At 47.3% G+C, this 121,896-nt stretch overlaps 2 protein-coding genes across 5 annotated transcripts; one reads left to right on the forward strand and one right to left on the reverse strand.

Annotated features, from left to right (window-relative positions):
* Positions 1-18,689: 18,689 nt before the first annotated feature.
* Positions 18,690-109,264, forward strand: WASF2 (WASP family member 2). Of its 4 annotated transcripts, XM_063631490.1 has the most exons (10): positions 18,826-19,015; positions 39,335-39,454; positions 84,817-84,989; positions 94,771-94,905; positions 95,437-95,590; positions 97,761-97,878; positions 98,900-99,030; positions 101,129-101,284; positions 103,661-104,175; positions 105,181-109,264. In XM_063631490.1, exons 3-10 carry the CDS (start codon positions 84,860-84,862, stop codon positions 105,336-105,338), a joined length of 1,497 nt encoding a protein of 498 aa, XP_063487560.1. In that variant the 5' UTR covers positions 18,826-19,015; positions 39,335-39,454; positions 84,817-84,859; the 3' UTR covers positions 105,339-109,264. The 4 variants fall into 4 exon arrangements, with proteins under 4 accessions (XP_055117308.1, XP_055117311.1, XP_063487560.1 ...); XM_055261333.2 differs by lacking the exon at positions 39,335-39,454 and having other exon boundaries at positions 18,690-19,015; XM_055261334.2 differs by lacking the exons at positions 18,826-19,015; positions 39,335-39,454 and adding an exon at positions 82,596-82,613.
* Positions 109,265-117,615: 8,351 nt separating this feature from the next.
* On the reverse strand, positions 117,616-120,827 carry GPR3 (G protein-coupled receptor 3). Its single transcript, XM_055261368.2, has 2 exons — positions 120,684-120,827; positions 117,616-119,634 (listed from the first exon to the last, which is right to left on the reverse strand). The coding sequence occupies exon 2, from the start codon at positions 119,627-119,629 to the stop codon at positions 118,640-118,642; it is 990 nt and encodes a 329-aa protein (XP_055117343.1). The 5' UTR covers positions 119,630-119,634; positions 120,684-120,827; the 3' UTR covers positions 117,616-118,639.
* Between the last annotated feature and the right edge of the window lie 1,069 nt (positions 120,828-121,896).

The raw sequence follows: 121,896 nt of genomic DNA on the forward strand, positions 1-121,896 counted from the left end.
CAGCCACCTGAGTAGCTGGGATTATAGGCACACGCCACCATGCCCAGCTAATTTTTGTATTTTTAGATGAGGTTTCACCATGTAGGTCAGGCTGGTCTCAAACTCCTGACCTCATGATCCACCTGCCTTGGCCTCCCAAAATGGTGGGATTACAGGCGTGAGCCACTGCGTTCGGCCAATTTTTTAAATTTTTTGTAGAGATGGGGTCTCACAGGCCAGGTGTGGTAGCACACACCTGTAGTTCCAGCTACTCAGGAGAGTGAGGTGGGAGCCTGGGAGGTTGAGGCTACAGGGAACCCTGATTGTGTCACTGTACTCTAGCCTGTGCAAGAGAGTGAGACCCTGTCTCAAAAAAAAAAAAAAAAAAAAAAAGCCGGGTGCAGTGGCTCACACCTGTAATCCCAGCACTTTGAGAGGCCAAGGTGGGCAGATCATTTAAGGTCTGGAGTTCAAGACCAGCTTTGTCAACATGAGAGATGGGGTCTATGTTGCCCAGACTGGTATTAAACTCCTGGGCTCAAGCAATCCTCCTGCCTTGGCCTCCCAAAGTGCTGGGATGAGAGGCATAAGGCACTGCGTCCAGCTCCAGTAATTAGTTTTTAACAACATACTGGGCACCCCCTAGCCGCCTACCATGACTCAGCCCTCAGCCCCACATGTGGCACCTGCAAAATTCACTCCTGATAGGTGCTTTATTCTTCTCTAAATACTCATTTATATTCATCACCTATTTGTGTATGTATTTATCTAACATATATGGAGCACCTACTGTATGCCAGATGCTGTGCCAGGAACCAGGGATACATCAGGGCACAAACTAAACCCGTGTCATTAGTGATGTAATGGTTACAGCCAGGGGTCTGCGTTTGAATACTGATTTGCAACTTATTTGTGGTGAGTCCTGGCTCAGCCTCCAACTTGCTGTGACTTCAGGTGAGTGAGTGAACCTCTCATTGTCTCAGTTTCCTCATCTGTAAGATGGGGATACCAACAGTACCTACCATGCAGATTAAATGGGTTAAATGTAAAGTCCTGGGTTCCAGGTCAGCATTTGACATTAGCTATTATTAGAGTTTACATTTTAATGAGGATCCAATTGCACAATTAATTATTTAATTTATTATTATTATTGAGACGAAGTCTTGCTCTGTCGCCCAGGCTAGAGTGCAGTGGCGCGATCTTGGCTCACTGCAACCTCCGTCTCCTGGATTCAAGTGACCCTCCTGCCTCAGCCTCCTGAGTAGCTGAGACTACAGGCGTGTGCCACCATGCCAGGCTAATTTTTGTGTTTTTAGTAGAGATGGGGTTTCACCATTTTGGCCAGGCTGGTCTCAAACTCCTGGCCTCAGGTGATCTACCTGCCTCAGCCTCCCAAAGTGCTGGGATTACAGGTGTAAGCCACCAACCCCGGCCTATTTAATTTATTTTTATTTTTATGTTTGAGACAGGGCCTCACTCTGTCACCCAGGCTGGAGTTCAGTGACACAGTTACAGCTCACTGCAGCCTCCTCGACCTCCCAGGCTCAATCCATCCTACTACCTCAGCCTCCCGAGTAGCAGGTACTACAGGCACATGCCACCATGCCCAGCTGAGACAGGGTTTTGTCATGTTGCCCAGGCTGGTCTCGAATACCTGGCTTCAAGTAATCCTCCCACCTCAGCCTCCCAAAGCGCTGGGATTACAGGCCTGAGGCACCACACTGGCCAATTATCTAATTATGTACAACCATGATAAATACAGCACTGCCGTCTTTTTTCTTCCGAAGGTGCCTCCAACTGGAGTTGAGGGAAGGTTTCAGAGCAGGCGATGGTCCCACTGAGCTGAGTGAGTGACTCGGGGCTGGCCAGGGAACGCATGAGGGAGGGAGGGGCATTCGAGGCAAAGGGCACAGTGAGAAGGCGGACCCGCGGGTGGAACAGTGAGAAGGCGGACCCGCGGGTGGAACAGTGAGAAGGCGGACCCGCGGGTGGAAGGAGGCGCTGAGAGCTTTGTATTTCCAGAACTTTACTTGGAGCCTCAAAACAGTGCTGAGAAGTAGGTCAGGCAGATACTGTGCCCCCATTTTACAGAAAGGGCACTAAGGCCCAGGGAGGAACGATGACTTAGCAGGTCTGTGACAGAGGAGGCTCCGTCAGTGTTCTGCCAGCTGATCCAGGGGGCTGGAGCGGACAGGCCTGAGAAGAGGCCTTTGTCCCTTTGCCGGCTGGGGCGGGAGCAGCAGAAGCTGAGGCTGCAGCTGGCCACCAGCAGCTGTGGTGGCCAGAGCTGCATTCCTTCCCCTGCCAGCGAGCAAGTCCAGGCTTATGGCAGGGGCTGGGAATTTTCTTTTTGTCTTTTAAAAAAAAGCACTTTAGTCAACATTAAGTTGTGACTTCAAACAGACACAGCTCCTAAGTGTCCTCCCCAGCCTTAGCTCTCTCCAACTCCCCAGGGTAAGCCCCCAGGCAGCCAAGTTTCTGGGAAAGGCAGGAGGCCTGGACTTGGAGTCCAAAGACTGTGGTGAACCTTGGCTCAGCCTCCCACTTGCTGTGTGACCTCGGGCAGGTCACCACCCTCTCTGGGCCTGAGTGTCCTCTGCAAAACAGGGAAGGGAGGGTTGGATGACATAAGGTGGGGTGGGGAGCCCAGCAGCTGGCTCCAGCCAGTGGCAACACAGCTCTGCTGCTCTCCAAGTTTGAGGCAGTGGGGCCTTGGGGGTCCGGAAGCTGGGGACAGGCGGCCTTTCATCTCTGCTGGCCCAGGGTCGCTGCAGGTTGGCAGGCCCCACATCCCGAGATCGCATTTCAGGCTGGAAGGGGCCTTCCTGTGACCTCAGCCGGCCAGGCCTGCCCCTGCCTCCCTCCTCCCCATTCTCACCAGAGGGAAGCAGGCAGTATCCCGCCCAAGGTCACCAGCCAGCAAGTGGCTGTCCTTCGGCCTGCCCTTCCCTCCCACCCGAGCCAGCCCCCACCGGCCTCCCACTGTAAAGCCTCAGGTCTCCTGGGCCATTAGGAATCTGCCAGGCGAGGCGTGGTCTCTTTCCTCTCTCTTGTTTCTTGGCCTGTTTTCCCAGTTCTCCAACAGCCGCCTCCTGCAAAAGCGTCCGGGTGCGTGTACAGGAACATTTTTCTTTAAAAAAAAAAAAAAAAGAGAGAGAGAGAGATTGAAGAAAGACAGAGAAATACAGCAGAGTTTGGGTAAAAAAGCAAGCAACTCCTTAATCCTTTCCCTGTAACCTCTGGCTTCTCAGCTGGGTTGGCTCCAGGCACTGGGAAGGCAGGCTTTGCTGGGGTGAGAGGCCTGGGCTTGTCCCCCACCCGCCCCCTCCTCACCCGCCTCTGTTCTCCGGGGTTTGGTCTGGCTTTTGGAGCCAGGAGGAGACGAGCTGCAGGGCTCAGCAGGGCTGGGAACACATGGGGGTGCTGAGGGGCTTGGCTGGGACTTTGCCCCCTGCCCACTTGGCCACCTTCTATGGAGGCTACAGGATCTGAATATTTCACCCATAACTCATTCCCTCTCTTCCTGCTTTCGTTCCTTTATCCTCTGTCTTCAGAATCACTGGCCTGTCCAGTGCTAGCTCCCTGAGTGCCATCTCCCATCCCTGCACCCCGTCACCCTACACAGGGCTTGGCTTTCTTGTTTTGTGAAAGTCATACACTTTCACACTTTGTCTTTATCCAGTCAGACCCCTCTGTAGAGGTGGCACTCAGTGTCCTGCCCTTTGTCCTGTCTGAGGAACCAACTCCTAATTATCTGTTGTAGTCACAGTTCCTGGGTCCATGCCTGACACATAGGAGGTATGTTGGGGTGCTTCTCGAATTAATAAATTCAAATCATAAATAGGTCGCTCAAAATATTCAGAGTGAGCCGGGCGCAGTGGCTCATGCCTGTAATCCCAGCACTTTGGGGGGCCGAGACAGGCAGATCACAAGGTCAAGAGATCGAGACCATCCTGGCCAACATGGTGAAACCCCGTCTCTACTAAAAATACAAAAATTAGCGTGGTGGTGCGCACGTGTAGTCCCAGCTACTTGGAAGGCTGAGGCAGGAGAATCACTTGAACCCGGGAGGCGGAGATTGCAGTGAGCCGAGATCACGCCACTGCATTCCAGCCTGGGCAACAGAGCCAGACTCCATCTCAAAAAAAAAAAAAAAAAATTCAGAGTGATCCTGCAAAAGGGACATTTGATTGTGACACATCTCTGTTAAAACTCTTCCATGCCTCCCCAGCACCGCCGGAATCCAGTCCAATCCTCGATCTCCACCTCTCCCCACTCCCCAGCCCTCATCCAAGGATGTCCTTCTCCCACAATGAGCCATCATTTTTTCTCTTGCCTCTGGGCCTTTGCACATGAAATTCCAACCACCTGCCTGCCTCTCCTGGCTGTCTCAGACCTGTTCCCTTGTCAGATTCAAGGAACAGAACACACTGTTCAGAGCCCAGCAAAGCAGGGATACTCAAGACTTTTTTTTCAAATAGTTTGACATTCAATAATTTTTTAAAATCACTGAAATAGGCTGGGTGCGGTGGCTCACGCCTATAATCACAGCACTTTGGGAGGTGGGCGGATCACCTCAGGTTAGGAGTTCGAGACCAGCCTGGCAAACATGGTGACACTCCGTCTCTACTAAAAATACAAAAATTAGCCGGGCATGGTCGTGGGCGCCTGTAATCCCAGCTACTCCAGCGGCTGAGGCAAGAGAATCGCTTGAACCCAGGAGGTGGGGGTTGCAGTGAGCCGAGATCCAGCCACTGCACTCACTCCAGCCTGGGCGACAGAGTGAGACTTCATCTCAATAAAACAAACAAACAAAAAACCACTGAAATAGTGTTCACGGGAAAATTCAGAACTTTATTGGAGCTTCTTGGTCTTATTTTCTGGTGAGTTTTGTTTTTATGTTGAATTTATACCTAGGCTGGTATGGCACTAGGTGACACGATCTGGCTCTGGTCTTTACGTCTCAGCCTAGATGTCAACGACTCCTCTACTGGCTCCTCCAGACCGGTTTATGTCTCTTCCTGGTGCTCCCAAAGCCCTTCTTTTTTTTTTTTTTTTTTTTTTTTTGTAGAGATGTGATTCTCACTATGTGCTGGGATTGCAGGCATGAGCTGCCACACCTAACCCCCTATGGATTTTTTATATCCATATTTTTGTTTTACTTATTCCTTTTCATTTCCTTGCCCCAAGTCTGTAAGATCCCTGAGGGCCTAATATTTTTCTTTCTTTTTTTTTTTTTTTTTGAGACGGAGTTTTGTTCTTGTTGCCCAGGCTGGAGTGCAGTGGTGCGATCTCGGCTCACCCCAACCTCTGCCTCCCGGGTTCAAGTGATTCTCCTGCCTCAGCCTCCAGAGTAGCTGGGATTATAGGCGTGTGCCACCATGCCCAGCTAATTTTGTATTTTTAGTAGAGATGGGGTTTCTCCATGTTGGTCAGGCTGGTCTCAAACTGCCGACCTCAGGTGATCCACCCGCCTTGGCCTCCCAAAGTGCTGGGATTTGGGATTACAGGCGTGAGCCACTGCACCCAGCCAATATTTTTCTACTTTTTTTTTTTTTTTTTTTTGAGACGGAGTTTGCTCTTGTTGCCCAGGCTGGAGTGCAATGGCCTGATCTCGGCTCACCACAACCTCTGCCACGTGGGTTCAAGTGATTTTCCTGCCTCAGCCTCCCGACTAGCTGGGATTACAGGCATGTGCCACCATGCCCAGCTAATTTTGTACTTTTAGTAGAGACGGGGTTTCTCCATGTTTGTCAGGCTGGTCTCGAACTCCCAACCTCAGGTGATCCACCCACCTTGGCCTCCCAAAGTGCTGGGATTACAGGCTTGAGCCACCGCGCCCAGTCATATTTTTCTACTTCTATACCTGCAATGCCTAGTATGGAACCTAAAATAAAACTGACCCAAGACATGTTACTCTCCAGTCTTTTTTTTTTTTTAATTTCTCTAAAAAAAAATGAGATACGTGTGCAGAACGTGCAGGTTTGTTACACAGGTATTCGTGTGCCATGGTGGTTTGCTGCACCTATTGACCCATCCTCTAAGTTCCCTCCCCTCACCCTCCAAACCTCAAACAGGCCCTGGTGTGTGCTGTTCCCCTCTCTGTGTCCATGTGTTCTCAATGTTCAACTCCCACTTATGAGTGAGAACATGCGGTGTTTGGTTTTCTGTTCTTGTGTTAATTTGCTGAGGATGATGGCTTCCAGCTTCATCCATGTCCTTTTTATGGCTGCATAGTATTCCATGGTGTATATGTACCACATTTTCTTTATCCAGTCTATCATTGATGGGCATTTGGGTTGTTTCCATGTCTTTGCTATTGTAAATAGTGCTGCAATAAACATACATGTGCATGTGTCTTTATAGTAGGATGAGTTATTTTATTTTATTTTATTTTTTGAGACAGAGTCTTGCTCTGTTGCCCAGGCTGGAGTGCAGTGGCGTGATCTCGGTTCACTGCAAGCTCCACCTCCCGGGTTCACGCCATTCTCCCGCCTCAGCCTCCTGAGTAGCTGGGACTACAGGCGCCCACTACCACGCCCGGCCAATTTTTTGTATTTTTAGTAGAGACAGGGTTTCACCGCGTTAGCCAAGATGGTCTCCATCTCCTGACCTCGTGATCCGCCCACCTCGGCCCCCCAAAGTGCTGGGATTACAGGTGTGAGCCACCGCGCCCAGCCAGTAGAATGATTTATATTCCTTTGGGTATATACCCAGTAATGGGATTGCTGGGTCAAATGGTATTTCTGGTTCTAGATCCTTGAGGAATTGCCACAATATCTTCCACAATGGTTGAACTAATTAACATTCTCACCAACAGTGTAAAAGCGTTCCTATTTCACCACAGCCTCACCAGCATCTATTGTTTCCTGACTTTTTAATAGCTGCCATTCTGGCCAGGCGCAGTGACTCATGCTTATAATCCCAGCACTTTGGGAAGCCAAGATGGGTGGATCACGAGGTCAGGAGATCGAGACCATCCTGGCTAACACAGTGAAACCCAGTCTCTACTAAAAATACAAAAAAAAAAAAAAAAAAAAAATTAGCCAGGCTTGGTGGCAGGCGCCTGTAGTCCCAGCTACTCGGGAGGCTGAGGCAGGAGAATGGCGTGAACCTGGGAGGTGGAGCTTGCAGTGAGCCGAGATCGCACCACTGCACTCCAGCCCGGGTGACAGAGCGAGACCCTGTCAAGAAAAAAAAAAAAAAAGTTAGCTGAGTGTGGTGGCACGCACCTGTAGTCCCAGTTACTGGGGAGCCTGAGGCAGGAGAATCGCTTGAACCCAGGAGACGGAGGTTGCAGTGAGCCGAGATCACGCCACTGCACTCCAGCCTGGTGACAGAGATAGACTGCACTCCAACCTGGTGACACAGTGAGACTCTGTCTCAAAAATAAATAAATAAATAAATAAAAATAACTGCCATTCTGACTGGCGTGAGATGGTATCTCATTGTGGTTTTGATTTGCATTTCTCTGATGGCCAGTGATGTTGAGTTTTTTTTCATATGTTTGTTGGCCATGTAAATATCTTCTTTTGAGAAGTGTTCATATCCTTAACTCACTTTTTGATGGAGTTGGTTTTTTCTTATAAATATGTTTAAGTTCCTTGTAGATTCTGGATATTAGACCTTTGTCAGATCAGTAGACTGAGAAAATTTTCTCCCATTCTGTAGGTTGCCTGTTCACTCTGATGATAGTGTCTTTTTTTTCTCTTTTTTTTTTTTTTTTTTAAGACGGAGTCTCCCTCTGTCTCCCAGGCTGGTGTGCAGTGGTGTGATATCGGCTCACTGCAAGCTCCGCCTCCCGGGTTCACGCCATTCTCCTGCCTCAGCCTCCCGAGTAGCTGGGACTACAGGCGCCCGCCACCACGCCCAGCTAATTTTTTTGTATTTTTAGTAGAGATGGGGTTACACTGTGCTAGCCAGGATGGTCTCAATCTCCTGACCTCGTGATCTGCCCGTCTCAGCCTCCCAAAGTGCTGAGATTACAGGCGTGAGCCACCGCACCCGGCCGATAATAGTTTCTTCTACTGTGCAGAAGCTCTTTAGTTTAATTAGATCCCACTTGTCAATTTTGGCTTTTGTTGCAATTGCTTTTGGTGTTTTTGCCCATGCCTATGTCCTGAATGGTGTTGCCTAGGTTTTCTTCTAGGGTTTTTATTCCCCAGGCTTTTTTTATTCAGTCCGCTTTGCAGGGTAGATCATATTCTGTTCCTACTTCCTAATTCTGCCTGAGGAACTCCTACTCACTCTTCAAAACCCCTTCCAAATGGCCCTTCCTCTGTAAGCCTGTCCCAATCTCCCAGTTAAGTTCTCTACTTCTATAAGCTCATAGCTCCTACTGCAATCAGTGTCTTCCACTTTTATTGTAATTTTTATATATATCTTCTCCCTCATCAGATTGGGAGCCACTCAAGGGCAGAGTCTGAGTGGACTGATCCTTCCATCCCCACTGCCCTGCACAAGCCTGGCCAGGGCAGGCAGCAATATATCCTTATTATATGAATAGACTGGAAGATGTCACGAAGGAGGTAAAACTGAGGCAGGATTTTGGGCTGGGTGCCATGGCTCATACCTGTAATCCCAGCACTTTGGGAGGCCAAGGTGGGCAGACTGCTTGTGCTCAGGAGTTCAATACAAGCCTGGGAGGCTGGGCCGGGTGGCTCACACTTGTAATCCTAGCACTTTGGGAGGCCAAGGCAGGAGGATTGCTTGAGGCCAAGAGTTAAAGACCAACCTGGCCAACATAGCAAGACCCCCAGCCCCATCCCCATCTGTATTTAAAAAAAGACGAAGAAGAAGACCAGCATGGGCAACATGGCAAAACCCCATCTCTACAAAAAATAAATAAATAAATAAATAAAAATTAGCCGAGCATGGTGGCACGCACCTGTAGTCTCAGCTACTTGGAGGCTGAGGTGGGAAAATCACTTGAGTCCAGGAGGTAGAGGCTGCAGTGAGCTGAGATAGCACCACTGCACTCCAGTCTGGCGACAGAGTGAGACCTTATCTTAAAAAAATAAAAAATAAAAATAAATAAATAATTCAGGCCGGGTACGGTGGCTCACACCTGTAATCCCAGCACTTTGGGAGGCTGAGGTGGGAGGATCACCTGAGGTCAGGAGTTTAAGACCAGCCTGACCAACATGGAGAAACACTGTCTCTACTAAAAATATAAAATTAGCCAGGCGTGGTGGTGCATGCCTGTAATCCCAGCTACTCGGGAGGCTGAGGCAGGAGAATGGCTTGAACCCTGGAGGCGGAGGTTGTGGTGAGCCAAGATGGCTCCATTGCACTCCAGCCGGGGCAACAAGAGTGAAACTCTGTCTCAAAAAAAAAAAAAAAAATTCAGGCAGGATTTTGAAGGTAGGAGGAAAGAGAATAACAGGTACTTACTGAGGGCATAGTACCAATACAAACAGGCTGGGCGCGGTGGCTCACGCCTGTGATCCCAGCACTTTGGGAGGCCGAGGTGGGCGGATCACAAGGTCAGGAGTTCGAGACAAGCCTGGCCAACATGGTGAAACCCCATCTTCAAAAAATACGAAAATTAGCTGGGCATGGTGGTGAGTGTCTGCAATCCTAGCTACTCAGGAGGCTGAGGCATGAGAATCACTTAAACCCAAGAGGCGGAGATTACAGTGAGCTGAGATCATGCCACTGCACTCCAGCCTGGGTGACAGAGCGAGACTCCATCTCAAAAAAAAAAGAAAAGAAAGAAAAATCCTAATCATCAGCAGCATCATCATCACGGGAACTATCACTAAATGTGCCATAGTGTGATGAGTAAGAGCACAGATTAAGCTCTACCCCTTACTGGCTGTGTGAGCATGTGCAAGTTACAGAAATCTCCTTGTGCCTCAGTTTCCTCTTCTGCAAACTGGGGTTAGTAATAATATCTACCGTATCAGGAGTTAAATAGGTAAATATATGCAAGGTGCTGAGAGCTATGCCAGGTACACATGGGCACTGTGTATTTCCTATCACTGTTATTCTCTCGATCGCTGAACACTTTGGTCCTGCCAGGCAGTTTTATCTGCCATCTCACTTGGTCCTCACAGCAGCCTGAGAGACAGGGATTATTGTCCCCTTTTACAAAGAAATGAGGCGTAAACAGGCCAGGCAGCTTGCTAAGGTCACTTGCTGGGTAAGTGGCAGGAATGGGATTTGAACCTAGGTCTCTCTGGCCCTCCCACCCACCCCATTTCCCTGACTGTGGAACCTGCCTGGAGGAGGAGGAGGAGGAGGAGGAGGAGGAGGAGGAGGTGGTGGAGGAGGAGGAGATGGCATAGTGGGAAGGCAGGGAGGCTTCACCGAGCTGGGGCCTCGGAAGCAGAGCAGCAGGCATTTTTTCCAGAGCTTTCATTTCCGTCTGCTTCTTCTAAGCAGGTGAAAAACCCCACAGAGGGCCCTTCCCTGAGTACCCCCGCCCCCACCCCGTTTCCTCCTCCACATAGCACTGCCTCTGTCCCCCACGCTGGGAGCGGGGAGGTCAGGCCTGCAGCGTGGGGGATGCAGGGGAGGGGAGTGAGGAGGTGGGGGAGCATCATTCCAGATCCTTCCCCTCAGCAACCCCCTCTTCCCCATCAAAGGCACTCAGGGAGGAGAGAGCATTCCAGGTGGAAGGAATGGCAAATGCAAAGGCTGCAGATTAAGGATGTGGAGGTGGGGAAAGCCTGCGAGCTTGGCTGGAACCGAGGTTCGTGGCCCCCTGGGATTGCTCAGTGGAGAAGAACTTGTTTGACGAGAGAAAGAGAGAGAGAGAGAGAGAGAGACTGTGGACCCAGCAAGAGCTCAGGATGCCAGAGGGAGGGGGGTGACCTGGAGATCATTCTGGGCTCTGCGTACAGTGCTCTCCACCCTTCTCCCCTCAAATGGGGGTCAGGGAGAGGGGAGGGGTGATTCTTCCTGGTCCCTGTGCTTTGTTGCTCCCCGTGCAATTCCTTAGCTGACTGCACTCTGTCAGTTCTGTTCCCAGTGCTGGCTCATAGCTTTTTAACGCATTCTCTCATTGCATTTGTATTTTCTCTCCAGCTCCATGAGACTAGTTTTATTCACTCCATTTTATGGGTTAGAAAACTGAGCCTCAGCTAGGTTGGTTTTTTTTGTTTTTTTGGGGGGGGCGGGGAACGGAGTTTCCCTCTGTTTGGCTGGAGTGCAGTGGCGCGATCTTGGCTCACTGCAACCTCTGCCTCCCGGGTTCAAGCAATCTCTTGCCTCAGCCTCCTGAGTAGCTGGGATTACAGGCGCCCACCACCATGCCGGGCTAGTTTTTGTATTTTTATTTTTATTAAAAAAAAATGTTTTTTAGGCCGGGCGCAGTGGCTCACGCCTGTAATCCCAGCACTTTGGGAGGCCGAGGTGGGCGGATCACCTGAGGTTGGGAGTTCGAGGCCAGCCTGACTAACATGGAGAAACCTCATCTCTACTAAAAATACAAAATTAGCCAGGCGTGGTGGTGCGTGCCTGTAATCCCAGCTTCTCGGGGGGCTGAGGCAGGAGAATCGCTTGAACCCGGGAGGCGGAGGTTGCGGTGAGCCGAGATCGTGCCATTGCACTCCAGCCTGGGCAACAAGAGCAAAAAACTCTGTCTCAAAAAAAATAAAATAAAAATAAAAATAAAATAAAAAAAAAAATGTTTTTTGAGACCGAGTCTCACTCCGTTGCCCAGGGTGAAGTGCAGTGGCGTGATCTCGGCTCACTGCAACCTCCGCCTCCCGGGTTCAAGCGATTCTCCTGCCTCAGCCTCCCGAGTAGCTGGGATTACAGGCACGCGCCACCACGCCCTGCTAATTTTTTTGTATTTTTAGTAGAGACAGGGTTTCACCATATTGGCCAGGATGGTCTCGATCTCTTGACCTCGTGATCCGCCTGCCTCGGCCTCCCAAAGTGCTGGGATTACAGGCGTGAGCCACCGTACCTGGCCTCAGTCGGGTTTTGTAACTTGTTCAAGGTAAGACAGGGCATAAAAGGCAGATCTGAGACTCGAACCCAGATCTGTTTCCAGAGATGGCAACTTAGCCTGCTATACTGACTTAGGCAGCTTTCCCAAAGTGCTCACCGTCCCCATAGCAACAATGAGAGGACCTCTTGTGTGGACTGCACTGCAGAGTTTATGCAGGGCCTATTTCTTCTCCTCACAACCGCCTTGTACATAGAGCTGCTATCCCTATTTCACAGATAAGGAAACTGAGGCTCAGAGAGAGTGTGTGACCTGGCCAAGATTATCCAGCCATTCAGCGGCAAAGTTCTGGCGACTTTAAATGTCTTCTTGCTTCCCCTTGTGAAGGAAGATCGTCTGTTCCCTGGTCTTATCAGGAAACAGGCAGCGGTTCCTTTTTAGAATTCATAGGAAAGGAATAGGGGTTGGCCTTTGGAACTTGGGAACTTGCTACCAGCAGTGAATAATTTCAGTGCTCTGGGTAACACCTTTAACTCCTTGGGCAGCAGAGGGAAAAAAGCTTGAGAGGGGTAGCAACCCCTCTCAAGTTCCATGGCTGCGTTTAAATTCTACCTGTGTTGCTTCCTAACTGGGTAGCATCCTTGGACAAGTCACTTAACCTATCTGTGCTTCCTTTACCTCATTTGTTATTGTTGTTTTGTTTTGTTTTGTTTTTGAGACAGAGTTTCACTCTTGTCACCCGGGCTGGAGTGCAATGGCGCCATCTCAGCTCACTGCAACCTCCGCCTCCTGGGTTCAAGTGATTCTCCTGCCTCAGCCACCCGAGCAGCTGAGATTACAGGTGCCTGCCACCACACCACGCCCAGCTAATTTTTGCATTTTTAGTAGAGACAAGGTTTCACCATGTTTGTCAGGCTGGTCTCGAACTCCTGACCTCAGGTAATCTGCCTGCCTCGGCCTCCCGAAGTGCTGGGATTACAGGCCTGAGCCACCGCACCTGGCCCTGTTTTTTACATTTTTATCTATTTATTTATTTATTTATTTGAGCGTAGGTTAGGAAACTGGTTAATTCTTGTATTTTTGGTAGAGATGGGGTTTTGTCATGTCACCCAAGCTGGTCTTGAACCCCAGGCTCAAGCCATCCCCCTGCCTTGGCATCCCAAAGTGTTGGGAATACAGGTGTGAGCTACCATGCCTGGCCCTTTCCCCTCATTTGTAAAATAAGGATGATAATAACAGGACCCAATTTATAGGACTGAGGCTGGGCGCAGTGGCTCACGCCTGTAATCTCAGTACTTTGGGAGGCCGAGGCGGGCAGATCACTGGAGGTCTGGAGTTCACCACCAGCCTGGCCAACATGGTGAAACCTCGTCTCTACCAAAAATACAAAAATTAGCCAGGCGTGGTGGTGTGAGCCTGTAATCCCAGCTACTTGGGAGGCTGAGGCAGGAGAATTGCTTGAACTGGAGAGGCAGAAGTTGCAGTGAGCCAAGATCGTGCCACTGCACTGCAGCCTGGACAACAGAGCAAAACTGTGTCTCAATAAATAATTTATAGGACTGAGATGAGGATTGATGAGTTAATGCATGTAAAGCAATTCGCACATTCCTGGCACATAGCAAATGCTCACTAAATGTTGGTCCTTATTAATATTACCACTAAATGCACAATACCACCTCCTACTCTGAAAGCAACTTCTTTATCTGCATTGCCTAAAAGGAAAAATCAAGGCTCCTATTTTGGGACAACCTTCAAGCAATCACTGTGCTAAGTGTTTCATATTTATGATCACATTTAATTTGAACATATCTGGGAAATAAAAACAATTATGGCCAGGTCTGTAATCCCAGCACTTTGGAAGGCTGAGGTGCTGAGTCCAAGGAGTCCTAGACCAGCCTGGGCAACACAGCAAGACCCCATCTCTATTTTTTTTTGAGATGAAGTCTCACTCTGTTGCCCAGGCTGGAGTGCAGTGGTGCGATCTCAGCTCACTGAAACCTCCACCTCCCGCGTCTACGCCATTCTCCTGCCTCAGCCTCCTGAGTAGCTGGGACTACAGGCGCCCGCCACCATGCCCGGCTAATTTTTTGTATTTTTAGCAGAGACGGGGTTTCACCGTGTTAGCCAGGATGGTCTCGACCTCCTGACCTCGTGATCCGCCCGCCTCAGCCTCCCAAAGTGCTGGGATTACAGGCATGAGCCACTGCGCCTGGCCGACCCCATCTCTATTTTTTAAAATTATTAAATAAAAACAATTATGATTTTCATTTTATCGATAAGGAAATTGAGGCTCAGAGAGGTGAAGTCACCTGCCCGAAGTCACACTGCTAGGAAGTGGTATAATAGTGATTCAAATCCAGGCTTGTCTGGCTCCAAAGTCTCATATGACAATTCAGGCCGGGCACAGTGGCTCATGCCTGTAATCCTAGTACTTTGGGAGACTGAGGTGGCAGGATCGTTTGAGCCCAGGAGTTTGAGACCAAGCTGGGCAACATAGGGAGACTTCATCTCTAAAAAACAAAACAAAAAAAATCAGCCGGGCATAGTGGCATGCACCTGTAGTCCCAGCTACTTGGGGGGCTGAGGTGGAAGGATTGCTTGAGCCCGGGCGTTGAAGGCTGCAATGAGCCATGATTGCACCACTGCAAGCCAGCCTGGGTGACAGATTAAAATCCTGTCCAAAAAAAAAAAAATTATGTTCAGATGACAACTTGTCCAGTTCATGGATGTCTGTATCAGCTTGAACCCAAACCATCTGCTCCAACTGCTGCCTCAGGCTCACTTCCCTCCATGCTGGGAAGACCAAGCATTGTTTACCCAGCGACTTTTATATGACAGACAATTTACATATATTTCCCATTAAATCCTCACCCTCACCTTATGACCCTCTATTGTTATCCCCATTCCTTAGAAGAGTAGCTGAGACACAGTGAGGTTTGATGACTGCTCAGGTCACACAATCCTCGGTGAGTTGGCAGAGCTAAGATTCAAACCCAGGTCGGTCTGCCTCAAAGCTTGCATTCTTTCAGGGACTATGAGAAAAGTACAGAGACCCTTGGTGAACAGCACTACTTTCTTATCTATTTATTTATTATGTTTTTAAATAAATGAGATGGGGATCTTTGTTGCCCAGGCTGGTCTCAAACTCCTGGCCTCAAGTGATCCTCCCACCTTGGCCTCCCAAAGCTCTGGGATTACAGGTAAGCCCCCACTTTCAAAGCTGGGTTTCCTCCCCTGTAACATCCTCACTCATTCATCAACAACCATGATACTTTCCCTGGTGGCCCACAGGCCCTTCCTCCCCACTGCCACCGCCTCCATGGGCTTCCATGCCTTTCCACACCCATTCCCTTGGCCTGCAACACTTCTCCCAGCCTCTCGCTCATTCAAGAATGGATGAACCCAGGCCAGGTGTGGTGGCTCATGCCTGTAATCCCAGCACTTTGGGAGGCCGAGGCGGGCGGATCATGAGGTCAGGAGATCGAGACCACGATGAAACCCCGTCTCTACTAAAAATACAAAAAAATTAGCCGGGCGTGGTGGCGGGCGCCTGTAGTCCCAGCTACTCGGAGAGGCTGAGGCAGGAGAATGGCGTGAACCCGGGAGGCGGAGCTTGCAGTGAGCCGAGATTGTGCCACTGCACTCCAGCCTGGGCGGCAGAGCAAGACTCCGTCTCAAAAAAAAAAAGAATGGATTAACCCAGGCCAGGTGTGGTGGCTCATGCGTGTAATCCCAGCACTTTGGGAGGCCAAGGCAGGTGGATCACTTGAGATCAGGCGTTTGAGACCAGCCTGGGCAACACGGCGAAACCCCGTCTTGCCATGTATGTACTAAACATACAAAAATTAGCTGGGTGTGGTGGCACATGCCTGTAATCCCAGCTACTCAGGAGGCTGAGGCACAAGAATCGCGTGAACCCGGGAGGCGGAGGTTGCAGTGAGCCGAGATTGTGTCACTGCACTCCAGTCTGGGTTGCAGCCTGGGTGACAGAGCGAGACTCTGTCTCCAAAAAAAAAAAAAAAAAAAAGAGTAAATGAACCCCCATTCATCAACTCACCTCAGACATCATCTCTTCAGGAAAGTCTCCTTTGACCCCACCCCATCCGCTGACATTCACTCTCATAAACACATTGCACTTTACCTTCTGCTTCCTTATCTCAGTTTCTGTTTTTGATTTGTCTGATCACTTGGTTAACAACTTTCTTCCTTCCCAGACTTTAAGTTCCATGAGGATCTGAGTCTGTTTTGCTTGCTATTGTAGCTACGCCACTGTCAGGCTGCCCTCTATGTGGTGGGTGCTTAATAATTTTTTATCGAATGGATGAATCCATGAATGAATAAATAGCTACCAGGCACTTTACACACATGACTCATTAACGCTACAATTAACTAATTGAATCCTCACAACTGCCCTTTTGTCATCATTTCAGAGAAGAGGTAGGTGAGGCTCAGAGAGCTAGAGAGTGGTGGTGCTAGGACTCGATCTCAGGTCTGCCTAACCCCAAAGCCACTGCCTTCTGCACAGCTGCCTCCCAGCACCCAACAGCCACAGCCAGGATTTAAATAGTCCTTGGTTGTCAGACCACATGTCCCAGTTTGAGCCTGGAGGACACCAATTCGGATGGCACCGGGGCCCTGCTGGCACCACCCCCTTGGCTGTCTCTGCCCTTCTGAAGTCTTAGGCTGCTTCCCCTCCCACTCCCTTCTTGGCCTCCTTCCTTTCCAGGGAGGGAAAAGGACTAGGAATTACAGCCAAGCAGCTCTTCTGGGAAAAACAATCCTGTGGTGAAAAGAGCCCTGTTCTGAGAGCAGAGAAACCTGGATTTAAGTCTTGGCATGGAGGCGGCCCTGCTGAGGGCTCACAGTGCCATCATGGCCCCCCTCTGAGCCTCTGCATCCTCATTTGAGATTTTGTGTAGGTTCTCGACCCATCTGTCACCCCCTTTTCACGTCCTGACTCCTAGGACCCCAGAAACAGCCTGGGCACACCCCTGGTGTCACTTTTCCTCAGGAACCCTGGTGGTTAACAATAGCTGGGGGGTGGTCTGTGCCCAAGTCTACGTTGATCAGAGAGATAAGAGACTGACCTGGTACCCTTAAGACCTTTCCTGGAATGCTAAGGGGATGGGCGAGGGAAGAGTGGAGGGGAGAGGAGGGAAGTCATTCTCATATGATACCAGGCCTAAAAGGGAGAAATACAGGAATGGAAACCAAAAGAAACAGGTTTGAGTCCCGGGGCTGTTTCAAAGTCCCTGAAGGACCCTGGGTAAGTCATGCAACTTCAGGAAGACTCAGTTTTCTCTTCTGCAAAAATGAGGGTAATACCTACCGTACAGGGTTGCCCTAGAGAACTAAGTGAGGTATCTTTGCTAACATGTGAATTTGTCACATTTCTATGTAGCTGTGGCTTTTTTTTTTTTTTTTTTTGAGACTCACTCTGTCTCCCAGGCTGGAGTGCAGTGGCATGATCTTGGCTCACTGCAAAATCCACCACCCAGATTCAAGCGATTCTCCTGCCTCCCAAGTAGCTGGGATTACAGGCGTGCACCACCACGCCCAGCTAATTCTTGTGTTTTTAATACAGGAGGGGTTTCTTTTTTCTTTTTTGGAGACCGAGTTTTGCCCTTGTTGCCCAGGCTGGAGTGCAATGGCGCGATCTCGGCTCACCGCAACCTCCGCCTCCCAGGTTGAAGCGATTCTCTTGCCTCTGCCTCTGGAGTAGCTGGGATTACAGGCATGTGCCACCATGCCCGGCTAATTTTTTGTATTTTTAGTAGAGATGGGGTTTCACCATGTTGGCCAGGCTGGTTTCAAACACCCGACCTCAGGTGATCCGCCTAGAGGCGGGGTTTCACTTGGCCAGACTGGTCTTCAACTCCTGACCTCAAGTAATCCGCCCGCCTCGCCTCGGCCTCCCAAAGTGTTCGGATTACAGGCGTGAGCCACCGTGCCCGGCCTTTTTTTTTTGAGATGGGGTTTCGCTCTTGTTGCCCAGGCTGGAGTGCAATGGCGTGATCTCGGCTCACTGCAACCTCCACCTCCCGGGTTCAAGCGATTGTCCTGCCTCAGCCTCCTGAGTAGCTGGGATTACAGGCATGCGCCACCACGGCTGGCTAATTTTGTATTTTTAGTAGAGATGGGGGGTTTCTCCAAGTTGGTCAGGCTGGTCTCGAACTCCTGACCTCAGGTGATCCGCCCGCCTCGACCTCCCAAAGTGCTGGGATTACAGGCGTGAGCCACCGCGCCCGGCCAGCTGCACCCTTTTATAATCAACAAGACGAGCATATTCCCCATTCATGCATGAGTCCTCAACAAGCACTCCCGCATGTGAGGCACAGACGACTGCTCCTATTTTGCAGACGGACAAACTGAGACCCAGATAAATCCTGGAAGTTGTCTGAGGTCGCAGAGTGAAGTGGCTGAACCAGGGTTCCGCTCACTTGACCATGGCTATTCAGTACTATCCCCCACTCCCAGGACCCGGGCCTCGCCCCCGATGGAGCTTGTGACTCTCTCTCCCCACCCTACTTTCTGCCCCGGCTGAGACCGGAGTGAAGGGACAACACTATGTGCAACTTGAGGGGTGTCCACAGAAAGTTTACGGGCTTGGCTCCTTCCTTTCACTAAATATAGCGGTTCTTTCAAGGCTAACAAGAAGAATTCATCTTTCAACACACTTTGTACGAGTTTTTACACTTTCTTGGGTGAGCTTTCCCTACTTTGAACTTAGGAGTCGGTTTACCTTAATCTCCGCCCCCCACTTCACTTGGTTTGCACCCCGCTGTTTACTCCGATTGCGGAAGTCGCCCGGGTGGAGCTCCGGGGAGGGTACCCGTGAGTACGTCTTTTGCGTAGTTATTTAACTGGCGTTTTACTCAGGCCAATGGAATGCCCCGAAGCCCCGGGTGGGTGGGGAAGCGAACCAATCAGGGCCATTGGCGGGGTGTGGCTGCGTCCCAGGGCGGGGAATCGCGTAATGGCGGACACAGGCCGGGCGAGCGCGGCTGGGGGCGTAGCGCGCTAAGGGGGGTCCGGCCGTGTGGCAGCCCGCGAGGCGGTCCCCGGGAGCACACTCTGTGCGGAGACTGGGCGGCCGGCCGACCCTTCCTGTCGCTGACGGCGACTGCGGGAGGCCAGGTGAGCAACAAGTCCCCTTGGGTAGACCCCGCTGGGAGGCGCGGGCCCCGGCCGGGCCGCTCCTCCCGAGCCGTGCAGGGTCCTGGGGGAATGGGTGCCGCGACTCCTACTGCGGACTGGCAGAGGCCGGGCGGGCGGTCAGCGCGGGGTGGCGTCTTAGTCCACCCCACCCCCTCAGGGAGGGAGGGAGTGACCCGGAGTCCCCTTCGGAAACTTGGAGGGGTCCACAAGTCTGAGGGACTATGAGTGTCCCGGCCTGACCTGGTTCTGCCATCAGCTCGCTGTGTTATCTTGAGCAAGTCACTTTCTTCTCTAGGCCTTAGTTTCCTGCCTGTGTAAAACGAGGGTTTCGTCGGCAGATGTAGCTACAGGAGTTGGGTCCCAGCAGTTGTCTGAGACCTTGGACAAGTTCTTCCCCAGGCTGAGCCTCAGTTTCCATTTCTGGACCATAAAGTAATTGAGGTGCTCGTTGAGGCCCCGGCCTGCTAAATTGAGGAGCGGGAGGAGGACTGTGTGTGTGTGTGTGTGTGTAAGAGTGCGTGTGAGTGTGTGCGCGTACAGGATAGTCTGCAGAGTAAGGAGGAGAGTTGTCTAAAGGGGTGCTACCCAGACCATGATGGGGTGATTTGGAGTCCTCTTGGTTCTCCAGGAATCCTAGAGCCTCTGAGAGGGGAAGTTTTAATACGCTTGTCCATAGAACCGGAGAAGAGGAAGGACTCCTTGGAGCCCCTTGGGGCTCTGATTGGAATTTAGGCTCAGAAGTCAGGAGCGTTAGAAGGAAGAGGAAGAACTTTTATGGCAGCCCTACTAGGTGTCAACCCTTGCTTAGGCATATGTTCTTATTTAACTTTTACAGTGACTCTTGAGAATGTACTCATAAGGAAGCTAAGTTTCAGAGGAGTTAAGTAACTTGCCCAAGGTCACACAGTAAAGGGCAGAGGTTACTTAACTAAATTGTTTCCTCTGAGAATCGCTGGGCAAGGGGCAAGTCACTGCCCACTCAAAAGATAGTGTTAGGGAAGTTTGCCTTGTTACAAATGGGGGCAGAGGTCTGGCCTCCGATACGTGATTTGACTTCTGGCATGGGGACAGTCTTGACCTGTGGAAGGTTAATTGTAAGTCCAGCCTCTTTATTCAGTCTGTAAGTTGGAAAGGACTGTTTGTAAGTCGTAAAAGTCCCTTTGAAGTGTGTGTCAGAACCTCAGAGAGCTCCATTTGAATCCTGGTGGGGTTGCCTGTAGAAGAAAGTTCAGCAGCTATTGGTGTATAGGCTAGACTTTGGTTCAGAGTGGTGCCAGCCCATTCGCTTTTTCTCCTCCATCAGAGGGCCACATTTTCTTGGGATGGGAGAAATTTCCCATTTGTTCAAATTTCTTTGGATTTCTTGGGGTGAAAGTTTTAATAGCCCGCCTCTGATTAAGCTTAATATCCCTTTCTTTGTGCAACCTGTTATTTGACTTCTAATGAGTGAAGATTGTGGATTTGGGGTAGGCGGTAGTTGGGTACAATAACATGCTGCCCTTAATTTTTCCAAACCTCAGAGCTTTTGGTTAATCGGAATGGTAGGGACAGCTATGGGTATTGTTCTCATATGTCAATAGTGGAGAAGAAAATTGGAAGAGGAAGTTGCTAAGAGGGCGTTTCTTAGCAGTGGAGCCAGTATGTATTTCTTTGTTTGAAATTCTAAAACCAGAAAAGCAGCAACTACAGGAGGAAGGAAGGAAAGAACTGTGAAACTCTTTTTCCTGTTCAAATAGCTTTAAGAGCTGTTCCTGTCTTTATCCATGTCCCAGGCTCTACTTTCATAGAAAAAGTCAATTGTAATTTGTTCAGTTTTCTTCTAGAATGAAGTAATTTTAAATCTTAAACCCTCTGAGAATAGTTATTTAAAAATCAGAGCATTTTATTAAGTTATTTACAATGGATTATTCTTTTTCTCAGCATATTACTAATTCGGTCTTATATATAAAAAATATATATAATATATAATAAATATATAAAACAAATATTTAATATATAAACATAATTATATAATATATAATAATATACACTATATAATATATAATAATATACATTATATGATATACATTATATAATATATAATAATCTACATTATATAATATGTTATACATTATATAATATATTATAAAATATATATTATATAATATATAATATTAAATATATTATATATCATATAAAATATATAATATATAAAATGTATTATATAATATATATAACAATATAATACATATTTTATATAAATATATAGAAATATAATATATAAATATATAGATATATAAATATATAAAATATATATTTATATTTGTATATCTATTATATTATATACTTATATAAAATATATATTATAGGCTGGGCATGGTGACTCACACCTGTAATCCCAGCACTCTGGGAGGCCGAGGCGGGCGGATCACGAGGTCAGGAGATCAAGACCATCCTGGCTAACACGGTGAAACCCCGTCTCTACTAAAAATACAAAGAATTAGCCGGGCGTGGTGGCGGGCGCCTGTAGTCCCAGCTGCTCGTGAAGCTGAGGCAGGAGAATGGCGTGAACCCGGGAGGCGGAGTTTGCAGTGAACTGAGATCGCGCCACTGCACTCCAGCCTGGGCAACAGAGCGAGACTCCGTCTCAAAAAAAAAATCTCTCTATATAGATTATATTATATATATAATCTATATATTTTACATATATTATATATAGTCTTTAGCTATATTTTAACTGTGATTTCAACCTAAGGAATTGATTTAGATACTAGAGGATGCAAATATCACCATCACTTGAAAAACACATAATGTGTTTGGCTCTTGACATGTTAAGTCTTTTTATGCTTTATTTTCCAGGATTATGTGTACGTGATAGTTGTGAAGACACTGAATTTATTGCACGTGAAGCTCTATTAATGCATTCATTCTCAATATGTTATATTTTCTGTAAAATAATTAGTCTTAATTAGTATACCAGTCCACAGTACCTTATTCAAAATCCTTGGCGCCAAAAAAAAAGTTCTTGAGACCAAATGTATATCTGAATTTAAAAATTTTTGGATTTTTGGGTTTTAGAAAAGAAATATGGTTCTATGTGTTATGTAATACCCCAGAGAGGTCAGGGCAGCACTTTTTAAATCAGATGCATTATTATTTCTGTAGTAAAATGTCTGGATGTTCATACTGACTGGGATAAATAAATACTGTACTATCATTAGCCTTATGTCATTTCTTGTCAGGTTTTGCCTCCAAATAAATAATGAAAAATTTATTTTTCACAGCCTTTGCATTTTGGAGATGAAGAGATTGTAGATCTCTATAGGTAAAACTTACGTGATAGGCCAGGTGCGGTGGCCCAAGCCTGTAATCCCAGCACTCTGGGAGGCCAAGTTGGGTGGATCACGAGGTCAGGAGTTCGAGACCAGCCTGACCAACATGGTGAAACCCCGTCTCTACTAAAAATACAAAAATTAGCCGGGTGTGGTGGTGCACGCCTGTAATCCCAGCTACTCAGGAGGCTGAAGCAGGAGAATCGCTTGAATCCGGGAGGCGGAGGTTGCAGTGAGCTGAGATCATGCCACTGCACTCCAGCCTGGGAGACAGAGCAAGACTCTGTCTCAAACAAACAAACAAACAAAATTACATGATAACAAGAGCAATTACAAGGAAAAATATTGTATAGCCCAGTTAATTTCAAAGTCATGGGTCCTAAAAACAATATTACATAGAAGACACCTTTTTTTGTTTCTGTCATACAGCAATCTTACTGTGATTAAAATGTGCCTGATAAGCATTTTTCCTTAAGTACCACAATTTATGCTTTAATATCTTCACTGGTCTCTGAAATGTTAGAATGACACCCTCCACCTCTTTTGTTTTTAATTTTAAAAATTTTATTTCTTTTCTTTTTTTCTTTTTTTAAACAGTAGAGATGGGCTCTCGAAATGTTGCCCAGGCTGGTCTCAAACTTCTGGCCTCAAGTGATCTTCCCGCCTTGGCCTCCCAAAGTGTTGAGATTACAGGTGTGAGACTTCATGCCCTGCCCCGACCTCTTCTTTAAATAGTAATTTGTAGGGTCTTTGCTCATCATTTTTTGTATAGCATTTAAGAGAATTTTACTTTTTGCATATAATTCAGAGAAAAAAATCAAATGCAGATCTGTAGATTCATGTTTGCCAATTTTTTTTTTTTTTTTTTTAAGACCAAGTTTCGCTCTTGTTGCCCAGCCTGGAGTACAATGGCGCAATCTTGGCTCACTACAACCTCTGCCTCCTGGGTTCAAACAATTCTCCTGCCTCAGCCTCCTGAGTAGCTGGGATTACAGGTGTCTGCCACCACGCCCGGCTAAGTTTTATATTTTTAGTAGAGACGGGGTTTCTCCAAGTTGGCCAGGCTGGTCTTGAACTCTTGACCTCAGGTGATCCACCTGCCTCGGCCTCCCCAAGTGCTGGGATTACAGGCATTAGCCACTGCACCCAGCCATGTTTGCCAAATTTTAAAGCTGATTTTTTTTCTTTAGAGTATTCTTTTTTTTTTTTTTTTGAGACAGAGTCTCGCTCTGTCGTCCAGGCTGGAGGGCAGTGGCGTGATCTCAGCTCGCTGCAACCTCCGCCTCCCGAGTTCACGCCATTCTCCTGCCTCAGCCTCCCGAGTAGCTGGGACTACAGGCGCCCGCCACCACGCCCGGCTAATTTTTTGTTTCTGTATTTTTAGTAGAGACGGGGTTTCACCTTGTTAGCCAGGATGGTCTTGATTTCCTGACCTCATGATCCACCTGCCTCGGCCTCCCAAAGTGCTGGGATTACAGGCATGAGCCACTGTGCCCGGCCTAGAGTATTCTTTAGAATGAGGTAAAAACTGTCGATGGGATTTGGGTCAAAATTTTGTTTATTTTTCATTTATGAAGCTTCCACAATTTGCACATCTTGGTGTAAGGAGTTTACTAAAATACATTTAATTTTGAGTATTTTTATTTTAAGTGTATGCTATATGAGAAACTTCTGTTTACCAGCCATATGAATTTGGGTGGTTTCTTTAAATGGCCAAGGGCCTCTACTAGCACATTTTCAAAAACTCAGGCTACTCTTAGTTTTCTCGGACATCTCTACTGTAGAGTGAGGTGGACTGGTATTGTTGGAGGATGAAGAATTATTTTTTCTCTTTAGAAGAAAGCACCATGACAGCATGGATTTGTGGAATTTTGTCCTTTAAGAAACCAAGTAGCCGCCTGGTTTGAGGGCCTGAATTCATCCACCTACTTGGGCTGGCTCCATAGTTCCTAAGAATGGTACCTTCACTGTTTTGGAGATACAAAGGGTGAGAAACTGTATCAAGAGTTGCAGGTGGAGTCAGTGTGTGATTGGACTAGGGAATGGGAAAAATTTTTTTTTTTTTTTTTTTTTTTTTTTTTTTTTTGAGACGGAGTCTCGCTCTGTCGCCCAGGCTGGAGTACAGTGGCGCAATCTCGGCTCACTGCAAGCTCCGCCTTCCGGGTTCACGCCATTCTCCTGCCTCAGCCTCTCCGAGTAGCTGGGACTACAGGCGCCCGCCACCACGCCCGGCTAATTTTTTGTATTTTTAGTAGAGACGGGGTTTCACCGTGGTCTCCATCTCCTGACCTCGTGATCCGCCCGCCTCGGCCTCCCAAAGTGCTGGGATTACAAGCGTGAGCCACCGCGCCCGGCCGGGAAAAATTATTATTGTTATTATTTGAGACAGGGTCTCACTCTGTTGCCCTGGCTTGAGTGCAGTGGCAGTATCACAGCTCACTCACTGCAGCCTCAAACCTCCTAGGCTCAAGCAGTCCTCCTCTTTTTTTTTTTTTTTTTTTTTTTTTGAGACGGAGTCTCGCTCTGTCACCCAGGCTGGAGTGCAGTGGCGCAATCTCGGCTCACTGCAAGCTCCACCTCCCAGGTTCATGCCATTCTCCTGCCTCAGCCTCCCGAGTAGCTGGGACTACAGGCGCACCCGCCAACACGCCCGGCTAATTTTTTGTATTTTTAGTAGAGACGGGGTTTCACTGTGTTAGCCAGGATGGTCTCGATCTCCTGACCTCGTGATCCGCCCGCCTCGGCCTCCCAAAGTGCTGGGATTACAGGCGTGAGGCACCGCGCCCGGCCTCAAGCAGTCCTCCTCTTGCCTTACCCTCCCAAATAGCTGGGACTTACAGGTGAGCGCTACCATGCCCACCTAATTTGTTAAATTTTTTAGAGACGAGGTCTCACTATGTTGCCTAGGCTGGTCTTAAACTGAGCTCAAGCCATCCTGCTGCCTTGGCCCCCTAAAGTGCTGAGATTACAGGGATAAGCATAAGCCATCGTGCCCGGACCCCTCACCCCCTTTTTTTTGTTGTTGTTTGAGATGGAGTCTCACTCTGCCGCCCATGCTGGAGTACAGTGGCATGATCTTGGCTCACTATAACCTCTGCCTCCTGGGTTCAAGGGATTCTACTGCCTCAGCCTCCCTAGTAGCAGCTGGGATTACAAGTGCGTGCCACCATGCCTGGCTAATTTTTTTTTTGCTTTTGTTTTTGTTTTCTGAGACAGAGTTTTGCTCTTGCTGCCCAGGCTAGAACAATGGCATGATCTCGGCTCACTGCAACTTCTGCCTCCCAGGTTCAAGGCGAGTCTCCTGCCTCAGCCTCCTGAGTAACTGGGATTACAGGCATGCGCCACCATGCCTGGCTAATTTTTGCATTTTTAGTAGAGATGGGGTTTCACCGTGTTGGTCAGGCTGGTCTGGAACTCCTGACCTCAGGTGATCTACCTGCCTCAGCCTCCCAAATTGCTGGGATTACGGGCGTGAGCCACCATGCCCGGCCTAATTTTGTATTTTTAGTAGAGAGGGAGTTTCACCATGTTGGCCAGGCCGTTCTTGAACTCTTGACCTCAAATGATTTGCCCACCTTGGCCTTCCAAAGTACTGGGATTACAGGGGTGAGATACTAATAATGCTTTAATTATGGCCTCTGTATTCTGCTTCATTCTTGTGTGCTCCTCTTCCATTTCATGGTCAGACCAGGAATACTTAAGCAGCATCCCTGGTCTCTACTCACTGGATGACTGGATGCCAATAGCACCCCCCCCCCCCCGGCCGCCCCAGTTGTGATAACCAGAAATGTCTCCAGATATTGTTACTTTTATCCTGGGGGGATAGATTTCCCCCTGTTGAGAGCTACTGTATCAGTAGGGGTAGGAGTGGTGGAGCGATAGAGGAAAGTGATTATAGATGTCCTCAGGTGCATGTTCTCCTTTTTCTCCTTCTTTCCGGTTATGCAGTTCCTGTCTCTGACTTTGGATAAGAAAATGAGAAAAATCAGGAGGTGACCATTTAAAAATAGTCCCATTATTTTTATTCTGTTCAAATTTTATTTTATTTGGTTTAAATATATTAGAGCAGGACAGATAGCTGAATTATTTATGCAGATCTACATAAATTTAATTTCTACCACTGATTAAGATTAGATAGAGTAAAGAACCACTGGAATATTACTACCTACCTTGCATGAAAGACTGTTTCTCAGAAAAGCTCATAGCTGAAAAGTTTAACACCTAATGGATAACCAGCATTGCTTATATAAAGAACTTGCCAGAACTTGTCAGGATTCTTTGCTAATTTTTGAGCTTCATGGCTAAGATGTATCTCTTGATGTCCCTGCATAGACGCTTCATAACTCCAAAAAACATGTTTAGAATGGGCATGCTTTTCTAAGCTCAGTATTTTCTGTGGCAGGCAGATTGGTCAAGGCAGTGGTCCTTAGTTCCTCTGGGCATTCATAAATTTATGACAAGGTAGTGGTAACATTTGAAGACTTCATTCGCTTTTGGCCAACTCTGTACAATATAACATTATAATCATTCATGTCTTAGTCACCATTAAGGTAGAGTTGAATGAGTGTTTTTTCCTGTTCTGTTTGAAGTTATGAATGGTACTTTACAGAATTCAAATGTATAGTTATGAATAGTATCTCAGAATAGTTACCATTTATGCAAATGAAACACACTTCTTAACTTAGAAACCAAACAGAATTGAATTAGAAAAGAGAAGAATAGAAACAAGAATTGTTGAATGCTTGCTGAAGAAATAATGTTCAGATATAGAAGTATCTCAGAAAAATTTGCTTTTCATCATGATTTCCACAGACTAATAAATAATTTGAGATTGATAGGAGAGGCTATTAAACTTTGCCTGTGATATTTCTTTTCAAGCCCTGTTTTTCTTTCTGGTAAAATACAGAGAAGTCTGAGATGTACTCTTAGCTGTAAGATTAATTCCATTTGAACAAAATAGTTTCTTTTTTTTCTTTTTTTTTTGAGACGGAGTCTTGCTCTGTCGCCCAGGCTGCAGTGCAGTGGCGCAATCTCGGCTCACTGCAAGCTCCACCTCCCAGTTTCACGCCATTCTCCTGCCTCAGCCTCTCCGAGTAGCTGGGACTACAGGCGCCTGCCACCACGCCCGGCTAATTTTTTCTTTTTTCTTTTTTTGAGACAGAGTCTTGCTCTGTTGCCCAGGCTGGAGTGTGGTAGCCTGATGATCTTGGCTCACTGCAGCCTCTGCGCATGCCTTCCCCGCCCACACCGGGCTCAAGCGATTCTCCTGCCTCAGCCTCCTGAGCTGAGTAGCTGGGATTACAGGCGCCCACCTCCACGCCTGGCTAATTTTTGTATTTTTAGTAGAGACAGGGTTTTGTCATGTTGGCCAGGCTGGTCTCAAACTCCTGGCCTCAAGTGATCCGCCCACTTCTGCTTCCCAACGTGCTGGGATCACAGGCATGAGCCACCACGCCTGGCCCCAGGTTTCTTATTTTGAGACTACAGAAGGCTTTTTGAGAAAAAGCAGTGGTTTGACTCATTTCCAATTGAGTGAACATCTGTATGTATATACACACATGCGTTATTTTTTTTTCATACGGAGTCTCCCTCTGTCGCCCAGGCTGGAGTGTAGTGGCGTGATCTCGGCTCACTGCAACCTCCACCTCCCAGGTTTCTCCTGCCTCAGCCTCCCAACTAGCTGGGACTACAGATGCGTGCCACCACGCCTGGCTAATTTTTTTTTTTTTTTTGTATTTTTAGTAGAGATGGGGTTTCACCGTGTTAGCCAGGATGGTCTCGATCTCCTGATCTCCACACATGCGTTCTTTTTTTGTTTTTTTTTGTTTTGTTTTTTGTTTTTGTTTTTTGAGATGGAGTCTCGCTCTGTCACCCAGGCTAGAGTGCAGTGGCGCGATCTCGGCTCACTGCAAGCTCTGCCTCCCAGGTTCACGCCATTCTCCTGCCTCAGCCTCCCGAGTAGCTGGGACTACAGGCGCCTGCCACCACGCCTGGCTAATTTTTTTGTATTTTTAGTAGAGACGGGGTTTCACTGTGTTAGCCAGGATGGTCTCAATCTCCTGACCTCGTGATCCGCCCGCCTCGGCCTCCCAGAGTGTTGGGATTACAGGCGTGAGCCACCGCACCTGGCCCAACACATGCATTCTTAAAAATGTCATGTGGCTTGTGTGAATTTTCAGCTTTGTAATTGACATAGTAAAGTAACAAGAGCAGTTCATTTACTCTCAAGTATTTCGATTTGAAACCTCCTCTCCTTCCTCCATACCTGGATTATGCGTTTGTTCTAGCAAGTACTCAGTTTATTTCTATTTTATTTTGTTTTTTTTTTTTTTTTTTTTTGAGGCGGAGTCTCGCTCTGCCGCCCAGGCTGGAGTGCAGTGGCGCGATCTCGGCTCACTGCAAGCTCCGCCTCCCGGGTTCACTCCATTCTCCTGCCTCAGCCTCTCTGAGTAGCTGGGACTACAGGCGCCCGCCACCACGCCCGGCTGATTTTTTTATATTTTTAGTAGAGACAGGGTTTCACCGTGGTCTCGATCTCCTGACCTCGTGATCCGCCCGCCTCGGCCTCCCAAAGTGCTGGGATTACAAGCGTGAGCCACCGCGCCCGGCCTGTTTTATTTTTTTTGAGATGGAGTCTCATTCTGTTTCCAGGCTGGAGTGCAGTGGTGCCATCTAATCTCACTGCGACCTCTGCCTCCCGGGTTCAAGCAATTCTCGTGCCTTAGTCTCTTGACTAGCTGGGATTACAGGTGCCTGCCACCATTCTCGGCTGATTTTTGTATTTTTAGTGGAGACAGGGCTTCTGATCTCGAACTCCTGACCTCAAGTGATCTGCCCAATTTGGCCTCCCAAAGTGCTGGGATTAGAGACATGAGCCTCCACACCCAGCCATAAGTACTCAGTTTAAAAAGTTTGCTCTTAAATCAGGTCTTGAGAAATTTTGTTTAACTGTGTAGAAGAAGGTTTTGGGTCATGCCTATTGATACTCCTTTTCATTCACAATTGGGAACTATAAGTGAATTTCCCTTTGTAGAATACTGATAGTCTTTAAAGAATAGTATTCCTGAATACTAAAGGCATCTGTGGAATTATGAGAATTATAAGACTAACTTCTTCCCTGTCTTTACTTTTAAAGTTCCTTCAGCATTCATTGGATGATAATTTGCAAAGCACCATGCTCCACTTTGTTGTATACTATTACAGTCAGTCCCCAGCACTTGAGATATATTAGTAGCTACTTTTTTTTTTTTTTTTTTTTGAGACAGAGTCTTGCTCTGTCACCCAGGCTGGAATGTAGTGGCGCCATCTCGGCTCACTGCAGCTTCTGCCTCCCTGGTTCCAGCGATTCTCCTGCCCCAGCCTCCTGGGTAACTAGGATTATAGGCATGTGCCACCACACCCAGCTAATTTTTGTATTTTTAGTAGAGACGGGGTTTCACCATATTGGCCAGGCTGGTCTTGAACTCCTAACCTCAGGCGATCCACCCGCCTCGGCCTCCCAAAGTGCTGGGATTACAGGCTTAAGCCACCATGCCAGGCCATTAGTAGCTGCATTTTATAGATAAAGTAAACTGGTTCTGAGAGATTAACTTCCTCAAAATTATTCAGCTAAATAATGGAACATTTGAAATTGAAATGTCTTTTTTAAAATGAGGTTTTTGTTTATTTTAAAATTATTTGGAATTTTTAAATAATAAAATAGAGATGAGGTGTGGGTATGTTGCTAAGGCTGGTCTCCAGCCTCTGGCTTCAAGTGATCCTCCCACCTTAGCCTCCCAAGGTGCCGCCAAGATTACAGGTGTAAGCCACCAAGCCTAGCCAATATTTTTTTTTTTGAGATGGAGTTTCACTCTGTCACCCACACTGGAGTGCAGTGGCGTAGTCTTGGCTCACTGCAACCTCCGCCTCCTGGGTTCAAGCAATTCTCCTGCCTCAGCTTCCCGAGTAGCTGGGATTACAGGTGCATGCCACCACGCCTGGCTAATTTTTTGTATTTTTAGTAGAGATGGGGTTTCACCATGTTGGCTAGGGTGGTCTTGAACTCCTGACCTTGTGATCCACCCGCCTTGGCCTTCCAAAGCTCTGGGATTACAGGCGTGAGCCACCACGCCCGGCCCTAGCCAAAATTTTTAAAGGTAAAACTTATATACAGTGAGATGGAAGTATATAATTAGATGAGTTTTGACAAATGTAAACACCTATGTAGCCAACACCCACATCAAGAAATAGAACATTTTGGCTGGGCGCAGCAGCTCACACCTGTAATCCCAGCACTTTGGGAGGTCGAGGCGGGTGGATCACCCGAGGTCGGGAATTGGAGACCAGCCTGACTAACATGGAGAAGCCCTGTCTCTACTAAAAATACAAAAAATTATCTGGGTGTGGTGACGGATGCCTGTAATCCCAGCTACTCGGGAGGCTGAAGCAGGAGACTCGCTTGAACCTGGGAGGCGGAGTTTGCAGTGAGCCGAGATCACGCCATTGCACTCCAGCCTGGGCAACAAGAGCGAAACTCCATCTCAAAAAAAGGAAAAAGAAATAGAACATTTTTATTTTTTTTATTTTTTTATTTTTTTTTGAGACGGAGTCTTGCTCTGTCTCCTGGACTGGAGTGCAGTGGCGCGATCTCGGCTCACTGCAAGCTCCGCCTCCCGGGTTCACGCCATTCTCCTGCCTCAATCTCCTGAGTAGCTGGGACTACAGGCGCCCACCACCACGCCCGGCTAATTTTTTGTATTTTTTTTAGTAGAGACGGGGTTTCACCGTGATCTCGATCTCCTGACCTCGTCACCTGCCCGCCTAGGCCTCCCAAAGTGCTGGGATTACAAGCGTGAGCCACCGCGCCCGGCCAGAACATTTTTATAACCCTCCAAAGTTCCCTCCTTCCACTTCCCCTTCCAGTCAGTCTCCACCATTTTATAGGCAACCAATGTTCTGATTTCTATCCCCACATATTAAATTTACCTGTTCTTGAATCATACAGTATGCATACTTTTGTGTCTGACTTTTTCTGTTCAACATAAAGTTTTTCACATTTGTCCATGTTAATGTGTATATGAACCCAAGTCCTTTGATGCATATCTAGAGTTCTTTCCAACAAACCACAGCTACTAATTTGCTTATTCTTACATCATATCCTTTTTTTTTTTTTTTTGCTTTGCTATTTGCATGAAATTTATTTTCTACTTCTTTTCTTTCTTTCCTTTTTTATTTTTTTTGGAGGTAGAGTCTTCCCTCTGTCCCCCAGGCTAGAGTGCAGTGGCAGGATCTCGGCTTGATGCAACCTCTGCCTCCCGGGTTCAAGCAGTTCTTCTGCCTCAGCCTCCCAAGTCTCTTTTTAGTAGAGATGGGGTTTCACCATGTTGGTCAGGTTGGTCTTGAACTCCTGGTTTCAAGTGATCCACCTGCCTCAGCCTCCCAAAGTGCTGGGATTACAGGCATGAGCCACCACATCCGGCCTGCCTCCTTTTTCTAATATCCTAGATTTATTTATTTTTAAAATCTCTTTGTAGTTACAAAAGTAATACTTGCTCATTGCAACAGATTATTTTTTATGTTTTGAGACGAAGTCTTGCTCTGTCACCCAGGCTGGAGTGCAGTGGCATGATCTCTGCTCACGGCAACTTCCACCTCCCTGGTTCAAGTGATTCTCCTGCCTCAGCCTCTCGAGTAGCTGGGATTATTGGCGTGTGTTAACATGCCCGGCTAATTTTTGTATTTTTGGTAGAGATGGGATTTCGCCATGTTGGCCAGGCTGGTGTTGGACTCCTGGCCTCATGTGATCTGCCAGCCTCAGCCTCCCAAAGTGCTGGGATTACAGGCGTGAGCCACCGCACCTGGCCTTAAAAAGACATTAAAAAAAAATCTGTACTCATGTAGAAGCCCCTCTGGTCTCTTTGGTCTTTTGCGATATCTTTCTAGGCCTTCTCTATTTTATCTTTTTTGTGCTATGATGACTACAACTACACATTCTATTCTAGGTACAGGTACACTTTGGTTTGTACAAGGATAGGATAATATGTTCTGTGTTTCCAAAGCTTTCATAATGACAGCCAGTATTTTGTTACCTTTTTGTAGCTATATTCAGGGTACAGTCTAGGGACTTTGAAACCCCTTTCCTATGTTAAAACAGGTAGCTTTAGAGCTCATCATTTGATAATTATAGTTTGAACTATTTTTCTGTCACTGAATTACCTTATTTTTGTCTACACGGAAGCTGTTTTTCACATTCCTGAACACATAGAGCCTTGCACCATTGTACTTCTATGGGTTGCTGTAGAGTCATTTGCAAACTGGGAAGATTTCACTATTGTTTTTTCTAGATAATTTCTAAAAATGTTAATTGTGGTAGATGTCAGTCTTGATCCCTTGGGGACCCTTTGTTTATACATCTTAGAGAAGGGACTGTGTCACAACTCTTATTTCTGTTTTTAAATGAATTCTCTGGGGAAAAAATAGTCTACTTATTTGCTGTTTTCAGAAGCCTCTGGAAGAGGTTTTTTTTTTTAAATTTTGTCCACTTAATTCTCATTATACCATGTGCTGTAGTTTGAATATGTATCCTCTCTGAATCTCATGTTGAAATGTAATCCCCAGTGTTGGAGATGGGGCCTGGTAGGGGGTGTTTGGGTCATGGGGGCAGGTCCCTCATGAATGGCTTGGGCCATCCCCTTGGTGATAAGTGAGCTCTCGCTCAGAGTTCACATGTGAAGTGCCTGCTTGCGCTTTTCCTTCCGCCATGAGTAAAAGCTTCCTGAAGCCTCCCCAGGAGCACGTGCTGGCACTGTTTCCTGTACAACCTGCAGAACTGTGAGCCAGTGAAACCTCTTTACCTATAAATATCCAGTCTCAGATATTTCTTTATAGCAATGCAAGAATGGCCTGCGACACCATGTATCTTCTCATCAGATGTGTATATGTGTTACCTAAGGCCTCGTAAACAGTAGGTTTTCTGTAAGCCTTTGCTATATTAAACATTCAACAATAGGATAATGCCTAGTATTGGGTTATTAGTTTAACATTCAACAGATTTATTAAGTGCCTACTGTGTGTTACGTACTACTAAGGATACAACTCAGTGATCTTGAGAAGAAACAAGGTCCATGCTCTCATGCAGTTTGGGAAGCCTTGGATAGACAGTAAAGACATAAATAAGGCTGGGTGTAGTGGCTCACGCCCACTTGGGGAGGTATGAGGCCAAGTATTTTGGGAGGCCAACATAGGCAGATCACTTGAGCCCAGCAGTTTGAGACCAGCCTGGGTAACATGGTGAAACCTCATCTCTACGAAAAATACAAAAATTAGCTGGGTGTGGTGGTGTGCACCTGTAGTACCAACTGCTCGGGAGGCTGAAGTGGGAGGATCACTTGAGCCCAGGAGGCAGAGGTTGCAGTGAGCCAAGATTATGCCACTGCACTCCAGCCTGGGCAACAGAGGCAGACACTGTCTCAAAAACAAACAAACAAACAAACAAAAAACCCAAAAAGACATAAAATGTTAAAGATTGTGATGTATGTTAGAAAATAAAATAGGGTGCTATAATAGAGAGTAATAGAGGAACTTAGATAAGGATGGTCAGGAAAGGCTTCTCTGAGAAGGTGATGTACTGAAAGTGAAGAATGAAAATGAACCATCCAAATGGAGAAACGAGGGAAGAGAGTTCCAGGGAGAAGGAACTGTTGACGGCAGAGGCCCTGAATCAGGAAAATCCTTAGTGTATTCTGAGAGTGATGGAAGCCTACCATGGCTATGTATTAGTGAACGGTGGTAACAAAATATGTGATTGGAGAGATGGGTAGGAGCCAGATATTTCAAAGCTTTTTAGGACTGTTAAGGAGTTCTGTTTATTTATTTTTTGAGACAAGGTCTTGCTCTGTTGCCCAGGCTAGTGGCTCAGTCATGGCTCGCTGCAGCTTTGAACTCCTGGGACTCAAGTGATACTCCTGCCTCAGCCTCCTGCGTAGCTGGGACTACAGTTATATAACACCACACCTGCCTAATTTTTAAATTTTGTGTGTAGAGATTGGGTCTCACTATGTTGCCCAGGCTGGTCTCGAACCCCTGGCCTCAAGCAGTCCTCCTGCCTCAGCCTCCCAAAGTGGTAGACTTTCAGATGTGAGCCACCACATCTGGCCAGGAGTTTTGCGTGTATTTTGTTTTGTTTTGTTTTTGAGACAAGATCCCACTCTGTCACCTAGGCTGGAGTGCAGTGGTGTGGTCATGGCTCACTGCAGCCTTAACCTCTGTGGCTCAAGTGATCCTCCCACCTCAGCCTCTTGGGTACTTGGGACTACAGTTGCAGGCCACCATGCCAGGCTAATTGTTTTATTTTTTATTTTTATTTTTATTTTGAGGCAGAGTCTCGCTCTGTTGCCCAAGCTGGAGGGCAGTGTCATGATCTCGGCTCACTGCAACCTCTGCCTCCTGGGTTTAGGCATGATTCTCCTGCCTCAGCCTCCTGAGTAGCTGGGACTATAGGCACATGCCACCATGCCTAGCTAATTTTTGTATTTTTAGTAGAGACGGGGTTTCATCATGTTGGCCAGGATGGTCTCGATCTCATTACCTCGTGATCCGCCCGCCTGAGCCTCCCAAAGTGCTGGGATTACAGGCGTGAGCCACCACACCCAGCCTAATTGTGTTATTTTTTATGGAGATGGAGTCTCACTATGTTGCCTAGGCTATTCTTGAACTCCTGGGCTCAAGTGATCCTCAGCTTCCGCCTCCCAGAGTGCTGAGATTACAGGGATGTGAGCCACTTTGCCTGGGTGTGTTTTATTTTTAAGTAAAATGGGAAGTCTGGAAGAAGTGTTTTGTTTTTAATTTGAGGTGCTTGAAGATTAAAAAAAAAAACTTTTTAATGAAAAATATCAAGCATATATATAAGTAAAGAGAATGATGTAATGAACTCCTGTGTATCTATCTCCTAGCCTCAACAAGTATCAACTCATGGCCATTACAACAGGTCTTTGAATAACATTATTTTGTTCAACTTCATTGCGTTATAATGTTGATGAGAAAAAAAATGTATTCCTGGCCGGGGCTACTGTCTGTGTAGTTTGCACGTTCTCCCCACATCTGTGTGGGCTTTCTCCAGTACTTTGGTTTCCCTCCAGGTACTCTGGTTTCCTCCCGCATCACAGAATTGTGCATGTTTGATGAATTGGTGTCTCTAAATGGTCCCAGTCTGAGTGAGTGTGGGTGCGTGTGTGATTGATGGGATGGCATCCTGCCCAGGGTTGGTTCCCACCTTGCTCCCTGGGCTGCTGGGACAGGCTCCGGCCACCCATGACCCTGAACTGGAATAATTAGGTAAATACTTATCTTTCTTGTTTTTATTAATCTTTCTTAAATGTTTGTATAACTCACATTTGTTTCGGTGTTTAATATTAGAAGTGTTTTGGTCTTTCTTTAGAAGTTTGGTGATGTTTTTTGTGACCAGAAATATGCTATAGGAACTTAACTCTTGTTTACATTAGACTGTGGTAAAATTGGTTTTGTTATACATTGTTTTGCTTAAAATGGTGATATCCAAGAATCTATTGATGAGTTAAGTGAGGACTTACTGTGTTGTTTCTTCCAATACCCCTCTTTCCTCCCCTATTACAATTTTTTCAATGATTAACAATGTAACTTTTTTTTTTTTTTTGGTCGTGGAGTCTGGAGTCTCGCTCTGTCGCCCAGGCTGGAATGCAGTGGCGCAGTTTTGGCTCACTGCAACCTCAGCCTCCCAAGTAGCTGGGACCACAGGCACCTGTCACCACACCTGGCTAATTTTTTGTATTTTTAGTAGAGACGGGGGTTTCACCATGTTAGCCAGGATGGTCTTCATCTCCTGACCTCGTGATCCGCCCGCCTCCGCCTCGGAAAGTGCTGGAATTACAGGCATGAGCCACGGCTCTTGGCCATTTATTGGCTATTTGTATGTCTATTTAAATCTGTTGCTTCTTTTAAAATTGGGTTATTTGTCCTTTTATTGTATTTTAATAGTTCTTTATTCTGGATACAGGTTGTTTATCAGATACATTATTTACGAAGATTTTCTCCCATTCTGTGGGTTGTCTTTTCGCTTTTCATGATCATGCCCTGTAAAGCACAATTTTCTTTTTGTTGTTTCCTTTTTTTTTTTTTTTTTTTTTGAGACAAGGTCTTTCTGTGTCTCCCAGGCTGGAATGCAGTGGTGCCATCATGGTTCACTGCAGCCTTGAATTTCTGGGCTCAAGGGATCCTCCCACCTCAGCCTGCTAAGTAGCTAGGGCTACAGGCTCACATCTTCATGCCATGCTAATTTTCAAACCCTTTGGTTTTTTTTTTTGTTTTTTTTTTTGGTAAAGATGGAGTCTTGCTTTGTTGCCCAGATTGGTCTTGAACTCCTGGCCTCAAGCGATCTTTGCCTTGGCCTCCCAAGGTGCTGGGGTTACAGGCATGAGCCACCTTGCCTGGCCTGATTTTCCCTTTTTTTTTTTTTTTTTTGTTTTTTTTTTTTTTTTTGGAGACAGGGTTTCACTGTGTCACCCAGGCTGGAGTGCAGTCGTGGAATCTCGGCTCACTGCAACCTCTGCCTCCCGGGCTCAAGCAATCCTCCCACCTCAGCCTTCCAAGTGGCTGGAACTACAGGTGCTAGCCACCATGCCTGGCTAATTTTTGTATTTTTTGTAGAGATGGGATTTCACCATGTTGTCCAGGCTGGTCCTGAACTCCTGAGCTCAAGTGATCCACCTGCCTCAGCCTCCCAAAGTGCTAGGATCACAGGCTTGCATCACTGCACCCAGCTTTGATTTCCTTTTTTTTTTTTTTTTTGAGATGGAGTCTTGCTCTGGCACACAGGCTGGAGTGCAGTGGCATGGTCTCAGCTCACCACCACATCAGTCTCCTGGGTTGAAGCAATTCTCCTGCCTCAGCCTCTCGAGTAGATGGGATTACAGGCACCCGCCACCACGCCTGGCTAATTTTTGTATTTTTAGTAGAGACAGGGTTTCACCATGTTGGGCAGGGTGGTCTCCATCACCTGACCTCGTGATCTGCCCACCTCTGCCTCTGAAACTGCTGGGATTACAGGTGTGAGCCACCGCGCCCGGCCCTGATTTCCATTTTTGAAAGATAATCCAGTTGCTACAAAGAGAGTGGATTATTTGGGGGCAGGACTTGACTGAGGTGGGTTGAACAGGCTACTGCAGAAATCTAGGCAGTGATGAAAGTTTGAACTACTAGGTAGGTGGCTAAAGAGATAGAGAGAAATGGATGTGTTTAGTATATATTTTGGAGGTAGAGCTGATAAGACTTGTTGATGGGTTGGATTTGTGGGTCAAGGAAGAAGATAAGGATTGAACAGGCCTTCCTCCTGGACATTCTTCTCTTAGCTTTTATGACACAGCATTGTTCTGGTTCTGTTTCTGCCTTCCTGATCCTCCTTTGTCAGTCTCTAGGTTGTCTCAGGCCTTGCTTCTCTTTTTTTGCTTTTGTATTGAGAGGTCATCTACTCGTGTGTGTGTGTGTGTGTGTGTGTGTGTGTGTGTGTGTTTTGAGACAGGCTCTTGCTTTTGTATTGAGAGGTCATCTACTCGTGTGTGTGTGTGTGTGTGTGTGTGTGTGTGTGTGTGTGTGTTTTGAGACAGCTTCTTGCTCTGTTGGCCAGGCTGCAGTACAGTGGCGCCATCTCAGCTCTCTGCAGCCTCAGCTTCCTGGGCTGAAGTGAGCTTCCCACCTCAGCCTCTCAAGTAGCTGGGACCACAGATGTACGCCACCATGCCTAGCTAATTTTATTTTTTGTAGAGCCAAGGGTCTCGAACTCATGGACTCAAGTGATTCTTGCGTCGCGGCTTCTCAAAGTGCTGGGATCACAGGTTTGAGGCTCTGTGCGCAGCCTACTCTTTTGTCTTCTATTACAACCTTCATGCAGTAACTGCCACATCTATATTTTTGCCTCTGAGCTCCAGTACCAGAATTCCTATTGGACCACTTCATTGATATCCTGCTTGCACCTCCAGCTTTTCATGAGCTGTCTGCTTTTGAGAACCTGTGGTCAGATTGTACAGGTGTCTCCTCCTTGCTTGGGAGGCATGTTTACTGGTTTTAAGGATGGATTTTATACCTTTTATGTAGGTTTTAATGATGAGTCCTTTGCTTTAGAGAAGTGCATCCCCAAGAAAATGCATAGCACTCCTGGGCAGCATTTTGTTCTTCAGAACCTTGTGAGGAACACAGGTTCAATGAGAAGGTTCAGCTTATCTCCTGCCCACCCCACTCCCCAGCCCCCCAAATCCCCTGACTTACTGCTCTTCATTTTGACTCACGTATTTCTATTTATTTATTCAGTCAGTCAGTCATTTATTGAGCACTATTCAGGGCTGGTATAGGTCTGCCAACATGCTAAACATTGGCCCCACCATTCTCCCAGTTCATCCAGTTGTAAAATCTTAGTTGACTTCTCAACTCCTGCTTGTTTTCACGCCCAGACAGTCTCAGATCCCTCCCTGTCTTTTCCTCCCACTACTGCATTTTAGGTCCTGTGTTACCTTTTGCCTTGATTATTTATCCTTATTTTCATCCTCCTCCCCAGCTCTATTCTTTTCTACTAAACTTAGGTGAGGTGTATAGTTTCTTCCTAAATAGTCTATCATCTAGAACTCCGAATGTGTGACTCCCAATGCTTATTGACTAAAGTACAAACTCAGCCTGATATTTAAGGTTCTGTGGTCTAGCCCCTACTTGTCTTTCCAGCTCTGTTTCCCACTACGGGCACAATAATGCGCTCATCTTCGTTTCCCAAAAATGTTTCGTTATATTCTGCCTCTGTGCTTCTGCTGACACTGTCTGTACACTTCAGATATAATACTCCCTGTCACTACATGTCCAAATCCTGCCTATTTTTCATTCCCAGTTATATGACACTCTTCTATGATGGCTTCTGATATACTTAAAAAGTACCTTGCTTATGATACTTAAACTATAACTTCACTTTTTTTTTTTTTTTTTTTTTTTGACACAGGGTCTCATTCTGTCGCCCAGGCTGGAGTGCGGTGGTGCGATCTCTGCTCACTGCAACCTTTCTGCCTCTTGGGATCAAGCGATTCTACTGCCTCAGCCTCCCGAGTAGCTGGGACTACAGGTGCACACCACCACACCTGGCTAATTTTTGTATTTTTAGTAGAGACGGGGTTTCACCATGTTGGCCAGGCTGGTCTCTAATTCCTGACCTCAGGTGATCTGCCAGCTTTGGCCTCCTGAAGTGCTGGGATTACAGACATGAGCCACTGCGCCTGGTCAACTTCATCACTTTTTACCTTGTTTTATGTTTAGGTACTTTTCTGATTTCTCCTATATGACTAAAGTCCTGAAACAGAAACTGTTTCTTGTATTTCTGTGCATCTTCTACAATGTTAGCGCTTTTGTGCTTAATAGTTACTCAATAAATATTTGCCGAATGTGATAATGTTGTAGTGTGTCCTGGAGGCAGTACACTAGATCGAATGATCTCTTGAAGTATTAGCCAACTCTGTGACTTATTTTCATATATTTTTGTAGATTCAAAAGCTACAAGAAATTTTGATAGATAAACTTGTTTGCTCATCTCATTCTTTAGAAAAGTATAGGAAATTTCCAACATATACAAATGTGGAGAGGGTGATATAGTGAGCCCTTACATGCCCCACATTCAGCTTCAACAGTTATTAGCTCATGATCAGTCTTGTTTCATCCACATCCCTATTCGTTCCCTCATCCCCCTTGGATCATTTTGAAACAAGTCCCAGACATCATATCATTTAAATGCTAATTTCTGTGTATAGCTATAAAAAATAAAAGATACTCCTTTTAAAAAACATAACCACACTGTATCCTGTTAATGTTCAAATTTCCACAATTAATTTCTCTTTCTGCTCTCCTTTCATCCCTGCCACCCCTTCTCTCTGAACATTTGGTTTATTTAAATCAGGTTTCAGACAAGGTTGATACATTGATTTGGTTTACATAGCTTCTATGTCTCCTTTTTTTTTTTTTTTTTTTTTTTTTTTTTTTTGAGACAGAGTCCCACTCTGTTGCCAGGCTGGAGTGCAGTGGCGCGATCTCAGCTCATTGCAACCTCCGCCTCCACCACGACGCCCAGCTAATTTTTGTATTCTTAGTAGAGACGGGGTTTCACCATGTTGGCCAGGCTGGTCTTGAACTCCTGACCACAGGTGATCTACCCTCCTCGGCCTCCCAAAGTGCTGGGATTACAGGCGTGAGCCACCGTGCCCGGCCTTTTTTACGTCTCTTTTAATCTACAGGTTCTCTCAGTTCTTTTTTTTCCCGGAGATGGAGTTTCGCTCTTGTCGCCCAGGCTGGAGTGCAATGGCGCAATCTTGGCTCATTGTAACCTCTGTCTCCCAGGTTCAAATGATTCTCCTGCCTCAGCCTCCTGAGTAGCTGGGATTACAGGCATTAGCCACCACAACCAGCTAATTTTTGTATTTTTAGTAGAGATGGGATTTCACCATGTTGGTCAGGCTGGTCTCTAACTCCTGACCTCAGGTGATCCGCCTGCCTCGGCCTCCCAAAGTGCTGAGATAAGAGGCATGAGCCACCGCACCTGGTCAGTTCTTTTTTTCTCTGGTGTTTTTTTTTTCTTTTGTTATTGCTGCTGTTGTTAAAGAAACAAAGTTGTGTAATTTTCCCGTTCTGGACTTTGCTAATTGAATTTCTGTAATTCATTTATGGTCCTCTATCCCTTTTATTCCCTATAAACTGGTTGTTAGATCTAGAGAGTGGTGTCTAATAGAAATATTCAAGCTTCAAATTAAATTTAAAATTTCAGCCTGGTCAACATGGTAAAACCACATCTGTACTAAAACAGAAAAATTAGCCGCTTGTGGTGGCATGTGCCAGTAATCCCATCTACTTGGGTGGCTGAGACACAAGAATTGCTTTAACCCAGGAGGTGGAGGTTGCAGTGAGCTGAGATTGTGGCACTACACTCCAGACTGGGCGACAGAGTGAGACCCTGTCTCAAAAAAAAAAAAAAATTATTTGGCACATTAAAAAGATTAAGAAGAAACAGGAAATTGCTCTGTCACCCAGGCTGGAGTGCAGTGGCGTGATCTCGACGTGCTGCAACCGCCACCTCCCGGGTTCAAGCAATTCTCCTGCCTCAGCCTCCCCAGTAGCTGGGACTACAGGCGCGTGCCACCACGCCTGGCTAGTTTTTTATATTTTTAGTAGAGACGGGGTCTCACCGTGTCAGCCAGGCTGGTCTCCATCTCCTGACCTCGTGATCCGCCCACCTCGGCCTCCTAAAGTGCTGGCATTACACGTGTGAGCCACCATGCCCCACGGAAATTCATTTTAATAATATACTTTATTTTGGCCAGGCGTGGCGGCTCATGCCTGTAATCCCAGCACTTTGGGAGGTCGAGGCGGGCGGATCACGAGGTCAGGAGATCGAGACCATCCTGGCTAACACGGTGAAACCTCGTCTCTACTAAAAAATACAAAAAATTAGCTGGGCGTGGTGGCGGGCGCCTGTAGTCCCAGCTACTTGGGAGGCTGAGGCAGGAGAATGGCATGAATCCAGGAGGCGGAGCTTGCAGTGAGCTGAGATTGCGTCACTGCATTCCAGCCTGGACACAGTCTCAAAAGAAATCAAAAAACAAAAAACTTTATTTTGCCCAATAGTTGCAAACTATTATTTTTTTCCTTAGTTGTTTGTATGTGTGTGTGTGCATTGTGTGTGTGTGTGTGTGTGTGTGTGTGTGTGTGTGTGTGTGTTTTGAGACAGGGTCTCGCTCTGACGCCCAGGCTGTAGTGCAGTGGCATTATCTTGGTTCACTGCAACCTCCACTTCTCAGGCTCAAGTGACCCTCCCACCTCAGCTTCCCAAGTAGCTGGGACTATAGGCGTGCACCACCAACCCAGCTAACTTTTATATTTTTATAGAGATGGGGTTTCTCCATGTTGCCCAGGCTGATCTCAAACTCCTGGGCTCAAACGATCTGCCTACCCCGGTCTCCCAAAGTGCTGGGATTACCAGTGTGAGCCACCGCACCCCAGCCTGAAAACTCTTCTTATTTTAACATTAATATAATGACATATAATCAATAAAAAATTATTGCGATTTGTTTTTTTCTTGAGATGAGCTCTCACTCTGTTTTTCAGGCTAGAGTACAGTGGCATGATTTCAGCTCACTGCAGCCTCAACCACCTGGGCTCCTACCTCAGCCTCCCAAGTAGCTAGGACTACAGGCATGCACCACCACATCCAGCTAACTTTTAAATTATTTGTAGAGACGGGCTTCATTATGTTGCCCAGGCTTGTCTTGAACTCCTGGCCTCAAGCCATCCTCCCACCTCAGCTTCCCAAAGGCCGGAATTTCAGGTATGCACCACTGCGCCCAGCAGCATCCTTTTTTAATATTAAATCTTTGAAAGTTGGTGCTTTGCACTTACAGCACATAGCGGTTTGGAGTGGCCCTGTTTTGGGTGCTCCATAGCTGCATGTATGCAGTGGCTCCTGTTGTTCAGTGCTCCTCTAGAGGCTTGACCTGAATCCGGTTGCTTTTTTGGCAATAATACTTCATAAGTGTTGGTGTATTCTTCTGTGAGGAGGCTCATAATGTCCAGATGTCTCTTTTTCTGTTGTACGTGGTCATGGATGATGATTACCTAGATCCATGATTTCATTAAGTGTGTGAAAAATGATGAGATTTTAATTCTATCATTCTATTTTTTGTTGTTTATCATCTGGAATACTTCGAAAAAGAAAAAGTTTACCGTATCAACTCTTTGGTTACCCTGGGGTTTGATATGTACAAGGAAGGCAAGATAAATACGTAATTCATTCCCTTTATTCTTTTACTTACTAGTTTTCAAAATAATGAGTTGGTTTTCAGATATACTCCAGAGAGGACCAGTGACTTTTTAGGGTTTTTTAGGGCATGATCAGGAACTTTAGGTGTTAACATATTTGATGTGTTTTAATCCATTGCAGTTATTCTTATTGATGTTAAATTTGTTTCATATTGGGCCAGTGGGAAGTTCTTCAAGCTAGCTCCTGATTCCTTTTGACATAACTTCAGCAGTCTTTGATAGTGTTCTTTGCTTCCTAGCACGATAAGGTGTTCCCAACTCATCTTGTACATTTTCTGCCCTTTCCCCTAAGAGCTCTGGATCCTTTTATTGGGATATTGTGTTTAGAGACCACATTATTAGCTCCCTCATTTTGTAAAAGAGGCAACTGAAGGCAAGAGAAGTCGAGTGATTTAACTAAGGTAGCACAGATTTAGTACCATAATCTGCCCTAGAACCCTAGCCTTCCTTAGCCATTGCCATTTTGTCTTGCTTCCTCTGCCTAGTCTCTAGGACAGGTGGTTTAACTACATTTTAGCTTATACTGTAGGGGTCATCAGGGGAAGATAGGTTTTGTGGGTCATCATGGAGGTAGTATTAAACCTCATTAATTTGGGCTAATTGGGGGAAAACCTAGTGAGAGTGTTGTAGGTTGTTTTTCTTTAGGTGCAGCTGTTACTTTGAGTTCATACAGTAATTGAAACTAGGCTAATAGTGTTACCAGGTTATTTTGTTAGAGATCCTTGTACCTGGTTTAATGAATAGCTGAGAATGATGTGCAAATTAACTTTAATTGTATGTAAATTAGACTTGAAATGCTTAAAAACAGCTCATTAAACATTTCTCCCTGCAATCTTATTTACACTGTTTTCTTAGTCTTTATTAGAGTGCAGAGGTAAACTTCAGCTCAGTTCTGAATTTATCTCAACTTTCATGTGTGGAGTCTATACTAATAAAGTGTGGCTGTAACGTTCAGAGAATTTTAGAAAGATATTTGAGAAGTAAAGAGGAACAGCATCTGAAAGTCAGACATCTGGCAGTCTCAGCCAGTCAGAATGTATTTCCTTGCATCTTTAAAAGTAAGCTGTTTTTCTCCTGCTGCTTTTGGAAATAAAAAATAAAAGTAAAGGTTGTAATCCCAGCACTTTGGGAGGCCAGGGCAGGTGGATCACGAAGTCAGGAGTTCAAGACCAGCCTGGCCAACATGGTGAAACCCCGTCTCTACTAAAAATACAATAATTAGCCAGGCGTGGTGGCATGCGCCTGTAATCCCAGCTACTCGGGAAGCTGAGGCAGGAGAATTGCCTGAACCCAGGAAGCAGAGGTTGCAGTGAGCCAAGATCGTGCCATTGCACTCCAGTCTGGGCGACAGAGTGAGACTGTCTCAAAATGAATAAACAAATAAATAAATACAAAAGTAAGCTGAAAGTGCTTCTAAGTGGTAAAGATTGTTCATTTTACTTCAAAAGTAGCATCAGCTCAGGGCCTCACTCAGATAATTGTGTATATTGACACACAGAGGACCCAGGTGTATGAGGGCTGACTGTGTGGCCTGTTGACTCTGTGGCCCAAAGTGTCATTTGACCTCTTTGAGCCTTAATTCATTTGTCTATAATTAGGTAGTTAAAATTGGGAGTAGTAATATATGTTTTTTTTTTTTTACCTCACAGACTAATTGCAAGATTCATATCAGCTAATTAATCGAATGATATAATATTTATTGAATTAATGAAAGATATGAAAGTACCTTTTTTTTTTTCGAGACAGTTTTCCTCTGTTGCCCAGGCTAGAGTGCAGTGGTGCAATCTTGGCTCACTGTAACCTAACCTCTACCTCCTGGGTTCAAGTGATTCTCCTGCCATAGCCTCCTGAGTAGCTGGGATTACAGGCACCCACCACCATGCCCGGCTAATTTTTTTATTTTTAATAGAGACGGGTTTCACCATGTTGGTCAGGTTGGTCTCTAACTCCTGACCTCAGGCGATCCACCCGCCTCGGCCTCCCAAAGTGCTTGGATTACATGCGTGAGTCACCATGCCCGGCTGAAAGTACTGTTTAAACTAGAAGCTTTGTATGACCAAAAGTATTATTAGAATAATATAGATGAGGCTGGGAGGCTGAGGCGGGCGGATCACCTGAGGTCAGGAGTTCCAGACCAGCCTGACCAACATGGAGAAACCCTGTCTCTACTAAAAATACATAATTAGCCGGGTGTGGTGGCGCATGCCTTTAATCCCAGCTAACTCGGGAGGCTGAGGTTGCCGTGAGCTGAGATCATGCCATTGCACTCCAGCTTGGGCAACAAGAGTGAAACTGTGTCTCAAAAAAAAATATATATATATATAAAGGAGATATGTTAATATATACTAATGATCAGAAGCAGGACAGCAGACGGAGATTCAAGTTGTCTGTCCAGAACTTTGTAGACATTTTACTATATAGGCATATATAAACCTCACACCTCAGATACCTCTGACAGTATCATAGTTTTTTTTTTTTTGAGACGGAGTCTCACTCTGTCTCCCAGGCTGGAGTGCAGTGGCGCGATCTCGGCTCACTGCAAGCTCCACCTGCCGGGTTCACACCGTTCTCCTGCCTCAGCCTCCCGAGTAGCTGGGACTACAGGTGCCTGCCACCACTCCTGGCTAATTTTTTGTATTTTTTCTAGAGACAGGGTTTCACCGTGTTAGCCAGGATGGTCTCGATCTCCTGACCTCATGATCTGCCCGCCTCAGCCTCCCAAAGTGCTGGGAATACAGGTGTCACCGCATCCGGCCAGTATCACAGTTTTATAGCAGTACCACTGCAGAGGTGAAGACCCTGAGTTTCTAAGAAAAAGTTAAAATATCTATAAAATATTCTGTTCAGAAAATAATTGATATGCACAATATATTTTACAGATTTTCATTAAAATACCTTCAAAAAGCATAGTCTCTAAATAATTATTTCCATTATCTAACAGTTTTACCTTATATGAAGTCTGCCATTCTCTAAAAGCAGCTAACAGCCAGGCATAGTGGCTCACGCCTGTAATCCCAGCACTTTGGGAGGCCGAGGCAGGCGGATCACTTGAGGTCAGGAGTTCAAGACCGGCCTGGCCAACACGGTGAAACCCTGTCGCTACTAAAAATACTAAAATTAGCTGATCGTGGTGGTGCACACCTGTAATCCCAGCTACTTGGGAGGCTGAGGCACAAGAAATGCTTGAACCCAGGAGGTGGAGGTTGCCGTGAGTCTAGATCGCACCACTGTGACAGAGCGAGACTCCATCTAAAAAAAAAAATTAAAAAAAAAATAATAAAAGCAGCTAACACCTGCACTAAATATCAGCCACTGTTCTAAATTCTTTATTATATTTATTCTTTCATTTTTCTCAATAATCTTATGAAGTAGGTGCTATTATTAATCTCCATTTTACAGATGGGGAAACTGATACACAGAGAGGTTAAGAAATCTACCCAAGATTCTTTATTGGGATTCTGGGTTGAGGGAAAAATTTTCTATAAAGAGCATTAGTAGGGGAGGGTATGGTGGCTCATGCCTGTCATACCAGCTCTTTGGAAGGCCAAGATGGGAGGATCGCTTGAGTCCAGGAATTTGAGAGCAGCCTGGGCAACATAGAGAGACCCCATCTCTCTCTTTTTTTGTTTTTCTTCAAGAGCATTAGTGAGACAACGGGTAAAAGTTAGATATGGACTTTACGTTAGATAATAATAGTGTGTTATTGTTAAATTTCCTGATGTGATAATTGAACTGTAGTTTGTTTTTAGAAAATAACCCATTGAAGTATTTGGAGAAAGGACACGATGTCTACAACCTATTATCAAATGGTTAAAAAAGTAATAATAGGGCCGGGCACGGTGGCTCACATCTGTAATTCCAGCACTTTGGGAGGCCAAGGTGGGCAGATCATGAGGTCAGGAGTTTGAGACCAGCCTGGCCAGCATGGAGAAACGCCATCTTTATTAAAAATACAAAAAATTGACCGGGAACGGTGGCATGTGCCTTTAGTCCCAGCTACTTGGGAGGCTGAGGCAAGAGAATTGCTTCAACCTGGCAGGCGGAGGTTGCAGTGATCTGATATTGCACCACTGCACTCCAGCCTGGGTGACAGAGCGAGACTCTGTCTCAAAAAAAAAAAAAAAAATTAGTAATAAAATAGTGAGTGGCCGGGTGTGGTAGCTCAGACCTGTAATCTCCACACGTTGGGAGGCCAAGGTGGGAGGATCACTTGATCCCAAGAGTTTGAGACTGCCTGGGCAACATGGCGAAACCCTGTCTCTACCAAAAATACAAAAAATAACCAGGCCTATTGGTGTGTACCTGTAGTCCCAGCTACTTGAAAGGCCGAGGTGGGCCGGGCGCGGTGGCTCACGCCTATAATCCCAGCACTTTGGGAGGCCGAGGCGGGTGGATTACGAGGTCAGGAGGTCGAGACCATCCTGGCTAACATGGTGAAACTCTGTCTCTACGAAAAATAAGAACTTAAAAAAAAAAATTAGCCGGGCGTGGTGGCGGGCGCCTGTAGTCCCAGCTGCTCCAGAGGCTGAGGCAGAAGAATGGAGTGAGCCCGGGAGGCGGAGCTTGCAGTGAGCCAAGATCTGCCACCGCACTCCAGCCAGGGAGACAGAGCGAGACTCTGTCTCAAAAAAAAAAAAAAAAAAAAAAAGGCTGAGGTGGGAGGATCGCCTGAGCCTGGGAGGTCAAGTCTGTATTGAGTCATGGTAGCGCCACTGCACTCCAGCCTGAGCAATAGAGTGAGACCTTGTCTTAATTAATTAATTAATACTGTGTGTGTATGTGAATGTGTGTAGGGAGATGTGTAAAGTAAATGTGGCAAAATGTTAGCAATTAGTGAACTTCAGTGAAGGGCATATGGGAATTCTTTGTAATATTGTTGCAACTTTTCTCCAAGTTTGAAATTATTTCAAAATAAAAAGTAAAAAACTTTTTTTTGTTGTTTGTTTTTGTTTTTTGAGACGGAGTCTCGCTCTGTCACCCAGGCTGGAGTGCAGTGGCGCGATCTCTGCTCCCTGCAAGCCCCGCCTCCCGGGTTCACGCCATTCTCCTGCCTCAGCCTCCCGAGTAGCTGGGACTACAGGCGCCCGCCAACACACCCAGATAATTTTTTGTATATTTAGTAGAGACGGGGTTTCAGAGTTTCACCGTGTTAGCCAGGATGGTCTTGATCTCCTGACCTCGTAATCCACCCGCCTCGGCCTCCCAAAGTGCTGGGATTACAGGTGTGAGCCACTGCGCCTGGCCAAAAACTTTTCTAAGGTTATACAGCTGAAGAGTATATTTAGCAGAGCTGAGATTTGAACCTAGGTCATTCGGTTTCAGAATTCATGTTCTGAATTATAGGACTATTTTGCTGTATTCACAGTGTTAGATAAATGAGGTATATCTGTACTCCATTTTGACTATGGGACTATGATTGGATGCTGAACATGGGGCTATGTTAATAGCTCTGCCTCCTGGTTCTTCAAGGATAGGGTGATCATATAATGTGTAAACTGGTTCACTTTTAAGAGTGAGAGAAAATACTTTTAATAATCACTCTGGGATGATTGATGTAAACCAAGGTGCATGGACACCCTGAAAGGATAACTCTTGGCAGAGTTTAGTTTTCACAAATGTGACAGGACATGATAATTGCTTCATTATAATTGAATCTTGTTTACCATGGATTCTTATTTACATAATACAGGTGCATTTTTTCTTTTGCCAACAGAACTCAGGCCTTTACCTGATTCATTTTCATATTCTCTCGATTTTGCTAATTCTTTTACTTCCCTCTAGACCACTCAGGAAATACTCTTTGTCAAACTTCATTTCCTCCAAGTCTGAAAAATATCAGCAGGAATTTCTATAACACTTGTCTCATTAAAAAAAAAAATTGGCATTTAAAACCATAAATCCCAAAATATCTTTATTAACATGATTTCTACAAGGAGAGGAGCTGGTAAATGCATCTGCATTACTGGACTGGCAGAGAAATATTACTGTCATCAACTTCCTATAGATATTTGGAAATAACCTTATTGTATGGTACCAGAGGCTGTGTTAATGTTTGTTAGAAAGGATTATACCAGTCTAGAATCAAAGCGTATGTGTTATCTCATTGAGCTGTTGGATCATACTTATTTGCAGTAACACTGTTCTGGAGTGGCATCCAATTAGAGGTTGTCCTTCATCGATAGAGGGCTAGTATTCGTAGTCAGATCGCTAAACTTTCAAGATTATTCTAATAGAAACTATCCTGGATTTTTAAAGATCAAACTACCTCTTTGCTTCCTTATACAGTATGTATTTAACCAAGTATGTATCCACTAGGTCGTGATGGGGGTGGGACAGGCAAGGACACTGAAATTTATATCAGATAGCCTTCCTACCAGTTAACTACTGTGGCATAAAGTTTGGGGGAAAAATGGATAAAACGAATGTGAACGTAAGTTTTTTTTAAACCACTGAAATGACTTTCCCCTTAAATTATGAGATGTACTTTTATAGTAATAATAGTCTTAATTACATTTTTATTTTTTAAAAATAATGTATATTTTATAGTTCAAAGCTGTTTAAACTTCCTATTCTTGGTGGCTGTTTTCTTTAAATTCAGTGAATTCCTGTATTTAAAAGGATAGATGTTTTATTTATGTCAAATTTTATGAATGTGGCCCAGCAGGATGGCTCAATGCCTGTAAATCGTAGCACTTTAGGAGGCTGGATCACTTGAGCTCAGGAGTTGGAGACCAGCCTGGGTAACATAGCCAGACCTTGTCTCTACTAAAAATTTTAAAAATTAGCCAGGTATGGTGGCACATACCCGTATTCCTAGCTACTTGGGAGGCTGAGGCAGGGGGATCACTTGAGTCCGAGAGATTGAAGCTACAGTGAGCTATGATCACGCCACTGCACTCCAGACTGGATGACAGACACGGTCAGGTCTCAACAACAACAAAAAACTCACAAATGAGAATGGCCTCTGAAACTTTTTTTTTTTTTAGACGGAGTCTCGCTCTTGTTGCCCAGTGGAGTGCAATGGTGCGATCTCGGCTCACTGCAACCTCCGCTTCCTGGGTTGAAGTGATCCCCCTGCCTCAGCCTCCTGAGTAGCTGAGATTTCAGGCGCCTGCCACCTCACCCGGCTAATTTTTGTATTTTTAGTAGAGACAGGGTTTTACCATGTTGGCCAGGCTGGTCTCAAACTCCTGACTTCAGGTGACCTGCCCACCTCAGCCTCCCAAAGTGCTAGGATTACAGGCATGAGCCTCTGCGCTTGGCCGCCAATTTTTACAATTTTTTTTTAAGTTTTTTAATTTTTTACTTTTTTTGAGGCAGAATCTCGCTCTGTCACCGAGGCTGGAGTGCAGAGGCGTGATCTCGGCTCACTGCAATCTCCACCTCCCAGTTTCAAGCAATTCTCTTGCCTCAGCACCCGTGCAGCTGGGATTACAGGCGTGCAACACCACGCCCAGCTAATTTTTGTATTTTTAGTAGAGATGGTTTTTCACCATGTTGGCCAGGCTGGTCTCAAACTCCTGGCCTCAAGTGATCCACCTGCTTTGACCTCCCAAAGCGTTGGGATTACAGTGAGCCACCGCACCCAGCCTAATTTTTAAAAATCTTTATTTTTGAGGAAAACTACAAATATTAGTTATCTTTAACTGGGATCAACCATGCATTAATGAAAATGAGCTATTAATAAAATAAATACCTATTTGCCTTGAATGACCAGTTTTGTGTTTTTTATTTGATACAGGAAATCAACAAGGCCTTTTTTTTTTTTTTTTGGAATCTCACTCAGTCGCCCAGGCTGGAGGGCAGTGACGCGATCTTGGCTCACTGCAACCTCCGCCTCCCGCCTCCCGCCTCCCAAGTTTAAGCAATTCTCCTGCCTCAGCCTCCCAAGGAGCTGGGACTACAGGCGCAGGCCACCATGCCTGGCTAATTTTTTTTGTATTTTAGTAGCTACAGAGTTTCGCTATGTTGCCCAAGCTGGTCACGAACTCCTGAGCTCAGGCAATCCGCCTGTCTCGGCCTCCCAAAGTGCTGGGATTACAGGCGTGAGCCACCGCGCCCGGCCAACAAATACTTTTGACAACACAGTGTGTGCAAAAGACACAATCTCCTGTCCAAAAGAAACCTATATTCTGAGAAGACAGAGATACGTTAAAATGTTGAAATATTAGGCTGGGTATGGTGGCTTATGCCTGTAATCCTAGCACTTTGGGAGGTAGAGGTGGGAGGATTGCTTGAGGCCCAGGAATTCAAGACCAGCCTGGGCAACATAGTGAGACCTAATTTCTACAAAAAATTTTAAAAATTAGCCAGGAGAGGTAGCTCACACTTATAGACTTAACTACTCAGGAGGCTGAGGCAAGAGGGTCACTTGAGCCCAGGAGTTTGAGGCTGCAGTGAGCTATGATTAAGCCACGGCACTCTAGCCTGGGCAACAGAGTAAGACCCTGTCTCTTAAAAAAAAAAAAAAAGGTCACAATTGTTGAATCCCAAATCTTTATATCTGGATTATACTCTGCCATTATTCCATTCTTCCATTCTTCTATCCTTTTTGTCTTAATAACAATAATTTTTACTAATCCACCTCCTGGGCCCAAGTGATCCTCACACCTTAGTCTGCTGAGTAGCTGGAACTACACGCGTCAGCCACCATGCCTGACTAATTTTTGTAAGTTTTTGTAGAGGCAGAGTTTTATCATGTTGCCCAGGCTGGTCTTGAACTCCTGAGCTCAGGGGATCCACCTGCCTCAGCCTCCCAAAGTGCTAGGATTACAGGCATGAGCCACTGCGCCCGACCCTACTAATCAATTTAATAAATACTGTGCCAGTTAATTTGAGGACTTAACATAAAAATGGACAAACTCCTAGGAAAAGATAACTTACCAAGATGATGTAAGAAAAAAATAGAAAACCTGGTCTGGTGTGGTGGCTCATGCCTATAATCCCAGCACACTGGGAGGCCGAGGCGGGTGGATCACTTCAGTTCAGGAGTTCAAGATCAGCCTAGCCAACATGGTGAAACACCCCGTCTCTACTAGAAAAAAATACAGTCCGGGCATGGTGACTCACGCCTGTAAATCCCAGCACTTTGGGGGGCTGAGACGGGCGGATCACCTGAGGTCAGGGGTTTGAGACCAGCCTGGCCAACATGACGAAACACCATCTCTACTAAAAATACAAAAAAAATTGCCCGCGGACGCCTGTATTCCTAGCTACTCGGGAGGCTGAGCCGGGAGAATCGCTTGAACCCGAGAGGTGGAAGTTACAGTGGAGCTGAGATCGCACCATTGCACTCCAGTCTGGGTGACAGAAAGAGACTCTGTCTCCAAAAAAAAAAAAAGAAAGAGAAAACCTTTAACTATTAAATAAATGGAAGTTTTACTTAAACAACTTCTTCCAGAGGAAAGCACCATGACCAAATTATGTATTTATTTATTTATTCCTAATCACTGGGGAATATCCAAATAATTTTCCAGTTAAATTTGATCACTTTCAAGATACAGCCTATAGTTTTAAAATCAGTTCTAAATTTCACTTTCCATGTTGTTGTCCCCAACATTTAAATGGTGAACTGTGGTTTACATTTTTACTTCCTGGCCTATCTGATATGGATCTCTACTAAGGGGACCCAGTTGTCCTATTTTCTTTTTCATTAGCTCCTACTCCTTATCTCCTTCTTTGCTTTTTCTCTGATTTTTTTTCTTCATAGTCTGCAAGAGTCAGAAAGAACCTTCCCATTGTTTTTTTGTGTTTTTTTTTTTTTTTTTTTTTTTTTTTTTTTTTTTTTTTTTTTTTAAAGACAGAGTCTCTGTAGCCCAGGATGGAGTGCAGCGGCTCAATCTCAGCTCACTGCAAGCTCTGCCTCCCGGGTTCACGCCATTCTCCTGCCTCAGCCTCCCTAGTAGCTGGGACTACAGGTGCCTGCCACCATGCCTGGCTAATTTTTTGTATTTTTAGTAGAGACGGGGTTTTACCGTGTTAGCCAGGATGGTCTCGATCTTCTGACCTTGTGATCTGCCTGCCTCGGCCTCCCAAAGTGCTGGGATTACAGGCGTGAGCCACTGCGCCTGTCCTAACCTTTCCACTGTTTAGAGATTTGTTTCCCAGTAGATTTCTGTTTATCTTTCTGTCCATTTATCAGGAATTTTATGAAGATTTGATGAGTGACAGAAGGGCTGCTTAGCACCACAGGATTTAAAAGATAGTACCTTCCCTCAAAGAGCTCACAGTCTTCCTGTTCCAAGTGTAATATGGGATGGATTCTATAATAAAGTAATAATAGAGTTCTCTTGGAGTAGATGAAAGCTTGATTAATTTTTTCTGGGGAATGGGGTCAGGATAGCTTCATGGAAGCAATTACACTTGAACTGGGCCGGGAAGCGTTAATCACATTTTAAGAAGCAGGAAAAAAACAAAAAGGTAAGTAATCCAGGAAGTGGCAAATGTCTTGAGTGAAATCACAGAGACATTGGAGTGCAGGGCTTCTGTGGTGAGCAGTGAGTGGCTGGAGGCTAGAGCATTGGAAAGGTGTGGCCAGAGATGAGGCTAAACAAGTATGTTCGTGTCAGATACTGAAGGGCCTTAAATAACACATGCTCTGTCTGATCATTCCTAGTCTGATTTGTCTCAGTCTCGGCCCTTCTCACATCGCTAACCCACCCCCAATTCTCAGATAAAAATTTTAAGGTTTCCTGCTATGTCATGTGTTGATACATGCCAGAGATTCGGTCATATAGTTTTACCTTAGTGCTGAAAGAGACCAGGCTTCATCTGGTTAATTATTAGGAGGCAGCTGCTGGCACATACTCTAGCCATTCCAGACTTTGATGGAGAGAGCTTGATCTCAGTGTTTTGGAAAAACAAAAAGTAGCTCCTTCCTATGAAAAGAGTTGGGGATGCTCAGCCTCATCAGTAATCGGAGGAATGCAAATTAAAACTGCAGTGATATGCTGGTTTTATGTTCATCAGATTGGTAAAAATTAAAGTCTGACAAAAAATGTTGGGAAGGATATGAAGCAACTAGAACTCTGCAAGCAGAAGTGTAAATAAGCACAACTATTTTGGAAAAACAATTTGGTATTGTCTCATAATTAAGGATGTACATGCCCTGTGACCCAGAAATTCCACTCCTGGGTATCTACCCTAAAGAACTTTACATATGTGGACCAGGAGACATGTACAAAAACATCCATAGCAACACCGTTGACAATAGCAAAACAAACTAACAAAGAATTCAAACTGGAGAAAAAATCCCAATGTTGATCAACTTGAGATTGGATAAGTAAATCATGATATGTTCCTACAATAGAATACTATATAACAGTGGAAATGAGTAAATCGCAGCTATAGCAACATAAATTAATCTCAGGAACAAAAAGTTGCAGAAGGGTATATACGTTAATATTAGGAATAAAAATATCAGGTCAAGACCAGCCTGGGCAACATAGTGAGACACTGTCTCTACAAAAAAATTTTAAAAGTGGCTGGGCACAGTAGTTCATGCCTGTAATCCCAGCGTTTTGGGAGTCCAAGGCGGGAGGATCCCTTGAGCCCGGTAGTTCGAGACCACCCTAGACAACGTAAGAAGACCCTGTCTCTACAAAAAATTTAAAATCTAGCCGGGCATTGGTGGTGCATGCCTGTGGTCCCAGCTACTTGGGAGGATCTCTTGAGCCCAGGAGTTTGAGGCTGCAGTGATCTGTAATTGCACCACTGCACTTCACCCTGAACAACAGGACAACAGTCTCAAAAAAAAAAAAAAAAAATTAGTTGGGCATGGTGGCACACGCTTGTGGTCTCAGCTACTCAGGAGGCTGAAGTAGGAGGATTGCCTGAGCCCAGGAGTTACAAGTTACAAAGAGTGATCATGCATTGCATTCCAGTCTGGACAACAAAGTGAGACCCTGTATCTTAAAAAAAAAAAAAAAATATATATATATATATATATATATATAATATACGAATATATATATTAGAATCATATGAAGTTCTAGAATGTGAGACTAAACAATATAACATTTAGAGATAGAAATGTGATAAAACTATAAAGAAAAGGAAATGGTAAACACATGTCATACATTTAAGATATTTATTTCAGGATAAGGAAAGGAGATGGCTTTGGGAGAGTATGCAGGGGGCTTTAAGGCTAATAGTAATATTCTTTTTTTTTTTTTGAGACGGAGTCTTGCTCTGTTGCCCAGGCTGGAGTGCGGTGGCGTGATCCCAGCTCACTGCAACCTCCGCCTCCCAGGTTCAAGCATCCTTCTGCCTCAGCCCCCCAGTAGCTGGGATTACAGGCGTGCGCCACCATGCCCAGCTAGTTTTCGTATTTTTAGTAGAGACGGGGTTTTGCCATGTTGGCCAGGCTGGTCTTGATCTCCTGACCTCATGATCCGCCCGTCTTGGCCTCCCAAAGTGCTAGGATTACAGGCAAGAGCCACCATGCCTGACCTTTTTTTTTTTTTTTTTTTTTTTTTGAGACAGAGTCTTTGTCACCCAGGCTGGAGTGTAATGGCGTGATCTCCACTCATGGCAACCTCCGCCTCCTGGGTTCAAGAAATTCTCCTGCCTCAGCCTCCTGAGTAGCTGGGATTACAGGTGTCCACCACCACACCTGGCTAACTTTTGTATTTTTAGTGGACACGGGTTTCACCATTTTGGCCAGGCTGGTCTCAAACTGCTGACCTCAAGTGATCCACCCACCTCAGCCTCCCAAAGTGCTGGGATTATAGGTGTGAGCCACCACTCCTGGCAGTATTATTCTTAAACTGGGTGATAGATACACTGACATTTGCTATATCATGATTCTTTAGAGTTTACATATATTTTTAATTTTTTAAATTTTTATTTTAATTTTTTGAGATGAAGTCCCACTCTGTCACTCAGGCTGGAGTGCAGTGGTGTGATCTCAGCTCACTGCATCCTGCCTCGTGGGTTCAAGCAATTCTGCCTCAGCCTGCCAAGTAGCTGAGACTGCAGCTGTATAACACCACGCCTGGGTAATTTTTTGTATTTTTAGTAGTGATGGGGTTTCACCATGTTGACCAGGCTGGTCTCAAACTCCTGACGTCAGGTGATCCACCCACCTCAGCCTCCCAGAGTGCTGGGATTACAGGCGTGAGCCACTATGCCCGGCAATATTCTTCTTAAGCAGTGATAGATACACTGACATTTGCTATATCATGAGTCTTTAGAGTTTACATATATTTTTAATTTTTTAAATTTTTATTTTTATTTTAATTTTTTGAGATAGAGTCCCACTCTGTCACTTAGGCTGGAGTGCAGTGGTGTGATCTCAGCTCACTGCAACCTGCCTCCTGGGTTCAAGCAATTCTCCTGCCTCAGCCTGCTGAGTAGCTGAGACTACAGGTGTATGACACCATGCCTGGGTAATTTTTTGTATTTTTAGTAGAGATGGGGTTTCACCATGTTGGCCAGGCTGGTCTCGAGCTCCTGATCTCAGGTGATCCACCCACCTCAGCCTCCTAAAGTGCTGGGATTACAGGCATGAGCCACCGTGTCTGGCCTATTTATTTATTTATTTATTTATTTATTTTAGACAGAGTCTTACTCTGTCACCAGGCTGGAGTGCAGTGGCACGATCTCAGCTCACTGCAACCTCTGCCTCCCTGGTTCAAGCGATTCTCCTGCCTCAGCTTCCCAAGTAGCTGGGATTACAGGTGAGCACCACCACGCCCAGCTGATTTTTGTATTTTTAGTAGAGATGGGGTTTCACCATGTTGGCCAAGATGGTCTTGATCTTTTGACCTCGTGATCCACCCGCCTTGGCCTCCCAAAGTGTTGGGATTACAGGCGTGAGCCACTGCGCCCAGCCTGCGTCCAGCCTATTTTTTTAAAAACTATATCTCTAAATAATTTTAAAGCATTAAGAAAAGATTGCTGACGCTTGATCTAGCCTCGTGTTCTCCCTAGTTCTTCTTTTGCAAATAAACACGTTTTTCAAATAGTAAAAACTGAGGCTCAGCGAGATTAAATACAGTGGTCCCCTGCCTTATCCAGTTTCAATTACCTGTGTTCCACTCTGGTTCAAAAACAGGTGAATACAGTGCAGTAAGATGTTTTGAGAGACCACATTCACTTAACTTTTACTAATATTAGGCATCATCTGAGGGTATTGGAACTATGCTCTGAGGATAAGGGGTGACTACTGTAATTTAATTGTTCAAGGAAGAAAGTGTACCTGGTCTTTCAAACCCAGTATAGCACACTTTGTATCATCCTGTTTTGCAACTCTCCTGTTCTGTAGATTCTATCAATTAGAAGTGCTTCCGCTTGGACTTCTGCCTCAGTCTTTCACTGCCTCATGTAGTATATTCTCCATACTGCTGCCAGAGAGAGCTTTCTAAATGCAAATCTGATCATGTCACTCTCTGGCCTCAATCTTAAATAGCTCCCTATAGCTTTCAGCACACTCTGTAAGTGCTATAGCCCGGCATACAAGGTTCTCTGTGCCTTAGCTTTTGTCTGCCTTATTAGCCTCATCACTCATGACTTCCTACACTTCAGCCACATAAGCCATTTGCTGTTCCTGGAACACTGTTTTTGCCTCTGCATATGCTACTCCCTCCACCTGGAAGTTCTTAACTAGGTTTATTTGTCCTTTAAGACACCTTTTCTTAACTGACTCCCCCTCTTTGCCCCAACTTGAGCTGGATACTTCCATTATACCTTGAACTTAACATTTGTGGTCACACTTACCAGAGTATTATTGTCCCCTTTATTTGTATCTCTAGGAGCTTGCAAGCTCTGTGAGGGCAGAGGAAGTATTAAATTAATATCGTAAGTGTGTGGCACAATGCCTGGTATATAAGTTTCATTGAATGAACAAATAATTGTGTGTTACTTTATACGAAGACAATATATATGTATGCTTTTTTTCTTCTTTTTTTTTCTTTTTAAGAGATGGGATCTCACTGTGTTGCCTAGGCTGGCCTCAAATTCCTGGGCTCAAGTGATCCTCCTGCCTTGGCCTCCCAAAGTGTTGAGATTACAGGTGTGAGCCACCATGCGTGGCTCCATATATATTTTATAGTTGTCATTTGTGTGCCAGATTTTCACCAGCTCTACCCATATTTATTGAGGAAAGAAATGAAGAAGGGAGGGAAGGGAGGAGAAGGGAAGGGAACAGAAAAGAAGGGAGAAGGAGGCCGGGTGTGGTGGCTCACACCTGTAATCCCAGCACTTTGGGAGGCCAAGGCGGGCAGATCACCTGAGGTCAGGATTTCGAGACCAGCCTAGGCAACATGGAGAAACCCCGTCTCTACTAAAAATACAAAATTAGCCAGGTGTGGTGGCGCATGCCTGTAATCCCAGCTACTCAGGAGGCTGAGGCAGAAGAATCGCTTGAACCCGGGAGGCAGAGGTTGTGATGAGCTGAGATCGTGCCATTGCACTCCAGCCTGGGCAACGAGTGAAACTCCGTCTCAAAAAAAAAAAAAGGGCGGGGAGGGGGAAAAAAGAAAGGCAGACAGCTTGGTGGGTAGATGGGTGGGACAAAAGTATTGTGGAGAGGAGGACAAGAAGCTGGTTTGGGAGATTCAGGGTCTTATTAACATTTTAGGCCAAGTACCTGGAAAGTTTAAAACACCCTGTATTTCTTTGGACATGTGCTAATTATCATGACTTATTCTGACATTCCTTAGCCTTTTTGGAAATTTCTCTCCCTTGGCTGGTAACTATCATTTTTCTCTCTTTACATTAGGGAGTAAGAGCTTTGAGGTACAAGAATGAGATGGTTGTGGCAGACAGCTCATGTTGGTCACGGTAGTCTTGGTCTCTAATTTTTTTTTTTTTTTTTTTTGAGACGGAGTCTCACTCTGTTGCCCGGGCTGGAGTGCAATGGCGTGATCTTCACTCACCGCAACCTCTGCTTCCTGGGTTCAAGCGATTCTCCTGCCTCAGCTTCCCGAGTAGCTGGGATTACAGGTGCCTGCCACCATGCCCAGCTAATTTTTGTATTTTTAGTAGAGACGGGGTTTCACCATGCTGGCCAGGCTGGTCTCGAACTCCTGACCTCAGGCGATCCGCCCGCCTCAGCCTCCCAAAGTGCTGGGATTATAGGCCTGAGCTACCGCGCCCAGCCAATAATTTTTAACTTCTTTCTCTGTTCTGTCCCAGATTGGACCCCTGAGTTTGAGGGGTAAGTGGAGATCCTCTCTCATGACCTGGTGGGATGCCAATAATCTATTTCTAAAACAAAGGTTGAACTTGGGTTATCTTCTCTCAGGAAGCAGTGCTATAAGACTGGAGGTCCAGACACCCTCTTTATCCTTATCTTTATGAGAGCCAAAGCACGAGAACCAACTATGGCTTCCTTCATTTGATTTGATGAACATTTTTTTTTTTTTTTTTGAGATGGAGTCTCGCTCTGTTGTCCAGGCTGCAGTGCAGTGGCCCGATCTCAGCTCACCGTAACCTCTGCCGCCTGGGTTCAAGTGATTCTCCTGCCTCAACCTCCCAAATAGCTGGAACTACAGGCACGTGCCACCATGCCCAGCTAATTTTTGTATTTTTAGTAGAGATGGGGTTTCACCATGTTGGCCAGGCTGGTCTCGAACTCCTGACCTCAAGTGATAGGGCCCTCCTTGGCCTCCCAAAGTGCTGGGATTATAGGCGTGAGCCACCGCACCTGGCCTTGATAAACATTTATTGACCATTCTCTTGGTACCTAGCGTGGTGGTAGGCACTAAGATTAGAGATGACTCATAGCAGCAGCCTCAGAGAACTCACAGTCTAGTAAGATAGCAAGTGAAAAAACCACTCATTTTAATCCTGTGTGATGGTATAGACGTGGACAACGTGTTATGGACATTTAGAGAACCATTATGGCATGTGGAAGAGGGGACACCAGCTTCCTTTGGGGCAAGGCCCATCAAGAGGTGTTTCGCTTGAGCTCAGACTTGGAAGACCTTATAGGTTGGTAGGGGTTGTGGTGGGTGGTCAAACTTGAGCAAAAGTATGGAGGTAAGAGAGAACATGGTACAGTGGGGTGCGATGGGAAGGTCTGTAGGACTGCAAAGAAAGGTATATGTGTATGAGAATGTGACAGGAGATGAAACCGGAGGCATATAAAGGGCCATATTGTGGATGACCTTTTTTTTTTTTTTTTTTGAGATGAGGTCTCTCTCTGTCACCCAAGCTGGAATGCAGTGATGTGATCTTTGCCCACTGCTACCTCCACCTCCCAGGTTCAAGCGATTCTCCTGCCTTGGCCTTCTGAGTAGTTGGGACTATGGGCATGCACCACCACACCTGATTAATTTTAGTAGAGATGGGATTTCACCATGTTGGCCAGGCTGGTCTCAAACTCCTGACTTCAAGAGATCCACCCATCTCGGCCTCCCAAAGTGCTGGGATTACAGGCATGAGCTACTGTGCCTGGCCAGTGGATGACCCTTTCAACTTTCCTAGATAAACAGGATTGTCAGTAGAAGTGTTTCCATTTGTCCAGTGTTCGGTGTTAGTGTTTCTCTTACTATTGTCTTTTGAGTAACTGAGTTTTACCACTTTTTATTTCTTTGATTTGTTCTTTTTATGATACCCAAATTTGGAACTCTCTTTATTCTTCAGGTGATTCTGCTTTGAGTACGATCTCGTCAAACCCTACACTCAGGCATTGTGGAATGGATGATACATTGCTTTTAAGGCAGTTTGGAAGGAGGATGATTTAAATGACCTTCAAAGACTAATGTCAAGCCCCCATGTCAATGTCACTGCAATTCATGCATGCATGGAGAATGGGAAAGGAACTTAATTGTGGAGGAGGGGAATTGTAACCCTGTTTGAATGGGTAGTTGAAAGTCCTGGGCCCGCCCCTAAGGCTCAAAAGAGGACTTTCTTACATTTGCTGCCAAGAGGTCAGAGGGAGAGCCCATATAAATACCATCCTCCCTCCGGGTGTGTGAGCCAGTCTTCTTCTTTTACTTCCACAGGTGCAGAACAGGCTCACCAAATAGTATTCTGATCTCCATTGAACAGAATCTGACATCATATTGTCCTTCTCTAGAAAATCAATCCCTTTAAAGCATGGAACATGGCAATTTGAGGTCAGCAGGCATTTAAAGACACCTTTTTAACTTTCAAGGGCTGGCCTAATAAGATATATTTTGTACAAAATACCAGTGTTATCAAGATGAAACTTGAATCATTTAAATTTTGCAAGGGACTTAGTTTTAGCTGCTGGTGTACCTTTTACCTGTGAAATTACTTCTTATTTTCTTTTAATGGTGCTGCCCTTCTGGAGCACTGCGATCATCATCAGGTATCAGGCTCCATTCCTTCAGCTAAACTTTCTTAACTGTTCGGAATCCATTAGTGTTTGAGATGAGGGAACCCACAGCAACCCATGTCACTGTCTTTTCGGACCATAAAATAACTTTCCGTAGTTAGGCTGGATGACTGCAGAAACCAGTGCCTTACACAGTCAGGAGTTGCTGCAACATAGCTACAATCTGAACAACCAAAGGAATTAATCACAGCCAGCCTCATCCATTTCATTAATTTGTTTTGTCAAATGGTATCAGTGAGGCAGAGATACACCTTTGGCTCATTAATACAAGATCTGAACGGGAAAAATCTATTTCATTGAAATCCTTGAGAGTTGCTGAAAACACATGATATGTCTTAGTACTTTAAATAGAACTGTTCTAATTTGGAGGGAAACTGCTGTACAAACATGGCCCATTGATACCTTCACAGCTTATCTATTCATGCCGCTCTTGCCATTTCTGAATTTTGGAAAAAGTTCTGTGTTAATGTAAATATAATTTTATTTTTCTAAATACATACTCATATCTTAAAATAATACTTATTAATAGATTTTGGTAGGAAAGCTCCATCTTCTTAATTTTTCGTTTATATAAGCTTCTTCCCTGCATTCTAGAAGACATTCTTCAGTGTATAGACTGTGTCAAAGCCCATTTTCAAGGCAGTTTATAGAGATTTAGCTGTGCAATTTATTTACCATTGGTCACCAAGAAAGTAAAAATGGAAGAACCAGAAGGCCGCTGAGGGACAATGTTGTAACAGCATACTCCAGGGGCTAGAGACCAGAGAGCAAGAAGAATGCTTGAGGGTGGTCCCGGGGAACTACGACTGATAGTAACAGAATAGCAATTAGGTAATGGAAAGTTCCGGCTACTGTACCAAAGACATTCCTTTTCTTCTTCTTTTTTTTTTTTTTTTTTTTTTTTTGAGACAGGCTCTCACCCTGTCACCTAGGCTGGAGTGTGGTGGCACAATCTTGGCGCACTGTAATCTCCACCTCCCAGGCTCAAGCGATCCACCCACCTCAGCCTCTTGAGTAGCTGGGACTACCAGTGTGCACCACCATGCCTGGCTAATGTTTGTGTTTTTTGTAGAGATGCGGTTTTGCCATGTTACCCAGGCTGGCCTGCAACTCCTGGGCTCAAGTGATCTGCCTGCCTCAGCCTCCCAAAGTGCTGATTGGGATTATAGGCGTTTCTTCTAACAAATTTTGTCTTGGAGTTGTCTTTACAAGTGAAGCTTTTGTGATTATTGGAATGCTATAGAATTCATCTCTAGGCTTCTTGTCCCACTAAAGCATTAGAATTTTTTTTTTTTTTTTTTTTTTTTTTTTTTGAGACGGAGTCTCGCTCTGTCGCCCAGGCTGGAGTGCAGTGGCGCAATCTCGGCTCACTGCAAGCTCCGCCTCCCGGGTTCACGCCATTCTCCTGCCTCAGCCTCTCCGAGTAGCTGGGACTGCAGGCGCCCGCCACCACGCCCGGCTAATTTTTTGTAATTTTAGTAGCGACGGGGTTTCATCGTGGTCTCGATCTCCTGACCTCGTGATCTGCCCGCCTCGGCCTCCCAAAGTGCTGGGATTACAAGCGTGAGCCACCGCGCCTGGCCTTAAAGCATTAGAATTTAAAACAGACCCTTTAACATGATTTATAGCAGACAAGAAATACCAGTTCAGTTTGGGCAGGTGGTATTTAATTGCTCCTCTTTGCAGTCCCTGTAAAATTGTTTGTGGGTGAAATCACAACAAAGATCCATAAAGAACAGCTTTATATATATTTTGAAAGAGATATCAGTTTCTTGCATTTTTCTAATGTCAAAGGTTAATTTAAAATATTAATGCTGAAAAGATTAAGATATTAAATCTAGGCAAGAATACATGTACCTATTGTAATTACTTCCTTTTTACGATTAAAGTAATTGGATTATATTTAATGAGCTATTTACATTTAATAATTAAAAAAGACTTATCTTTTCAGTATTTCCTATATGTAGAAAGAGATGGGAGAAAACTCACTTCTGATATAATTATCTTAGTTTGGGCTAAATAGGAAAAACAACTGTGCTTTTTAGAAAAAGAGTCAGAAGAATATTATATTAAATATACATACACAGATTAAGAATTAGCCATAAGAGTGTTTTAGTTCATTGTAAAAGAAGATGAAAGATGAGGTGCTTTAAAAAAAAAAAAAAAAAAAAAAGTCCCTGATGAGAAGATTTGATGAGCTAAACAGAGAATGAAACTTAAAAGTGATTCTCAGGGACCCTGTAGATAAAAGTAACCCGTCAGAAGTGTTGCAACCCCTAATGCCTAGCTGTTTGAAAACAGGAGTTTGAAAAGCAGTAGCATCTGCACATGTTATCTGAGGCTGGGATTTTAAATAAGCCTGTGTTTATGTTATTTAAAGGAAAGAAGTGAAGTCCCTGAGCATCTGGCTAAAATTGGGTGCAGAGAGGGAGAAAGCAGTGTGTTATACTCATTAACACCACTTCAGTTTTAGGGTAAATAGGAATGCTTTCTTGTGTTAGCATGCAGTCTTTTTTCCATGGGAAAGAAACTAGTCTGGAATTTGACAGCACTTGTGTATAAAGATGAGAACTATGGGCGTATTTGTCTAACTTCTTAGTTTGGGTGTTTTGCGTAGAGTCAGTGTGGTGTCATGGAAAGAACATGAAGTTTGGACACAGTTGGACCTGGGTTTGAAAGCTGTCTGTCTGTGTGACTTTCATAAAGTTATGAATCACTCTGGGTTTTAGTTTTCTGATCTGTAAAATCAAAATACTACTGCTTACCTTGGAAAATTGTTTGGAGGACTAGAAATATTCAAGACAATGTGAATAAATATCAGGTACATTTTAGGAATTTCACAGGTATTTATTGAGCAGACACTGTAGGATGAAAAGAAATTTTAAGAATCCTACTTTGTCTCCATATAGTTGCTGTTGCTACTACTGCTTTATGTTAGGTTTAAAGATACTTTGTTTTTCAATTCCTGTACTCAGAGAGTTGTATACACCAAAAATCTGTGCTATAAAATAGACTGTAGAGACTGCTATAAAAGAGGTTCAGCATACCTCATTGGCACTTGGAGGGAGGAAAATGACTTTAGACTGGAAGATTCAGGGAAGGCTTCTTAGAAGTGGTGACACTCACCAAGATGTTTGTCTGTTTTTATAAAGAAATACCACAATCCAGATAATAGTCTCTTGAAGAATGTTTTGCCTTCAAAGTACATAAAGTGAAAATACTGGATTGACTCTTGACTGTGATTTGGAAGACTGATACCCTTTGTTGTAATCCTTAAAATAGGTATAATGTAAGCAGAGGCCATCCATCTTTTTCAGTATTTGTCTCCATGTTCCTGAAGAGCCTGTCTCAGAAGGTAAGAGGCCCACCTACTTCTTGGCCTCCACTGAAACCAAATAAAAGAGGACCATATAGGAATACCTTTGTGTAATGCTCATTGTTGTTTAATTTGACCTGCTGTCTTTAGATTATTTCATTACTAGGAGATAGGTCCATATAAACTCATCATTCCTTCGATTTAGTAATAATGAGAGCTATCAGTTACTGAATACCTACTGGGTGCTGGGTACCCCTCTGGAATGCTCACATATGTTATCACATCTTATCCTTAGAACTATCCTAGGTCGGCCGTGGTGGTTTACGCCTGTAATCCCAGCTCTTTGGGAGGCTGAGGTGGGAGGATCGCTTGAGTTCAGGAGTTTGAGACCAACCTGGGCAACATAGTAAGACCCTGTTCCTACAAAAAGTGAAAACATTAGCTGAGCATGGTACTGTACGCTTCTAGCCCCAGCTACTCTGGAGGCTGAGGTGGGAGGATTGCTTGAGCCCAGGAGACTGAGGCTGCATGAGTCACATTCACACCACTGCACTGCAGCGTGGGTGACTGAGCCAGACCCTGTCTCAGAAAAATAAAAACAACTAAGGCCAGGTGCGGTGGCTCATGCCTGTCATCCCCGGACTTTGGGAGGCCGAGGTGGGCAGATCACAAGGTCAGGAGTTCAAGACCAGCCTGGCCAACATGGTGAAACCCCGTCTCTACTAAAAATACAAAAATTAGCCAGGTGTGGTGGCGGGTGCCTGTAATCCCAGCTACTTATGAGGCTGAGGCGGGAGAATCACTTGAACCCAGAAGGTGGAGGTTGCAGTGAGCCGAGATTGCCCCCCCGCACTCCAGCTGGAGTGAAAGAGCGAAACTCCGTCTCTAAATAAATGCAACTATATTATAAGGTAGTTTGTATTTTCCCCATTTTACGGATGAGGCTCAGAGAGATTAACTACCCTAAGGTCATATAGCTAGTGGCTCAAGAAATCCTTGCTTTCTTTGTCTGAACATTCTTCTGGATTTACCAAGCTATATTAAAAAAAAATTATTTTTTTTTTGAGGTGGAGTTTTGCTCTTGTTGCCCAGGCTGGAGTGCAATGGCGCAGTCTTGGCTCACTGCAACCTCTGCCTCCTGGGTTCAAGCGATTCTCCTGCCTCGGCCTCCCAAGTAGCTGGGATTACAGGCGCCTGCCACCACGCCCAGCTAGTTTTTGTGGTTTAGTAGAGACGGGGTTTCACCATGTTAGCCAGGCTGGTCTTGAACTCCTGACCTCACGTGATCCGCCCACCTCAGCCTCCCAAAGTGCGGGGATTACAGGCATGAGCCACTGCGCCTGGCCTTTTTTTTTTTTAAAGAGACGGTGCCTTGCTCTATTGCCTGGGCTGGCCTCTCACTCCTGGAGTCAAGCGATGCTCTCACCTCAGCCTCCCAAGTAGCTGGGACCACAGGTACATGCTACCACACTTGGCTAATTTTTTATTTACTTATTTATTTATTTATTTAGAAACAGGGTCTCACTGTGTTGCCTAGGCGGGAGTGCAGTGGCACAGTCACAGCCTACTGCAGGCTCGACTTCCTGGGCTCAGGCAATCCCCCCTTCTTGGCCTCTAGAGTAGCTGGGACTACAGGTTTTCGGCACTGTGCCTGGCTAATTTTTTATTTTTTGTTTATTTTTTTATTTTTTGAGAGAGAGTCTTGCTTTGTTTCCTAGGCTGGAGGGCAGTGGTGCAATCTTGGCTCACTGCAACCTCTGCCTCCTGGGTTCAAGCGATTCTCCTCCTGAGTAGCTGGTTTTACAGGCATGTGCCACCACACCTGGCTAATTTTTGTATTTTTAGTAGAGACTGGGTTTCATCATGTTGGTCAGGCTGGTCGCGAACTCCTGACCTCGTGATCCACCTACCTCGGCCCCCTAAAGTGCTGGGATTACAGGCATGAGCCACCACGGCTGGCCCTTTGGCTAATTTTTTGTGTTTTTCATAGAGATGAGGTTTATCCATGTTACCCAGGCTGGTCTCAAACTCCTGGGCTCAAGCAGTCTGCCCATCTCAGCCTCCCAGAGTGCTGTGATTATAGGCATGAGGCACCACGCCTGGCCTATTTTTATTTTTAATTTTAATTTTAATTTTTTTGAGATGGAGTCTCGCTCTGTCTCCTAGGCTGGAGTGCAGTGGCACAATCTGGTTCACTGCAACCTCCACCTGCTGGGTTCAAGCGATTCTTCTGCCTCAGCCTCCTGAGTAGCTGGAGTGTGCCACCATGCCTGGCTAATTTTTGTATTTTTAGTAGAGATGGGGTTTTACCATATTGGCCAGGCTGGTCTTGTACTCCTGACCTTGTGATCTGCCGGCCTCGGCCTCCCAAAGTCCTGGGATTACAGGTGTGAGCCACTGCGCCCAGCCTTTATTTTTAGTTTTTAACTTTGGTAGGTACATAGTAGTTGTATATGTTTATGGGATCCAGCATATTTTAAAATTTTTTGTAAAGATAGGGTCTTTCTATGTTGCCCAGGCTGGTTATATTGATTATGTATTTTATTTACTATTTTTTTTTTAGAGATGAAGTCTAATTTTTTTGCCCAGGCTGGAGTGCAGTGGAGCAATCAGTCATGGCTCACCACAGCCTCAAACTCCTGGGCTTAAGGGATCCTCTTGCCTCAGCCTCCTGAGTAGCTGGGACTACAAGTGCACTCCACTGCACTCAGCTGAGTTTTTCTTTCTTTTTTTTTTTTTTTTTTGAGACGGAGTCTCACTGTGTTGCCAGGCTGGAGTGCAGTGGCACAATCTTGGCTCACTGCAACCTCCGCCTCCCAGATTCAAGTGATTCTCATGCCTCAGCCTCCTGAGTAGCTGGGACTACAGGCATGTGCCACCACGCCTGTCTAATTTTATTATTTTTAGTAGAGACAGGGTTTCACTCTGTTGGCCAAGCTGGTCTCGAACTCCTGACCTCAAGTGATCCACCCACCTCGGCCTCCCAGAGTGCTGGGATTACAGGTGTGAGCCACCGCACCCAGCCACATTTTTCATTTTTTATAGAGACAGGGCCTTGTCATTTTGCCCAGGCTGGTGTCAACTTCCTGGGCTCAAGTGATCCTCCCACCTTGGCCTCCCAAAGTGCTGGGATTACAGTCATGAGCCACCACTCCCAGCCAGTATGTATTTGTATATCCAAACATACCTAAACATAGAAAAGGGGCTGGGCGTGGTGGCTCACTCCTGTAATCCCAGCACTTTGGGAGGCTGAGGCGGGCAGATCGCTTGAGCTCAGGAGTTCTAGACTACCCTGGGCAACATGGTGAAACCCCATCTCTACCAAAAATACAAAAAATTAGCCGAGCATGGTGGCTCGTGCCTGTGGTCCCAGCTACTTGGGAGGCTAACGTGGGAGGATAGCTGGAACCCAGGAAGGGGAGGCTGCAGTGACCTGAGATTGTGCTACTGCACTCCAGCCTGGGTGACAAGAGTGAAACCTCATCTCAAAAAAAAAAAAAAGTGTTATGATCTTATGGGACCACTGTCATATATGTGGTCCATCATAGTCCATCATTGACTGAAATGTTGTTATGTGGTACATAACTGTATTCTCTTGTAAGTCTGAGTTATAGAACGCATTTTAGTGTTAGAGAGATTTTTTAAAGACCACCTTGTCCACCTTCTGAGGCTGGAGGATTGCTTGAACTCAGGAGTTCATGGCTTTAGTGCACTATGATTGTGCCTGTAAATAGCCACTAAGTTTCAGCCTAGGTAACATAATGAGACCTTGTCTCTAAAATAATATATTTATATTTCATTGACTCAGGTGTACATTTTTTCCTCACATTTTAACATCGCTTTTTTTTTTTTTTTTTTTTTTTTAAAGACAGGGTCTCACTCTGTCACCAGGCTGGAGTGTAGTGGTGTGATCACTGCTCACTGCAGCCTTGGCCTCCTGGGCTAAAGTGATCCTCCCATATCAGCCTCCTGAGTAGCTGAGACTACAGGTGTGCGCCACTGCATTCAGCTAATTTTTGTATTTTTTGTAGACGGGATTTCTCCACATTGCCCAGACTGGTCTAAAAAGCCTGAGCTCAAGTGATCCACTCTCCTTGGCCTCCCAAAGTGCTGGGATTACAGGCATGAGCCACCATACCCACCCCATTTTAACATCTCTTGAATCGTAATGCCTCTTTCAATCAGTGGCATCCTAAATTTGATGAAATATGGTAGAAACCCATTGGAATTGTGACTTTCCCATAAATACTAGTGGTAAAGTTCAGGACTTCTGTTTATCATGTTAGCTCTCCTTGAAAAACCTTTCCCTCTGTTTTCTTACATCCAAATTCTACCCAGTTCAGATCTTAGGTTTTGGGTTTTGTTTTGTTTACTTTTGTTTTTTTGAGACAGAGTCTCATTCTGTCTCAAAGGCTGGAGGGCAGTGGCATGGATCTTGGCTCATTGCAGCTTCAGCATCCCGCGTTAAAGTGATTCTCCTGCCTCAGCTTCTCAAGTAGATGGGACTACAGGTGTGCACCACTACACCTGGCTAACTTTTAATTTTTTTTTGTAGAGACAAGGTCTCACCATGTTGCCCAGGCTAATCTCGACCTCCTAGGCTGAAGCGATCCTCCACCTCGGCCTCCCAGAGTGCTGGGGTTACAGGCGTGAGCCACTGCACCCAGCCCCAGTTCAGATCTTTAAGGTTCCAAGGAGTCTGTTCAGTCCCTTCAGTTCACAGTGATCTTTTCATCCTTTCTATTGTCATAATTGAACTTCTATTTATTTGCTATATTGTTACTTAACTGTGGTTTTCTCTCTCTCTCCTCAACTAAATTATAAGCTCCTGGAGTCAAGGAAGAGATTTTATATTCTTTGTGTCTTTTAGTGTCTTCTTGATAAATATTCAGTGATTGATAACAGCACTATAATTAGTAGTTAACCATTAATACGACCTGAAGCTTATTAAGACAATATTGTATAATGGTTAAGAGAACCATATATAAACATTTAGAACAGGGCATGTGCTAGATAGATGTTAATCATTCTACTGCTACTACTACTACCACCACCACTACTACCATGATACTGTTATTACTACTACTGTTGTTTTAGTTATTCTGTGCTAGGCACTGTGCCAAACATTTTATACATGCATTATTTCATTTTTCTTCACAACAACTTTACAGACAAGGGGTCATGAGAATGATTTAACAGGCTAGGAAATAGACTGAGAGATTAGACTGTTTGCCAAGGTTCCAAAGCTATAAAATGTGGCAGTGGTGGAGTGAAACCCACACCTGTGTCTCCTAATGTTCATGCTCTTGCTCTGCCCCACTGCTTACTAGATTTTTAGGGCTTTGGCAACTTCCTGGTAAACTGAGGTTAGAAAGGAAAGAACAGTTACTTATTTTTCCCTCTACTCAAGGACTTTAGCTTATAAGTCTCATGCTTTGAGTGCTGACTAAACATTGTGAGAGGAAGTAGATGTACAGCTGCCCTTTGCTGCTGACTCTTAGTTGCTGGTGGCTTGGCCATTAGTGACAGATGTGTGTGTGACACTTTTTCAGGAATGAATTCTTGTTACAGCTGGCTATTGAATAGTTCATATGGAATTGCATGGCAATTTGCTCCATAATTCCACTCCCTGTCTCACATGTAGTTGTGATTGCTAGGTCTCTCTCCTCACTTAAGTTGGTGTATTAATAGTCACATCTCAGGACTGCTGCTTCTGCCTGCTCCATGACCACACAGTGTGTTTGTGTATTGCCCTGAAGTGTCAACAGAACATTTTGCTGAATTTTCTTTTTCTTGTTGCTCTGCAACCATCTTTTCCCTGGCCTTTCTCAGTTGTGTAAAGTTGGTTTCTTTCTTGGTCTTTCCATCCCAGAGAGGGTGCAGTTACTGCAAAGAGAAGCTTGAAATAAGAAGTAAGGCATCATAACAATTAAATGGTTACACAGCTAGCCAGATGAATTGAGACTTAGTGCCTGATGTGCAATTCAGCTCTTATTATCTCCTTCCTCTTCTATTTTCAAACCTGCCACTGTAGCTAATCCACCAGTGAGTACTCTAATACCTTGACCGAAGGAAGTTTAACCTAGTACAGTACTCAGTGCTGCTTGCAAGAGTCAAGAAACAAAGGTTGCAGTCTAGCCCCATCTTCTCCATCCCATAGTAAGATAGTAAAATGGGGTTAGACCCTTCCATAAAACCAAGCTGTGTATTGGACTTTTGGCTGTTTGTCTGGGAGAATACATGCCCAGGTTTGGCTTCCTCCCAGGTACTTGGAGAGGAATGCATTTTGTATCTGTCCTCTTATCTCAAATTTCTGGGTACCATCAACGGAGAGCACTCTCTTCTGTCATTGGCTATAAATTTAAAAAGAAACGTTTGAATATGAAGGGTATTTTATTGGGGCTTGTGTGAGTTATTGACATATTTCTAGTAATCTAGTGAATGATTTGAACTGATGTGTTGAGGTTTGATACTTGTTTTGTGAGTGGGTGTTGTTTTTTCAGAACAGCTTAGTTGTTTTTCATGTTAAACTCCTGTGTAAATTTAATGTTCAGTTGATGACAATGGCTGAAAGAAATCTGATACCTTATTAGGGGTAAAGGGTAAGATTTCTCCATTTATGAGTACAATTATTCGTAATCTATGTTTATCCAATCAAAGTAAAAGCCCATTTAGATGGGTAGTTTGAAGTATTTCAAACCATACAATTTTGGTGATATGGGTTTTACTAGAAATTGGCATTAGATTGGGAAAGTAAAATGAACTTTGTCTGTAACTGAAAGTCATCAGTGACCACATTGTAGATCCTGTGTAATTTAAGTGGATCCATAACAGGGAATTGGGCCAAGATGGAGATACAAGAAATACTTTATGCGGGTAAATCTTTTCCTCAGAGCTCAGAATACTTTGCATACAAAATCTCTGTTTCATATAGCATCTTTCAAGCATTTTTTAGTGTAGTTTACAGCTGGACTAGAGGGATGAATTGAAATTTTATCCCCGATTGCCTGTCATCATTAGACTGAAAGCTAGAATCCAGGTTTCCAACTCACAGTTTAAATGTATTTTCTTTTGGACAACCAGATGGATCCTGCTAAAAAGAGAGTCTAATTTTGGCCATTTAAAAGACAGTTTTCTATGAAAAAGTTGATACTAGAAGAAACCAATTTTGAAGGTTTAAGAGATTCCCCCAATTTTAGTTTTAAGAACGAAACTATGATTAGACCCTGAAGTGTAAAAAGTTAATAACAAAAGGTGCTATTGCCCCCAAAAGATAATAAAAAGTTATGGAATTACCAGGTGTGAATGAATGGTCCTTCATAGATGTACCTTATGCTCAAGGAGTAAGATACTGGAGTTTAGAAGTTCTGTTTCCTTCCTTCCTTCCTTCCTTCCTTCCTTCCTTCCTTCCTTCCTTCCTTCCCTCCCTCCCTCCCTCCCTCCCTCCCTCCCTCCTTCCCTCCTTCCTTCCTTCCTTCCTTCCTTTCTTGCCCAGGCTACAATCTACTCGGCTTCTGCTGCCCGCGCCGCAGACTGCCTGGGACTGCCGGCGCCCACCACCGCTGCCTGCCTTTTCTCCTTTGGATGCAGGCACGCGTTCGCCATCTTGGCCACGCTGGTCGCCAGCTCCTGACGCCGAGTGCTCTGCCCGCCTCAGCCTCCCGAGGTACTGGGACTACAGACGGAGTCTCGCTCACCCAGTGCTCGGTGTTGCCCGGGCTGGAGGGCGGTGGCGTGGTCTGGCCTCGCGGCAGCCTCTACCCCCCGGCCGCCTGCCTTGGCCTGCCAGGGTGTTGGGATTGCAGCCCCTGCCCGGCCGCCGCCCCATCTGGAAGGTGGGGAGCGCCTCTGCCCGGCCGCCCCGTCTGGGAGGTGAGGAGCACCTCTGCCCGGCCGCCCCGTCTGGGAAGTGAGGAGCACCTCTGCCCGGCCGCCCCGTCTGGGAAGTGAGGAGCGCCTCTGCCCGGCCACCCACCGTCTGGGAAGTGAGGAGCGCCTCTGCCCGGCCACCCACCGTCTGGGAAGTGAGGAGCGCCTCTGCCCGGCCGCCCCGTCTGGGAAGTGAGGAGCGCCTCTGCCCGGCCACCCACCGTCTGGGAAGTGAGGAGCGCCTCTGCCCGGCCACCCATCGTCTGGGAAGTGAGGAGCCCCTCTGCCCGGCCACCCACCGTCTGGGAAGTGAGGAGCGCCTCTGCCCGGCCACCCACCGTCTGGGAAGTGAGGAGCGCCTCTGCCCGGCCGCCCCGTCTGGGAAGTGAGGAGCGCCTCTGCCCGGCCGCCCCGTCCGGGAAGAAGTGAGGAGCGCCTCTGCCCGGCCGCCCCGCCCGGGAAGAAGTGAGGAGCGCCTCTGCCCGGCCGCCCCGCCCGGGAAGAAGTGAGGAGCGCCTCTGCCCGGCCGCCCCCGTCCGGGAAGAAGTGAGGAGCGCCTCTGCCCGGCCGCCCCCGTCCGGGAAGAAGTGAGGAGCGCCTCTGCCCGGCCGCCCCGTCCGGGAAGAAGTGAGGAGCGCCTCTGCCCGGCCGCCGCATCCGGGAAGAAGTGAGGAGCGCCTCTGCCCGGCCGCCGCATCTGGGAAGAAGTGAGGAGCGCCTCTGCCCGGCCGCCCCATCCGGGAAGAAGTGAGGAGCGCCTCTGCCCGGCCACCCACCGTCTGGGAAGTGAGGAGCGCCTCTGCCCGGCCGCCCTGTCTGGGAAGTGAGGAGTGCCTCTGCCCGGCCGCCCCGTCTGGGAAGTGAGGAGTGCCTCTACCCGGCCGCCCCGTCTGGGAAGTGAGCAGTGCCTCTGCCCGGCCGCCCCGTCTGGGAAGTGAGGAGCGCCTCTGCCCGGCCACCCACCGTCTGGGAAGTGAGGAGCGCCTCTGCCCGGCCACCCACCGTCTGGGAAGTGAGGAGCGCCTCTGCCCGGCCACCCACCGTCTGGGAAGTGAGGAGCCCCTCTGCTCGGCCACCCACCGTCTGGGAAGTGAGGAGCGCCTCTGCCCGGCCACCCACCGTCTGGGAAGTGAGGAGCGCCTCTGCCCGGCCACCCACCGTCTGGGAAGTGAGGAGCCCCTCTGCTCGGCCACCCACCGTCTGGGAAGTGAGGAGCGCCTCTGCCCGGCCACCCACCGTCTGGGAAGTGAGGAGCGCCTCTGCCCGGCCACCCATCGTCTGGGAAGTGAGGAGCGCCTCTGCCCAGCCACCCACCGTCTGGGAAGTGAGGAGCGCCTCTGCCCGGCCACCCATCGTCTGGGAAGTGAGGAGCGCCTCCGCCCGGCCGCCCCGTCCGGGAAAAAGTGAGGAGCGCCTCTGCCCGGCCGCCTCGCCCGGGAAGAAGTGAGGAGCGCCTCTGCCCGGCCGCCCCGCCCGGGAAGAAGTGAGGAGCGCCTCTGCCCGGCCGCCCCGTCCGGGAAGAAGTGAGGAGCGCCTCTGCCCGGCCGCCCCGTCCGGGAAGAAGTGAGGAGCGCCTCTGCCCGGCCGCCCCGTCCGGGAAGAAGTGAGGAGCGCCTCTGCCCGGCCGCCCTGTCTGGGAAGTGAGCAGCGCCTCTGCCCGGCCGCCCCGTCCGGGAAGAAATGAGGAGCGCCTCTGCCCGGGCGCCCCATCCGGGAAGAAGTGAGGAGCGCCTCTGCCCGGCCGCCCCATCCGGGAAGAAGTGAGGAGCGCCTCTGCCCGGTCACCCATCGTCTGGGAAGTGAGGAGCATCTCTGCCCGGCCACCCACCGTCTGGGAAGTGAGGAGCGCCTCTGCCCGGCCGCCCCGTCTGGGAAGTGAGGAGCGCCTCTGCCCGGCCGCCCCGTCTGGGAAGTGAGGAGCGCCTCTACCCGGCCGCCCCGTCTGGGAAGTGAGCAGCGCCTCTGCCCGGCCGCCCCGTCCGGGAAGAAGTGAGGAGCGCCTCTGCCCGGCCGCCCCGTCCGGGAAGAAGTGAGGAGCGCCTCTGCCCGGCCGCCCCGTCCGGGAAGAAGTGAGGAGCGCCTCTGCCCGGCCGCCCCGTCCGGGAAGAAGTGAGGAGCGCCTCTGCCCGGCCGCCCCGACCGGGAAGAAGTGAGGAGCGCCTCTGCCCGGCCGCCCCGTCCGGGAAGAAGTGAGGAGCGCCTCTGCCCGGCCGCCCCGTCTGGGAAGTGAGGAGTGCCTCTGCCCGGCCGCCCCGTCCGGGAAGAAATGAGGAGCGCCTCTGCCCGGGCGCCCCATCCGGGAAGAAGTGAGGAGCGCCTCTGCACAGCCACCCATCGTCTGGGAAGTGAGGAGCGCCTCTGCCCGGCCACCCACCGTCTGGGAAGTGAGGAGCGCCTCTGCCCGGCCGCCCCGTCCGGGAAGAAGTGAGGAGCGCCTCTGCCCGGCCGCCCCGTCCGGGAAGAAGTGAGGAGCGCCTCTGCCCGGCCGCCCCGTCTGGGAGGTGAGGAGCGCCTCTGCCCGGCCACCCATCGTCTGGGAGGTGAGGAGCGCCTCTGCCAGGCCACCCATCGTCTGGGAGGTGAGGAGCGCCTCTGCCCGGCCACCCATCATCTGGAAAGTGAGGAGCGCCTCTGCCCGGCTGCCCCATCTGGGAAGTGAGGAGTGCCTCTGCCCGGACACCCATCGTCTGGGAGATGAGGAGCGCCTCTGCCCGGCCGCCCATCGTCTGGGAAGTGAGGAGCGCCTCTGCCCGGCCACCCATCGTCTGGGAAGTGGGGAGCGCCTCTGCCCGATCACCCATCGTCTGGGAAGTGAGGAGCGCCTCTGCCCGGCCACCTATCGTCTGGGAAGAAGTGAGGAGCGTCTCTGCCTGGCCGTCCCGTCTGGGAAGTGAGGAGCCCCTCTGCCCGGCCGCCCCGTGTCTGGGTAGAAGTGAGGAGCTCCTCTGCCTGGCCGCTCCGTCTGGGAGGTCTACCATGGAGGCCAGAAGCAATGTGGGGGCTGGATGTGGTGGCTCACGCCTGTGGTCCCGGCACTCTAGGGGGCGAGGCGGGTTGATCACTTCGGACTAGGAGTTCGAGACCAGTCTGGCCAACTTGGCGAAACATGAAGAATACAACAGACAAACCAACCAACCAACTCAATGACAACAAAACAGGTCTACCCTGGAGTCATACTCTAGTTTTTTCTATTTTCCTCCCTTTCTGATCCTTTATCCCACTTTCTTTTTCTTCCTCTTCCTTCTCCCTCTTCTTTGTCAAATAGAGGATTGAGTTATTATCACTGATCCATATAAAGTCCCTCTCTCATTTATTTTAACTCCCACCCCCATTTCTATTCCCCGACTTCCCATGTGCAACCTTCCTAATATGTTTGATACGCATCTTTTTGTTTGTATGTATTTTTAGAAAATGTTTATTGTTTTTGTATGCAAAAAAAATTAATAAAAAAAAAAAAAAGGAAGTTCTGTTTCCTCAGCTACTGTCTTAAAGCCATGTCAAGACAAGAAGTATCCCTACATTGACTGGATGTAGGCACAAAATTGGCATGTCATTCCTTTATGAAATTGGAAATATCTCTTTTAGATCACAAGTAAGCTCTTTTTCTCAGTTTTCCCAGTCAAATACTTTCTGTATCTACCGCAGGAGTTCCATTTCTGTCCTGCTAGCTCCTTCGGACATTGTTTTAGCGACCTAAACGTATTTGTCATTCCTTGTGCTTGGAGAGAGAGTGTGGTTATATTTGTTAGTTCAGCCCCACCCTGTATTTCAACAGGAAGTGGGTGGGTGCCTAAGCCTATAATGAAGTGTTCTTCCTTGTAGTTGCTGCATGGTAATGAGGACTGCTATATGCAACAGTAAATTCATACTTTAAACATTTTAATATACAGACTTAAATTACAGTAAGACCATGTATTGTCTATCATTTTGAAGTCAAATGACTATTCGACTTTCCAGCTGAAATTCTTAAACCTTGTGAAATGCATATTCTTTTTCTTTTTTGTTTCTTTCTTTTTGAGACAGGGTCTAGCTCTGTCACCCAGGCTGGAGTGCAGTGGTGTGATCATAGCTCTTTGCAACCTCCAAGGCTCAAGCAATCCTCAGTCCTCCTGCCTGAGCCCCCTGAGTAGCTGGGACTACAGCCGCGTGCCACTACACCCAGCTAATCTTTTTGTTTTTAATAGAGATGAGGTCTGGCTATGTTGCCCAGGATGGTTTCGAATTCCTGGGCTCAAGCAGTCCTCCTGCTGCTACCTCCCAAAGTATTAGGATTACAGGTGTGAGCCACCACACCCAGCCATATTCTTTAACATAAAGAAATGTATCTCTTGAAAGAGGAAACTCAAGAGTAACCCTCTTCTCATATGTCCCCATCCAAAGTGCTGTTAACTATAGAACAGTGGGAAACGCTGAAGTGAAAGCAGAAGTCCTAATTGCCACACATGCAACGTCCCCACATGTTCCATCCCCTGCTACTGCTGATCAGCATTTTGGGGGTATGTTTCAAAGAGGAACTGCCTTGAGAAGCATTTCTGTTGTGATGGTTATTGCTATAGCTCAAACATGCTTGCTTTTTGGATGTGACCATAGAAATCTGCAGGTGTTATCAGTGACCTTGGCTCAAAATGTAGCATTGTTTATTTGTCATGAACAGCTAGTAATAAACACAGCCAGAAGAATGAGCAGTCATCTGTCTTCTGTCCTGGTAATAACAGGAATTCAGAGTGTGGGGCACAGACGAGTGCATCCTCCCTTCTCTCACAGATATCCCTCCCTTTGTGTTTTCTTCTACCCTCCAACCCCCAGCTCACCTCATCCCACCCCACCCCACGCTGTTGGGAGCAGTCATGAGAGTTCAGAAAGTAGGGTGGATATCAGTCTCTGTTGCCTAGACTGGAGTGCAGTGGCACAATCATAGCTCACTGCAGCCTCAACCTTCTGGGTTCAAGTGATCCTCCCACCTCAGCTTCCCAAGTAGCTGAGACTATAGGCATCTAGCACCACACACCCAGCTAATTTTTAAAATTTTTTGCAGAGACAGGGTCTCGCTTTGTTGCCCAAGCTGATCTTGAACTCCTGAGCTCAAGCAATCTTCCGGTCTCAGCCCCCAAAGTGTTGGGATTACAGGTGTGAGCTACTGTGCCTGGCCCCAGAGTCTCTTTTTAACTTTATACTGGGCCGGGCGCTGTGGCTCATGCCTGTAATCCCAGCACTTTGGGAGGCAGAGCCGGGCGGATCACGAGGTCAGGAGATCGAGACCGAGACCATCCTAACACGGTGAAACCCCGTCTCTACTAAAAATACAAAAAATTAGCCGAGTGTGGTGGCGGGTGCCTGTAGTCCCAGCTACTTGGGAGGCTGAGGCAGGAGAATGGCGTGAACCTGGGAGGCGGAGCTTGCAGTGAGTGGCGATCGCAGCACTGCACTCCAGCCTGGGCAACAGAGTGAGACTCCGTTTCAAAAAAAAAAACTTTATACTGACCAAATGTGATATATAAAAGTATTCCATGATAGGCCAGGCATGGTGGCTCACGCCTGTAATCCCAACACTTTGGGAGGCCGAGGTGGGCGGATCACCCGAGGTCAGGAGTTCGAGACCAGCCTGACCAACATGGGGAAACCCCGTCTCTACTAAAAATACAGAAATTAGTGGGCATGGTGCTGTATGCCTGTAATCCCAGCTACTCGGGAAGGCTGAGGCAGGAGAATTGCTTGAACCTGAGAGGCGGAGGTTGTGGTGAGTCGAGATTGTGCCATTGTACTCCAGCCTGGGCAACAAGAGCAAAACTCCGTCTAAAAAAAAAAAAAAAAAAAAAAAAATTGCATGATAACTTCAAATATACAGACTTGAAGAATCTCACTGTTTGAGGGGAACTTAAAGGGCCTCATCCAGTTTCCATTTCAAAGCATGAATGCCATCATGGCACTAACAGTCCAGACTGGTACTGCCAGGCCATGGCTAGGAAGGTCTGGCAGTCTTTTATTTGTTTTCAGACTCATTCTCAAGTCCCTTAGGCTGAAACTTGCTGCAGATGAAGATGGGGTTACTGCTGAATCTGGCCTGGATGTCTGGAGCTGGTCCAAAATGCAGTTTTTCTTTGGAATTTTTTGGGTGGCTGACTCCTCAATCAGTCCGGGAGCCTCTTGGGTATAAATAACCTCAGGGCTCTGTCTGGAACTTCCTTTGGGCCATTCTAGATCTCACAGGTCCTAGTAATTAGACAAATGTAGACCTGGTGAAGGGGCATGATTCATGGCTATAATCTACCCCTCTCTACAGTCCCTAAATGTGCCTCTGATTGTGTGTTCAGAATGCAGGTGGCTGTTGGCTGAGTGAGGAGATCATGGCAGCTTGGGTAGAAGCAAATCTAGAAATTTTAGAGCTGAGAAGCTTCTAAAAGATGTTTAGCTTAGTCTGTTTATTTTGTAGATGAGGACACAAAGCCCAGAATAAGAATTATAACGTCTTTGATTTAGAAGGCATTGTAGAGGTCATCTAGTCTGACTTTCCAACACCTTCATAAATGCTAGAAATTTCTCCCCCAACATGCCTGATAGCTGGTCATCCAGAGCATGGGGCTGGAGAACTCATAACCTTATCTAAAGATAAGCCATTCTACTATCGGACAATTCTAATTAAAATGACCTAGATAAATTGAAATCTACTTCCCTGTAACTTTTATATTCTCAGCAGTTCTAATTTAATTCCTCTCCTATTTAACATCTCCCAAGGTAAGACCTTCTCAAATCCTCAAATTAGCAGATATCACTATAGTATGTAATTTCCCTAATCAAAGTAAAAGATGTCTGAAAAAGACCTTCACAGATTCCATAAAGATAGAGCATTCCACTCTTTCATGTATCTAGAATTTCCTTTTTTGACCAACAACCACCACTTCATTGGTTTTCTTCACTTTCTCTTCGTTTTCCTTCATTGGCGCTAGCATTCAGCTCTTTTCTGACGCTTTTGATAAAGACACATACATTTTATCACTTTGTGAGTATAACTGTATAAAACTAAAGAGAGCAGCAGGTGGGGCTGAAGGGCTGGGCTCACCCCTGCAACTGCCACCTGTCTAGTTTCTCAGTTCATATTTGCTAGCCGTGGTAGGGTGGGCCTTTACATTTCTACTTTCTCTTTCTCAGCCTGTGAAGAATTTCCCAATTGGTCTTCTTACTTCCAGCCTTCTCCTGCCCACATATAACTCCTGTGCTTATGCAGAATGATTTGTCTAAAATGCAAATGTGACCCTGTTGTACTTCCTTAATTCAGTGGTTCCCCAACATCCAGTGCACTATACCAGTAAGGTGCTACTGATAGAGAAGCCTTTCTCAACTGGAGTTCCGTGAAAGAATTAAATCTTAATGTCATTAGGCATTCATTGTATGTAGTATATTAACTTTTCTCCAGTACTCGTAGAATGGTGCTAGTTATGTACAGTCTTGAGGGGAATTGAGAAAACTGTCACTCTAATCATCCTTTTTGTTCTGTGGTTCAGATGAGGAATCCAGTTATGAAAGACTAGAAGAATGAGATAGTATATGTTCTTCAGGAGGTCCAGGATCACAGCTGGAAGCAGCCTCCAGGAAAAACCTGCCAAATTCCTTTGAAGGCTAGAGTTTTGTCTTTATGTATTTTTTATGTAAATATTGCATTCCACCATATAATATGTCTATGGTTAAAAGTATTTTTAAATATTTATCAGTGAGGGGCCGGGTATGGTGGCTCACACCTATAATCCCAGCACTTTGGGAGGCCAAGGTGGGAAGATTGCTTGAGGCTAAAAGTTAGAGACCAGCCTGGACAGCATAGCAAGGCCCCATCTCTATAAAAAATAATAAATTAGCGAGGCATGGTGGCATGTGCCTGTAGTCCTAGCTACTTGGGAGGCTGAGGTGGGAGCATCGCTTGAGCTCAGGTGTTTGAGGTTGCAGTGAGCTATGATCATGCCACTGCACTCCAACCTGGGCAACAGAGTGAGGCCTGGATGACAGAGTGAGACCTTATCTCTTAAATAATAAGATAAAATATTTATCAGTGAATAGGATTTATTCTACAGGAGGATTTGCCTAGGGTCTGTGGAACCACAAATAACTGCCTTTTTTTTTTTTTTTTTTTTTTTTTTTTTTTTTGAGACGGAGTTTCGCTCTGTTGCCCAGGCTGGAGTGCAGTGGCGCGATCTCGGCTCACTGCAGGCTCCACCTCCTGGGTTCATGCCATTCTCCTGCCTCAGCCTCCCAAGTAGCTGGGACTACAGGCGCCCGCCACCACGCCCGGCTACTTTTTCGTATTTTTAGTAGAGACGGGGTTTCACCGTGTTAGTCAGGATGGTCTTGGTCTCGATCTCCTGACCTCGTGATCCGCCCACCTCGGCCTCCCAAAGTGCTGGGATTACAGGCATGAGCCACCGCGCCCGGCCCATAACTGCCTTTTTTTAAAAGCCCTGTAGAGGATCTTTTATTTTATATATATTATTTAATGTCTCTAGGAAAATTGCCCCCAAGATCACACAGTTAGTAAGGTGTACTAGTCAGGGTGCTAACCTAAGAAGGTCTCGACTCCATAAAGCCCATACATTTTCTATAACTTGAAGTGTGAGAGAGAGCCTGGAAATCTTTTTGAAAGTTTATTTTCACTTGAATGTAAAATTTTTTCTTCTTGGTCAGGTTACTGTTGTGGTTCAGATCATGCATAACTCCATGCTTCTTGTACAAACCAATCCTTGATTATCCAAAAGAAAAATGAGCAATGGTGCATGTCATTTCACACAACAAGGAATTTTGTCTCTCTTTGGTGGCTTTGAAACAAATCACTTTAAACAATAGCAGATAAACTTTTCTAATTGTTTTGTCCTAATAGATATTGACATATTGTTATTTCTTGAGTACCTTCCCGCTGGTTGTGGTAACTGGCCTTTTTGACAAGAAGCCATTTGCTTTAGAAAACTTGGTTCTAGGTAAACCCCAAACAGATGACATACAGTTAATTGTTTGTTCTGCTTATCCAAGGCACTTAGAAAACCATAAATGCTAAAGTACCAAGGTGTTAGAATTTGCCCCCCACCCTCAACCTGAAATTTATGTAGCCATCTGGAATCAGTTTCCATTAGGTATCCAGAGGGAAAGTCCAGAATCCTGTCATTGGTCACATTCAGCACAGCATTTCAAGGTGGTCTGGTTCTTTTAGCTCCTCTGAGAAGCTGGAATGAGTACTCAAATGATTACCAGTGGAAGAGCCACAGTGACTGTTTTCAGTCATTACTGGCTGTACACCAAATTTCTGGTTGGTCTTAAAAGTTTGAAATTTGGGAATCTAAGGACACCTAGAGGATGGTGTTCGGAGCCCTGCAAGGTTCTTTCATATGTAACCTCCTCCCACCTTTCCTGTTCTAAACTCTCTTTTTACCATGTGTTACTGAAGATTGCATCTTAGTACCTGATACCCTTTACATTAAATAAAAGAGGGAAAGAGTTAAATTGGAAAGTCCAGGGTTTGGCCTAGAAAACCCATGGGGTCAAAGGGGGAATTCAGCAGAGGAGTGGAATGGAAATCATTTCCTTAGACAGTAGACAAGTATTCAGGAAACACCTCTGCACCCCAAAGATAGGCACAGCTGCCACACAGTGACTATTAAAGGGAGGTTCAAAGTTATAAGCAAACAGCTGATTCTCTTGGTTCTTGGGCTGTTGCTGTTGGTGACAGGAAATCTTGCTCCCCAAGCTGCTGGCTTCCTGTTTTATTTTTACTTGTAGCAGATCAGAATGTCCATAACAAGGAGCAGTCTGTTCCAAAGGGTTCTACTCCCCCTTTGAGCCTGAAAGATTTTTTTCTCTCTTTTGGTCAGACAATATGTCTGTAATATTTAGTTTGGTTTAAGCATTTTGTATTCACAGTCAACTTTTTGGTGATGAGCTGGTGTTTTAAGATTTGATGTAAGTAAACCCTTGTTTTGCTTTTTTTTTTTTTAAATATATAAAGAGGAGTTTATGATACTGGGGACTTAGCTCGGAAAGCTAAGGTGGGAGGATCATTTGAGCAAGGCGGTCAAGAATGTAGTGAGCTGTGATCGCACCATTGCACTCCATACTGGACGACAGAGCGAGACCCCGTCTCAAAAAAACAAAAAGACTGGGCACGGTGGCTCATGCTTACAGTCCCAGCTCTTTGGGAGGCTGAGCTCAGGAGTTCGAGACAAGTCTGGGCTACGTGACAAAACCTCATCTCTACAAAAAATACAAAAATTAGCTGGGCGTGGTGGTGCATGCCTGTAGTCCTAACTATTCAGGAGGCTGAGGCGGGAGGATCGCTTGAGCCCAGTAGGTGGAGGTTGCAGTGAGCTGAGATCGTGCCACTGCACTCCAGCCTCGGTGACAGAGCGAGACCCTGTCTCAAAAAAGAATAAAAAATGAGAAAAAAAATTGAGGACTTAGATGTGTTAACCTTATGCTTTACCTTTTCATGTGAAGTGAATTTGTCCTTTTCCCTAGCATGAAAACCATTAGGCTGTTTTAGATTTCTTTAGTTTTATAAGATGTGGAAAGAGGACCAGTCCATTGTGCCTTGACTGTAGTCATATCCATTTTGTGGAAATTAAAACCCTCTCCTATCCTTGTAAAACTAGGAATTTGGTAATCTAAATCTAAAACAATAGCTCAGCATGAACCTGAAGTGCTGGGGGATTTCCTAGGGAAAGGGGCTCAGCCCACTGGATAAGAAACAGTAACTGGAAGGTTTCCGGATCTGCTCCAGACATTTCCTGCTGTCTCTAGAGCCTTTTGGCCCAGGTGTGTTGAACCGGATGGGAGCGAGAAAGGGAGCTGTTGGGTAGGAGAGAAAGCACCAGGGAATCTTACAACACGGTTTACTCAGCATCATGTTTGACATATTGAACGTGTAAAATTTTTACTTTATATTCTCTCGTTCGGTCAATTTACAAACTAAACTTAAGAGATACAGGCATTAGTAGTTAGCTGTGTAGCTATACTTTTTTTTTTTTTTTTGAGACGGAGTCTCGCTCTGTCGCCCAGGCTGGAGTACAGTGGCGCAATCTCGGCTCACTGCAAGCTCCGCCTCCCGGGTTCACGCCATTCTCCTGCCTCAGCCTCTCCGAGTAGCTGGGACTACAGGCACCCGCCACCACGCCCGGCTAATTTTTTGTATTTTTAGTAGAGACGGGGTTTCACCGTGGTCTCGATCTCCTGACCTCGTGATCCGCCCGCCTCGGCCTCCCAAAGTGCTGGGATTACAAGCGTGAGCCACCGCGCCCGGCCTTTTTTTTTTTTTTTTGAGACAGAGTCTTGCTCTTGTCACCCAGGCTGGAGTGCAATGGTGCAATCTCAGCTCACTGCAACCTCCGCTTCCCGGGTTCAAGCAATTTTCCTGCCTCAGCCTCCTCAGTAACTGGGATTACAGGCACCCGTGACACGCCTGGCCAATTTTTTGTATTTTTAGTAAAGACAGGGTTTCACCATCTTGGCCAGGCTGCTCTCGAACTCCTGGCCTTAGGTGATCCACCTGCCTCAGCCTCCCAAAGTGCTGGGATTACAGGCGTGAGGCACCGCGCCCGGCCTAGTAGTTAGGTATACATTAACAGCCATTCACCAAGGAAGGGCTGGAAAAGTTATATCCTGATGTATATCAATCACTATTGGCAGCTTGATTTCATTGTGGAGATTATCAGGTGACAGTGTTCTTTTTTGATCTTTATAATTGGTGGCCTAGAATCTGATCTGTCCTGGTTATGAACACCCCAGGGATAGGATCTATACCATCCAGTGTCTGCTGAATGGGCTGCTTTCTAACCATGCCGCCTTACCTCTGGAGACTCTGGTTGGTTGGAGCAGTAGTTGGCACTTTAATGTTTCTATGCCGCCTGTGTACCTCAGGCAGCAGTCACCAGTCCAGAATTTCTAAACTTACATAGCAGATCTTCTAATAGCAGACCTTAAAAAGGGCAGGGGAGAGAGGACTTAAAAATGAAAGAAAAAAAAAGATTGGGGGAATGAAGATTTTTTTTAAAGCTGTTTTAGATCAGAGTAAGACAAAAAAAAAAAAAAAAAGAAAAAAAGATTCACACAGCCCTAGTGTGCCTGGAATTTGTGGTTGAGTAATACTTTCCTGTTATTTCTTTTTTAGGTTGTTTTTCATCATTCAGAACATTGCCTGAAGCAGGTCCACCATGCCGTTAGTAACGAGGAACATCGAGCCAAGGCACCTGTGCCGTCAGACGTTGCCTAGCGTTAGAAGCGAGCTGGAATGCGTGACCAACATCACCCTGGCAAATGTCATCCGACAGCTGGGCAGCCTGAGTGAGTGCCTCCGAGAGCCTGTGCTTTGCCCTCAGGGGTCGTTGGTGCTCTTTATTTAGTTTCCTTCTCCTCCCGCGTTCCTATTTCTCCCCCATCTGCCTTCCCTAGGTAATGCGAAAATGTATCCTCCTTCTCCTCCCCAAAGAGAGGCTCCCTTTTGGTGTAGCTTCTTCTCTTCAACTTTCTTTATCTACCACCACCCTCTAGGTTCCCTCCTCCCTCCCCCTCCACCTGCTTCAACAGAAATCTGTGGGAAGGGTGGCAGGAAGGGCTGCAGCAAAAACTGCAGACGGAATGACAGAGCAGAATTCTGTGTGTGTAAAGTGGGAGGTTCACAGAGCAGTATCTTGGGTCGGGGAATGTGCCTGTAATTACACGAGCTGTTCAATGTAGCCTGACTTTGTTGAAGCCTCAAATGTGCCAATAGTCTTTATCTACCCAACACCCCCACCCCTTTTCTTCCCAAAGAGGAGTAAAGCAAACATGCCTTCGGAGAGATTCTGACTGACTCGTCCACCCTGGTACACATTTAATTGCGCTGCAAGCCCCCAGGTCCAAGTTCAGGGTACAAATTACTTCTGCAGTCTCTGGGGTATTGGGAGTTTTGCAAGCTGTGTGAACATACAGTGACACAAATAGTAGCTGGAGCCATTCTTCCTTAGGAGGAAGATGGGGGTTAGCCCAGACTGTTTTGGAGCTGAAGGAAAGCCAGCTCAACTATATATATTTTTTTAATTGGCAAGAATGAATGAGACTGCCTTGGGTGGGGTACATGCATGTGGTTTGGATTTCATTCTGAATCAAGTTGACTTTGTTTGCTTGAAGCTGAGATATGGGAAGGGCAGATGCTTGGATTGGCTCTGCATTTATCTAGTGCCACTCCAGCTCCCACAAGAACCTCCGTCAAAATGCCATTTTAGTGATCTTCCTTAGCAAAGGCATCTTGGTGTGAATTATTTCAGATACTCGCCCCTCCTATCGCATCACTGCCCTTAGTGCAGGCAGTGGAATATCAAGAAAGCCTGCATTCCCCCGTATAGCAATAGGCCCAGCCTTTAAAATAGGAGGCTGAGGAGACAGAACTCTATGACCAGATGATGTGTGGAGTCTGAGATTCCTAAGCCTTCACCTACCTCAGGGATCATCTCAGTTGATCCAGGGCTTAGAGAAACCTAGATGGGGCATCATGAAAAAATGAATCCCTGCCAGTGCCTGTCTTCTACAAAGGAACACTGACAGTAACGCAACAGCAGTGCAGCTGACAGGGAAGCACATCAAGGCTGCAGAGACCTCACTGCTTTTTAAAGGCATAATTTCTGCCTCTCTCTCTCTCTCTCCGAGAAGGCCAAATGGGTGGAAGTCAATCAATCACACACTGGTTCCTTCTTCACAGGACAAAGAACATCTAGCTAATGATGCTTCTTATTTCCACTTACTGAAGTTACGCTCTCTCTCAGCTATTTTTCCAGGGTGGTGTTGATGGATGCCATTGCTCACACTCCCACTTGTGATCAGACCACTCCTATCTTGGAGAAGCTGATGTGAGGGCCAAAGTCACCTTATGCCCAAGGAAACAATATTTTCTTCCATTATGGGGGCTAACTGATCCTTTATTCATCCAATAAACATGTGTTGAACATATTTTATGTAGCAGCTGCTGAGGGGATACTCAATAAGAATAAGAGGCAATAATAAGAAATTGTCTCTGCCCTCCAGGAGCTCATAATCTACAAGGGGAGGCAGAAAGAAATAATTCCTAAGAGGAGAGAATGGGGAGAGAGTGAGAAGGGAACCCACATTTGTTGATTGCCTACTTTATGCCAGGTTTGGATAATATCTTGACATAGATTATCTCATTTAATCTTCTCAGTAATCCTATGAGATTAGGTGGTGGTATTCCCATTTTTCAGATAAAGAAAATAAGGCTCAGAAAAATAAGGTAACTTGGCCAGGCACAGTGGCTCATGCCTGTAATCCCAGCACTTTGGGAGGCTGAAGGGTGTGGATCACTTGAGGTCGGGAGTTCAAGACCAGCCTGACCAACATGGTGAAACCCCCTCTCTACAAAAAATACAAAAATTAGTCAGGTATGGTGGCACACACCTGTAATCCCAGCTACTCGGGAGGCTGAGCCACGAGAATTGCTTGAACCCGGGAGGCAGAGGTTGTAGTAAGTTAAGATTGTGCCACTGCACTCCAGCCTGGGCGACAGAGTGAGACTTCATCTCAGAAAAAAAAAAAAAAAAAAATTAAGTTAACTTACCTAAAGAGATACAGCCAGTAAGAGGCAAAGTCACTGTTTAAACTTAGCCTTCCTACAGATTTCTCAGCTCTGTCCCTTACTCTCTGTCTCTGCCAATGTTGCCCTGGTTTAGACTTCATTGACTTTCACCTAAACTATTACCCGAGCCTCCCTCTACCTTCTTTCTCTGATCCAACCCCCTTAAATCTGTTCCTATATCCCTGCCAGAGTGATCTGCCTAAAAATCAAATCTCACTTTTTACTTTTATGATTCTGAATTTCTGAAGCTTTGAAAGTTCTATCCCAGCACTTTGGGAGGCCGAGGCGGGCGGATCACGAGGTCAGGGGATCGAGACCACGGTGAAACCCTGTCTCTACTAAAAAAATACAAAAAATTAGCCAGGCGTGGTGGCGGGCGCCTGTAGTCCCAGCTACTCGGAGAGGCTGAGGCAGGAGAATGGCGTGAACCCGCGAGGCGGAGCTTGCAGTGAGCCGCAATTGCGCCACTGCACTCCAGCCTGGGCGACAGAGCGAGACTCCGTCTCAAAAAAAAAAAAAAAAAAAGTTCTGTGTTAACTTTTGTAATGTAACAAGGGTTTTTATAGTCAGAGTACACGTCGCAACTATCTCTCCCCTCTTCCTCACTGTGGAATTATTTAAGTTTCTTGGCCTAGCATTCAGGACCCTCCAAGACCTACCTTCCTTTCTAGCCTCATTTTCTACAATCTATCTTCCATTTTACAATTTTTTTTTAATTTTTGTGTTTTTGAGACAGTTTCACTCTTGTTGCCTAGGCTGGAGTGCAATGGCGCTACCTCAGCTCACTGCAAGCTCCGCCTCCCAGGTTCACGCCATTCTTCTGCCTCAGCTTCCCGAGTAGCTGGGACTAGAGGTGCCTGCCACCATGCCTGGCTAATTTTTTTGTATTTTTAGTAGAGACGGGGTTTCACTGTGTTAGCCAGGATGGTCTCAATCTCCTGACCTTGTGATCTGCCCACCTTGGCCTCCCAAAGTGTTGGGATTACAGGCGTGAGCTACTGCGCCTGGCCAATTTTTTGTATTTTTAGTAGAGATGGGGTTTCACCTTGTTGGCCAGGCTGGTCTCAAACTCCTGACCTCAGGTGATCCAACCGCCTCGGCCTCCCAAAGTGTTGGGATTACAGGTGTGATCCACTATGCCCAGCCTTCATTTTACAGTCTTTTAAAATGGAAAAAGGGGGCCTGGCCTAGTGGCTCACGCCTGTAATCCCAGTACTCTAGGAAGCTGAGACATAAGTATTGCTTATGCTCAGGAGTTCGAGACCAGTCCTGGCAACATACTGAGACCCTATCACTACAAAAATTAAAAAATTATCCAGATGTGGTGGTGTACACCTGTAGTCCTAGCTGGTTGGGAGGATAAGGTCGGAGGATCGCTTGAGCCTGGGAGTTCAAGGCTGCAGTGAGCCATGATCATGCCACTCCAGCACTGGCCAACAGGGCAAGACCTTGTCTCAAATAAATAAATAAAATGAAAAAGGAAAAAGGAAAGGAAAAAAGAATGAATTATCAGCTACTAGTAGTTCTCCTGAGACAGACCATGCTCTCTCATATTTCCATACAGTGCCCTTGCTATCCCCCCTGGCTGAACAGCCCTTGCCATCTTTGTCTGTCTGGCTGCCTGTAGCTGATCCTTCAAGGCCCAGCTCAGGAATCTTCTCTTCCAGGTTGGGCTAAGAGTGTTCCTTTGAGCTCCCATTACGTGCCTATATTGTTCTATCACATTATATCACAAATCACCTATGTCTCAATTAAAAATTCTTGGCTGGGCGCAATAGCTCATGCTTGTAATCCTAGCACTCTGGGAGGTTGAGGCGGGAGGATTGCTTGGGCCCTGGAATTTGAGACAGCTTGGGCAACATAGTGAGACCCTGTCTCTACAAAATATAAACGAAATTAGCTGGGTGTGGTGGCTTGTGCTTGTACTTCCAGCTATTTGGAAGGCTGAGGTGGAAGGCTGGGGTAGGAAGATCACTTGAGCCCAGAAGGTCAAGGCTGCAGTGAGCTGAGATAGCGCTGCTGCACTCCAGCCTGGGCAACCAAAAAAAAAAAAAAAAATTGTTGAAGGTAGAAATCATGTGTTGTTTGTCCTTGAACCCCAGTGTCTACCGTGTATAGTACCTGTCACCCAGTAGAAACTCAGTAAATGTCGAATAATTCACCCCTATATATTTCCCACTATTCCGTGCTATTGATGCACAAAGAATGTAGGAATGGAAAGAATACTTTCTGTGGGTAGTGGGGGCACAGGTAGGGATAGGCAGGGTCAAGGAAGACTTCACAGAAGAGGTTACATTTGAATGGGACCTTGAAAGATGACTGGGATTTCATCTAGCTGAGAGGAGTGCAGGGAAGGGTTCATATGTGCTTCAGGCTCATGACCTTGGCCTCATGTGCATTGTACCTGGGTGGAACTTCTCAATTTAGTAGTGAAAGTCTGATTATGGAATGGATAAAGCATAAAACTAAAAATTCCACAGCCATAGATTGCTCTGTGACAGCACATCCAGAATTCTTATTTTTTCTCAGAACAGTGAGATTGGCATTTCCCATATTCAGTTGCTGTATCTTAGGAAATATAGGCACAGCCAGCCAGCACTTTGTATCAGTATTGTGGCCACTCAGGAGAATGGAACCCCCAGTTGGGTCATTAGGAAATCAAGCTAGATGTTGGGTTTCTAACTGACTGCAGTGTGGGTGAGGGGGTGGGGCATGCCATTGGGGAGCTCCAAGACTCCCACTCAGACTTCAATAAGAGCAGCTTCACATTTTTAAAAATCAGTTTTACCTGTTCTACTTCCATGTAACATTTCATTTGAAGCGTTCTGCTAAGGAAAAAACAAAATTGAAGACTGCTTCCTAGAATCTTTTGCAAAATGTGGTATCTGTTATGAATGTTGGATAATGATGGATATTGGGTCTGTCTTGGTAATCTGAATGAGTGAAATTTAACTCTGAACAAGACACTTTGGTTTTCCCTAGTTCAGTATCACACTTCTGTTTTCAGAAGTTGGAGTAATTTTTAGCACTTGAAGAATAGATACTGTCAAATTACTGATTGGAATTATATTTAAAATTTTCCTCTAAGCTTAAAATTTAGGGTGTTTAGGCTGGGCACAGTGGCTCATGCCTGTAATCCCAGCCCTTGAGGAGGCCAAGGCGGATCACTTGAGGTTGGGAGTTCGAGACCAGCCTGGCCAACATGGTGAAACCCTTTCTCTGTTAAAAATACAAAAATTAGCTGGGCGTGCACCTGTACTTCTACTTGGGAGGCTGAGGCAGGAGAATCTCTTGAATCCAGGAGGCAGACGTTGCAGTGAGCTGAGATTGTGCCATTGCACTCCAGCCTGGGCAACAGAGCAGGCCTCTGTCTAAAAAATAAAAAAAAAATTTTGAAAAACAAAAACGTAGGGTATTTAGAATTAACACTTTTTTTCTTTTTTCTTTTTTTTGAAACTCCATCTCACTCGGTTGCCCAGGCTGAAGTGAAGTGGTATGATCTCGGCTCACTGCAACCTTTGCCTCTTGGGCTCGAGCGATTCTCATGTATCACCCTCCTGAGTAGCTGGGATTACAAGATGGTGTGCCACCATGCCTGGCTAAATTTTATATTTTTAGTAGAGACAGGGTTTCATCATGTTGGCCAGGCTGGTCTCAAACTCCTGGCCTTCAGTGATCCACCCGCCTCGGCCTCCCAAAGCGTTGGGATTATAGGCATGAGCCACCGTGTCTGGCCTTAGGTATGTACACTCTTCAGTCATGTAATGTGGCTGAGGAGTATAAGGAAGAATCTCATTGTAACAACTCACATTTTTAGCTCACTTAATCCTTATGGTAACTTGATGGGGTAGATATTATCCCACTTTACAGATGAGGAAACTAAGGCTGGGAGATTGTGACTTGCTGATGAGTACACGAGTATGAATAGAAAGAGCTGAGACTTTGATTCAAATTTTCTTTTTTTTTTTTTCGAGACGGAGTCTCGCTCTGTCACCCAGGCTGGAGTGCAGTGGCACGATCTCGGCTCACTGCAAGCTCCGCCTCCTGGGTTCATGCAATTCTCCTGCCTCAGCCTCCTGAGTAGCTGGGACTACAGGCACCCACCACCACACCCGGCTAATTTTTTGTATTTTTAGTAGAGACGGGGTTTCACCATGTTAGCCAGGATGGTCTTGATCTCCTGACCTTGTGATCCACCCGCCTCGGCCTCCCAAAGTGCTGGGATTACAGGCATGAGCCACTGTGCCCAGCCCAGATTGTCTGATTTGAAGTCAACTGCTCCTTCCATGTCTCAGTATAGTTCTAAGTCTGCCTCGGGCCTGAGGTGATGAGACAGTGGGGAAGCCTTCACACCACCTCACTTCCTCTTAAAATAGAGATCTTATTGTTACCAGTTTTATATGTTGAGGTTCTGTGTAAGATTTTATCTTGAAAACCACTGTGCCACACCGAGCCTCTACTTCTACTATGACTACCCCCTTCACTTAAGGAGCAGGAAATCCTAGGTACTCTTGGTGACTCTTGGTGTAAGTTGATTGGTTTTTTTTTTCCCCTCCAGAATAGCTGGATGGTTAATAGATATTTTTCTTTTTTCTTTTCTTTTATTTCATTTTATTTATTATTACTATTTTTGAGATAGGCTGGAGTACAGTGGCATGATCTGGGCTCACTGCAACCTCTGCCTCCCAAGTTCAAGTGATTCTCATGCCTCAACCTCCTGAGTAGCTGGGATTACAGGTGTGTGCCACCACGCCCAGCTAATTTTTTTTTTGAGATGGAGTCTCGCTGTCTCACCTAGGCTAGCGTGCAATGGCGCGATTTTGGCTCACTGCAACCTCTGCCTCCCAGGTTCAAGCAATTCTTCTGCCTCAGCCTCCTGAGTAGCTGGGATTACAGGCGCCTGCCACCATGCCCAGTTCATTTTTGTATTATTAGTAGAGATGGGGTTTCACCATGTTGGCCAGGCTGGTCTCAAACTCCTGACCTTAGGTGATCCGCCTACCTCAGCCTCCCAAAGTGCTGGGATTACAGGCATGAGCCACCAGGCCTGGCCTAATTTTTTTTGTAATTTTAGTAGAGGCAGGGTTTTGCCATATTGCTCATGCTGGTCTCGAACTTCTGGCCTCAAGTGATCTGCCCACCTTGGCCTCCCAAAATGATGGGATTACAGGCGTGAGCCACCGCGCCTAGCCTTCTTTTATTTTTAACAGGTATTTTTGAGCTTGGTTTATTTTCCACACATAATGTTGCATATTTCTCTGTTTTAGCCTTCCAAACACAATTTTCCATTACCTAGACAAGCATGATACAGTATGGTTTTCATAGGAACTTAGCCATATTATGAACAGGGATCAAATAAAATCTTCAACCTGCAGAGTAGAAATGCTTATCAGCCGATTTGAGTTCTTTGAGCTCAGGAGCTTCCCATAGTTGTTTAGGTCACAGACGGTCAGTATGCAAGGACTTGCTTCTTCCTTGATTAGAAGTCTTTATTGACTTAAATTTACCAGCAATTCAAAATATGCAGTTGATTGGTCTTATCCCCGCTCTTCAGGTTGTACCGGGAAGGTGCGCTGCAGTTCACCCTGAAGGCGGTTTTGGCCTTTCAGGCTATTTTTTTCCCCCTCAAATATGGACTAAGCATAAATGTAGTTTTGAAGCTAAAAATTAGAGCCTACTTTAAATAGTTTTCAAAAAAAAATTATCGTTTGATTGGGCACAGTCTCTTATGCCTGCCTTCACCTTGCAAGAAGCTCATATGGTAGGCCCGGGCGCAGTGGCTCATGCGTGTAATCCCAGTACTTTGGGAGGCTGAGGTGGGCAGATCACCTGAGGTCAGGAGTTCAAGACCAGCCTGGCCAACATGATGAAACCCCGTCTCTACTAAAAATACGAAAAATGAGCCAGACGTTGTGGCAGGCACCTGTAATCCCAGCTACTTGGATGGCTGAGGCAGGAGAATCACTTGAACCCGGGAGGCAGAGGCTACAGTGAGCCGAGATTGCATGCCACTGCACTCCACCACTCCACCTGGGGGATAGAGCAAGACTCTGTCTCAAAAAAAAAAAAAAAAAAAAAAAAAGCTCAGATGGTATATTCATTCGTATGCACCACTTTTCATTCCTAGTAAGAATGTTCCTGTGGCTTGGAATGACAATACAGAGGTAGTGTCAAATTGCTGTTATGTTTCTTTGGCTGCAAATTCTCCTTGCATTCCAGGGTTGAAAGTACGGAACTTTTCTTTTTCTAAAAAACAAGACATTGTGGAAAGAGACTACTGGTATGTTGTTTTTCAGAGAGGGCTTGAAAGTTTCAGCTTTTCACTTGGTTCCTGAGATGTAGATTTGAAGGACTGTAACCTAGAGCAGACTTTGAAAGTTATAGGTTACAAGCCGGGCATGGTGACTAGAACACCTGTAATCCCAGCACTTTGGGAGGCCAAGGTGGGCGGATCACTTGAGGCCAGGAGTTTGAGACCAGCCTGGGCAACCTGGCAAATCCGCATCTCTACCAAAAATACAAAAATTATCTTGGCATGGTGGTGCGCATCTGTAATCCCAGTTACTCAGGAGGCTAATACATGAGAATCGCTTGAGCCCAGGAGATGGAGGTTGCAGTGAGCCGAGATCACGCCACTGTACTGCAGCCTGGGCGACAGAGGGAGACTCTGTCTCCAAAAAAAGAAAAAAAATTATAAGTTATAAAACATAAAGTAACCTTCCCACCTCTTAAAAGAAGTTGTATATCTCTGCTATGGCTTGTTGATAAGCTCAGGGCCCCTCAAAGATAACACAACTAATCATAGTTGTTCATTGTATTTTCAAGGCTCCATTGAGGAACTGATTTCCTATTTTTCATGTTAATTTTAGATACCTAGAACGTCCTCTGAACTCCTAATTTCTTTTTCAGAACCATTTTGTAAGGTACTTTTACAGAACAGCAAGAGGCTAAGGGCTATAGGCAAATGTGTAGAGTTTATTTTATTTTATTTGGAGTCTCGTTCCATCTCCCAGGATGGGGTGCAGTGGCTCGGTCTCGGCTCACTGCAACCTCTGCCTCCCGAGTTCAAGCTATTCTCCTGCCTCAGCCTCCCCAGTAGCTGGGATTATAGGTGCCTGCCAGCACACCTGCCTAATTTTTGTATTTTTAGTAGAGATGGGGTTTCCTCATGTTGCCCAGGCTGGAAATGTTTAGAAATATTATCTTTTCTTCCAGGCTTAATTTTTTACATTACACCTTTCAGTTTTATTCAGCCTGTTTTGAGTCTCATGACTGTGCACGTCTGTCAAGAACACTCTTATTAGTTATAGAACATATGCAGACTTCCTAAACTATGAAGAGTATTTCTCTGTCATCTGCATATAGCCCAAACCGTCTTAGGGTATGTGTGTGTATATGTATGCATTTGGGGGTTAGGGAACACGATCTTTAGTAGCCAGTTTTTGTGACCATTTACGTTACTTCTATGCACTAGTGACTTGGTTTCTTTGCTCTTTCCAGGTAAATATGCAGAGGACATTTTTGGAGAGCTCTTTACTCAGGCAAATACCTTTGCCTCTCGGGTAAGCTCCCTTGCTGAGAGGGTCGACCGACTACAAGTTAAAGTCACTCAGCTGGATCCCAAGGAAGAAGAAGGTAAGAAAGCTGAGCTCAGCATTTGCAGGCTCTGCTGAGTAGTTTGGTAGAATTTTTTTTCCCGGATTTATTTAAAAAAAAAAAAAAAATGAGGGGAGAAATCACAGAGACCTATAGAGTTCTGCTTTGAAATGACACAAGCCTGAGTGCCGGAAAGAACCTTTTTAGCTCCACCACACCCCCATGCTCTCCTTTCTCCCATTCCCCCAATTCCTTCTTTCTCAAATTTCCCCTCCCTCAATCATATTTTGCTACCATAAAAGTACTTGGAAGATTCATTCCTCCTAAGGAGAGGCCTGCTAGATCTGGCCACATAGTAAACCTTTGTGTTGCCTCATTTTGTTCAGTCGTGAAACGACTGGGCTGCTGACAGCCTTGTGGGGCTTCCCCAGAGGGGGAGGGAAAAAAAAGCCTGGCTGCAGACAGCCGCAGCCAAGAAGTGCAGCAGCTGAGGCCTCTCCAACTGGTGTGACTCAGTGTTTGCTCAAATAGCCTGTCGTCCATTTTCTAACGCCTTCCATCTTCTCTCAGTGTCACTGCAAGGAATCAACACCCGAAAAGCCTTCAGAAGCTCCACCATTCAAGACCAGAAGCTTTTTGACAGAAACTCTCTCCCAGTGCCTGTCTTAGAAACATACAATACCTGTGATACTCCTCCCCCTCTCAACAATCTTACCCCTTACAGGTAATGGCTGGCTAGCTCCTCCCTTTTTCAACCTATGGTTTAATAACACTAGATTGTCTTTTTATCTGAAGCGGTAGTTTCCATCACAGGATTGTATCTAAAAGCTTACTGCCTACCCTAAAGTTGTGGTAGTTTCTGTGGCAGCAGAAACTAAAATTTACCCCATAAACACTTGTCACTTATTTTTGCTTGGTTTCTGAAATTCATAGTGAATATAATACATATTGAAAGTTTACTGTAACCATTGCATGCTACAGAGCTTTAATTTCATATAAGCCAGGTCCATCTTGGATTCCATCCAAGGAATTTAGTTATTATAGAACCAAAAGGACTTTGTTACAAGGCGGTCCTACAGCATGGATCCCGGGGGCACCATTCTAGCAGGGCTCCCACTTACTTGGAAACCACTAGATTACCAGATGTTTGGGTGTGTTAGTGGGGCCAGCCTCTTGGACTGGCTGCTCTGGGCCCAGAGGGGTCTTTCCAAAGCTTAAGGAGTAATTCGCATTCTTCCAAATGAGCATCGTTCACTTTGTTTTGAACATCCTTTGGACATTTCGTTCTGAAAGGACCTACTCTGCTGTGCCTGGACTTGAAAAAGAAGGTAGCCTTATAGACAACTTAAAGCCCCTCTCCTCTGGTGGTTTGGTAGTTTTGTCATCCTGCAAAAAACCACTGAAGAGGGGCAGAAGGCGAATATTTATCTTGCTTACATCCATACCTATCTTTGGAGCAGGTAAAAAGTAATTACAGATAGCTGGAGGCGGATGTCTTCTATCAGACGTGTACACTGCAAAGTAGAGTGTGTGTGTGTGTACCCATGTGAAATTCAAGGACACCAGTCGGATTCAGGGAGCCTTCTCACACAGATATAAAGTACATGGCATCTGTCCTTCATTTTACTGTGTGAAATTGTGTTTGCCCCTTGGCTTTCAAAGGGACCAGCATAGCAGGACAGAGGTTTGACTCTGCAGCCTCCATTATTGAGTCTTGTTGGGTTTGGGCAGAGGGGTTGTGGGGCAGAAAGGGGTCATACAACTGATAATATTGTAGGGAGTATGACATAGGGTTTGTGTGGTGGGATTGGATAAACAAATGATATTAGGAGAATTTTATTCTTCAGTTAATGGTATTTTTCTTTTTAGCATACAGTATCAGAATTAGCATGGCCTCTCAGTTATCTGAACTTGGCCTAACAGAAATGAGCAGTGGTGTATCTAACTCAGGAGAAGGTTTAATATAGAAATTATTAATGTTTGATTTGGAAGTGCTTTCTGTGTTGTGATAGGATTAGAGGGCAGGAAATAGAATTGCCTTTCCAGTTCTTTGTAGTTCAGAATAATGTTAAGATAAGTGTTCACTCCTAAGCACATCCTTTCTGGATAGTGAGAGGACCTTATCCATGCCAAAATGCAAGATTCCAACTAGGACCACTGAGTCTGGCAGATAGCCCTTATATGGACACTCAGTAGTTTACTCTGTCCCACTGGCACAGCCATTAATTAGAAGCTGGTGATTAAACCTTGTGGTCTTACAACAGCTGGCCGTCTTTTCTCACTGGAGCCCTCTTGTGGTTGGGGTGTATGTGGATGCCGAGCTGTTCTAGAAGGGAGCAAGAAGGTGGAGTGCTGTGGTTGGTTTTCTGTGTGTGCAGAGAAATAACAGCTATAAACACACACTTTTCGTGTATATATGTGTGCATATGCATACACATGAACCCCCACATGCGTACACAGGTTTCCGGTGGGTGGGAAGCTACTGATGCTTCCTAGAGAGTCCTGGAGGAACTGGTGGGAAAAGAGGAACCAGTGGTAGAAATCCCCTCTGATGTACCAGGATATCCGAATATCCTCAGGGAGATCTCTGTGGCCATGCAGATCATTAGAAGTAATCAGGATCCCTGCTGCTGTCACCTATACTTGCCCTGACAATGCAAATTCATCTACCAGGAATTGAAAGTAAGGCTAAGGTTCGTAAAAAGTCTGATAAGTAGAGAGGTGCCATTCGGGGGCATTGAAATGCTGGTATGGGAGAGGAGGTATGCAATCGATTCAAATGACTTCTTGATTCCTTGGTGTAAAAACTGCCAACTGGTAGGTGTTTGGAATATTGGATTTGGTTGGGAGCTCATCTGTCTACTGACAGCTACTTGTCTTCATTTCTATCCCAGGGACGATGGAAAAGAGGCACTCAAATTCTACACAGACCCTTCATACTTCTTTGATCTTTGGAAGGAGAAGATGCTGCAGGACACCAAGGATATCATGAAAGAGAAGAGAAAGCATAGGGTGAGGGGAAAGGGGCCTCTGTTCTCCACATCAGTAGGCACGACTGTGGAGGGGGATGAAAAGGAAGCCAGTGTTATGTGAAGTAATCATTTCGAGTGGCTGCTTGCTTGGATGCCAGGTGAAACTCTTAAAAAAGTGTGTCCACACCAAGCGCAACCAAGATGAAAGTATAAATCATACCAAAAATGTGTTTGTTCCCCCCAGTGCTATTAACAATTGAGTATATTCAGGCTGAGTTTTAGAAATTGACTTTTCTATTCACCATTTATTTCTCTTGCAATTTGCACCTGACTCTGCTGGACACTCAAGCTAGGCTAGTCCCTTCTCCGCCAGCTTTGCAGCTCGTTTCCCAGAGAGCAGCGCAAGGTTCTGCAGTGTTTGATTTGCAACAGGAGCAGTTTAATGCCTTCGCTACTGGCTGGGCGGGGCTAGGCTGGGGGGATATGTGTAGGTTTTGGAGATTCTCCCTCCCCATAGACTCTTCCTGGTATGTATGTGACCTACCAGTTGCAACCTCAATCCCATTAGCATGGCTGCCAGGAGGCCCAAGAGAGTGCCAGGGGCAAGAGCAGCTGCACAGGCAGAAAAATTCTTCATTGATTTTTGTTTTGTTTTGTTTTGTTTAAACTATTTCCTTATATATGCCCCAGATAACTTCAGGTCTCATTACATCTCATCTCTCTTGACTGACCTTTGGGGCCGAGCAAATAATAAATAGCTGTTTACTAACTTCTAGCAATTAGAGCTTTTCAAAAATGTGAATGAGTTATCCAAAGAGGAAGTGGGGTTCCCGTTGCTGGAGGCATTTGAGTGTGGGATTGAGCAGATGTTTCATCCAGGGATGGTTTGGATTAGATGGCCTCTGGGTCACTTCAAACCCAGTAATTCTATAAGTTCTGTAGTTATTGTATGTGGTCTAGGCAAATCATCTCTTAGATATGCATCCTTGAAGATGGGTAGAATTTTAATGAAGAACTTGGAAAATGTTCTACAAAGACCTTCCTGTTCCTTTTCATTATAGAAAGAAAAGAAAGATAATCCAAATCGAGGGAATGTAAACCCACGGAAAATCAAGACACGTAAGGAAGAGTGGGAGAAAATGAAGATGGGACAAGAATTTGTGGAGTCCAAAGAAAAGCTGGGGACTTCTGGGTAGGTAATGCCTTTGTACTGTTGGTAGCATTCTTTGAAGGGGCTGGGGACAACAGTCTGACAGCTCTGGTGTGACACCTTTCACACCCCCTGAAGTCTGTCTCTGTGGCTTAGATCAATACCACTGTTAATCAGCTACTTTAAAGTGCATCCATCTGGTGATGAAAATTTGCTAAATAAATCAAGAGATTCAGCAATTTAAATGAGGTGATTGGAGTGGTCTGGAAAAGAAAGCCCATGGCTCCTAGTGCCCTTACTCTGCGAGATACACATCTAAGGGCCCCAGAGGAAAGACTGGAAAGGGAAGAAAAGTGGTCTTGGGAATCCTTTGCCTCCAGAGCACTGATTTGAAGGTCATGCCTAAGAACTGGGCATTTCACTCTCAGGGCTGGGGAGGGCTAGGCAAGAAAGCTGTTCACATCACCAAAGCAACTTTTCAGTCAGCCTTTGTCAGTCTTGGGAGAGAAGCTAGCCAAGGGACTGAATGCAGACCTCATAGACAGTGTGGGAAAGGTCGCTTGGCCAGTATTGAGGCTATATATCTCTGTGGAGAAATAAGAGGTGTCAGTCTGACCCCATTTCCCAATACCAAATCACACTGGAGGTTTAAAGGGGGAAAAAGATGGTTTTAAAGCTTGGTTTGATGCTTATCCTGGTGTCTGACCTGGTTGACATTCAAAGCCAAGTCACCATGACTGCTTGGCATGAATGTCGCCCTGGTTTTTTCTCTAAATACATTGCATCATGGCTGTCAGAGAACCATGCCAGCCCATGCTGGGTGTCTAGGAATGATAAAAGGAAAGAGTTGAGTTGTTCTTGCTTTTAGAAATAACTCTACCATGAAAATCTTGACTTTTAAAAATCTTGACACTTCTGACACTTGTTCTTCGTGGATTAAGAGATCTGCTTTAAAGAGTGATGAAGATGGTGAAAGGAAAAAATGAACCTTTTTCTCTACTGGGAAATCAGCCCTGAGGGTACCTTCATTACCTTCACCTCCCAGTAAAGGGGGACATTTTGTTCCATGGACCAATCCTGTTCAGACAGGCACTTGTCATAGGTTCAGTGACTCTAAGGCCAGAAGCTTATGTGTTCAGAATGCCAGCTACCTATGTGTGTCTTCTTTTTGTGGAGTAGGAAGATGAGGATTTGCCTCCCATTTTCCTGTTGTCCAGGCGGTTTGGAGTTGAGGCTTCATGGTTAGTCTATCTGGATATGCCTGTTGGTGAACCTATAAAGAGACGTGCCAAGGCTCCAGGGCTCCAGGCCTTGGTGATTTTCCACATCAGAGCATCTTTTGATTCAGTTAGTTTTCTCCAACTCTGTTCTCCCTGGGGTCTGTTTTAGATGAGTTCTTTAGACCCCAACAATGGTGGAAAGAGGGGGAGGTGGAGCAGAGCAGGCCAGATTTTGCTAGCTGATGCTTGGTGTATTTGTGCTTGTTTGAAGTTTTGTTGTTGTTCACCCAGAACAAATTCACCCAAGGCCCAGTGCACTGAGGGACAGGTATTCATGAGGCAAGCCCAAGCACCCTACTTTAATCGTCAGCTCATTCTGTTTGATAAGAGACCCGGCAGAAAGACCACATTTACTACTACATAGCACCCTGCATTCATCCTCAGCTTGATTTTGCAATCCAATGCCTCCTTGGCCTTCGAGCTCTCCAGAGGCTTGCCAACCTCAAAATCAGGCTGTGTGCCAGTCACGTGTTTGCAGCTCACTAGCCTCTGAGACTTGGCTTCACCCTTTACCACAGGACAGACTTTGGGATTCAGGTATATCTGCACCTGACACTGGGAAGAGAATTTAAAAGAACTGCTGGGTTTGACAAGGCCAACACTGGGCAAGGAACAGCATGGTTTTGATAATCTGGGTTGAATCCTGTTACTACAAACAATAATATCTGGGATATATTTGACAATAGAATATTTAGTCTTAAAATAAAATTTCAGTGTAACAGAAAATATGTGGGAAATATACCTATTTTACTTCTCCCTAATAGCTTTTGTATCAAATGCATTTTTGTAGTACCTTTTAAGAAGAAAAAACCCACTCAGGCTCTTGAAATGACAGTTTTTGGCATTCGGTTCATTGTCAGGTATCCACCCACTTTGGTGTACCAGAATGGCAGCATTGGCTGTGTTGAAAACGTGGATGCAAGTAGCTATCCGCCACCACCACAGTCAGACTCTGCTTCTTCACCTTCTCCTTCCTTCTCCGAGGACAACTTGCCTCCTCCACCAGCAGAATTCAGGTAAATGGTGGTACCTACTCCATCCACTACTGGTAGTTATACACTTGAGAACAAAAGAATGGACCAGGAGCAGTGGCTCACACCTGTAATCCCAGCTCTTTGGGAGGCCAAGGTGGGAGGATCTCTTGAGGCCAAAAGTTCAAGACCAGTCTGGGTAACATGGCAAGACCTCATCCCTACTAAAAATCAAAAAAATTAGCCAAGCATGGTGGCAAACGCCTGTCGTCCCATCTACTCAGGAGACTGAGGTGGGAGGATCTCTTGAGCCTGGGAGGTTAAGGCTGCAGTGAGCCATGATCATGCCACTACACTCTAGCCTGAGTGACAGAGCGAGACCAAAAAAAAAAAAAAAAAAAAAGAGTTAAAACCCTAGGTCAAGACCACTAAAATAACTTCAAGACTGTCTAGATAATATAAATAATTAACACTGTATGTATATGTTGCTTAATTCTCATAGGAGTCCTCTTTTGAGGTAGGTACTGTTATTATCCCCATGTTATAATGAGTAAACTGTGAGGCACAGAGGGGTCAATGAAATGACCCAAAGGTCACAGTCAGTAAGGGCAGAGCCGTGATTGGTCAGTTGGACTCCAGAATCTATATTCTTAACTACTCCTGTTTTGCCTATACCCAAACAAATAGAAATCACCAGCTTCTGTCTTGTTTTCTCCTTAACTTTATTTATTTATTTTTTATTTTTTATTTTATTTTTTTTTTTTTGAGACGGAGTCTCGCTCTGTCGCCCAGGCTGGAGTGCAGTGGCGCAATCTCGGCTCACTGCAAGCTCCGCCTCCCGGTTCACGCCATTCTCTTGCCTTAGTCTCCCGAGTAGCTGGGACTACAGGCACCCGCCACCACGCCCAGCTAATCTTTGTATTTTTAGTAGAGACGGGGTTTCACCATGTTAGCCAGGATGGTCTCGATCTCCTGACCTTGTGATCCGCCCGCCTCAGCCTCCCAAAGTGCTGGGATTACAGGCATGAGCCACCATGCCCAGCCTTTTCCTTAACTTTAACTAATCATGAAATGAAGTGGTACAATCTGCTGTCCATGATATAGTTAGCAGTTACCTTGCCCAGTTGTCTAGGAACCTAGCATAGAGTCACTTCCTCTCTTAGTGCTTCTGGTTAGTTTCACTGCTGTGTCAAATCTCCAGAAACAGTGAAACAAAGGGAAAAGGGGGATGAAACTCCAAATTCATCCATTTTGATATTTGTCTGTGTCTCTGGCAGAGGTGTACCTTGGAAGTGTTAGGCAGTAATGACTGAAAAGAGATCTGAGAATTGTTCAGATTGCACTGTTTTCTCTGTTGCTTTTGTCCTTTCTGATGCCTGATAAATGAGAGCTTTGAAAGGTGCACTTTTCTCCTTGGATACTGCTTAATTAGAGATTGAGTATGTTGAGGACCCCTCGGATGGAGACCTAAAGCTGTGCTGTCCTCCTTCTCTCCCCTTGTTCTTCTTGGCCCTAGAAACCATTAATCCCAAATCTCCTTCTGCCTCCCAAATCACTTCCTGCTGGTGGCCCTGTCAGATGCAGCTAAGGCTGGAAGGTCTGTGGAAAATTCCAAAATGGCTGCTTTTCTAAGGAGTAGCTGTTACTGCAGGGTAGATACAAAGGTGGAAAAAGAAAACCTTCAGCTTCACACATGGCCTGAGACCTTGCAGCTGCAGCCGAGCAAATCTGATCCCGGGAGAGGTGTAGCCTTAATCCTCTCTCAGGCCTGGGTCAGGAGTCTGGTGGCACATTCATTTCCCATCTCTGCAGATTCTCGGATTGAGATTCATTCTCTCTCAAGATTTCCCCACATGAGCACTGAAGATGCATTCACCTAAATCTATATCCTACTCAGGTGTGGTCAGCCTGGCTTGGGTTTCCTGCCCTCTCCAATGCTGGTGAATGTTAATAGCCTGAGAACCAGAGCCTAGTGTGTAGGTGGTGTTTGAATTTTTATTCCAGTTCTTTCTTGCATGCACCCTTAAACTGGCTCCAGGATTAAACTAGCAACTGCCATGGACCATCCTTCTTAGAGAAGGGGAGGGAGGGTGCCTTCCCCTTACAGCTGGAAAGGCAGAGGGGGCCTAAGAGATGTCTCAGCTAGCCCGTACCTGATAGAGGAATCTCAAGTCCACTTCTTGCAGGTAGTTTTACTCAATCTGTCTATCCTCCTCTACTGGTGGGAAGCTCATTACCTTACAAGGCTGCTTATTTCATTATTGGTCTGTTCTGACCATCTGTAGGCTTTTCTTTCTGTTTAAGTGAAAATGAAATGGTATAGTCAACCAAGATAAACCTTGGTTTATAGACAAGGCTAACTGTAGGTAGGTGTTTGCATTCTAAGGGTGATGGTGAGTCTTTTTTTCTTTGGCCTTTTAGTTACCCAGCGGACAACCAAAGAGGATCTGGTTTGGCTGGACCCAAAAGATCCAGTGTGGTCAGCCCAAGCCATCCACCACCAGCTCCTCCTCTAGGCTCTCCACCAGGCCCTAAACCCGGGTTTGCTCCACCACCTGCCCCTCCGCCACCTCCGCCTCCAATGATAGGCATCCCACCTCCCCCACCACCTGTAGGATTTGGGTCTCCAGGGACGCCTCCACCACCGTCACCCCCATCTTTCCCACCTCACCCTGATTTTGCTGCCCCTCCACCTCCTCCTCCACCACCAGCAGCTGACTACCCAACTCTGCCACCACCTCCCTTGTCCCAGCCAGCAGGAGGCGCACCTCCTCCTCCCCCTCCTCCTCCTCCTCCGGGGCCCCCTCCTCCCCCTTTCACTGGTGCAGATGGCCAGCCTGCTGTACCACCACCGCTTTCTGACACCACCAAGCCCAAGTCCTCCTTGCCTGCCGTGAGCGATGCCCGTAGCGACCTGCTTTCAGCCATCCGTCAAGGTAAATTTCAGTGGTGGGTCTGGGACTGTGGAGCCTTGTCTTTCTGAAGCTGGGATGACTGGTTGGGGGATGGGTGAGGGGGTCCCTGTGCCCTTCCCAGGAAATGGCTTTCACTGGGTGGGGAGAGATTGGGACATTAGGCCTGGGAGCAGCCTGAGAAAAGGCTTCACCCTGAAAATATGGAGATGTAAATTTCTTTCCACCTTGGTTTAAAGTGAAAGACTCTTAAGCTGGGATCTTTGAAATCCTTGAAAATGTATGCTTATGTGTGTTTGCATGCATTTTTTTTCTTGGAGAAGGATCCCCATTTTTCATCAGTTTCTCCGAAAGGTTTTGTGCTTTCGAAAAAAAACAAGAATCACTGTCCTAGTGGGTCCTTGTTCAACTGGACTCAGCAACCCCCCAGCCTTCTCCACTGCTCTGCCCTTCATGTCTTCCTTCCTTGTCCCCTGCCCTCTTTGTCACTCCTTTTTTCTCCCATTTTCTTTTATCTCCTCTTTTCTCCTCTTCCCTCCCCTCCCCTCCCCTCCCCCTTCATCATCTCACCCTCCTGGAACATTGGAGCATTTATTCTATCAGGGGCCAGGTCTGGTCCCAAGGGGTTATCGTGGTTTGTTCTGTTGGTGATCCTCACAAAACTTCTAATCTAGAGAGGACAGTCTGTGGCAGCTGAGCCCCATTATAATTGATGGAATTGGGCAGGCTGAGGGTCTGCTAGATGGAGTATGGTGGCTGCTCCCCACTTCAAAGCCTCGTGAGAAGTCCTCACCAGCCTGAAAGTGTGTAAACCAGAAAGGACAGCAGGCTGCTTTTCAGACATACGTGTGGCATCAGGACCATCAATTTCATAAACTCATCTTCTTCTGCTTTTCCATAACAACCTTCTTTTTCTCTATCCTTTCCAATACCCCTTACCCATTGGTGGCCACTCCCTCTTACCCAGTTCCAGATGGATTCCAAGGCTGAGGACACGCCTTCCTCACCCTTCTGTCTCTTTGCCACCAGGTTTTCAGCTGCGCAGGGTTGAGGAGCAGCGGGAGCAAGAGAAGCGGGATGTTGTGGGCAATGATGTGGCCACCATCTTGTCTCGTCGCATTGCTGTTGAGTACAGTGACTCAGAAGATGACTCCTCTGAATTTGATGAGGACGACTGGTCCGATTAACTCTTTCTGCCTGCTGCCCCCTTCTTTTTCTTTCCTTCCTACCTGCCTTCTTTGATGCCAACCCCAACAGACCCGTAGGGGAGAAAAGGGAGGAAAAAAGTAATTTTAAGGGGCCAAAGCTTTCCCTGAAGCAACCAAAGATATATCCAAGTGCTTCCTCCAAGTCAACATGTATTTCCTCTCCCCCTTTTCAGGCGCTGTGGGGCTCCTGAGGTTCAGTAGCTGGGATGTTCCCTCTTTCCTTCCAGTGCCTGTTGCATATTGAAAGGAAGGCGAAATCCCAAAGCAGATGCCTTTGATCGGGTTTCCCTTGGAGATGGGGCCTTCCCTTAGGAGCCATATTCAACTACAGCCTTCTAAAACCCGTGCCCTCAGCCACTTCGAATGCCAGCCACCTTCTGGTTCTAAAACAGGGGGAGTGGCCTGAATGGACACAGCTGGCCCCTTTCCTGTGCACTGAAAGGGCAGAGTAGGCCGAAGGCTCCAACGGCCAGACTGCCTCACCCTCTGCCCTAATCAGCAGGGTTGGCCTGCCTTTTGCTAAGCAATCTCTATGCCTAGGATGCCCTTTATTCCAGGAGGCATCAAGCCTCTAAAGAATGTCTCACCTCCTCTGCCCAAAAATGATGCCTTTCTGTAGGCTGGTGGTGTTGCCTCCCGCCCAGGATCCCTTTGGTGAGTATGGTGTTCAGGATGCACCACCACCACCTCTAGTTGCCTTCAGGCAACACACCCCAGTTTTAATCTCTAGTATCCATGACCAAACTGTCCCTGACACATGAGGACAGGGGCCTCTTCTGGCTGTCAGGAGCAAAGCCTAAAGACTTGGAGCTGCAGGACTGGAAGAACAGTGGAGCCCCGTGGGTCCCACCCTTTAAGGATGCTGAGGCCTAGAGATGGAAGTGACTTGCTCAAGGTCACACAATTGGATAGTGACATAGCTAGAGCCCAGAGTTCCTGATTCCAAGTCACCTGTGCTTTCTGGGACCAAAGAATGGGCACCTGCTGGAGTCCGGGCAGAGCTTTCTTGGCTGTATTGCTACTCCAGACCTCACCATAGGTTGAGGTCTCAGTAGGAGGGCTCAGGGCCTGTGCCGGCCCTGTCAGTGCTGCTCAGACCTTCATAGCCTCTCTTGTCATTCTTTGTTGCCCCTTTTCTGTCACCAGCCAACCACATAGCCTTGGGACCAACCCCTCTGAGGGACCAGAAGTAGTGAGAGAAGGAAGGGGATAGGCAGCTTTGACAGGTGCTGTTTTCAATTCCTCTGCAACTCCTCCCCCTTTTATTTCCCCAATTTAAACAAAGATTCTGCCAACTGTGGAAACTTCAGTCCCTCAGGCTGGCAGCCATGCTGGTACCTGCCTGGGGGGGCCTGGCAGCCGTGAAGCAGGCTGAAAGGCAGAGGGGCTCCAGGTCCTGTTCCAGCTCCCCTCACTGCACATGGTGAAGCTCCCTCCCTCCCTCCCTGCTTTTCCCAGAGCTAATACACAGGTGCTATTATTCAGAAAAAACTGCTCAGCTCTAGCCAACAGTGAGGTTTCTTTTCTTCTGCCCTAACTATTGTGTAGCCTCTTATGCTGAAATCGGCTTCTGCTGGCTTCTCCAGCTTTCAGAGCCCTGAAACAAAGAGAAACAGGATCTGTCCCTACCCAGCACAGCAAATGGTTGTAGTAATTGCCAAAGCCCTCGTAAAGCCCTCCGGCTTGAGGAGAGAGTGTATAGTCATGGGTTCTGCCTCTGCCCTTGCTGGCCGCTTCTCCTCTGCCTTCTTTCCTGGAACTCAGGGTGTGAGGACTGAGCCCGTAGGGGCCAGCATGCCCTCTTGCTGTGGCCACTCCCACGTGTGCCCTCTTCCCTCTCTCCAGATCTGGTGTCTCTGGCACAGGACTTGGCACTAAGCTCCATGCTGAGACACCAGGCTATGTGGGCCCCACCTTGTTTCCCAGCCTGCACCTTAGAAGCCGAAGGTGCTTTCATCAGAACCCTAAAATGGCCGTTGAAGGCGCCTGGGCCGCAGCCCAGCAGTAGCTGGAGAGGCAGGCACAGGGCAGTGGTTCTCCCAAATAGGAGACCTGGGGCCTGGCCAGGCCGGGGTTTGGGCCTAATGGCTTTGACTGAATTACCCCCATCCTCCTTTCCGGAAAAGGGAGAGCTAGAGCCATTCACTGTCATTCTGCTCTGACCTTGAAGGGGGCGGTGTTGGCCTGGCTTCTGGAATGGACTGAGTCCATCGTGGAAAGGGCTGGGGGCAGGAGGAGGTGGGGAGGGGCACTGCCTGCGGAAGGTAGGATTAGATCATTAGCTCAGTGACCTCCTAGGGTTTCGATGTGCTGTGTTCTCATCCTACAGCTGGTTTGGTAATGATCTGCAAGTCCCGGAGAGCAACAGCACAGCTCTGTCTGACGCTCTCATTAAAATCTATGCAGCCAAGCTCGGCACTTTGTAGCAGCCGGCCTTGCGAAGCCTCCTCAGCTCGGGGGGCCGGGGACCCAGTGAGCCGAGAGGCCCTCTGGGCTCCACTTATGCATATGCACCAAAAAAAAAAAAAAAAAAAAAAAATGGCTTCTTTAGACCCAGAGCCCTTTAAGATGATAAAGGACCTAATGCAGGTAATCCTGTTTTTGGACTCACGTAATGTAGAATGCAAAGTTTAGTGATTATTTAATCTGGGCCTAAGCTAGTGAGAGTATGGAACAATGGCCCATAAGGGCTGCTAAGCGCTGAAGCCAAGGAGCCTCCTCCCTTCCTGGTTCACCCCGCCCAGGGGACCTGCCCCCATTCCTGTGGCCCTGGGGCCCAGCTTCCAATAGTGTCAGAAGTGACTTGTGGCTTTGCCTTGGTTGTGAGATGGGTACATTCCAAAGGAGCAGCCCGGGGGAGAGGGGGGGGCAGGCTCAGCCAGCCCGTGGAGGCTCAGAGCAGCTGGCCCAGGCTCTAGCTCGCCTCCAGTGGAAGCTCGAGCGCCCTCAGAAACGACCCTGGCCAATGTCACTGCAGAGCCGAGGCGGTGTTGTCAGGGCTAATGTGAAATCTCTTCCCGTGGCGCCGATCCTCTGACTCTGCAGCGCCAGCTTGGACAGATTGAGGTCTCTGTGGCTTTGGTGACCCTGCTTAAGCATTCCCACCGTGTCCCAGCTCTGCTCTAGGACTGCCTCCCACTGCGGCCCCTCACCTGACCTCAGGGCATGGGGAGGGAGGGAGCCGGTGCTCCAAGGCCAGGGGGCTTTGCTCGTGAGAGATGTCAGCCTTCCTGGGGGCATCAGGCTTTGAGCCCTGCTGGGGTCCAGCTGACCTGGGACCAGGTGTTGTGCAGAGATGTGCCTCATTCTGTGCCTCCTGCTGTGTTCACTGTAACCGTGCCTCAGTGTGGGTTAGGGAACAATTTTGTTACTGTATTAAGTTTATTCAGTTAATTCACTTGAGGAACTAACCAGTTTTTACTTTCCGTCTAGAATGATGTACATGTAGTAGAATAAGCCATAATGCTCCCAAAGTGCCTTGTTTTCTCTGATACAAACATATTTATAAGGACGTGTTCCAGTGGGTTCTTGGGTGTGTTTGCCACATCAAGATTTTAGGGAAGGGGCGTATGTGTAGTAGGGATGCCGTTTGAAAACAGGCACTCTTTCCCTGAGGATGGGAAAGGAGCTCTTCAGTTGGAGATCTAGGCGGTGGGTTAAGCCAGACCCCTAAAGTGACCCTTTCCGCTTCTGCCCTATTCTTCGCAGACCCTCAGAAAGACATCCAATTTTTTTAAATCCCTGTAGCTCCAAGCCTGGTCTCATTTGCTTCCCTGCCAGGCTCATCGTGTGTATACCACATTTGTGCCCCACTGACCTGAAGGTTCCATGTAACTGTATACACATGAATACTTAAATGCCAACATTTTAAATAATTTGATAAAGTCTTTGTAGCCACTCAGCCACCTCTGGTGTTTGTGGTATTGTTTTAATGGGACGAGATTAGAAGGAAGTGACACTAATAGCCACAGATGGTGGCCAGAGCTCAGGAGGGGCTCCCGTGTGGATGGGCCTAAAGGGCAGGAGGCTTTTGGGTGCAGAAAGTGCACTGTGTGCAGAAGGTGGAGAAGGCTGGAAACCATTTCAGTTTAGGAGGAGACCCAGGTTGGAGGACCTGCAGGCCCAGATACCCAGTCCCCTTCTCACCATGAGAAAGGGGGTGTGCTGGGGCTTCAGGAGACAATCTGCTGCAACTGTTCGCATCAGGCAGGAGAGGAGCACAGGCTGAATGCTGATGGTGCGCCCAACATCTGGCCGGCATCTTGTCTGCCTCTCAGACCCAAGCAACTTACCTTAAATAGAACGATTTACAGTGGAATCCGATCAAAGGTTTAGGCTGCTGCACGCCCCTTCTGCCTGAGGAAGGCGAGGGGGCTGGGTTTGTATTCTGACCCAAAAAATGACCTACCCAGGAAGCAACGGTTGTTCCGAGCACAGCTGCTGCGGGTAACTGTCCCTGGGGGTAATTTATGAGCAGACACCCAGTTCCGGGCCCAGCAGACATAGTGTAGTGGCCCCCGGCAGAGGGGCGGGAGCAGAGTTGGTGACTGTGGGTCACGCCTGCTGTTCGGAGAGAGAGTCACCCACTGGCGTCCAAGGAGAGGGGGCAGAAGTTTTGAATTGTCAGCAACTGCTGCGCCAGCCGCTCTGAGCTCATCGCTGGAGGTGGTGGTGCAGAGAAGGGGGCCGCGGAGCCAGCTCGCCCCTGCAGAGCCCCTTTGCTCCACCCGCCTGCTCAGGCCCGTGTTTAGTCAGCACTTGGCTTCCCAAGGCCGGTGACTGACAGGCAGCCAGACGCCCGCCCTGGCAGGAGACAAAATGGTGGTTCGGGAGCCGCCCTTGCTAGGGAATTGGAGGGAAGGAATGTGGCTCTGGGAAGCAAGAGGCCTGAGCTTGAATTCTGGCCCTGCTGTGACCCTGTGCAAGTCGCCTCACCTCCTTGGGCTGATCCTGAGAAGAATAAGCATTTATTGAGCGCCCACTACCTGCCAAAGACTGCATATCTTTTATTTCATTCTTAAGAGGCAAGGGTCCCCCATTTTACGCAGGAGAGAAAGAGAAACAGATTCACAGTTGCCTAAGATCACATAGCTGGCCAGGAACAGAACGTGGTTCAAACACAGGCCTCTCTCTAGCCAGAGCCCAATGCTGTGTTTACCATGCAACTGAAACAGCTTAAGAGTCTCCATCCAAAATCATTGAGGGCTTTAACGTTGTAGGGAGCCTGTTAAAGGTTTCCATTCTTACCTGCCCCACTCCCTGGTGCCCAGTTTTATAAGGGCAGCAAAGCATTTTTGCTCTTGTTTTGAAATCAAGTGAGCTTGGCTGAGGGCCTGGCTATCCCAGACCTTTAGAGCAGGAAGTGCCTGCACCTTTGGCTACCTAAGAAGAAAGTGGATTCCCTATAGGTATGGGCTGGGGCTTCACAGAGACACGTGAGTGGGCACACGAGGACCGGTGCACATGTCGTGCACAGATCCCTGTCGTTTGCACAAGGACACAAACCAGCACATGATTACAGGAACCCATAATCGCAGGCAGCCCTCACACATTCCTCAGGAGCCGCCCTCCCTACTTGCTGCCTCCATCAGTTCCTCACTGCCCCCTCCTGGCTGCCCAGTGGCCAGGGCAACCTGGTACCATTTCCTGGAAGTTCTGCTCGGGACTAGTCAACTAGTTCCCTCCTAGATCATAGGGCTGGGAGCAGTTTCAGGTGCTCCCCCTGAACTGCCCCTCAGCCCCAGGAGGTGTGGGAGCTTAGAGGGTGCTCTTGAAGCTTAAGGACAAAAAGCCTTTCATGGGCCAGGTGCGGTGGCCTGCACCTGTAATCCCAGCACTTAGGCCAAGGCGGGTGGATCACCTGAAGTCAGGAGTTCAAGACCATCCTGGCCAACATGGCGAAACCCCATCACTACTAAAAATACGAAAATTAGCCAGACATGGTGGCGTGCGCCCCTAGTCTCAGCTACTCGGGAGGCTAGGGTACAAGAATCGCTTGAACCTGGGAGGTGGAGGCTGCAGTGAGCTGAGATTGCGCCACTACACTCCAGCCTGGGCAACAGAGTGGGACTTCATCTCAAATAAATAAATAAAGAGCCTTTCACATCCAAAGGAGTCTTTTATGGGAGAATTGCCAGTCCCTTGATGACAAGGAGAGCAGTTAATATTTGGGGCAAGGGGTCCTGCCTAGATGCCTTCCCTGCCTTTACCTAAGAAGCTGTCCGTGCATGTCCACGGTGTGCACACACGAGCTCACACTGCACACGTCATTAAAAAAGAGCAGACTTCCTGGCTGAGAAGTCAGAGGTCAGATGTAGCTCCCACCTTGGGCCTCAGCTTCCTCACCTATTCAACAAAGAGTTGACTGTGGTGATGTATGTAGCCCCTCCACTCTGGCATTGCACCATCTTGGGAACTGATGCCGCTCCCACAGTGTGTGTCTTGGAAGGATTACAAATACAACGCCTTTTGTTCCTATTTTATAGATGAGGAAACAAGATACAGAGAGCCACAGCAACTTGCCTGAAGTCACACAGCAAGCTAGCAGCAGACATGGAAATAGAAACCTTTTTTGCAATGCCCTAGACTGCCTACAAGAGAGCAGAACACCTTGTGGGCTTGAGCCACAGCCAAGGAGACTGAAACTGCAAGGGAAGCCAGAAGCTCTGGCCTTTTGTCTTGGAACCATGACAGGGTCCCTGTGGCTGCCTGAAGGCTTAGGGGGAGTCCAGAGGAGGTCTCAGGACCTCTCTCCAGAGGCTGGGGAGAGACAGGTTGGAACTTGAGTGGGTTCCATCACTCCCTATCCCCGCCAGTAGGCTGAGCAAACCTCAAGCTTTCATGTAAAGCCAGAGGATAGCTAAAGAGGGTTCTCCCTAGCGTGCTTGGCCATTTGGTAGCTTGTTCGTCAGGGCATATACACACATGTGAGCGGTGTGCATGGATGGATGTGCATGCATATCTGTACTGCACATGTATATATCACAATGTGGATAGTAGTTGGATGTTGGTGCATGCCTGCAAGTACACTTAGGACCTTCATGGGCATGTGTAACGTGTAAGTTTATGTGTTTGTGAGCCCATATACATGCGACTGCATTTGTGTGTTTGGATGTACATATGTAAATGATGTGTGCATACCTGGCAGGTGACTATGAATATGTAAAGTTTTGCTTGCATGCATACTTGGTACATTCATGAGTGTACTTGGGTATGTGCAGATGTTCATCTGTTAGTGTGCCGAGCGGGGTGGAATATGTCTGCACACATGGCTGGTGAGTGTGTGTAAATGTGCTTGCAGGGCTGGCTTCAGGTGACTATGTAGATAATGAATCATAGGAGTGCCCTCCCAGAAGAGTATGAAGCCAGTGTTCTGCCCAGCCCTGGAATAGGGGGTGCACTGCCTGGCTCCAGCCAGTCATAATGCAGGGCTTGCAGTACCCCCACCCTCACCGTCTACATGCACAGTATTCCCTAGACCCATCCTGCTTGGCCAATTTGCAGCCTCTTGCTCCCAGCTCCTGAGAAGGCCTGCAGCAAAGTCAAGGGGCTGATGGCCAATTAGCGAGGGGGTTAATCATGGATCGGGGGCCCCCCGGGGGGCAGGAAGCTGAAGGCAGGCATTGGGGTTGGCAGGGCCATGAGCTGCCTGTGATGAGGCGAGGGGAGAGGGGAGACAAGGAGCAGAGGTTGAACCAGCCCGTTGGTTCTGGAAACCGAGGGTCAGCCTGTAAATTCAGGATTGCTGAGCACTGCCAGCAGCGGGGAGCATTTGCGAGTGTGTGTACGCTGTGTGTGAAAGGGCGTGCACATGCATTCAAGTCCTTGAATCTGGTGCTGCATGCAAATATGTATATATGAGTATGGACATTATATACACGTGCAGTTGTGTGTATATGTGACTGTGCTAATGGGTTTAGGTATGCATACATGTTTGCTGTGTCTGTGTACACATACTTGTACACAAGGGTGTGTACATGTGTGCAAGGGCATGTACATTGAAGTGTGTGCTTCAGCACTAAACATGCACAGAAAGTTGACATGGTCAGTGTACACATGTGCAGTGATGTCGCTGTGTGCACAAGTGTGTGTGTGCTAGTGTGCAGGTGTGTCTGGGTATACCTACATACATGTCTGCGTGTGTGTGTGTTCTCAGAACAGCCAGGTGCCTAGACATGTGTGCCTGAATGTGACATAAGCATGTGTCTGTGCACGCAGGTCTCGGCACGGAAGGAGCTGGGGGATGCGGGACTGGAGGTCTCCAGGCTCCAGGAGGGAATCTGAGAGCTGAGCCTTGCTGCAGCCCCCAGCCCCGGGAGCCTGTTTTCCAGCCTGCAGAAGCTGTGAGCCCGTGAACTCATATTAATAGCTACTGTCTCCTCACTTATTGCAAGGAGAGGCGGACATGGCCCCGGCAGGGGCTCGGCACTCAGGGCTGCCCCCACACACCCACACAGGACTAAGGGAGGCGGGGAGGAGAGATGGGCTCCAGCCCCATCCCAGGGCCTACCCCAGCAGGTAGGTGGGGCTCTTGGCCCTAGCCTTGCCTCCCCCAATTCAGGGGGCCATGTCACCAGCTGACCTTCCTGGATCCCTATAGTTGGGTGGGATCAGGCATGGGGGTTGGAAAGCTGGCAGAGGCAGAGAGGCTGGGAGGTGTGGCTACCCCTCCCCAATTACACACAAGCAAATGTGCGTGCGCACACACACACACACACACACATACACACACAACATGCGGCGCTGAGCAGCTCCAGGCTGTGAGCACCAGAGGACTCTGAGGCTTGAAGGAGACACAGGAGGCCTCGAGAGTGGCGAAGACACAGTCCTACCCTCAGGGATCCTCAATCTGAGGCGAAAGACGTGACTGCGTTCTCAAGAGGCCCCCAGCCTAAGGGAAGAGGCAGCCCAGCTCTCAGAAGTTCCCACCCTGAGGGGGGAGACATGACTTTGTATTCAGGAGCCCTTCGTTCTGAGGAGAGAGAAAGATCTGCCTTCAGGAGCCTTCGGTTTGAGCAGACAGACATCCCTTCTCTCAGGAACCCTCAACTGGAGGAAGGACCCACAGCCCTGTCTTCATTCTGAGGTAGGAGGGAAGACTTCTCTATAAATGTTGACTCAGGGGAGGTGTAGTAAGGCATATTGTATGGATCACATTCTCACAGCCACAAAAGGACTCAGGCAGGGAGGCTTCCTGGAGGAAGCATGGAGTGGAGGTACTGGGAAGAAGTGCTAAGCTGATCTGCAGAATCCTGGGAGGAGGGAAAAGCCAGCCAGCCCCACCACACACACAGGGACCAACCTGAGGGACAGATTCAAACAGCCCTCAAGATAGGCCCAGGACCCAAAGCAGAGACCCCAGATCCAGGCTGCCAGAAACACCTCAGCTCCAGCCCACAGCCACCCCCAGAGGGACAGAGGAAGCCCCTCGGTGCAGGGGCCCGACACAGGCCCTCCCAGACACAAGGACGGCGGCAGGTCCCTTCTTAGGCCCTGGAGCTGGAAGCTGGGCTGGGGAAGCAAAGGGCTGAGCCTCACCCAGGGTGGGATGGGCACCTGGCCCCTCTGGACCTTGGTGGGGCTCCTCGGGAGCATGATGGTGGGGGCAGCAACAAGGCCTTGCCCTGCGCCGTGCCTCCAGAGGTCTGGGTTTAACCTGGAGACCCCCTGCTTTCCCCCAGCCTGGGGATTTACCCCAGTTTCCTTACTTGATGTTTCTGTGGTGTTCCTGAAACACGCTTCCTCATCCAGGAAAGAAAGAGACTTAGAGTCAAATGGACCTGGGTTCAAATCCCGGCTCAACTGCCTACCAGCCCTCTGACTTTGGACCAATCCAATGTCACCTCTCAGGGAGGCTTTTCCTGGGCACCCTCATTTAAAAATTACTCACATCCTCCGCATCCTTCTTCCCCTGCTCTTTCTCTGAGGACTCACCACTGTGTAATATTACATTTTTGGAAAAACTTTGTATTACGATTTCCCCCAGCTAGAATTTAAGCTGTCCACAAGGACGGCAGGGAATGAATGAAGGCCCGTTACTCTTGGAGCCTCTACTTCTTCTTTTGTAAAATGGGGAAGAGCAATGGTACCCATCTGACACAGCCACGGTGATGGGTGATGGTGTGGAATGTTTGGCGTGGGGAGGGGCCTGCTGAGTAGGGACTTCTCCCAGGGACCTGTCAGGAGGGTGGCGATAGAATAAAGCTTGGCCTGACCTGGTGCGCCTCCCCACTTTGTGCCTGGGCCTATTGGCGTGACGACTCTCCTCAGACTACTGGGGAGGGATTTTTTTTGTGGGGGGGCGTGGACGGAACCTCACTGTGTTGCTCAGGCTGGAGTGCAATGGCGTGATCTCGGCTCACGGCTCACTGCAACCTCTGCCTCCTGGGCTCAAGCGATTCTCCTGCCTCAGCCTCCTGAGTAGCTGGGATTACAGGCTCCACATCCGGCTAATTTTTTGTATTTTTAGTAGAGACAGGGTTTCATCATGTTGACCAGGCTGGTCTCGAACTCCTGACTCAGGTGATCTGCCCGCCTCGGCCTCCCAAAGTGCTGGGATTACGGGCGTAAGCCACCGCACCTGGCCAAGGGAGGGATCTTTACACCAGACAAAAGGGCTCTAACTCTGCCAGGGAAGTGGAGAAAGGCCTGGGTCCTAGCCTGGCACAGCTGTGCAAGTTTGAGCAAATGGCTGCTCCTCTTTGGGCCTCAGGCTCCCTGTCTGTATATGGAGGGGTGAGCCAGAAATGCGCCAAGAGCCGCACCTCCAAGCTTTGCCCAACAATAAGGCTTGGGAAGCTGGGAGGCTTGGCCAATCAAAGCTTCCTCTTCAGCCACACCCCAAACCTGCTGCTGCCCTGGCCTGATAGGCACATTCTTTCTGGGGTCAGATTCCTCTCCTCAAATACCCAAACTCTGGGTCCTGCACACATATGTCCCCAAAGGCACACACTGATAGTCACTCACCTTTGCGTAGAAAAGCTCTTCTGACTCCAAAATGACCAGACCCCCTCCGACCACTTCCCAAATTATGAACCCCAAAATAAATCAGGGTCCAGCTGGGCGCGGTGGCTCACGCCTGTAATCCCAGCACTTTGGGAGGTGGAGGCAGGCGGATCGCCTGAGGTCGGGAGTTCGAGACCAGTCTGGCCAACATGGTGAAACCCCCGTCTCTACTAAAAATACAAAAATTAGCCAGGCGTGGTGGCAGGTGCCTGTAATCCCAGCTACTTGGGAAGCTGAGGCAGGAGAATCGCTTGAACCCAGGAGGTGGAGGTTGCAGCAAGCCAAGATCGTGTGCCATTGCAGTCCAGTCTGGGCAACAGAGCAAGACTCCGTCCCCAAAAAAAAAAAAAAAAAAGAAAATCAGGGTCCAGAATGTCCTAAGCTCCAGGCTTGGGAAGGAAGGAAATTGCTCACTACACAGCACAGATTCTGGAAGCAGATGTTCCTGGCTCTACCATGTTTTAGCTGTATGGCCTTGGGCCAGCCACTGTCCCTTACTCAGCCTCAGCTCCCTCGTTTGTAAAATGGAGAAGACACTACCGGTGCCATGGGATGTTTATTAGGCATAAGCGAGGTAGCATGTGTGCCAGACACACAGTAGGCACCCACGATTAGAAGGACCTATTATTGGCCAGGTGCGGTGGCTCACGCCTGTAATCCCAGCACCTTGGGAGGCCGAGGCGGGTGGATCACGAGGTCAGGAGATCGAGTCCATCCTGGCTAACATGGTGAAACCCTGTCTCTACTGAAAATACAAAAAAAATTAGCCGGGCATGGTGGTGGGCGCCTGTAGTCCCAGCTACTCGGGAGGCTGAGGCAGGAGAATGGCATGAACCCGGGAGGTGGAGCCTGCAGTGAGCCGAGATCGTGCCACTGCACTCCAGCCTGGGCGACAGAGCGAGACACTGTCTCAAAAAAAGGGTAGAACTTATTATTATTAAGGAAACTGACATGCTTTGAGCATATTCATCACGCCTAAGCCCCACAGCAGGATGTGGGCATCCTTGACCCAGGAAGAGCCAAGCACCCAGGTTCCTGTCACCAGGAGGAGGTAAGGTCCTTGCTAGTCAGTGCCCAAGTGTGAGTAGAGGGGCACTGACATCTGAGGAGTCACCTGCCAGCCACCCTCTACCCTCTGTCCAGCTCCCCAGATCCCCCCACAGGCCCCACAGGCCTGGCTTGACCCTCTCATTCCAGGCCATCCCCCATCAGGTCCCACTCCATACCCTCCACACACACATAGGGAAACATATTTATGACAAAATCATTTTATTATTGAGTTGGGTTGGAGACAGGAACAGGGAATGCACTGGAGGCCACATCCCGGCTAGCAGAGGGGTGAGGTGTTGGCTCGTGCCCCCCCTCCTTTAGGGCACCGCAGGGTGAGGCTTGGCCCCCAGGCCATGGCTGTGGCCCTGGACGCCAGGCTGGAGTGGAGCTGGGGTTGCATTCTGGTCCCAGCTGCCTGGCCGGGCTGCGGTTTTCCCCAAATGGCCACCAGAGGGCAGTCGGACCCCAGCGCAGAGGAATTTTTGGTTGCTCAGGTGATGGCTTCTTAAAAAAATAAAAAACCAGAGGCTGGTGTGTTCCCCTTCCAAACCCGAGGAGGGCAGGCCTGGGGAGAAGGCTCTGGTTTCTATGATCTCTTCGATAAAAAATAATCCAAAATAATAACAAAATACGTGGTTTCTCTTTCTCCCTTTCCCCCCTCCAGGAACTGAGGTCAGAAATGGGGGTGAAGGGACAAGGGGTACCCTGGTATGGCCTGGATATCAAGATGTGGGTCTCTTTTTCGCCCCTTACCACCCATAAGTAAATTTATAAATAAATAAATAAATCATAAATAGACACTCTCTTTGTATGTGTGCATATATAATCTTTCTCTCCCCTATTTAGGCAACTATGTGACTAATCTCTCTGACTCTTTAGCTCAGAAATTCAAACGTAAAGTGACATGGTCAAGGTCAAGTTTGGGGGAAGAGGGACATCTGGGACTTGGAATGGCACTGTAAAACTCCCAGCATTCTGGAATTGCAACCCAGCTGGGCTGTGAGACATTTCTGAGTAGAACCCTGACCACCTGAACATGCTGGAACCGTGGAGCCAGCTGGGCCCCCATAGGGATCTGAACAGAACCTTGAAACACCCAATGTCCTAGAACTCCAGAACCAGCTGGGTCTGGGGGGTGTGGAGCTGGGGGTTTGGAAAGAAGCCCTGGAGAGCCTAACATTCTGGAATTCTGTAGTAATCAGGGTTGAAGGGTCATGAAGACTCAGCTAGACATCACTGGGGGAGCGGGATCGGAAGGGGATCTTGGAAGAGGAACAGCAGCAGCAGACGGCCCACAGCACTTTCTGCACATCCTGGTTGCGGAAGGCGTAGATGATAGGGTTGATCATGGAGTTGTAGGTGGCCGGGAGCAAGGTAAGATAGGTGTAGAGAGGTGGAGAGTGGGCGTCACCCAGCAGGCAGTAGACAGTGAAGGGCAACCAGCAGGCGGCAAAGGCTCCAAGCACCACGGCCAGTGTGGCAATGCCCTTGCGGGTGGCCACATAGTGGGAGGCAGGCAGCAGGTGCCGCTGAAGGGCAATCTGCTGGGCATGGCGGCAGACGATGCGGCAGATTTGGGCGTAGAGCTGCAGCATGATGCCAAACACCATGAAGAAGGCGATGGCCAGGACTACCAGATGGTTCTTGGAGAGTGGATAAACCACGCCACATGTGGTCAGGCCATCCAGGCAGTTCCAGGCCAGCACAGGCAGCAGCCCCAGGCCCAGGGCACCTCCCCACACTAAGGCCAGCATCACATAGGTCCGTGTCACTGTTGTCTCTGAATAGTAGGTGAGGGCATTGTACAGAGAAAGGTAGCGGTCGACAGTGATGGCCAGTAGACTGCCGATGCTGGCGGTAAAGGCCGTTGCCAGCACGCCAACCAGCACCAGGCTCATCTCCGCTGAGCCGATGCAGAAGACAGCAGCAAAGTACAGGACCAGGCCCAGGCCTGCCAGCAGGTCTGCCACGGCCAGGCTGCCCACCAGCAGGAACATGGGGGCACGGAAGGCGGGAGTACCCACGATGATGGCCACCACTAGCGCATTCTCGCAGGACACCAGGGTGCCTGAGATGCAGAGCACCACGTCCCAGGCCTTAGGCGAGGGCAGTGGTGCGGCTGGACCTGTGGGCCCCTCTGCTGGGCCCACGCTTACATTCACGTTGCCTGAGCCAGCTGAGAGCCAGGCCAGAGGGCTGCCTGCACCCCACATCATGGTACCTGCAGGAGAAAGGCCTTGTGAGAAGCTGACCAAGCTGGGTGATAGGAGGTGGGGTCTGGAGGGGGTGAGGTGCCCCTCAGGATACATTGAGGGAGTCTCTCCTCAGGATACCTGATAGGGTCCCAATGCCTTATCCCCACATTCGTGCCCTGGGGCTCTTCCGAGGATACCGCTGTCCCCTCCAATGCCCCCAGGCCTCTAAACAGGGGGCTCTTCCTGGGGATCCCTGTCCTAGGTCCTGCAGGTCTCTTTTTCCCACGTATGTGACCAGAGGAGAGACAGAAGAAGGGGTACTATAAATGGAAGAGGGCCGTAGGATCCAGGGGATGCCCCCGAAGGCTCAAGATTGGGAAACATCTACCCCATCAGGGAGACTGAGCAGCTCCGCTCCCTCCCATCAGAGATGATGAGGCTAGCTCGTGCCTGAGGCTCCCAGACCCCTCACGATTTTCAGTACTGCCAGCCTTAGGCTCCGCCCCCAGGGAATGAGCGTGAAGCTCCCGCCAGCCACCACCCCGCACTCCTGCGGTAACACCTGGGAACTCAGCACCCCCACCCCCACCCTCCCAGACTTCTGTTCCTGGCTGGACCCTTCTTTCTGCCTGAATCTCTAGGTCTCTGGACAGACCCCCCTGCTGGAAGCCTGGATCCCTGAGTCAGATGCCTCCTTCTGCCCGGACACCTGGATTTTGGGCCTGACTCCGCCTCCTGCCTGGATACCTGGATTCCTAAATTGGACACCTCCTGCTGTTCGGACGCCTGGGTCCCTGCCCCAGACGCCTCCTGCCGGCGAAACCTCAGATGACCATCAGTCCCTCCAGGGCCTCGGGTCCCTGCAGGAAGGCTCACCTTCGCCAGGTCATCCAACTCAACCCCAGCACTCGAGCACTTGGGCCCACGCCTGCTAACCCAGAATCGCCTAAACCCAGAATTCCCACCTCGAACTCTAACCCTGGCCGGCCTCTAGGAGCCTTCCGCCGGCCCAGTGCCCCAGCATCCTGCGTGCCCTCCAGGACCCCTGGTGCCCCCGGCGGGGCCCGCTACTCACCGCTCAGGACCAGGCGCGGCCAGGCCGCGGGGAAGCTCCGCTCGGGTCCTGGCGGCGCAGGGCATGCGTGGACCCCGAGAAGCCCCCGCGGCCGCGGGAGAAGCGGCGTGAGTCACCCCGCCCCGCCCCGCCCCCGGCAACCGGTTCGGTGACGACAGCGGTCCGATCAGCCAATGGGCGCGGCGCGCTGGGCGCAGCGTGCGTTGCGCGGCATAGTAATGAGGCCTCGCGCCGCCCGCTCCCCCATTCATAAAAAGCGACCGTGGCTGCGGCCCCGCCCCCTCCCGAGTCGGCCCTCGCTGTCCTTGACGCGGCGCCCTCTGCGGGCCGGGGGTTTCAGCGGCGCCGGTGGGAGAGCCTTGAAGTCTCAGAGAGGCTGCAGGGAACGTGGTGGAAGAGTGGAAAGGGGACCCGGGTAGGCTGTGGGGTGATGGGACCCTTGGGTGGCAGAGAGGCTGACGAGATCCAGGTGACGAAGGAAGAGCTTGTGATGGGGCTGGTTGGGCGTCCCTGGTGAGGATGACAGGGTTGCCAAGATGATGGGGCCCTGAGGTGACGATGACGGGGAGCACGAGGGAGCGGGGAGGTGGGTGGCAGTGACGACATTGGCATGGTGACAGAATCTTGGGGTGGGGGGTGATGGCCGTGGGACGCTAACGGTAGAGGGGAAGCCCTCAGGGCAACCATGGCAGTGTCAGGGTGACTATGCAGCAGGGCGGAGTTCAGGGACCCCGGGATGGCAGAGGCAGCGGCCTGGGAACATGGAATGTCCAGGTGACTTCAGGTCACCATGACCCTGTCAGAAGGGCTGGGGTACTGAAGCGACAATGCTAAGCCATGAGGGCTGTGGGGCCCTGGAACGAAGATAGCAGGTGGCTGTAGTGAGTGGGCTCCAGGGTGAGGGGCACAGGGTAGAGGGTCTGGACTGACAGTGACCAGGCGGGTAAGTTGCTGCCAGGGCAGGTCCCGTGATGCTGGGGCTGGGATAAGAGCTCAGTGACGTCACTCATGTCAGCCCAATAGCGCCCTCACAGCACCGGAGGGGTGGGCCTGGCAAGCTTTCAAAACCTGAATTATTTATTCCAGGATCTAGAAAGCCAGCGTGGAGCGGGTGGGGGGTGCACTTCCCCGAAGCAGGAGGAGATGGGGAGCCGGGAAGAACTTGGAAGCAGAAAGCCTGGCAGCTCAGTCCTCAGGGCAGGCCCCTCTCAGC

The sequence above is a fragment of the Symphalangus syndactylus genome, chromosome 22, assembly GCF_028878055.3.
Source record: "Symphalangus syndactylus isolate Jambi chromosome 22, NHGRI_mSymSyn1-v2.1_pri, whole genome shotgun sequence".
Lineage (NCBI taxonomy): Eukaryota > Metazoa > Chordata > Mammalia > Primates > Hylobatidae > Symphalangus > Symphalangus syndactylus.

Coding starts and splice junctions, on each gene's coding strand:
- WASF2 (XM_055261333.2), top strand. CDS start 84,860: ATGCCGTTAGTAACGAGGAACATCGAGCCAAGGCACCTGTGCCGTCAG. Junction 94,906..95,436: donor GGATCCCAAGGAAGAAGAAG/GTAAGAAAGCTG, acceptor ATCTTCTCTCAG/TGTCACTGCAAGGAATCAAC. Junction 99,031..101,128: donor GAAAAGCTGGGGACTTCTGG/GTAGGTAATGCC, acceptor GTTCATTGTCAG/GTATCCACCCACTTTGGTGT.
- GPR3 (XM_055261368.2), bottom strand. CDS start 119,629: ATGATGTGGGGTGCAGGCAGCCCTCTGGCCTGGCTCTCAGCTGGCTCA.